The sequence below is a fragment of the Python bivittatus genome, unplaced genomic scaffold, assembly GCF_059951505.1.
Source record: "Python bivittatus isolate LINGU-HERP-01145 unplaced genomic scaffold, Pbiv_v1 ctg000350_np1212, whole genome shotgun sequence".
NCBI lineage: Eukaryota > Metazoa > Chordata > Lepidosauria > Squamata > Pythonidae > Python > Python bivittatus.
The window spans coordinates 24,354,659-24,483,717 of record NW_028277074.1 but is presented as its reverse complement, the minus strand read 5'-3'; the positions used below and the strand labels follow the sequence as shown (position 1 = coordinate 24,483,717).

The window sequence follows — 129,059 nt, the reverse complement described above, 5'->3', positions numbered from 1 at the left end:
TTCATGAAGCCTTAATGCATTCTTGCCAACAGTTTCTTTTGCTATCACTTTTTTTCTCTATGTCCTTTTCAATTGAGTTTATTCATTGTCTTAATCCTTTTGGCTTAAACTTGAAGTATTTGGGGCAGGATGTTAACGACTCACTTCTAATGCTGTATAAGTTGAAATCTGAGCACAGAAAAAGCATCCAGTGTAATAGATGCTGTGTTCTCATTCCTTGATACTGACTGGGCTAACACGATCTATGGGATGAAACCCGCTCTTTTGCCACACACAGACCCTGCAGTATATTTCTGTAATGCTCTAAGGATTAGTGCCAGTGCACACATCTCGATGCCATCCATTAAAAATAAAAGCTTTGCACTCTGGATTACAAAGTGAAGCGCACATCTTTCTACCCAAAACTGCTATGCAGGGAGCCCTTGACTCCCAAATGGGCAGACATCCTGAGTCAATGTCGTCACAGTCTCTTTAGACTGTGTTGTTAATATCTGAGCCTCTTCTGTGGTAAAAGATCAAAAGACAAGTGGAAAATTAGGCTGTAAAAATAGACTCCTCTAAAAGGGGAATGGCTGGTAGATGAGTAAGCATCATGCATACACAACAAAGGAAACATTCTTCAGCTTGATCTGTAGAGTTAGATTTGGCTGGGTGGAAAGTAAGTGGGCCACTTTGGTTTTAGACTGGCTTGAGTGAGCCATTTCTTCCAGCCACCAGACTCCTAGGGTTCAGCATAATGGCTCCTTTTCCGCCTTGTAAAAGGTGACAAAAAATCAGGAGGCTAGTAGCATCTTTTCTGACTAACACACGCTGTTAAAAGGCATAGGCTTGTGTGTACTATGTCTACTGTAAATATAAGTTTCATGGACTATGTGCCGTGATTCACCAATGCTTATATTGTACAAAATATGCTATTCTTTTAAGGAACCAGGAAAGCCTGTGTTGTTTTTAACTGAAATAATTGCCACAATTTTTGCTTGAAACAATATGTTAAGGATCAAACCTTCACAAACAAAAATGTATTTCCATTCCATGAAACTTACAACATGGTTTTAAGCCCCTGCAGGTTTGCAAGTGAAAGCAACAGGTGAAAGTGCTCATGCATTGAATTCATGTAATATAAGGAAAAAGAAAATGTGTCTTAAAATATATATCCATAGCCTTTGGGAAAAGTCCCTCAATAAACTGCACCGTTATCATGCCTACTGTAGTTGAATATGTACAATGTAAGAACATAGTTGCCTAAAAATAATATGTATTATTTATGCAGCCTACAAACAACATGGGGGTGAAATGATTTACTGCTAGTACTGTTGTATCTCATGTGCAAGTTTCTATGAATTTCCTGTTGGAATAAAAGTCTTGAAATTGATATTTTGAAGTGGCTGCCATTCTTCCTCATGAAACCATTTATGATGAGCTGTATATTTCAATACCCCAAGTGTCCCACAGTAATCTACAACTTTAAAAGCAATAATAATATCAACAAAAACAGAACAGAGCCATCAAACGATTTGGAAGATGAATATAACTGCAGCTTTGAGAAGAAATTGGAGTAGAGGAACTATCTTCAGTCCACTCTTTGTCCTAGGATAGTCAGGAAACCTACCACACCATGTGTAATTAGCCCATGTGGCAAGCCATCACAAGGTCAAATGGCAGCATCTCCATGGGTGGCAGAGGGTTCCTCTGTGTCCTCTGTCGTTGGCTGCAGTTTTGCCTCAACAGAAGGGGGCTTTAAAGATTTCTGCTTCCAAGAGCGAAAGCCAATAACAAACTTCCCTTGTTTTGGTCAGTTTGGGCTCTTGGTTCTTTCCTAGTTCTGGGTTGACCTTCCCAGGTCTTCTTCTTATATCCTGATGGTTGGGATCTTAGTTTCCCGTGGAGGGTTACTCCCCAACCTAGGCTGCAGGAATACGATATTGCTGCTGTGTCTCAATAGATCTCTTACAGCTGGACTCTACTCTTAATAATTGACAGAAATTGTCCATCTTTTATTTACTCAATACACAGAAACATTTTTAATACAAGAAAATTGCCTATTTCAAGTTTGTTTAACATTGAGAACTTCATTTATATTTATAAATAAAACATTACTTCTGCCCTTTAGATATGTCTACTGAGTTGTTATCAGTCCATTTATAGTTATATTCTTTTCCTGCTTGAGTATCAAGGCATAAGCCATGAACTGGAGGCAAACATTCCAACAGTTGAGATATTCAGACCACCTGCAAATCTGAGGGGCTCAGGTAAAAATGCCCCCCCCCAAAAAAACAGGTTTCTTCAAAATGGTTTATTCTAAAAGCTCTCCCTTTGCCCTCCCCCACCAAAAAAGAAAAAAGAAAAGACAAAGCAGAAGAGGAGGTGTCATTTTGCAATAGATGTTTCCAAGCTGTTCCATTACTTATCTTTGCATTTTCCTGAACGTGTTAGCAGCAGTAACAGGGTCCCACAATTTCCAAAGAAAGATTGAAAACTTAGTTAACTGGGACAGGGTTTTTTTTGCTGCAGTAAAATGGCAGGTAGAGGCCAAGCTTCCCCATCCCATGTGTATGTATATATATGTGTATTTGTGTGTGTGTGTGTGTGTGTGTGTGTGTGTGAGCGAGAGAAACTCAGCCAATCACCAGCATCAGATAGGAGGACTCCCACTAAGAGATAATCAAGCTCTGCAGTCCTTTCTGTGTTTTCATCTGACTGCGTGGAAGAGCTCAATAGGCAGAAGAAGATGGGTTGGATCATGTCTCTTCCTTCACATCATTATCTGTAAAGAGGTGCTAGGTTACTGACAATTGTCCCATCCTATCCCAGGGGCTCTCTCTGTATCATAGGAACTCAGTGGGCTCCAGATTGAACCACAGGCATTCTCAGGTAATAACAGTGCTGGGTTTGTGTATATGTGTGTGTGTGTGTGTGTATGTATGTGTGTGTGTGTGTATGTGTGTGTGTATATATATACATACACATACACACACACACACACAGAGGATTGCATAGTGGTTAGAGCACTGCCTTTGACGCGGGAGACCAGGGTTCAAATCCTGGCTGGTACCTACCTTGACAGTAGGGGTCCTTGGGCAAAGACCTCCTAACGCTTCACCTGCCTACCTCAATTATGAGAGTGACACAAAGTAAGAGTCATGCCAGCTTGGATGTCACCTGAATTAACAAGGTCCATGTCAGATGTTGGGGAACCAGGACAATCTGACAATGTGGGCTACTAGAACCAACCATACATGGGTGGGACAAGAAAACTTGGAATTGATGGAATGCTACTACAGCAGTAGACCTAATGAAAGGGGATATATGAAACGTATAAGGGAACTAAGGATGGACAGAAGACCTACATCCACACTAACTGAGAAACAACTAGTTACCCAGTGCTTCAACATAGTGAAGAAGAAGCTGCTCTCACAACTTGAAATAGACCAACTCCACATTACAACCCGGACTCAAGCAGACTTGGAAGAACAACTGGATGTGTAGCCAACACTTGAAGCTGGAACGTCACTGCCACCCCCTCTATTACAGAGCACAGCAGCTGATATGAGGCATAAGATCATGGATAAACTAGCTACAGTCAACCTTGAGACCGGTTACCAGGGCTCAGTGGAGAACTACTAACAGATAGTATGCTAGAAGATGCCAATAGAGCCCTCACGACAATCCCTACTACCACCATAACTCAAACCAATGAACTGGTATATGTTACAGCTGCTGTGATCCTGGAAATGCTTGGCTTGCACAATCAAGAACAGCAGTACATACTCCCCCCCCGCCCCAGAAAATGAGGTTGGAGGCTAAGATCAAGGCAACTTGGAGAGAAGTTAGTCAGCTGGTGGAACTACAGAAGAGTGTGGAGATTAAGGATAAGACTCAGCTACTGAAAAAATACATGGGCCTGACTCCATCTGAAGCCCTAGAGACTGCTAAACAAAGGCTCACAGCACTGGCTGTCAGGCTAAGGAGATACACTAGAAAAGCAGAGGGCAAGAAGATAAATGCCCTGTTCTCCAAAGAACCATCCAAAGTGTACTCCCAACTGCAGAGCAACCACACAGTAACAGCAGAGCCACCAGCAGCAGAAACTGAACAGTACTGGAAGAACATATGGGAGAAAGAGAAGACACATAATACCAGTGCAAAGTGGCTGCAGGACCTGAAAGCAGACCACAGCAATCTCCCAGAACAGGAACCAGACACCATCATAGTAGATGACATCCAACAGCGGGTCAAGAACATGAAAAGCTAGAGACCACCTGGCCTGGACATGATCCACACCTACTGGCTAAAGAAACTAACAGCAGTGCATGAACACCTAGCAGCACAGATGAACCAGCAGGCTCCCACCCAGACTGGCTAACACAAGGAAGGACAGTGCTGATCATGAAAGACCCTCACAAAGGAACAGCACCATCCAACTACCAGCCAATAACCTGCCTCCTCACAACATGGAAAGTTCTATTAGGCATCATAGCTGCCAAGTTACAAGACCATATGGGCCAGTACATGAGCATAGCTCATTGAGAACGGCATTGGGAACAACACCAGAGGCTCAAAACACCAGTTGCTCATAGATAGAGCAGTCGCCCAAGGCTCAAGGTCTAGGCAGACCAATCTGAGCACAGCCTGGATTGACTACAGGAAAGCCTATGACTCAATGCCACACTCATGGATCTGTGAATGCCTGGTGCTATACAAAGTCAACAGGACAGTAAGGATCTTCCTCAAAAACTCAATGGGACTGTGGAAGACAACACTGGAAGTGAACTCAAGACAGCTCGCACAAGTGGCCATCAAGTGCAGCATATACCAAGGTGACGCACTGTCCCCACTGCTGTTCTGCATAGGCTTAAACTCCCTCAGCCAGAAAATCACAAGGACTGGATATAGGTACAAGTTCAAGAGTGGGATCACCATCAGCCACTTCCTCTACATGGATGACATCAAGCTGTATGCTAAGAGTGAACAAGACATCAACTCGCTGATCCAACTGACACGGACCTACAGTGAGGACATTGAGATGTCATTCAGACTGGAGAAGTGTGGCTGGTTAATGGTAAAGAGAGGAAAGATAGTTAAGATTGATGGGGTGGAACTACCAGTAGGCCACATAGCAGACATACAGACCAGCTACAAATACAGTACCTTGGTATCCCACAGTAACATGGGAACCACAATGAGGAGGTAAGGAAGACAGCAACATCCAAGTACCACCAAAGGATAAGATAGGTCCTGAAGACCCAGCTCAATGGGAAGTACAAGATACATGCCATCAACATGTATGCCCTGCCAGTCATGATACCCTGCCAGTATAGTGAGCTGGCCAAAGGAGGACATGGAGTCTGCTAATGTGAAGACCCAGAAGCTCCTCACAATCTACGGAGGTTTCCACCCCAAGTCCAACACCCAGAGATTGTACACCAGCCGCAAAGAGGGTAGGTAAGGTCTGATGAGTGTCAAAGCCACTGTCCTGGATGAAACCCAGAGCATCCAGGAGTACATCAGTAAGATGGCACCCAAAGATGAGCTGCTGAGAGAACACCTGAGGCAGCAGCAGACATGGGAGGAAGTTCAAGGGGAGGAAGTACCATGGCAAGACAAGCCACTGCATGGGATGTACTATTGACAGATAGCTGAGGTGGCTGACATTGGGAAATCCTACCAGTGGCTGGAAAGGGCTGGACTAAAAGACAGCACTGAGGTACTGATCATAGCAGCACAAGAACAGGCACTAAGCACCAGATCCATAAGAAGCAGGGGTCTACCACACTAGACAGGACCCAAGGTACAGACTGTGCAGAGAAGCCTCAGAGACAGTCCAACACATAGTAACAGGGTGTAAGATGCAGGCAGAAACAGCATATACTGAATGGGACAATCAAGTAGCTGGCATTGAATACAGGAACATCTGCACAATGTATGGCCTAGAACCTCCCAAGTCCAGATGGGAGATTCCACAGAAGGTTGTGGAGAATAACAGGGCTAAGATCCTGTGGGACTTCCAGATCCAGATGGACAGGCAGGTACTGGCCAATCAACCAGACACTGTGGTAGTAGACAAGGACCAGAAGACAGCGGTAGTGATAGCTGTAGCAGTGCCAAGTGACAGCAGCATCAGGAAGAAGGAATATGAGAAGCTGGAGAAGTACCAGGGCCTGAAGGAAGAACTAGAGAGGATGTGGAAAGTAAAGGCCAAAGTGGTCCCAGTGGTGGTAGGAGCACTTGGGGCTGTGACTAAGCTGGGAGAGTGGCTCCAACAGATCCCAGGAACAACATCAGAGCTCTCTATCCAGAAGACTGCAATGCTAAGAACAGCTAAGATACTGTGCAGAACCTTCAAAGTCCCAGGCCTCTGGTAGAGGACCCAAGATTGAGGAAGACACATACCACCCATAAGAGTGAGAGGGGAATTCTTTATTAATTTCATTGTGTTTCTTTGGAAATGAAACCCCAAAAGGCAATCTACCCTACCATCCATTTTTGGAGACATCTACAATATGCTCTGAAATTCTTAAATGTGCCCATTAGCTTCCAAAGGCTTCCTACCCTAGCCATACACATTCATCTTTGACTAAGCTCCATTGTACTGAATGGAGCAATGTAGGTTTATCTACCAGGCAGTGTGCAACCATAGACCTGAGTGCTTTTGATGCCTCATTCCCACACTTACTCTAAAATCAGCATAGAGACTTTCTATGTCACAGATTATATATCGAAAGAATTTTTAAGCCATCAAACAATACTTTTAATTTGCATTTACAGTATTTTACTGATTTATAATTTCATTTATACCCCACCTTTTCCATGACAGTTTCAGGTAGCACATGTGAGAATTTTCCATAATTTTATCACCAAATTTATTCACCTTTGGATTTCTTTAGCCAATTGCACAATGGTACATATCCACAATAGAAGAAACCCACTTTGCACTCAAAGGTGAATAAATGTGCCCCAATACTCTATAAATGAAATTAATGTGACTGCCATTTCAGTAAAAGTATCTGCATGGCACTACAACTTCTGTGAACTCTTGGGTTATCCTCTGCTGGTGAATTTCCAGGGGTTATAGATGTTGGTGAATTTCCATTCTCACGTTGTAACCTTCCCTGACATGTCAGGAAAGTGCTTTCCTACAGAAACGTTTAATCCCTGGGAGCCAGAAGAAAATAAATCTGATCCTTTGTCATCCTCAGACCGGGGACTTGGAGCCATCTCCTCAAAGAAGAACCACTGGGTTTTCTGATTTATTGCATCTACACAGATGTCTGAGTAATCCTGAAAGCCCAGTTGGCCTCCAGATACAAAGCTTTCCTCCTCTTTTGTTCCAAGGATCTGGTACAGCTGAAAGAGCGGCAAATCCAGGGAAGTCTCCGTGACAAGTTGCCCGCACCCCTATGAAATGGCAGTCTAAATCATAGGAAGATTGTGAAGAGAATGTTTATAGGCAACATGGACGTTGCAACATGGAGTTTTGGTGCTGTCAATTCCAGCCATTTCTCATTCAGTTCATCTTTTCTCCCACTATTCATATGAGTATATAAAGTATATAAAGTGACCAGATGCAAAAGAGGAAGTGTTCTTTTGTCTTGCAAATAAACGCTAGCTGAATTGCTCTTTTCACCCTAATCCTCTGACCACTGAGCATGTTAGGGTCTGCACTGCAGGATATTTCTTAGTCGTGCAACCCGTGGGGTTATTACGAATCTAATGATCATGTCTGTGGATGGCACAGTTCTGTGTACATAAGAAGTGGTAGTTAGAAAAACTAAGGTACTTATTACTATGTATAACAGTTGCATTTTACACAATAAAAAACCAAGGAGGAGGAGGAGGAGGAGGAGGAGGAGGGTAATAACCGAAAGCAGCAGCAGTCTATGTCGTGCAGAGTGATAATCACAAACACTCCCGTTTGTGCAGAGCGCAGCAAAAACTCCAGGAAAGCAACACAAGCTTTATTAGTAACACAGGCTTAACAAAATCTCTAGCTACAAACTCTTAGAGAAGAGGTACACTACTTGGTACTTTGTTACAACTACGTAGCCCATAAAACCTACATAGTGGCTAACACTAAAACAACTAACAACTACTCTGAGGCTGAACATTTTCCTCTCCTTGTATTATAGCTCTATGCCACCCCCACTGGGTACCTAGCATACACACGCCAATAGGTGGCAGTTAATAGCACAATACACAACACACAATAACAGGTGTTTTTCACATGATCTCTGTAGTCAAAATATTATTTGTTATTGTTGTAAAGATAACGGGATGAATCCTTTCCCATGAGAATGAAAATCCTGACAGTCTATTGCAGACAAAGGAGGAAGTCTAAAGCTACAGTTGAAGTTTAATCTATTTCAACATCAGGATATATTGGTATGCATTTGCATATTATGTCCTTTTTTTGTATTCCCCATACCAATCTGATTTTTTCAAATCAGAATTAAACCATCTGCATGTAGGTAAGAAACTTTAGCCAGATTATCATAGACTAAGGGGGAAAAAAATTGTGAAGCTTTGGTTGGGTAAGCTTCTGCTGAATCCCATCCCCCAAGGACCCTGATCAAGCTCTGCAATCATGACATGCATCCTCCCTGAAAAAAACGACTGCCCATTTTATTCTTCTATTTTATGCTGACACTCTTTAGCTGTCACAACTGCACAGCACCCTTGCGCTGTGACTGATCAACACTTCTTGATTTCTCCTTGGTTGCCTTGGGCACATGGAAAGCAAGACGCGTATAAGCAGCATGACAGCTGCTATCCTGGTTTGCAGTTCAGATGCCAGGCCAATTTCTCCTCTCACCTTGACCCGTCCTTGCTTCTGCTTTTGAAACTTGCCTTTTGTGTATTCTCCCCACAGTCTGATTCTGCCTTCTCTTTTGTTTGTGAGCCTCCTAAATCCTTGCTCCGACCCAAGTGTTGTGGTTTGACTGTGCTCCCAGTCTGCCCTTCATCATCAATCCTTAATTTGTAGTTCTGATTGTTCTTTAATCCTTCAAAGCTGTAATCTAACTAGAATAGGTATGCAGTATCTGTTGATCATGACTGGCTCCAATGAATATTCCTCATAGGCTGGAGAAAATATTTTAATGATATCTCAGGTTTTCAAGCATCCATGTCCCTTTTCCCTTTTTTGTCTTCCCTTGTTCCAGTAATTATCCAACAGAAGACACACTAAAAAAATTTAAATAAATAAAATAGGTGATTCTTCTATACACCAACATATACAGTACATTAATTAAAACTGGAGTTTAATTATTGCACAAAATAAGAGAAACCTAAAGAATACCGCAAGACTCATTATTCTAGCTCAAGAAAGCATGATTTGTTGTGGTCTGTGGAGCAATTTTTACAAAAGTTTTCAAAAGAAAATACTTTTTTTTTTTAAATAATATGCAGGATCCCTCAAGATAGGTTTATGGAAAGAATAATATAAAATAACCTAAGTTACAAATCTGTGCATCTTTAAATGTCAAAATAACTCTTACTCTTTAAAGCACTCTTCATTATAACTTTTCATAGTTTTCTTTTTGATCCCTCTTTTCTCTCTTTATGGACTCAGTCCAGTTGCACTGATAAAAGCCAAGGTTGCCAGCTCCATCCTGGGGGCCCAGGGCCTCCGCTTTTGTTCTAAAGCATTCTCAACATCCCATGTGCCAAAAGGTTCATGGGAAAACGACCATTGCAGGATGACTAGCCTTACAGTGGGCATTGAAGCAGCAAACTCACATGCTAGCTTTATTATGCTAGCTTTATACTGGCCTATTTATGATGTCCTGCTGGTTAGAGGCTACATTCTTCAAGTACATGAAAGGATGGCACACAAAAGAAGTTCCAAAGTGCAGGACACAGAATAATGGTTTTAAGTTCATTTAAGTTACAGTAAGGAAGATTCCAATTCAGTGGGTTAACAAAATCTTTCTAACTTCATGCATTATTGAACACATGGAGGAGTTCTGTAGGGGAACCAGGTACCCAGAGAGGTGATGAGCTTCTTATCATTAAGTAGAGGCTGGATAACCATACTGAATGCTTTAATTTGGATTTCCACACCAAACAGAAGGTTGGAGACTTGATAGTCTTAATACCTCCTTCTAATATATGATTATACATCAGATTTAGGGTTACCATACAAAAGGAGCTCAGCATAACTAAAGTTTACACTTTAAGCAACTAATTCCAAAGCCATAGGACAGATATACATCTTCATAAGAAACATGGATGTTCTTGTCAATCATCCTGTTCTTGACTAGGATTTTTATGTAACATTGTAAAAAAGCATACCTTTTTAAATGATAATGATGATCACAATTGAATTATATTCCACCTTTCTCCCATTCTCTTAGAGAGCAATACAAATTCCTTATTTGATGAAAAGCAGGTTTAAATTGTTTTTAAATAAATAAAGGTAAATACTAGAAGGAAGGGAGGATCTACAAACTATATTTTGTGATTTGCAACAACCTTTTTCTGAAATAAACGTAATATCCTTATCAGTGGGCATGCTCAGGAGATAATGGTGTCAAAGCAGTCAGCCATGCTCTTATAGTCACTTCTCCTGACCTTGGAAGGCTGAGAATGTGCTCAGGACATCAAGAGCCACTCACTGGCTCCCACCACCAGTAAGAGACTGCAAAAATTACCATCCATTACCCCTGGTCCATACGGAAAGGGGAAAACCAAATTGCTTACTTGTCCTCCCTCATATTTTCAGTATATTCTATGTGCATTTGTTTGGCCATTAAAAAAACCCCAAACCCTAAGCTGTTGGAACAAAGGTAAACCTACTTTATAAAAAAATTCATTCTTCCTGCTACTGTCAGGATTGAAGAAAATCAGCTTGGCTGCCTAAGAAGGATTGCACACAGGGATGGCTACAGGGTGCAGTAAAAAAAGTCAATATGGTAACCACAATGGTACAATCAACACACATCTTGGTTTTAAGGTGTGTTGCAACTGCTATCTTGATTTTTTTTTTTAACCATACCCTGCAAACACCCCTGATTATATGTTATCACAAAAGTGGCAATGTGGGATCAGTACTAAAGCCCTAGGTTATCTGTTGCCATTGTTTTTGCCACAACATAATAGTTGTTCCAGATATTCTGAGTTGTGGTGAACTTTAAAAAGAAATCTAGCAGTCGAGGTAGCATAAGCATGCTCTTCATAGAGGTGTCTTGTGATAATTACTCTCCATGAGGTATTTACTAAATAATTCTGCCCCTCAGTGGTCACAGCTAGCCCCCAAGAGTTGCAACTCCTCTACCGAGTTGACTTGTTACCTGAAGCTGGAGCTAGAAATCAACAGAATGAAATAAGAACCACAAATAAACAACTTCTGCAGTAACTTTTGATGGAATTCCTTTATGAGTCAGCAGTGGTTCACTACAGCTTCCATCTCTGTCTTTCTCCCCAAACCAGCTAAATTAGGAATTCCAATAAAACATACTGTGATCCTTGCATTGCTGAAACCTAGAAGGAACAGTCTGAGGAACATTCCAAACTTTGCCTGCTTTCAACAAATAAATGTATGAGTCCCTGAAATTATTTGTTTTCATTCTTGCTATATTCCTAACCATATTGACTTTCAAAAGGAAAATCCATCTGCTATTTCATTCTTTAATGATCTAAAGGTCTTTAATTCTTGAATAAAACACACAAGCATGAGTTTATCTGTTTGTTAAACTGATGCCCCACTATTCCTAAACAATATATATTACAGTGTGCTTTTTTGGCAGGGAGATATGAAACAACTGCAGAAAACAAGGAGATCTGATATTGAATAAACTGTTTAGCAACTTGCTGAAACCCAAATAGCAAGCAATGATTTGATGTGTAAACTGTCTAAATGGAATGTGAGAACAAAGCCTGCCTTGAAATTCAATATAACTTTTGAGATTATCATCGAGGCTTCAAGGTAGCAAACTGATTAAGGTTAAAAGGAAATATGCAAACATAGACTATTGGAAAATACGTTGTGCATTCCTCCTTGTTGGTAACTGTGGCCTCTGGCCAGATGAGACACTGCACACCAAAAATAAACAATATTAAAAAAAAAAGCAAAAATAAATGCTTTTGATACAAGTTCAAATTATTTTAAAAACAAATGATCATAAAAATGAAAAAATGTGGCACTCTGACAGAAAGCATTTATTTATTTGTTTATTTATCTGGTGCTTTAAAAATAGAAATTTGCCCTTAATGTGACATTAAAACAGATTTCAATAATCTGATACATGATACAACAGCCATCATCCTAGTTAGCATCCCAAAGATCTTGGTGGCAGATGACGTTCTGTCCTCACACAGGAAGGGAAGGGAATTCCAGAGAAACACTTCCTTTTCATTTAAAGTTTAGAAACAGGACTGTGAATCCTTTACCTTCACACCATTTTATGAATAGAATTCCTCACTAACTGCATTTTCCAACTTCAGTATAAATATCTATTTATTGGCCACATCACACAACTGAATCCAAGCAGAATACAAAACAATAATCACAGCCTGTGCAACAATTACAATAAAATAATGGACAGTAAAGCAGCAAATATATAATTCCAGTTAAAAATTAGAATTAATCATAGAAAAATAATTATATATAGAGAGAGGTATCTGTTAAAGTGTTTGTATTCTGTGGTCAGACTCCGCTATCATCTGTATTCAGTCTCTTAGATGCAGAAAGCAGTTTCATCTATAACTTTTCTACTTTTTCCTACTACTCCCTTTTTATTTTACACAAACACACACACACACACACACACGCTGTTAAAAGTAGAAAGATAGAATAGCCAGAAGTGCACAAATATGTGCAGCAGCTATGCAACGAGCACTAACAGTTTTTTCTCTAAAAGGGATTTTTCTCCACAGCAACATCCCTGTCAAGGAATCCATGGGCATTGGTCACACACCTGCACTCATCTGAAGATTCTGATATACCTAGGAATCTACAGATCAGTATATATTACAACCATTTTAATCATTCCTCTTGGTATAGCAGCATTCCAGTCCATTGGGGAAAAAATCCACATCCCTTCTATAAAGCTTTTGCATTACAATTGTGTCAGGCATAATTTTTTAAACACAACCAAGAAAAGCTATGAAAAGGATAACACTGCCATACATCAAAAATACCTCAGAAACAACCAACAGACTATTACAACCACATGTAATACCACACAAACTGTAGCACATAAACCAACTAAAGCCCTCCAAAACATCTTAAGTAAACCAAAAGACCCAATAGCCCACTAGCCCATGAAGAAAAAAACATGAGTCATCTTTACAGTGAAAGGACTGAAACAGCCACCGTGTAGGACAGACAGGCAGAAGACTAGCAGAGCGTATCCAGTGAACACCAACTAGCAATCCAAAGACACAATGAAAACTCCTTCATCTCACAATCCATGGACAGGCTCAACCATAGTTTCAACTGGGAAACTGTGAGCATCCTAGATCAAGCTAAATCCAAAAATGCTAGGGAATTCCTGGAAGCTTGGCATTCAGACAAATCAGCCATCAGTACATACATAGAGATAAACCACATTTACACACCATTCAAAAGAGACAATAAAAAAGCTAAGAAGGAAACAAAAAGACCAGAACACATCCTCTCCAGCACCCAACACCCAGATAAGCAGGGATTAACACCAGACAGACAATCAAGCACAAAACAATACCCTAATCAAGGAACTACCAAGGAGAAAAACCACACCCCCACCAACACTGGCAGGGCAAGGTATTGCATATAAACTGGGAGCAAACCCCCACACTCACTAGCACTAATGTTATTACCTAGTTGGGTAATGAAATGCCTGCAAGCAAACAACCAAGCTCAGCAAGCACCAAGGACTCCATATAATGGTTCTTGTTAGATGAATTTCTCACATTCTTAATTGGGTTATCTTGGGGTTCCATCTGTTCCATAAAATAGTTTCCCTTTTCAAATCATTATTTCTACAACTAGATTTAATTCTGGGTGACTTGCTGAATCTATTTAGTTTGAAAATGAAAATAACACCTAAAAAGAAAGGAAGATGTGAGGGCCAATGCAACTCCATTCATGAAGGACATTGGCCTTATCTCATATAGGGTACTATATATGTATGTATGCATAATTTAGCCTTGCTGGCTACTGGAAATGGACTTGGGCACCTCCTTAGTTAGAGACCTGAAAAATGCCAGTTGATTTTATCTCTGTGCATAGGTGGTATTCTAAATTAATTGCAGAGCTCTGAAAGAGGAAGTGGCAGTTGATTGCCTGCCTTGGCTTAAGCTCCTCTGTTATAATTTTATACACTGGATGTGTTTCAGGAATAGAAAAATACAGTCTTGCAAAAATTGAAAACATGTCAGTTGAAGGCCAATTTTTGCACCCACACAGTCTTGATTGCACTGGTAGTGTCTCTAAAGTGTATATAGAATATGGTGCTCCAGTTACTTTTAGGAATGTGCTTGCCTCCTGCACAAAGCAAACACAAATGCTATCTTTGTTTATATCTGGTTTTTATGTTTGTGTATGCATGCCTTCCTTTAATCCTCTCCATATGCCAAGGCTACATCAGCCAACTTCTTCTATTTGTTAGGTTTTGATAACCTCTGCTTCTCAAAAGACTGTAACATTTTGCGTTTCCCATTCCTCTCTGTCACTTATGGGCCAATTGTAATTCTGAGGATATATTCATGTATATCATTCATCTGAGGATATATTCATATTCATGCACACTGATCCTCTTTGTAGAATCAGCCATTATAGCTTAAATGTTTTGGATAGAGTGGTTTGTTGCCCTCAGTGAATGCAATGATCAATTGCAGTGGAATATGTTACAAATCTACAACCTCCTTAAAAATAGCAGAATAAGTATGAGCAGTACGAGCTTGAGAATGCAAGCCTATGTGCATGTATCTGGGAATAAGTGCCACTGAAGCCTGTAGAACATCCTCTTTGTACATAAGCTTGTTCTGAGAGTGGTGGATATGAATATGTGAATTAACCTTCAAAGGAGATTTTTGGAACAATATAGCATATATGAGTATACTTACAGAAGTTACTCAACAAAGTATGGTTATATTCTGTTTTATTTCAATATTCTTTGTTCATTAAATCACATTGAATATTGCAACAATCAATGTTCTTAGGATGACCAGGGGTCACTCTGAAGATTTTGATGGTGCAGTATGGAGGATGGTGCGATCATGCCAAATGGGCAAGGCTGTGCCACACTTGTGAATGTGGCTCAGAATTTTTGTCTCTTCACAATTTTAAGGGGAAATAAGGGTGTTCCATAGTTTATTTAAAATATCGTATAAGGCCTATTCTGGGACTGTTTTTGCATATTTTGTCCCTCTGAAAAGCAGGAAACCACAGCTTTGCTTTGAATAATTGTGTTGAAACAGTGGTTGGAAGGCACTCTGGGACATAGAAAAGATGTGGTTGATTTTAGAAGCTAAGCAGTGCTGGGCATGGTTAGTACTTGGATGGAGCACTGCCTGGGAATAGCGACACTATTAGCTAAACTGGGAAGCTGAGAAACAGCTCAGAAAAAGGCACTGGCAAACCATTTCTGTAACACTGGCAGCAAAACACCCTCGATGCAGAAAGTAGGAGCTGAGCTTCACTCAAAGACATATTTATCTTGCTTGAGGGCTACCTGTGGTCCTGATTCTTCTATAGTGTATCGATTGACATATTCATTTGGATTACCCTTATTTGTATTTTAATATCTTAATTTTTAAACAAAAAGCAATACAAGCAAAGTCCTTACCCTTTAAGTAACTGAAATTCCTGTGGCAAAAAAGTATTACTTCAGTATGTTAGGAAGCGTGAATTCAACATACTGTAGGGCAGTGTTGTCTAAACTTAGTCACTTTAAGATGAGTGGAGTTAAACTACCAGAATTCCCCAGCCAGCCATGGTGGCTGGGGAATTCTGGGAGTTGAAGTCCACTCATCTTAAAGTGGCCAAGTTTGGACAACACTGCTGTAGGGAATCACATAATAAATGCATCTCTAGCCAGTCCAGACATACATGCATTTTAAATTGCTCTGAAATACTTTTAAGGGCTCAGAGGTATTTAAGGTAGAACACCAAACATCATCAAACATAACTATTAGGGAACAAGGCTAATATGGTATCTGTTCCAAGTGAGGATGTCATGGCAGCACTGAATGGCATCTGCCGACATCTTTTCCGATGCTAAGAAATCTGCAGAAAAAACCATTTTAGCACATACTACTGAAAAACATATACCCATACAGGTAGTTACGAACATACTTGCCCAACCATTATATACTGAATATAGAACCGTTATATATTTGCTACAGTCATTTATCTGTTGTGCATTATCAGTGTAAATGTAAAGTCAGAAGGATTAGCATGTAGATGGGCTGCCTGCCTCTCCAAGTTTTCATTGGGACACCCAGAGAAGCATTATCAAGCTGGTACACTGTCAGCTGGCTACTGAATTTCAGCAGGGGCCACCACAGAGTATTCCTCCCTTACCTATCCAACACATTGTAGTGTTACAGAACAGACCTTCCTGTTACAGAACTGGAGATCCTGTCGTGGGAGTGCTCCAGTTAAGCCCTGCCTTTCCATCTGACATCATCCAAGTGGCATCACTTTCTGCAGGCAGCCACACTTTCAGCTCAGACCCAACAAGAGGGAATGTGGAAGCTGGGCCTCCAGCCCTGCTCTTTTACTACTTTCGTTTCAGCTGCCTGCTGTAATAAATAAGTCTCTAATTTTATTCCACTGTAATAAGTCTGTAATTTTACTCCATTCATAAGAATGAAAGATTTTTGGAACTCACTGTCACTGGTCTAGATTATTTCAAGAATTCAATAATACTGTAATATAAATTTATAAACACAGTGCAGTTAACAGTAGTGACAAGTGTTTTCTTTTTTAGAAATGTAATCCAAACCAGTTACTTCACAGTATTCAATGTGATTTATTCGGAATGCTTAAGATTTGCACTGATAAACCAACATCCAGTTAAAAAAGGAAGGACTTTTCTCTTGCAGGGTTTGGTGGTGGCTGTCCAATGCTAAATATCTTGCAATGGGAAATTTCACTGATTTCCACTGGATGTGCTATGTAAAAGTATATTTAGAGTTATAGCCAATGAAGGGGGGTGGGGGAAAGTAATCCAGAGACAAAAGCAGATGATTGATGATCCCATTAACTGTAGGGCCAAAGGACTGAAAGATGAAAATGGTTCTGACGTCCCACTCCATTTGACCGTCCTACTCCACACTTCAGCCTAGAGAATGGTCTCTTCTAATGTAGATATTCCCAGGCTGGGAAGACCACTTGCCATCAAGCCATGATTGGAAATGACATATATACTAATATACTATTACAGATTCTTTTTAAATGGTGGCCGTTAATCTTTACATTTCACAAGCCACTTTGAACTGTTTTTTATGGGACAATCTGGTTTACTGAAGACATGTCTTGTTCTTCAAGTCTGTAGTGCTGTGGTTCATGAGAGTTTTAGCCAGAATGCCAAACCCAAGAGAAGAAATAGCTATTTAATCTATCTCCTCTCCACCTTGATCCCTTCCAAATGGTAACATATGAACTGGGAATTTTTGGAATTATAAACTTAGCACATATGTAAAGTGCCAGGTTCAGAAAGGCTAATGTAGTGAGAGTGATATTTAGATTTTAAAAATTTATTTCCTTATCAACTTTTGTCTGAAGTCTAAAAGGGAAGGGGCCAACCTCACTTCTGGAGGAAGAGTGTTCCAAAGGGCAGGGGCTGCTGCAGAGAAAGCTCTCCTCCTGGACCCTGTCAGATGAAATTCTCTTGTAGACGGGGTCCGTAGCATGCCCTCCCTGCATGACCAGGTGGGACAGGTTGATGTAACGGGGATGAGACGGTCCTTCAGTTTTGGGGGTGGCTGGTTCCCTAGTCTTACCTTTGACCGATATTATCTGGTCAGGGGATGAAATAAAATCACCATTGCTTGGATTTTATTATATTTAATAATTGTATTTTATACTGTATTATTTATGTTTTTATTGATTTTAAATTGTTTGGTTGTGAACCGCCCAGAGTCCCTCCTTGTGGGGGAGTTGGGCAGTGACATAAATTTGATATATAAATAAAATAAATTAATAAACTTTAAAGGAAATACTATTTGTTTGCTTGGACTGTGCTTCATTTTGCTTACTAAGGATCTTTCAAATCTTCATGATAAGCACGTTTAGTTAAAGCTGAGCTCAATAAACCTAAAAGTATTGGCCCTCCCTGGAGAATTAAATGGCTTCCAATTTAGGTTTTTATGTCTAAATATCATTCCACCAATTCCTCCAATTCATCTATAACAACACTGGCCATCAACTAAGTTAGTCACCTACTTGGTAAACTAGATTTCAAGGGGACAAGTCACAGATGTCTTTAGATCAAGTATTTTATTTAATTTTTATAGAATTTATATGGTTGTCTAACTGGAATACTGGAACTTCAGGCATCATACAGTAGATCCAAAAAATATCCAAGAAACGACCATTTCTATTAAATTCCAAAACATTAATCGGTGACCAGGAACTCACATTCATAACCCTCTCCAGATGGGAACTCCAATCATCCTATCACCCCAAGCCTAAGGAAAGTAGTAAAAACAAGAAGTCTTGTGTCAGCTTTAAAGACTAAAATTTATTTAGGCATTATAGGAATATGCAGCCTACATCCTTAATGTAGATATTTAAAGATTGGAGCCAAGTTTATCAAACACATGGAGTGAGCAAGCATACTTAAAAAAGTATCATGCATCTTGAAGGACTATCTATGGTGGATAAGGAAGGCAATGATGTGATGTCAATGGCAAGTGCTGTTTCCATAAACTTTCAAGAAGCCATCTGATATAAATGTGCAGATGAGCTTTATACTCACTGGGAATACATGACTTGTAAACTAGGGAAGGTATAAACTCCATAAAAGTACAGTTTCCTAAAAATATTCTTCACATTTTACAATTTTCTTAAAAAAAAAAAAATCAAAGGAGTTGAAATGTCATGTGATGCAATCTTATACATGTCTAACTTAGTCAAGGGGAAGTGTGTAAAATCACAGCCTTGAACATTTTCTTCAGAATAATCAGAAGCTATTTGACAAATGTTGTTCATGATAATTGGTGCAAAGTTATAATTCCAATTCTACACTGGGATAGCTCTGTAAACCAATGTGGCACCCAGATAGAGTTCAACCATTTAGCCTTATTCTAAAGGTGGATGGACTCAGTTACAGTTGCAATGAGTGCACTGTTTGAAGAGCTGAAGGACCAGGTGGGGAACAGATCATTGTGAAGAAAATCTACCTGTGTGGTCACCAAAAGTTGACTACTACTTGATGGAATGTAATAGTCATAATCCATCGGTTTAATATTGACCCGATTCTGTGATTTTCTTGTCAAAAATGCAGAGGACGCCACCATTTGTATGCCATATTATCTCAGAGAAGCTCAATAGTTTAAAAGAAAATAGTCTGAGAAATGTAGGTCAGGCCTTTCTTTTTATAGCTCTTTGTATTCATTTTATCATTACCCACATAAAAAGAAGGGAGTTCCTTTCCCTCTACTATCAAATCAAATACAAAGAAATAAGTGGTTAGCAGGCACCAACTACATTATACCTGGTATTCTATCCGTATGCTATATCTGTATACAAATGTGATCCATATTGATTTATGGCTATTAGGTCTCCTATGTAGTAATTGCTTACTGCAGTATAATATGTATGATTCTAAATGTATCCAGGGGGTGTTAGTTCATATGTCAGGAGTCTGTCATTTTCAATTATTTATTAAGAAAACAATATTTATCTAAGATAGGTGAAGAGTTTTTCTTCTCTGCTTTCAATTAGCTGGGAATTTACTGTCTTCAGCCACATGTCCATTTATCAAATCCTCAGTTCCCAACAATCTAGACAAAATTTCTTCATATATATAAATGAAAATTTCTTCTTGCATAGTATCCTGATTTATATCAAGTGGCCTTCTCTTCTTAAGGTCATATACACAAAAAGAGTCCTACTGAATACATACAAAAACCCACCTAGTTTAGGAACCTGTTTCTTAAAATGGCTATCAAAATTCCTGTGTAAACTATAAGCATTGCACAAAGGCCACAGTCTTGTTGTCTCATTGTCTTCATAAGTGGTATTCCATGCCATACTTTTGTAGATAGATGTGCCATCATGGGCAATAATTCTAGCTGAGGGAGACATGGGGTATAAATTCAGTCAACAAAGGCACTTCTTACAGACTTACCTTCCATGAGTTTGCATTTCTCCATTTGCAACTAAGCCATAATGTGCAAGTCCCACAATGGTGAAACCAGTACCTTAAACATACAGAATTGGGTCTGGCCAACATATTGATGTTGCATCACTCAGCAAGTTGTGTTGATGCTCAATATCATGATAGAAACAGAACAGAATGCTGGGATTAGCAGAACAGAAGTGCCACAGTAGCAAGCAGAAGCCCCCCAGCATCACCTTTGGAGAACTATCTGCTGTGGAGGAATGTAATTGCTGGAGCAGCACACATTTCCCCATATCCCAGCCAATTAGTAAAGCATGGCTAAAAGGTGTCCTAAGGCTAATTTCAGAGATTCAAGAGAGCAGCAGGCCTTGCAAGTTCTTATTCCTGGCACAGGTTGTCAGCCAGACAATCACATTCAGATTGAAATAAATAAATTTATATAAGGCACGTTTATTTATTTACAGTGTTTCACTTAAACTGTCAGCAGTTTACAAAAGCCGCAAAATGACATAAAAGCATAAAACATAACCATAAGAAACTCAGTGTCCAATAAATGACTCCTACATTCTTCAACCACCGAAAGGTATATCTTTCTCCCAAGGAATGCCACTTTACTTAATCATCGTCATTCATTATTTAATCGCCAACACTTCTTGCCCTGAAAAGGGAAGTCCATAGTGGAAGCACAGTTTAGGAACTTCAGAAGTTACCTTAACCCAAGTCAGACAATTGCTTTCTTGCTACAGTCCTCACTAATTGGCTGAGGCTGTTAAAATTCCTGAGAAAGGTTTTTCCCTGCTCTTGAATTGACTATGGGATCTTTGCACGCAAGGCAAATCTTCTACCATAACTATGTTATCATAATCCAAAAAAGATATTTTAGGGAAGTTTTAACTGCTGTCACCACAACAGCATTCAGGATTGTTCTCTGTAAAACCTGCATCTTTGGAATGATGTTAGAAGCTTGGAAGGAAGCAAAGTGTAGGCTACACTTCTTCAAGCTTAAAGAAAATGTGAAGTATTGTAACTTCATTTCTATAGATAGAGGATATTAGGTAAGGGCACTTGAATAGTATGATGGGACTAAACTTGTCAGCTTCTTTGCATCCTACAAAAGCCAATAACCAGAGGCAACAAAGAAATACCATTTCATAAGAACAAGTTACGGGACATTTTTCAGTTTTATACTAAGCCTGATACTACAGAGAAACAAGTGGATATGTGTGTGTGTGTGTGTGTGTAAGTGGGGGGGGGTGCCTCCAGGTCCCTGGGAAAGGAACAATTGAACTAATTATTTGCTTATGCAGAGAGTCCTCTGTCCAGTGAATCTGAAACTTTTGAAGGACGACGATGTCTACCATGGCCTTTGGAAGTATACTATGTGAAATAAGCTCAGCAGTGCTGTGGATTGCACCTATATTTGGTGAGAAGAGGACTACTTCACATGTATGCCTGAAGTTGCAAGTTCTGGTGGTGATGACTTTGGTGAAAGAGTTCATCAGAACAACATCCAGTAACTACAATGTATTTTCTAATTTCAAAGAAATCCAAAAACACTTTAACTGGAAATTTCAACCATTATAGCCACTTTATATAACTTTGCACTATCCCAGATATATACTGTAAATACAGTATTTGTAGATACCTGAATTACCCTGCAGATGCTAATTTTCCCCATTCATATATTTAGCCTTATGCATCTGCAGCAGTACTGAAGAGGGCTACTCTCAGGTTATTTACTGCATACCCATATTCTGGAAATCCCTCAGAAGAAGAGGGGGATGAGGGCTGACCTTGAACCCTGGTTCTTATTGAAGAGCAAGGTGGATGGATTCAATCACAGTGGCAATGAACTCTGAAGACTTGAAAGGGCAGGTTGGGAACAGATTCTCCTGGAGAAAATCTATCTATGTGGTCACCAGGAATCAACACTAATTTAATGGCACGTAATCATCAATCTTATTTAATAGTTTGACATCTTCACATACTTTCAAACAGAAAACCTAAAGTATATCCCCAGTGGGGAGCTGAACCCATCCTAGCTAGACATTTGTCACATAAAAAATTCATGGTGCTCTGGGTTTCTAGATATTAGAAAAATCAGTATGGGGGTCATTTTTTTTACAATTCCCTAAACATGGCCTTATTCCCATATTTAGCTCTAGTGTACTCCCTTTTTAAAAAACATAAGTAGAGATTTATAGCCAGTTCTGGAGATTTGAGGAGAAAAAGGTTTTAAAGCCTGCCACTGTCCACACTATGCTCCTCTTCCAGTTTGCCACTTCCTAAAAACAACTATTTGAGTTTCAGAAAGGCAAGCAACAACAGCAAGCCAACATCTGCTATGTCCGTAATTGTCAAAATTATGGATCAAAGATGCTTGAGAACTTTGTTCTGTCTCCATTTTTAAGCAAAACTCACTTGATTTACACTTCCCATGGAGTGGAATGCAGTGATCCTTCAGATTACAATACTTCTCTTGCTGCATTTGGCATGTAAATTTTGACTCAATGTGATTTTTGTTTTTTTTAGAAAATGCCTACAAGCCTGTATTAAATTAAATTAATCCATTAGATGCAAAAGAGAATGTAGGCTTTTTTTTTTAAATTGAAAAGATTACAGATTGTTGAAGCAATGGGATGGAATAGATTTATGAATGGAATTAACTGATGTAAACTGAAGTACAGATATATGAATGACATTGGCAGAACATGGAACATTTCCAGTACCAGGAATATATAACAACTCAGTTCTCCCTATGCCTGGCCACCTGGAGTCTATCATTATCATTATCATTATCATTATCATTATCATTATCATCATTTTCTCTGTATATTCAATGAGTTGTTGAAAGTCAGGGGATATACACGTTTAATACATTATTATTATTGTGGTTGGTTGTGCAGTCAGCCAGATGTTTAGACTGGGTTTGGCATTTTTATCCACCTATCAAGTCCTTCCCAAGGACCTGGGATAGGCAGATGTTGTTGTTAGATGGTGTTAAAGATATTGTTGCAGGATTTAAGATATTCCAAGTAAAGCCGCTTTTTGCAATTGACTGATGATGATTTTGACAATGCTGCTGGTCTTCAAGTGGTACTCCAGATGTTTGGGGATTGCACCTATAACTATTGGTACTATCTTTGCTTTCTTTTGCCATAGTAATTGTACTTCTATTTGCAGGTCTTTATATTTTGTGATTTTCTCCAGTTCTTTCTCTTGTATTCTACTCTCCAGGTATTGCAAAGTTCACTATTCAGACTTTTTTGTCTTTCTTATCAACAATTATTATTATTTATAAGGCCATGCAGCATAAAAACCCACCCCCATCAAACCATGTAACATTAAATGTCTACAATATATAAATATAAAATACAAAATATAAAATGATGACCAAGCAACATAACAGAACAACTAAAAAAGAAGTCTCACTCATCTGGCTCCTAAGAGTTTGACTGCTCTTCTACATAAAAGGAATGTATGTAGAAAATCAGCATAGGAATGAGAAGAGAGCATAACTAGAACATCTCTTTTCTTTGTAGATGCTATTCATTCAGTCATTCATCCACCCACTTATAATCTGGGGTATAAGAGAGTAGCTGGACAAGGTAACATACCATCTGCAATGTGAAGTCACACAATCTGGGTAAAAGCTTATCCTGCCTATGAGAACTAGGCATAGACTTGCATGCTGCAGGTTTCATTTACTAGTGAATTTCTCTCTTGCTCCCTGTCTCACTCCCTCTCTTTCTCTTTCTTCTTCTCTTTCTCTTTCTTTCTCTTTCTCTCTCATTTATATCCAGTAAACTTTTTTTTCTAAAAGGAGGTATGGCATCAGGTATAATGGCAGCATTGCTCAGCATTCCCAGTCTTTCACTGCAATGGGAATGGATCATTCCCATTTTCTTGAAATCTCTCCCTCCAGTTCTGTCAACCCTTTTCTGAGTACAGTTGAAGCCAAATGGTGCAGTGTCATGCTGCTCCCATATCTCATCTCATCCCCAGCTGGAATAATAATCCTTATTATTGCATGTGATTACTCTTTGAGATTGTTCTCTCAGGCCTTTCCCAAGGCTTCCCAAAGAGAAAATATATGGCTCCAGAGAGCATCCCACAGTCCATCAATCTGTTCTTATTTCCACACTATCTCTGAAAGGTCTCTCCAGCTTTATTTGACGTCAACCAGGAATCTCTCCCACACAAGCTGCTTCTTTTGGTTTCCACTGCCTGGTTCCCTCCCTTCTCCTTTTGTCTGAGCAGATGACACCACACCATAGCTCTGACTTAAGCCATAGCTACTACAACATTATGTCTTGCTGTCACAAATGCATATGACTTCAATAAAAGAGCCCAGTAATGGATCTTTTCAATATTGCTTATAGTTTCCCCACAAACCTAAACAATTTCTGAGCCAAAGAGAGAAATGAATTTCATATAAATACACACATTATACACACGTATATTCTTATTTTGATTATGGGGTTATTTTTCAGTAAACTGTCTTGACACTAAAATAATTCATTTTGAAACATCAGGATAATGTGAAATTCTTTGTTTTTGTTGTGCTCTTTTCTTGCTTGATAGTTTTTCTAAGTTGCTCTATTGTTTACAGCAATAAATTGGATCTGACACAATATAGCAGGACAAAGTAACTCTGTAATTAGATAGGAATTACAGCTGTAACAGAACTGACAACATTTTTACTAGCTTCTCCATCCACACCTTTAATCACAGCATCTGAGGTAGGAACCTATATAATCAAGCATCTCAGTTAACTAAAAACAGGCCAGCTAGTGGATCTCTGCCTATAGAGCAATTTCCTGCAAATTATGTCCCAAGCCATCATAAGAAAATATGGTGTTTGGGCCATTCAGGAGAAGCCAAATCTATGTGCTGCTTGCAGAGGGTTCCACATCTAGTCGCTGGTTCAGAAAATTCTCTAAGGACAGATAGTGTAAATACACCAAAGATATAATCAGCGATTAGGGGATATGACCCCTCTCTCTGATGTTACATCCTCTGAGTGGGGCAGATGAGATATAAATACCTCCCCTGGGGGGAGGGAGTTTACTGCACAGACGTTTATTTTCCCACTCTTGCTTTCAGACTTGTGGTGTTTCTTGAAAACTACTATGTCAAGACACAACACAACTAGACTATAGTTCCATTTCCATTCTGCATAAGCCAACCTTCCCCAATTTTTCATCCTCCAGAGGTATTTGAATGGAATTTCCATCACCCAACCACAACAACTAATGACCATCCTTGTCAGGAATGATGGCAGTAGTGTCTGGAGGGTACCAGAATGGGGAAGGCTATCATAGGCAAAATGACTGTGATGTGCTCATTTAAATATCTGAAATATTTTCTTACATATGAACTCCCCTTAGCATCTGTCTAATGTTCCTCAGCCTGAACAACTGAGAGGTATGAGTATTTATTTTACTAGTGAAATACACCTGCAACCCTAAGTATAGTATGATAAGCAGATGTTCATGTCTATAAACTGAACAAAGCATAATGATTTATGGACCCACTGGAATCAAAATACCAAGTGAGAGCCAAGGTCCCTACTGGATTTTTCACATTTAATAAATCTTGACATTGTTTGGATATAGAAGGAAGGGTCATGGCGGAAACAAAGACATTATAACATATAACTATTTTAGAGGTATGTTACTAGTGATCTATGAAGCAGATGTAATGCAGGTTGATTTTGACACATGAAACTGACCTTGGAGAGCAGATTAAACAAATTAAGCACCAGGTCTGGAAACACAGATGAAGTATAGAGTGAAACATAAGTGAAAGGACCTATTATCTAAGGCAGTCTTCCCCAATTTGGTTCCCACCAAATGTGTTGGATTACAGCCTCCCTCGTTGTCAGCTAGCATAGTAAACAGCTATGCTCTCTGGGAAACAAATGAGCTGTAGGCTAACCTATCCAGAAAGAAGCAGGTTCAAGAAACTCAGTGTAGCTCTTCATGACCATTCCCTATTATCTGGACTATCTAGATAGACTTGTACAGGATTGGGCTCCACACTTTGAAAATATATTGTGCTTTAAGGTGGTGTAGGGATTTATTTGCATTTGATGTCAGGCTCTCTATGACCTCATGTCATGCACATTTACTCAGACTTTAATATATGTATATTGTGTTGGTGAATGACCACATACAAGTTTCAATTCAATAGACGTATATTGCGTTGCATGCATCAGAATGCTTCCATTTTTCCTATTATACCATCTGATTGCAAAAAAAAAAAAAAAAAAAATGCAGCTAGAATACTTTTTCTCACCTAAACTTGAAAATATATATCATAAAATTATCATTGTGCTCAGGCTTGCCTTGCACACACTGGAAAAGCTACTTTAAGAATTTCATTCACTTTAACGAATCAAAGCTTTAAAGCAGGCACACCTTTTTCAGGCTAGCTTGGAAGCCTAAACAAAAACAAATAAACAAACACAGATTGCTTTACTAAACCTCAGTGAGGTGCTGTGCTAGCACAAGGTCCACAAACCTCTCATCAAATAATTTTCAAAGCACGCACAGCCTTAATAAATACTATTTCTCTCCTCCAATTTTATTCTCACAAAATCCATTGAGGTAGGTAATGATGAGATAGGAACCTGGGACTCCTGAGCCCTAGTCTAGCTCTTTAACCACAACACCTCACTAGTTCTTAGCCAGACAGATATATTTGAAGTTCATGACTAAACTAGAGCCCCTGATACAGAGATGTTCTCTAGCTGGTTCAGTCCAGTTTCTGTGAAATTAAATTATTTTTTCCCTAAGTTACATCTCATCTGTTGTGATTCCAAGCTAAATTGAGTAAAACTTATAAAACTACAGTAGGCTATCTTTTCTGTGAACATTATTCAATGTGGGTCTGGGTCATTCTGGTCCTCGCAGGGTATCAATGAAAGTTAGCAAGGAAGTCCAAAATCCACCTGATGGTGTGCAAGAATCCTGGCAAGAAGAGAAGCAACAGCATGAAATCATGGCATATTCTAGTAATCTCTCTGGCAGAAAAATACAAGACCAATATAGTTTTTGTAGAAAGCTCCTCTTACTGGTATTGTGATGCTTGTAAGTTCACTTCATGCATGTTTGGCAAATAGTTTTCTATATTTTTTCTTTAAGTAATATACTGCATTTCAGTATAGCATGAAATGCTCAAAACAGCTCAACTGAGTATGTCAAGAAGAACTGCACACAGGAAAATAAAAAAAATAAAAAACAATGATGTGAGACGTAAAGAAAATAAGACACTAAAAATCAGAAGGAACGCTTTACTAGTGCCAAGGAAGTATTTGGTGGCAATGTATTGAAGATTGCTGGACATTGGGACAGTGTAAATATTTAATAGTAATAGTAATCAAGAACCTTCTCTGGATGTCTGTGGTGATTTATTAGGTTCCAAAAGGTGTGCAAAAATAACTTCTAATCTTACTACTGAAAATGAAAATATGTACACATGTGAGACAATAGAAAAAATGTATGGTTGGCAGTAAAGGTGAAACAATGACAGTAAAACAGGTGTATTACCAAAAATACATACTTTTTGACAGTCAAGCCTACAATAAAATTGTGTCATTATTAGAAGCTGCTAATACAAATGAATCCCTTGACAAACTTAATGAAGTGTCAACCAAAAACTCATAAGCAATCATATCATGAAAAGTACTAGTTTCAGGATCTATAGTTAGAACCAATAAAACAGTACATGCAGTTGCAATTAGCAGTGCAGAAGCAAAATATGGGTTCAGAGTTATAAATAATATTTCAAGAAAGACAGAAAATCACTCCCAGTATCTAACATATCTAATCTTACATGCATCAAAAAAAATTTTAAATACAAGATTTAACTGAAAAGACATTTTAAAAAGGAGGAGATGGGAAGGCATACAGGAAGGCAACTATAACATTATCTCATTCACTAAAAGATATGAATTCCCGTATTAAAGATGAAAATTAAAGAAGGGAAACCTATGGCCCTCTTCGGTGCTGAGCTGCATAGATAAAATCATTATTGTGTGGTTGACCCAGATCAGCTGCTGATCTACACAGGACAGTTTCTGCAAGGAAGAAATACAACCCAAATGAAGCGGCTGTCCTGAAATTGTTACCAGTGTGACTGCAAGTTGAAACTCTTGTTTTGGTTTGGGTTGGGTTGGTCTTTGCTGAAATAATACAGCTTTTTAAAATGATACATTGATACATTCTGATGATTAACTACTTCTCATTTTGAAGCGTTAATATGACAAATCATTGATGGAACCAGTGGTTGACTCATTTAGATAATGCCTAGCAACACATCAAGGTGATGTATGGAGGAAATAATCATGGCCAGGGAGGGGTGGTATTGAGAAAAAAGAACAGCAAACATTTCATTTCCTTTTACTGTTTGTCTCAATTCTGCGATTCACCTAAATGGAATAATAATGTCTGTGGGAAAGAACATTTGTCTCTTTTATCCTTTCAGAGAGTTTATCAAAATCAAACAGCAATATATATGCGGTACCTGGAAAAGACAGCTTTTGCAACTGTTCTCATGAGGCCGCAAGCATTGTTAAGAGATAGGAAAAGATGGATAAGCTGTATTATCTGACATATTATTCATGAAAAGATAGGAAAACATTCATTACTTTATAGATTGCTATCTCTGTAACAAAACTTTGATTTTCAGCCAAGTTATAGCTTTTGAAGGCATCCTGTACTTTATTAGCTTTTATAAGATTGAATCTTGGACTCTGCAGATGGACACACAGTGACACACATCCTTTAGCTCCATGCAAGAAAAAGGATCAACTTCTTAGATCAGGGATAAGCAACAGGGTATCAGTCAGCATTAATAATCTTACTGATTTCCTGCTCCAACAAATTTCATATAAAATAAGGAATAATAAACTGCTGCAAAGCAGCAATAATGTCTAGCAACATCTTTGCTTGATTTACTTTTTGGAGGAGGAACCAATTTCATGTCCACTGTATATTTTACGGCTACCAGATATGGGTTGCAAAACTCCAGATGACCACTAGATGGCAGCAAAGAGATACAGAAAACTAAATTTTTGTTGACATTTAGGAGTCATCTGGTATTTGTCAAAGTTTCTGCATTCATGGACCACAAAATAAACATTCAGCAAATGCAGACCAAGCAGTTAAACATCCCTTCCTACATTTTCATCTTTAATACGGGAATTCATATCTTTTAGTGAATGAGATAATGTTATAGTTGCCTTCCTGTATGCCTTCCCATCTCCTCCTTTTTAAAATGACTTTTCAGCTAAATCTTGTATTTAAAAAAATCCAAAATTATTTATTTACAATTTGAATTATTTTATATATCCCATACCACTGTATAATAACAAGTCTCAGCACAAACTTACTCATCCAGAATGTTCTTCTAAATAAATATCTAAATGTGTAGGGATGAGTGGATCTTAAGTTCAGTGAAATCCCATTGGTAGATATTCATTTTTATGTTTCCTACTCACATTTCTTTTCTTTTTGCTAATGCAAGATCACAGTTCCATGTGGCACAGCACATGTCAACCGAGTAACTGCACTCACGACTTGTCAGTTTTCTGAATTTAATACTCACATTGTTACTTGTTTTGTTTTTTCATAAAATAGATTTCAAACAACCAGTTCTCAGCCACCAATCTATTTATGCAGATCAGTTGATTAGTAGTGGACCTGGGGGGGCTACAGGTTGAGACAGCAAGCAGCACTGGCCTGGCCAGTTGACTAGCTGTGAACCTGGGAAGCCACAGTGAGCTGCCTGGTAAACCTCTGCAGACTGTCTGTGGTCTGTAGACCACAGCCTGAAAATCACTGCTCTAATAATCCTCCCAGCTTTTGCATGGGCATTACAACTGACAAATTGCAGTGTGAATATATGAAATGAAATAGAGGTTGATCTTAAATAATCTAGCAACATTTGTAGTGAAGAAAACTCATTGAATGTAAATAATGTTTGTCTGTCTTTAGCTCTTGCTTTCCCAAGTGAATATCTATCTATCTATCTATCTATCTATCTATCTATCTATCTATCTATCTATCTATCTATCTATCATCTATCTACAATCACACATACATATTAGTGAGTGCATCTTTAGTGCTTCCTGTTCATTATAATTTGATGATTGCTCACCTGATTTCTTTCTTATTGTTGAAATAAGACATTAGCAAGTACTATTCATTCCATGAAAATTAATTCAAGTCATCAAAATGTCATCAAAGACTTCAGACCTTTTTCCTACAACAAAAATCTCCTTAAGGAGTTTAGACTGATGCTCTGTTGGGTAGGATGTCACCTGTGAATTACTATGCTTCATCTTAAATCATGCTTCCACTTAAAATGGAGCCATCTACCCTGGTTCATTTAGAGAACCATTTTAGTGTAGTGGTTGAGTGGTAGCTGGACTAGAACCTGGGAGGCCATAGGTTCTGGTACTCCCTTAGACCTGGGAGCTGGCATGGGATTTGGTCCAGTTGTCTCTTTCAGGCAATCCGCCTCACAAGGATTGTTACTGTGAGAAAAATGGAAGGAAGGAGTATTATGCACACTGCCTTGAGTTATGTTACTAAAGGTGTGGTATAAATAGATTTATCTCATGGCTGGGTGTGTGTTGCTAAATCACAGGAAACACCAGATACATCATGTAGCTTCAGGTTAATCTATAAAACTGTGCTGGAATTTGAAAAGAAGGAATTCAACATAAATGCTGCTGCTGCATGGATCACAGTTTCTCAGTAAATGTAAGAATAATTGGTTTGGAGGTAAACATATGCTTGTCTGTTCAGAAGAATGTCCCATTATCAATGGTGTTTATTCCCAAGTAAGTGTGCAATGGCCTTTTACTCAAAGAGACTCAATGTAATGTAATGAAATTATAAAATAAAAGAGCACAGAATCTAGAGTTTGGAAAATCTATAAAAATAAAAATATAATCACTTGGTGGCAGCAACGGTAAAGAAGGTTTCTCATAGACCCCTGTGGGCAAAAAAATTAGCAGCAGAGATGCCATGCCACATTATTGCCATTTTCACCCCAGGATATTTTATTGTTCGACCATTCATGGCAAAGGGATGCTGTAACTAGCTCACTTGTTCAGACTGATGAATTTGAGCCTGTTAATCTCTCTCCGCCCAGCCTACCTGGCCAAGTGGTGGTTGTGGGGAAAAATAAGAAGAGGGAGCGCTATGCATGTCACCTTGCATTCCTTAATGAAGGACAGGATACAAATCTAATCAATCAGTCAGTGGGATGTACAAGGCGATTTCAGTTTTTCTCAATATTCTACTTTTCTCAGTCAAGGAGGATGTATCTCTTTCATATTAGATTTTTTTTAATGTACAAATATGCATAATTATTTCTATAAATGCATCACACATTTGGGTGCAGAATTTTGTGTTGTGATGTCAACCCCACTAGGTAGACCAAGCTATGAAATCAACTCCGTTTGCTATAATAACAGAATCTTGCAAGTCTGATTGTGCTGCATCTCCTCCTTATAATTCAGTAAATTAGGGAGGTGTCTGCCTGAGCTGCTTTTGAATGTTATCATGTTGATCTGGACTTTAAAGATGCTTCAGCCCCTTTTGCCTCAGCAATGGAGCCTGCCTATCTCTATCAAGGTCATCTTTCTTACTCTCTACAAATATAAGCATTGTAATCATTTTCTTTTCTTTAATATAGTTTCATTTACTGTTTCCCTTAATATTGATCTTCTGTCAACTTTTTTTGTTAATGCACTGCAGAATTTGAAAAAGTATAACTTTCAAACATAACCACATTTTGGTCCTCGTAAGATCCTTGAAAGTGAGAAATCAGAATAATCTGAAGAAAATAGATTCTTCCCCTCCTGGATCGCAAAAAGCACTCCTGGACATGAGCATTGCCCCAAAGGCCAAGTCAGTTGTGATGTTTTGCACATCAACTAATTTTTATTGTTCATGTTAATTTAAAGATTGTCAGATGAACTTAACATTTGCTCAGAATAGTAGCAATGCCGATTCCCTGGGCCTTTATCCCAATCAAATCCATTCTTCTTTTGTTCCCAGCACAAGTGAGAGGACTGTGAAAAGAATCTCTGTCTTCTCCAGAGAATCTGAGGACTAGACACCCCCATTTGTTTTAGATTTTTTTTTTATCCCACCTTCATTATTTTTATAAATAACTCAAGGTGGTGAACATACCGAATACTCCTTCCTCCTCCTATTTTCCCCACAACAACCACCACCCTGTGAGGTGGGCTGGACTGAGGGAGAGTGACTGACCCAAAGTCACCCAGACGGCTTTTGACAGCAGCTGTGGCAGCAATATTGGTAGCAGGGATCTGTTTCTTTCTTTACTGTCCAGCTACAAATCCTCTGCCTATAAATTGGACATTAATTTTTGAAAGTGGTAATACAAGTTTGGTAAAAGTGAGCAATGAAAGATTTTTCAGTCTGCCAGACATACCTGAACAAAACAAACCAAAATCTTCTAAAATTACAATGTTCTAAATGTGTATTTTTCACCAGAGTGGGCAACATTAAGGTAACTGGTCATTGTACTTACATGTTTCAGATATGCATGTGATGAGGGTTAGGGTTAGGGTCAGGGTTATGGTGCTAACCCTAAATGCTAATGTATTGCGGATGGGGCCACATTCTGCACATAGGCAGAGCTCTGATTTTTCTTTTTGATTTTTGGGCCTTGGGAGAAGCGTTTTCTTAAAGTGTGTTAAACTTAGTTTTATGTTTACATTGCATTTTTGGTGTACTTCCTGCTTTAGGATGGTAGGAAACTGAAATTGTATGCTTCATTGGCTGAGTCCTCCAAGAGTGTTAATAGATAACTGGTTCTGGGGCCAACTCTTCTTATACGATTTGCCATCTAATTATCATGCCAGTGCAAAGTTTTGATGATACCTATAGTATATCACCAGGAATGGAGAGATTTCTTCAGGGTGTACAGTATGGATAGAGCCCACTTTCGTAACGATCCCTTCAAAGAATTCAGCACGTTCCACAACAAAAAATGTTGAGATGAAATCAAGGCCGTAGCATCATGCATATTTTCTAAGGAATAAATCCCTCTGAAAGCTGTAGGACATACGTCTCAGTTACATGCTTAGCGTTGGGCTTCATGGATATTAGAAAATCCTGTTTGGCCAGGGAGAAGGTTTATTTATTCTTAGTTTTAATAAAGCAAGTCTATTCTCTCCCGAGAGGCAAGCGAATAGTTGAGAAATGCCATAAATTTCATAAATCCAACTTAAGGGCACAAAACATGATCTGCACTATAACAAGTTTTCTGTCATATGCTTTCTTTGAAAAAAGTTCTTAATGGGAGTGAAATAAAACTTTTATCTCTGACTAAAGAAAGTATATGGGGAAAGGTTTGAATAAATGTTTTCAGCTGGTTTTAATTTGCCCAGAAGGGAAAAGTGCATATTTCCCAACATAAACATGATTCCAAAAAAAAAAAAAATTGAGAAAGAACATACTAATTACTGTTTTATTTTGATTTATTCTTTACACATAGGTATGGAAGGGTTTCTCCTACTTCTCTCCCCTCTCAATATTTTCCTTTAGGTTGAAGGAAGTTTGGCTTCAAGTGAAATTTTGTAAAACCTGGGGAGGGGGCCGGAAGCGGGGGCTTAAAGTTAGCTGCTTTTATGCCTGTCCACAAAACATTTTGCCAACATAAATCCCAGTCAGGTTAGAAAGATTCTTTGGAAGTAGAACATTTCCAGAATTAAGTTTTTCCTCAAGAAAACAGATTATTATACATTCTTGTTTCAGCACTGGAGAAGTTAATTGGAGAAGAATCCTCCAATTAATTTGGTATTTAGGGTTATTATCATCTTATCATAGATTTGCTAACTGCATAGAATTTATTTATGTATTTATTGGAAACATTATCTGCTTTTCAGCCTGAAAAATTCCCAGAACAGCTTAAGGAAGGGGAAAAAAAGGCATTTCCTGCCCTAAGGATTATAATTCTTTTTTAAAGACACATTAGAAAAAAAGGGTGAGAAGGGAAGAGGAAAACAGCATGGATATAAGTACAAATAGAGGTATGCAAAATGTTTCAGTTGATAACCTGCCAGTTCTAAAATACCTTGCTCCAAGATTATTGGAACAAGTACCGTTTTAATTATGAAAAGGAGATCAGAATGGATTATTTGGGGTTGGAAGATGAAAAATTTTGTAAGCCTGGAACAGCCTCAGAAACACTTTCAGGATGTTCTGGGGAGGTAAGTTTCAACCATGAAAAGTTTTGTACTACTGTAATTCTTAATATTTTGTGAAACAAATGTTTTAGAGATTTACATAACCCTAAAGGGACTGATAGTAGTATGTCAAAAAGTGGCATTGAGATGAATGCTCTTATGATGCAATGATGAGTAAGGAACTAAAAATTAACACACTGAAGGCCAAGGTACAGTAGTTGTTTTTGATAGGGAAACTGGAACAAGTGAGTTCTGTATAAGTGGGGAGACATTAGAGCCAATAGAAGCGAATATGTGTAGCTCAGGGCTGAACTGGGTGATGATTGCTGGTGAGGAGATGTTCTGGTCTTTTGTTTTCCATTCTATTGTCTCTTCTGAATAATGTGTAGATGTTGTTTATAACTCCTTAATCTCACAACACATGGACAGACTTAACCATAGTTTCAACTGGGAAACTGTCAGCATCTTAGACCAAGCTAAATCCAAAAACATGAGGGAATTCCTGGAAGTTTGGTATTCATACAAGGCAGCCATCAGCTGGCACATAGAGATAAACAACATCTACACACTATTCAAAAGAGACAATAGAAAGGAAAACAAAAAGACCAGAACATCTCCTCACCAGCAACCATCACCCAGATAAGCAGAGATTAACACCAAGATTACCACCAGACATACAATCAAGCAGTAAACAATACCATAATCAAGGAACTAGCAGAGGAAAAAATAAAACAAAACCCCCACCAACACTGTCAGGGCATGCCACAGTATATAAACAGAGAGCAAACCTCATCCCATTTTAGCACTGAAGATGTTGCCTAGCTGGGTAATGAAACATCTGCAAGAAAACAGCCAAGCTCAGAGAACTCCAAGGACTCCACAAACATTAGAGCAAGTAGAGGGATTGGTCTACCTGGTAGAATGTTACTAAGAAATGGTAGTAGATGCTGGTAGAAAGGTACCAGGCAATGTATGTGATACATTGTGAGGAAAGTTTGTCTAAAGAAAATGAGTGTGTATAAGATGGCACTTCTACTTAATTTCTTATATGGCAGTAAGAGTTGGGTATGTCAGAAGAAACATAAAAGTAAGCAGGAATGGAGTACCTTTTGTCCTAGACTAGTATTCTTCAATATTTCAATTACTTTGATGATGTGGATGGCATCTTTATCAAATCTGCAGATGAAACAAACTGGGTAGGATAGCTAATATTAGAAGACAGAAACAAACTTTAAAATGATCTTCTAGTTAGAGAAATGAGCTGAAGATAAACGAATGAAATGTTAAAGAAAGAGAAAGAAATTAAATGTGTAGCTGTATCATGTGAAAGAATAATATATGTGAAAAGAATCTTGAAATTCTACTTGACAACTAGCTGAATATGAAATAGTATAAAAACACAACTGTAGTTTTAGGCTTCATTGATAGAAATACAATTTCCACATATCAGGAAATCATTATTGCACTATATTCTGATCTGCTCAGATCCCACTTCAAATATAGGGTTGACTTCTGTTTTAGGATGGATTCAGACAAATTAGAACAAGCAGAGGGAAGGACAATGAAGACTGGGAGGGGATCTTTATATGAAAAATTGAGTGAACCAAGGATATTTAGCCTGCACAAAAGCTGACTGAGGAGGGGGTACATAAAGAAGATGTCACAGAAAGAAGGTCAAGTCTAGTTCTTTATCTTGCCAGAGTGCAGGACATCAAACAATGGGCTTAAGTTACAGGAAAGAAGATTCTTCTTAAATATTAAGAAAAATGACCTTATGGTCAGAACAATTTAAGAATGGAAGCAATTAATGATGGAGCTAGAAAGTTCCCTCTGAGTGAACCTGAAGCTGGACAGTCATATGTCACAGATGCTTTAATTTTGATTCTTATACTGAGCAAGCAAGGCCAAACATTTGAGTTGGTAGAGTCTTATATGTATCTAACCAAATATTGTTTTGGTTAAAAATCAGTACAGATTAGCTTATTCTCCTTGTTTGTAGACTGCATAGTTGCAAAAAAATGAAATTAAATGGCAAGAGACATACTATGCACACGAAAAAAATAAAATAGATTATGTTCATCTGAAGTACCTACATTAGAATGCATTTGTATAACAATCTTTGTGAAATAACAGAAAACAGCTACACTCAAGGTATGTGGGGAAAGCTAGATAGCCCCTTAATGAAATCCTTAAGCCCCTGTCCAGTGAAATCATGAGGCTTCCCAAAACTTTTGAGAAACAGTAGCTAATGGGGTTGTGCAAAGCATTTGAAGAAGGTGCTTTGCATCATGTGGGAGCATGGATGATGTCCAGCTCATCCAATCATTAAAGCAGGTAAGTCTTCTGCAAGGCCTACACAGCTGCTTTAGCAGCTGTTCTCACCTGTCTCCTCATTCATGCAGAAACAGCTGAAAAACTATTACTGAAGCTCCCCACAAGCCTTGCATATGTTCACGTGCTTTGTATTGCCCTAGTAGTTAAGGGGCTAGCCCAAAAAGTAAAGAGCCTGTCTGTTCCGTCACTCCTGTAATTCTGGTAGATACATCAGTTAGTAATCATTGGGCTTGGTTACCTAAGGAACCACCTTTCTCCCATTGCCTCTACTTAACCTGTAGGTTCTGGCAGAGTGGGCATGCTGTGGGTCCCATTCTTGAAACAATGTCATCTAAAGGGTCCCTGGAAATGTGTGTTCTTCGTAGTGGTCCCTTCCCCCTGGAAAGTTTTCCCTCCCTGCGCCCCCCCCCCCCCCCGGCTCTGAAGTTCAAATTGCTCTGACCCTGTCCTCTATTAAGCAAAGATCTGGCTTTTTTCCCCAGGTCCTGGGATGAGGTGTTATTCTTTTTGGGTGTTTTGCACAATCAGGTTTTGTTCTTTTTGGTTTCTGTTCTTTTTATTTTGTTTGGTCATCTTACTGCATGTTAATTTTTTTAACTGGTTGTTTTTGTTTTAAGCTGTCCGGAGTCTGTCAAGTTGAGAGGCTCTCAAATGTGATTAAATAAACAAAAATCAAAGAATCAATCAACATGGGATTCCCATTCCTTTAATCTGAACCATTTAGCCTAATTCGTGAAGAAAATCTTTCTATGTGGTTGCTAGGAGTCAAAAACAACTTGATGGCACAAAATCAATCAATCAATCAATGTAAACTAGTATTAACTGCAAGAACATTTCTCAATCCATGGCTTAGCCAAGGGATTATTTGCATATTTCATTGCCATTGCTAAGCATTTGTGGAGTTCTAAGGAAAAAGATCTCCCGACTTGGGTTTACAACACAAGCATTAATTCCTTACACATCATTAAGGAAAGAAGGATGAATGAGATGCCTTTTTTAAGGTCAAACATAAAAGATTATATAACCTTAACAGTTTTTTCAAGGTCATTTTCCTTTTAGTGAAGGATGAATAATGCATCGATAGCTTCTAGCTGTGATTCCCTCCTACCCCCTGGTACCCAGAAAACCACTCCTAGCCTCATTACCAAATCAACACACCATTCAGCAGGCTAGAAAGGTCAAAAGAAGAATAGTAATAGGTGAGAGAATGTGCCAAGTCTCCATGAGAAGCTCAGTGGGTAGTTTATCACACTGAGAGCATAAACTAGAAAATAGTAAGGACTTTTTTGCTTGTTTTTTTTTTCTTTGTTTCTACTGGGATTTTTCTTTTTCTATCATCCTGAGAAACATCTTCCCTGAGCCTATGAATTTACTCTAGGTAGTTTTAGCCAATGCCAACAATTCATTAAGCAGCAGACATTTCAACTTCCATTCCATGAGTCAAACTCCCAGTCTTCTTTGCAATACTGCTATTCTAACAGCAACACTCTATGTAAGGCAGTGACTATGAGTTTAGGGGCAAATCTCAGTGCAAATACAGAAGTGCAGTCCATTCCAACAGCACCTGATATTATAAAATAAAATCCCAGGCAGGCAGATAAAATTATGATTTTACTAATATACTATTTAGATCAAGATTACATCATCCCCATTCAAATATAAAAAAAGTCTAATTTACAGCTAAAGGCCACTCTGTCTCTTCCACACTGCTTCTAGACTGGTATTTTTTATAATAAGTCTCCTGAGAAACTTTGATCTTCTTGTGAAAAGTAGAAAATATACTGATGCAAAAGACAAATGTGCTGTTGCTGCCGTGTTTTGAGTCATGAAGAATAAAGTAGGTCAACATATATTAAACATGTTTTGCTGCAAGTTTTCTTCTTCCTGTTTCATGTAGGTAGAGGTCCTACAATAGGCACAGTATATTGGACTTTCAAAAAGCCTTGGATAAAGGCCCTTATCAAAGAGGCCTAAACAAACTCAGCTCCCATAAGATAACAGGGAAGTTGCACTCGTGGACTCATAACTGGAGCCAAAAATGTAGAACTAAATGGACAATTTTTAAATTGGAGAGTTGTTCAAAGTGGGTCCCTCAAAGGTCGATACTGGGAAATTTATAAATGATCTGGAGTTTGAAGTGAGCAGTCAGGTAATCAAGTTTGCTTACGATACTAAACTGCTGAGGGTGGCAAATCAAAAAGTAATTATGACGTGTTCCAAAATGATCCCTAGCTAAACTGAGTTAATGAGCATTAAAATAGCAAATGCAGTTCAATGCAAGAGCAAAATGATTCATAGAGGCACAAAAATAAAAACTTCACATATATATTAATGAGATTCCAGCTAGCACTGACTGAGGAGAAAGGGATCTTGGCCTCATGGTGGACAGCAAAATAAAAATGTTGATGCAGTGTGTGGTTACTACAAACAAAAACAACAAATTCCATTCTTGGGATTACAGTATTAGGAGGGGAATTTAAAATCAAGAAGCCCGTTTAACAATGTCCATATATAAACGTATGGTTAAATGGCATCTAGAGTATGATGTACAATTCTGGTCAAAGAATATACAACTAGTAATTTTCAGCTTGGAACAGAGAAAGTTAAAGTAACTTATGAAACTACATGCAATTACACACTGTATGGAAAATATGGATGGAGGTTTTTTTCTTTCTCTATATTAGAATTAGGGTTCATCCATTCAAACTAAGACAGTCATTTTTATTGCAGTAGGATATAAAGATAATAAAATAATTGATGCAATAAAAAGATTGGATATTATTATTATTATTATTATTATTATTATTTTTATCCCTCCTTTTAAAATATATTTTGGTCAACTCAAATACTCATAAATAATAACTCATATATGAGGGGTATGCTGTGGGTCCCATCTTCCAAGGAGTTTCATCTGGCGGGACCCAGACAGCATGCCATTCCTGCTATAGCCCCTGCCCTCTGGAACATCATTCCCTCTGAGGTTGGCCCCCATCCCTGTCTGCTTCCAGAAGGCTCTTCAGACTTTGTTTTTCCATCAGCCTCAGTGATCCCATGGTTATATGATGCTAAATGATTGTGTTCTCCCACATTCTTGGTTTTTTATCCTTTATGTTGTTCATTTTATGGTTTTAATTGTGCATATGTTGTATGCCATCCAGAGTCTGGAATCATATCTATATTTATAATTATATATTTATATTTCATACTATCAATTGCTATAAATTTTGATTACTCTTTACTACCTCTACACTCATAAGCATCATCATCTAAGGATTATCAATGATGAAAGAAGACTATTATCCTTTTATCTGTGTTGGGTTCCCTGAGTGCACCTAATTGCTCACTGAGTGACACAGAATGCTGGACCAGATGAGCTGCGGGCCTGATGAAGCAGAGTTTTATTCCCCGCCTACATCCTAATGTTCCACTCTTGACCAATGTAGGACTGGCCACAGAGTCTAGCGAATCAGTGAATCAGGCAACATACACCCTTTTTGTAATAAACCAACAATTATGATCTCCATAGAATGAGAATGTTGATCAGATAAGCCTTCCTCCAGCAGTTGCATCCCCACTCAGCACAGAATCTGCATATCCTTTGCCCTGTTGAGTCACCAAATAGCCAAAGACAGCACAGATCCACCAAAAGCATATTGCTGGATAAAACCCCGTAAACCAGAGAGCCAGTCTGGTCTAGTGGTTAAGGCACCAGGCTAGAAGCCAGGAGACTGTGAGTTCTAGTCCTGCCTTGAGCATGGAGCCAGCTGGGTGACTTTGGGCCACTCACTCTCTCTCAGCCCAACTCACCTCACAGGGTTGTTCTTGTGAGGAAAACGGGAGGAGGAAGGAGTATTTAGGTATGTTCACCACCTTGAGTTATTTATAAAAAATAATACAAGTGGGATTAAAAAAAAAATCTAAAAAACCCCCACAAGAATCTGCCATCTTAAGAGTAAGAATCATTATTCACTGTTGACTGGAAAGGTTGACTTTTAATCATACCAAATTTTGTTGTATTTCAGTATTAAGGGGACCAGGAGTTGGTCACTGGCATTATTCGCATACATGAAGGGAACTCCAAATCAATGCATTCATCTCACTATGTTCAGGCTGGGACCTTTCAAAAGGTTTGCAAAGTAAGTTAGCAGACTTACAACAACATCTGCTGGTATTTAAAGCATTCAGATCCATTTGCATCATTTCCTGGGAACAAGTATTCTGTTCTTAGAATATAAAAACTGAAGGAGTTTGAACTGGAACAGAATTAAATCAAAGTGTACTTCAACCTTACACTTTAAATCACACATCCAAATGGTGAGGAGTTGAAAAGATGCCCCTTCTGGGTGGCATGAGATAGTTAATTCTTTGACTGCCAAAAGAGCAAGCTCCACAGTAAAGATAAGAATACTCTAAAGGCCAGAAGGTCAAAATAATGAATCTCAATAGCAATTTAAATGAAAGTTAGTTTCTTAGAAGCAAACTTAGCCAAAATGGAAAGCCAATAAAAAACACTAGTTTTACATATTATGTAGCACAGGGGAGTGAAGGAGAAAAATCCCATTTGAATAAAGCTTTGTGTGTATTTTTAGTTAGAAAAATTAGTAAAGCTCTCAGCTATTTGGGTGAGAAGCAGACCAAGTCTAGGGACATTATAAATGTATGACATTATAAATGTATGACTATATGACAATTTCTTGGCACACTTACATCCCTGTTTGGAGCAATGAAATAGTGAACAAAATGTACCTTGGTGTTTCTGAATTGTGATGTCTTTTTAAAAAATCTCTTTTCAGTTTTTTCACCAATCAACTTCCCTGTTCCAAACAAAAAGGAAGTTTCTTGTATTAAAGACTGTGTGTTAATCTTCAGATTGTTGAGCATGTCCATATTTCAAGCAAAGGAATTCATTCTTGTGAGAAAGTGGGGAAATACTAGGACAGCAGTTAAGGGAATTTACGGTTTTGATTACAAATTTATTTTAATCATTTATAACTCTATTTCAATTCTTCTCCAACAAAGGAGAATTATTTGGTACTCCAATAAAGGCTAGAGAGAAAGGGGAGAAGGGAATCTGAATGCTTTACTATTACCAGATCACTGTGTTATAATGAAGATAGGAAAGTTTCAGGTAGGTTGATGAATTCATTATTATTTATATCACTCATGCAAATCTTTTTTTCCTGAGTAGTATTTCATTTAAGTTTATCAAGACCACCACCAATAATAATAAAAAAATAAATCTAGAGACTGAAACGTTGCTACATTAATTGCTTTAGTATTTCTTTAATTTGTGGGAATTATTGAGCTGTAAACTCTATCAGAGTCAATACTGTCTCTCAATTATGTACTCTCTTTATTGCTATTCACATTACCAACATAAATTATCTAATATAATTGGCAATTGTTTTATACTGTAAATAAGCTAGAGATGTCATGTGCAATATTTTGCAGTTGGAATATAAACAGTCCAAGATGATTGCCTTGATTCAACTTCCTTTTGATTTTTATTTTAAGGTCAGTAAAATTACCTCACATTTATAATGCAAGGAAATAACATATGGGATCTAAATTAGTATTTTAGTGTATTACAGAGACTTTCATAAATGGAATAGCTCAGACTTTTCAAAGCCATCTAGGGAATATGATACTATTTTAATCAATTTCAGTGAGTTTTGAAAATAGATTTTGTCAGAAAATAAAAATGGTTTCAATTCATCTTTCGGTGAATGCGATAGTCATCAGGACGTGTTAGCATGAGAGTTGATAAGATGGATCTGGGAACATCATAAAGTGTGAATTCTGGTATATCACATGGGTCACTATGATAAAGCATTCTCTCAGCTTAGTCTATTATGAAATTCTACTCTACTTATCCAGCTTGAATGCCAAGTGCTTTAAAATTTAAAGACAATATATAAAGAATAAAAATAAATAAAACATGAATGAATACATACACCTGGCATGCAAAACAATGCTGTCAGAGTTTCTGTTCATCGCCTATGCAGAAACATTTTAAGCTCTTTATCACATTCCTATGAAATACACATGCATTTTTTTGAGTGGTTTGGCTATATAACATTTCTTTACAATTTTTTAAATTAATAATAGGAACTGTCCATATGTAAACATTTTTATTATATAGAAAAAAACATGAAGGGATATATTGTCAAATACTTTGTTCCAATAACAGAGAACAAAATTCTATAGGACTATTACCTGGGAGCAAATCCCATTAACCCAATGAGGCTTACTTCCATGTTAATTTGAACAGTACTACTGCTCTGATAATGTACACAATTAATTCTAATTAGTAGTCCTCAAATTTTTGTTGTTGTTGTTCAGTCGTTAAGTCGTGTCCAACTCTTCGTGACCCCATGAACGATATCGCGCCAGGCCTTCCTGTCCTTCACTGCCTCCCTGAGTTTGCTCAGTTCCATGCTCATTGCTTCAGTGATGCTATCTAACCATCTCATCCTCTGCCGTCCTCTTCTCCTTTTGCCTTCAATCTTTCCCAGCATCAGGGTCTTTTCCAAAGAGTCCTCTTTTCGCATTAGGCGACCAAAGTATCTGAGCTTGAGCTTAATTATCAATCCTTCCAATGAGCAATCAGGGTTGATTTCCTTTAAGATTGACTGGTTTGACCTCCTAGCAGTCCAGGGGACTCTTAAGAGTCTTCTCCAGCACCACAGTTCAAAGGCATCAATTCTTCGGCGCTCAGCCCCTCAAATTTTACTCTGGTCCTAAATTTCTACTATATATTTATGTATGTGGGAAAAAAACACTTTCCCAATTAGAAGCTATACTATAGATAAATTGTCTATCATACACTGCCATTTTTATTCTTCCCAAAAACATACCATCTTCTTGATTTATTGATTAGTATTATTTTAGCAATGTAAGATTTAATTTTGAATAAAAATATAGAACATGAATAGAGAGCCCTACTAAAAAGGGAAAAAGGAAATTCACAATTAATCACTGATTATGACATCTTGAGTAGGTTTATGGTACAATTCATAACCTGAGATATCCTTTCCATGATCTAATAATTTTTCCTAGATAATCATTGGTCAAATCCGCTATAGACTTCCTAAGCTATAAAGTCTGTTACACTGTCAATTACAATGTAGCTAACAGGTTGGGGAGAAGATGGTCAAATATCAGTGCAATTGTGTACAGCATTAGATATTTTTCTTAAGAACAAGAGTAATAATGCATTACCAGTTATGGGAAGATTGAACATCTATATAGTTTTAATATTATTTATGCTGGTCAGTACTGAAATAAAACACACGCACACACCTATTTGTACGAATGATTTAACAATAGAAATAATGGCACGTTTATTAGCTTTGATTTCTTTCCAACTAACTTACAAAATATTTACTACTGTGAACAAATTTCAGAATAATATAAATCATAATCAGTGTTTGTCATTTCTAGAACAGGACTGTACTGGGACTACAGTTAAGAAATAGGAAGAGTTGGATGTGGCATAACTATGAAGGCAGTAATTAATTTCTATAGCATTTTAGTTTGTTAAATGTTAGCAAACTAAAATGCTATAGATTTAGTTTAGATTGGGGGAAGACTGCTCTAAAATGCACCCTAATTTTCACTGAGATGGTGAATTTGCATGGGATCTATGTTATTACAGACATAGAGAATAGGATGAAAAAATCTAGCAATCTAGATTTGTAGTTCTCTGTGTACAGGGATGATGATGATGATGATGATGATGATGATGACGACGACACCATTCAGGATTATTATATGTCAGAAAAAAAACAACCTTATGCCCTCAAAGTAACACACTGAAAGCAAATATGCTTTGAATTGTATGCCATTGTTTATATTAATACAAGCATTCCCTCTATGTGGATGCATTTTCTATGGTCTATCTTATAATGGATATCCTTCACCTTATAAAAACAAAAGGTACTAAAATCAATGATAGCAAGGGAAGAAGTCACATGTATTGGAAGTAACACAGAACAATGTTTTCATACAATGAAGCTATTTCAGCTTCCACTTTTATTTGTAGAGGTGTTGAAACAATGGAGTTCATGCTAGTGTCTCTCTCCCAAACAAAATCTGAAGTGTACATTGTGGGTGACTAAATAGAACTGTGCCACAATTGTGAGAGGACTGCACCACACTATTATACTTATCTCTATCACTAACTCTATAATCTATATCTCTCACATACACACATACACACACCTATATTTAGGAGGGGCGTAAGGCTCTATTAAAGAAACAGGATGAAGAATGGTACAGTTACTTTTGTCATGAGACAGCTGAGAAGAAATCTTGTTTTACATTTTATTAAACTTACTCCATGAGCAATCCATATCTGTACAAAATATATCCCTGTGATCTGCTATCAACAGATTTTTCTTCTTGATATTTATTGCACTTTCCTTTGGTAGTTTTTAACTAACAACTGGGAATTTTGAAGAAATATTATATTATAATAATCATAGAATCAGCCTGGAGATAATCTGGAGTCAACCAATCTATTATTTAACTCTGATGTGCAAACACACTATATTATGCCCCGTTCCCTTTCATGTAGAAGCTGAACTGCAGTTACTAATTAACTACACTTATTAAAGCCAAAATGCTAGGGTAGAAGATTCTGGTCAATTTTTCTCTTCTAGGCAACTTTTAAAGAGCCAGGCTTTAATCTCAAAGGTTGCAAGGATTCTCTTGAGAAAATAAAAGGCAACAGCTTGATTGTTCAAGTGGAGAGGAGCAAAATTCTAAGTTACCCAGCATCCATTCCACATGTAAGAACTGAAAATAAAGATACATTTAAATTATTTAAATTATTATATTGACTATACAGTACAGTCTATTGGAGTTTCAAAGAATTACAAAAGTATATGAATTATATTTCTACAATAAAGTAAAAAATAAAACTGACATTCCCCCCAAAAATCTGTAACTGTGATTCTTTTATTTTGTTTAAATAAAAATATGCAGTAACTGTCCACAGAAAGAAAGCTGCACTGTTCATCCATAAGAAGTATGATGTAAGGACTAAGGCTAATCTTTGATGCCAAAGACATCTTCTATTAATGGTAAGTATTTTATTTTTTTCACTGGAAGTGTTGGTGGCTCCCCACGCCATCCATCTTCATACTGAAAGCAATAAACAAAGGATAAAAAGGTTTAGTACTGCAAAGTGAAATGGAAAGTAACTAGAAATGGTGTTGAATACCATCAAGCATTGCAATCTTTGTTTCTGTCAAAATAGCACACCATATATTTGCATTATAATTTTCGGTACGCTTCAGATGTTTTAGCTTATGACACCCATAAGCCCCAGCTTATTGCACTGCCAATTCCTAATCTGCAGTACCAGTTTCATGTATTTCCTTGTAAATCTAGTCCATTTAATTTCTGCTTAAATCTGATTGTCATTAGTATCTCTTGTCCAATAGAAGGTGGTTTTTAATATCTGAAGGATTGTTTATCTATGTCTATGTAATGCACTGCCACAGGATATCATGATAGCAGATATAAGAAACTTTTAAATAAGTATCTGGTAGGTTCTCAAAGCTGCATTCTCACATAATATTTAGACATTTTTTTTAGTCATGGTTTGGACTCTAATGGCCTGGTTTGAACATAATGAAGTCATCAGAGATAGGTCTGCATATCCAAAACTAAACAATATCAGTTAGGACACAGAGTTTGGGGCAAAGCAATCTACTGTATCTTCTCTGCAGCAACTTACTGTATATTTTCTTAATCAACTGTAGTTAATCTTACCTGGTTCATATACTGATTAAACCTCCCAGCAACTTCAAATCAGCATGAGGAGCCACATGTAGATATGACAGAGAAGCTTCTGGGCATGATCCTGATTACATAGCATTATTACTTGTATAATGGAGTGCTTATGAAAGTATATCTTAGCTACATGTAGAGCCCGTACACATTAATAACAAGAATAGAGCTGACAAAGGAACAATCAGCTCACAGTTCAGTGTAGAGAGAAAGATACTGTGTTGTAGAAAACATAATCAAGTTTTCAAATGTAAAATTAAAACGAAATTCCTTGTGAATAGTAGCAAAGTTTTGTCAGTAAACACAAGCTCTTCTGTACTCTTGTTTGAGCTATAATTTATAATTTTTGGAAACTTTTAATCATACATATTTTACTTTACCTGTAATGGCATCAAGATGGTTTGGAAAGCTGGAATTGGATGCTCTCTCCAGTTCAGCCCATCAACCAACTTCTTATAATTTACTTGTTCTTTGCAATCTTCACACCTAAATATAGATTGAGTGTACATATGTTCATTATTTGGCTCACCTTCTATTATTTGGTTTAATCTATAATTTATTTTGATATAATGAAAGTATCTTTGGAGTATAGCTGGAACTCATGAAAACAGAAGAAAATTAAGGAGGAGAAGGGACTCATGGTTTTAGCCTGTGTTCACTCCTGCCTTATAAGTAGACAAATCTTCATTATATACATACACAAATTATGGAACCAGCTCTGAAGCAATTCCCTATTCTAAGACGGGCTAGCTACAGAATGCTCTTGCTTCTTCTCTCCTGGGTGACTCGATACTCTTGGTTTATCTTGCAAAGCACCATGTTTGCATGGACCCCTAGCCCTTGGAGCTTAGCTGGCACAAGAGAAGACTGGTCTGTCAGTGAGGCAGCTGATACCTAAGAGGCTTGTTTTAGAATTCAGAAACCAAATTCCAAGGAATCAGACTATTTTATGTAAATGCTTAAAAGCCCCCTGTTTGTGTGCAGAGTTTAAAGTTGATACTTTGCAGGTGCGCATTCATGGAGTGTTTCTTTGAGTCATTTCACCACAAGGAGCAGATAGAAATTTATTTTTATAGTAGGATTCTACTTTTACTTAAGGAAGACTGAAGTATCAGTTATGTATTGCAAGAACAGATAATGAAAAGCCAACAAAACCAAAAAGAAGTAAATTATGGTGGTGGCCTTTGAACTAAAACAGATTAATACAAGTAATATTCCTGATTTTGTTTGCTGAGGGGAAATCTGGTCAACTGCCATGAACATGTTTTGCATTATTACATTTATTCTTCCCATTTGGGAAAAACAATCACTTATCACACAGAAATACTGAGCCAATAAATAGCCATATTTTAAAAGAATAAATCCGAAATAACAATAATTCTCAATCCTTTATGTTTAAATCGCAAATACACTCAATAAAAGTCAACTGGTATTAAACCAGTTTTACATGTATGCCTTGAGATAACATGTATTCTTTCAGTAAAGACTAGGGAGGGTCCTATGGGGCAAGTATCCTATAGGGAGATATTGGATTGCTACGTTATATTACCAGTCTGCAATTTTATTAATAGGTTTTTAGTTTTTTGCATTCGCAGTATTTGGCTGGCTCAGAAAAAAACAAAGGTGTAAAAGTAAGAGTAAGAAGCATAAAGCTAAAGAAAGAAATGTTGTTACAGTATTCGATAAAAACAACTACAGAACACAAAGACAGACTTTTTTTGTTAAAAAAAATAGTGTCCTCTGTACTCAACATCTGAACAAACAGTGCATATTCATTCCACTGTTGTAAAAGTGGTATTGTATAATTCAGGAAATAACTGGGAACATACTCCAATTTTCAAGTTGTTGGATCAAGTTTTAAAAAATATTCCAATAAAAGTGCTATAATATTGCGGGAAACTCTCTAGGCCCTCTTTCTTAATTGCTATCAAATAACCATGGCAATTCAATTAATGGCTTTGTTTCAGATGTAATACATTCCTGTGGCCCATTTTATTATGAAATCTTGTAGATTCTTTTCAGGTTAACACATGGATTTTAAATACAAGACTTAATTCAGAGAAAGTTTAACTTTCATATAACAAATTAAATACAGGGTGATCAAAATTGCCACATTATGGAATTCATTCAGGATCAGATGTACTCAGTTTTGTTGCACTCCTCTATATTATCTATACAAAGGCCTCATATTAAATATTCAGTGTATTTATCACAATTTTCTTTGGATACAATTCTTTTATTACTGGTTTATAGAACAGAAAGAATTTCATTCCTGGATTGTAGCTGTGCTAACTTTCTAACCATTCAGGTTAGTGGGAATCTAAAAATGGATTACTTTACTCTTTTTTACTAATGCTCATGACCAGTTGTTGTAAATGATGAATAAGCAGCAAATTGTGAAAGTTATCCATCTACACTATGGTGAACTCCCTGAAATGCTTTTATTTTATGAAGGGACCAATTTTTTCACTAGCATTTTTATATTCATTAGGCATTTCAGATAAAGGTTAAAGATTATTTCCTACAGTCCTATGAAGAGACTTTAAAGACTCAGTAAAACTGTCACAGAGCACAGTCCTGTGTTTGGAATGACAATAATATAAGGGCTTGAAGTAACTAGAAGCAAACCAAATCCATAAGAACTACATTATACATCCCCTGATGTATGTCAATTGTTCTTCTGCACATGGAACCTCTAGCCTTTCATCGATAGAGGCTCCAATAAGGTTTTTCCAATTAAAGTACTGTCTAAAATTAACCTTTAGAGAAGCATCTCTAGTCCAGTTAAGGTCTAGTCCTAGCTGAAAAGCTTGCTTCTTCTTAGAAGAAATGTATGGTCTCAGATTTGAACTATTGTGGCTTCTCACATAGCTCTTGATGATGCTGGTGTTTGAGAGCCACTTTTGAAATAAAGCAGCAAATCTCCAACTTGGATTTACAGAGGTAGTAGAACTCCTCACTATTGTAAAAGACAGCCACTGTGGTAGTCCTTTAATTATTAATAATTATTTTATTAATAGCTAATTAAAGGACTACCATAGCTATTTTATTAATATTTTCTCCATCTTGCATAGGAAAGCATTCTCATGGGCTAAACTTAGTGCTCTACCATTCTTGGTTCTAGAGGGGAGGTTTAACAACATTCCACTCCAAGATCACCAGTGCTTCTGCTGAAATGGGACATGTGAGAGTATCTCAGGCATCACTGTGCTGCCCTCTGGTGTTCTGAATGAATAATACCCAAATTAACTGCTTGGGTTGCCTTGAAGAGTTGAATGCTTTCTTCCTTACTAATATATTGGTGGGGGAAGGTGGGGTGAGTTGGTATGCACATATATCAAAGTGTAGTATAAGACCCTTTGAGGTAGGTTGGGCTTAGAAAAAATGACTGGCCCAAGGTCATCCAGGGAGCTTCTATGGCTGAGAACAAAATAGAACCTGGGTCTCCCCATTCCTAGCCCAGCACTTTAAGCACTTTACCACTAGTCTTTAAAAATATCTAGGGGGGTTGCCAAACTTTCTTTGGTTGCAAACTCAGGGTTTAACACTGGAAATGTTCACTGATTGGTTTATTTCTGTTTGGATATAGTCTGTTATCCATTTAATAATCATTTGGCTTTTATTGTGTTAATTTCTCACTTTGGTTTTGTGTAACTGTGTTGCATCAGTTTTGATCTGTCACCATAAAGTATCATAACCATCCTATTCGTTCTTTATATAAATATGAGAGCCATGACTAGTGTCGCACTTTTGGAATAACAAATTGAGTCAACTATCCTTCACTGTACTTTTCTAAGTAGGATGCTGAAACAATAGGCAGTTACAGATATATTGCAGATCTTTAATACCTGCACTGCTTAATTTCAGCCTAAATAGCCCACACTTCAATATTGAGGCCTCTTTTTCACTCAAGCTTTCTACAATTTGTATTTTCTTCTGAAACAGCTGTCTTAACAGCACATTTTCTAAACAATATTCTCATTTGTTTCAACATCACTAACATACTAAAGTGCACTGTACACACATGATTCATCTGATTAATAAAAATATTAAGCAGAGATATAACAAGGCTGTAGTCAAAATGAAAACAGCATGAATATGCAAAAGGATCCCTGGGGAGAAACAACATTAGAATATAAACAATAGAAAGTGCAGAATTGCTTGCAGCTTGCCATTTCATCCAAGCTGAATATGTTTAATAATTTTTCTCAGAATTAAAAGGGATTTTAATTAAAGAGATGACATGTTCATAATTCCACTCCCACTTAAGGAAAATGGGATTTATATATTTTTCTACTATTTCATAAACCAGATATGACTAGATTCCTTTGTATCTCCCAGATATGGAAAGGAATTCGCATCACCTGAAATCATCTCTAGATACTGTATGTAGCAGACTCTTCATCTGCCATTTCAATCTCTGATTAAATCTCTTGCACAGATCTGGGATTGAAGGAGGTATAAATGGTAGTCCCACCATTTTGTCCTAAAGTATTGCTTGTCCTGCTAGTTTCTATATGATGTAAATATAAGTTCCTGAAAATCATGAGCCCAGCTTTTATGCATATGCTTGGAAACCCTTCTCAAACAATTAATATGTAACTAAGCATGGACTGTCGCCTTCCCTTATTAATTCTTTTTCCCCCTTTTTCCACGTAAACATCTTTTGTTGTTTAGATGCTGAATATTTAGATATATGATTTGAAAAAGGAAATTTCTTGCTAAAATCTCTTCTCAGGTAAACAGATATTTCTATTCCTGCCATTTTCACATTTTTAAACTAAAGTCTTTGTTTTTCTTAGAGTGGTGCTGAAGTGATTAGTCTTTGGCAGAAGGACTTAGAAGTTTCCTGTTGAATAGACTAAGACAAGGTAGGATTCTCATAATTGAGGGATGGGAGCAAGAACTCTAGGAAACATTGGGCTTGCTAGCACAGAAAATCATCCCACATTTCAAAATCCATAACTTTCATTGAAATTGCTTCCAAATAATGATTACTAGTTTACAATGGACTTGCGTCATAATCACATCTCAGACATGTTGCCTGAAGCATTTATATTAGGGTCAGTCAAATGTTATGTGGCTCTTGGCCTTTTTAAAAAATTCCCTTCTCCAAACAATTAGTTTAGTTCTGTTTTCTGACCCCAATAGGCAACAGAGAGAGGAAGAAGAGGTGGGTAGACAGGTAGGAGGGAAAAGGAGGATGGTCTTTCCGACTGCCAGGATATAGCCTCTGGTACATTATTGCAAAGGAATGTGGCTCTCAAAAGAAAAAAGATTCTCCAACTCTTATTCATACAAATTATCATATTGGAATTATGACTTACGCAGCCAGTAAAGCTCGTAGAAGATCATCTGCTAATGGTAGCCTGAAGGATTTGCAAACAGTCCTGCACTTGTCACTGGCCAGCAGTCCGCATCTGCACAAACAAAAGTAATGCCTTTTTATTTATTTTAAAATTAGAATTAAAAACAATCATGATGCATGGTTTAAAAGAAGGTTAGATATGCACTAGAAAGGAATGTGAAAAGGATGAAAAAGGAAAAGGAAAAGGAAAACTGGTTCAAATGTGGCCCAACTATTTCTTTTAGTCCTCAGTCTTTAAAGAAAGTTTTGAGTCCTGGAGAAAACCAATGCTCCTGGACACCTACATCCTTTTCATCAAGCAGCCATTTGGCTTCCCCACCAACAACCTCCCGCCAAAGCTCCTCCCATCTTCCCATCCCCAATTCAGGCATTAAAAAACACTTGTTTCCACTTCTGCTGATATACTTGTGGTGGGCACCCTCAACTCATGGCTGAGCAGCCTCCTTCCTCATCCTTCCTCCTTGCTAAAGAATTCTGCCTCCAAGACACTAACACCCATGTAATGACAACAAAAGATTTATATTTATCGTCTTTTTCAAATCTACAGCTTTAAATTGATTAAACCACTTTGGTTTACAATTTGTTAACAGTATTAAAAATCTTGCCCTCTAGTAATAAGATCCGGACCCTAATCCTGCTATAGGATACCCAGAACACAAAAATAACAAGAATCTTGAAGCATGCCAGAAAGAAAAGAAAGTTGTACCATGATACTGTTCCATGCCTTTCTAGAATGTTGCACAAACCTGGAGACAAATCTCCCTTTGCTTCAGTTCAATATAATGTAAAAAACCAATAACACTTTCTTCAGTTACCTAAATCAGGGTATTCATAAGTCCAAATTGCCAATTCACAGTCCATGGAGGTGTTATACTGTGCATATATGTCTGTTATATGTCCAGCTGCTGCCATTGCCAAATGTTCTTACCATTAGGCTGAGGGATGGAGCACAATTATGAAGGAAGGGTGATTATTCCATTATAACTGTGCTTCTGACAGTTTCCCTATTAGTAGTTCTGTGTACTGAGTGACACCCAGTTTAAATGGGAAGGATGGCAGGAGAGTAATTTCTGTTCACTTCTCCTTTGTCAGGAAGGTTGACATGGAGAAGACCTATTTCCATTGTCAATCAGCTGAGATATAGAGTAGAAGGCTTAAACTTACCAGCAACACAGACTGACTTAAAGTGAGAAGAAAGAGAGCACCTATTTTATTAGATGGGTGGTAATAAGAATTAAATCATGCATATTTGATACCAGAATAATTTCTTACTTTTCCCGATCACCGTATGCCAAGGCTGCCAACAGCTGGCCAAAATTCTCAAAGTTATTTTTCTTGAGATATTCCTGGGACACTGCCAGAAGATAAGTGGCATCCATTTCATTCTCCAATCTTACACTGTAATATCGCCCCATAGTCATAATTTCATGTTCTGATAATTTTCCATCTGAGATATTCAATATCACATTTCTAAAAAAGAAAAGAAAATTAAAACATTAATCCATGTATCCATCCACCCACCAACAGTGACAGGGCAAGCTACTGTATATAAAGAGGGAGTAAACCCCACACTCACTAGCACTGATGATGTTACCTAGCCGGGTAATGACATGTCTGCAAGCAAACAGCCAAGCTCAGAGAGCACCTAGGACTCCACAGTTCAACCCTGAGCTTCTTCTCTTCTCTTCTCTTCTCTTCTCTTCTCTTCTCTTCTCTTCTCTTCTCTTCTCTTCTCTTCTCTTCTCTTCTCTTCTCTTCTCTTCTCTTCTCTTCTCTTCTCTTCTCTTCTCTTCCCTTCCCTTCCCTTCCCTTCCCTTCCCTTCCCTTCCCTTCCCTTCCCTTCCCTTCCCTTCCCTTCCCTTCCCTCCCCTCCCCTCCCCTCTCCTTATGCATTCATTCATTCATTTTAGTTCTGTATAGCTGAATTTGCCAAAGATTCATGGTGGATTAGAAACGATAACTAAAAGACTGTTTTTACTTTAAAATGCACCAGCAATGAAGGAACTGTAATGGTATGTGGGAATGACCTTGGGAGACCAGATGAAGAGATGCTGCCTAGGGAATGGTCAGATAAGAGGAAACACAGCCCACAGCTGCATAGTGGACGGAACAAGAGGGTCAGAAGGGACCCTCCCTAAGTTACTGGGCTGTAAAGGTGACGGCAGGAGAACTGTACTTTCAGATTTGCAAGATTCTGTTAATGTAGCCTTACAATAAAGTACAGTTAGATCAACTGGTCATGTTTCCTACCTTGTCTACCTAGGAAAGCTGACAGGAACACAAAGTATTTCTTAAAAAATAATAACATTCATTACTATTATTGGACTACATTTTTCACGATAGCTTTTCACTCATATGGGGAGCACACTGACTACTTTTCCTTGAGAAAACATTCAGACCTCAAAGCACAGAGAGCAACTATATTTTAAAAGTCTTTATCAGTGGCCACTGATAGTGACAGCTGTATATCTAAAAGAAGGAAATTCAATTGGATAGGCCTTCTTTTACTGCTACCCCTCAACTTTATTGATTTTAATAAACATGGGTTCTGAAGATAAACATATAACACATGCAGATTTGTGTGTGGACTTTTAAATAACCTTAATCCAATAATTTCAGGGCTTTTAAGAAAATACTAGTATTTTAATAGCGCCTTGAAACACACCGTCAACTGATGGAGCTGGTCCCGAATTGGTGAAATACAATCTGACTGCCTAGCCCCAACAAAAATGTGAGGGTCCAAGTTCTGTATAAACTAACTTTCTAAATAAAAGAAATACTGTTACAGGCTACATTACTGAGATGAGGTCCATTTTCCTTAATTGAAGTCACAGCTGAAGTATAAGCCTAAGCTGATGAAGGACACTCTAAGTCCAACTACCAAATTATTGGTCCATAAGGAAAAGTATTACCCCACCCAATAGTAATTGAATTCCTCTATCCAAATAATATTTCCTTATCTGAAACACTGCTGCTTTGTCCAGATTAAACTTCAGCCTGTTCAACTTTATTCATCCCCTAACTACCACCAAACAGCAGTTTTTCAGTTTCCCAAGAATTTATAGATTAAAAAGAGAGAGGCAGAGCTATATAAAATCCATATTAGTAGCATTGCAGCAAAAACCCTGCAGATAATCTCTAGTGGTTTTATACAGATGTTAAATAGTGCAGAAGATAAGTACTGTACAACTAAAGATCACAGGGCAGAGCAAAAATCCCAGAACATTACTTTTTGAGATAAGCCTTCTCAATAGAACTAAAACAACCATAATACCACATTCCTAAAACTCAACCCAGCTGAAATAAACACCATCCAGAAGAATGTTATAATCCATAAACTGCCATCCTGCAGGGCATTCTAGAAAGTTTCAGCCCTCAAATCAGGCATTAATCTGGTCTAAAATTACATAACATGAAATATTGCTGAAATAAGTATTAACTGACCATGTTTTGCTGCACTTTATACTGCTCATTTTTCACTATGAGTTTCATAAAATAATGAAATGGAAAAACATAATCATGCCAATATGTCAATTTTGGAACATTTATCTGCTCAGTAGATAGGCTGCTTTTAAGAATATTGATAAAATCTATGCAATTATAATATGGAAATAAAGATGCAAATTTATTATACCAAGAAAGACACTTAAAACTTGTATAATTCAGCTAAGTTAAATTTAGAATCCTAAACTATACATTATTTACTGATATTGAGATTGTGCACATTTGCGGATAGGAACATTTTTTTTAAGTGTTATTTTCTCTGGACCATTCTAAACGATTTTACTTAAGAGCATTGTAAACAACAGAACAACATCTGTATCAGGGTGGCAGAGAGATGTGTATTATTTCCAAAACTGTTCTGCCAACTTTTAAGAAAAAGGGATCTGAAGCAAATTTCTAATTTTCTTAAAACTCTGCAGTGGTCAGGGATGATAAACTATACAATGGTCAGGGTTGATTGTAGCTGTATTCTTACATTAGAAGTTGTATTCCAATAATGGTAAAAATGATTGCACTGTGTCTTGCTTAAAGGCATTAATTTGTAAATAAGATGGTTTTAACTCTTAACAGGAGACAACTATTTTATAAAGACTTACGCATATTTGCTCAAGAACAGTATGACTTTTCAATAATAAGGAACTCTTGTAGATATAGTAATAGGGACTTAAGACTTTCAGAAGGTTTCTAATTGTTTCAATATAGCAGCATAACCCATATAGATAGATCAATTATCTTCTGATAAGATAAATCTCTGATTCCCTTGGAATACAACTCTGTATGGGTCACTCTGAAGGAGTTGCCTTATTCATCAACTTTCTTCAAGTTCCTGATAGAGCACTTTGTTAGAGGACTCTTAAGCCTCAGTCCATATAAAGCATGGGGTTAAAAAATGGTATGTTGAATTCAGCTGCCATTCTGTTATTTAGTGAAGGTACTTTAAGTGTGCAAGGACCTAAGTACGATTCCTCCCTTACAAAGGAAAAGAAAACTCTCCCTTGGTGTTAATGGAAGGCTTCTGGAGAGGTACTTTTGAACTATATTGTTGTTCTGAACTTTACTATATTGTCTATAGTTATGAACACAACATTGTGTTCTATGTAGAGAATGACCTAGGTCCAATTACTTTATCTCCTCCAAGAAAAATCTTGGTTTTAGTTATGGTCATAACTTGGTTTGGTCATAGCTTGGTTTTAGTTTAGTCATAGTTATGAACACAACATTGTGTTCTATGTAGAGAATGACCTAGGTTCAATTGCCTTATCACCTCCAAGAAAAATCTCAGCGGGATCAGTTAAAACAAACAATGCTGGCTAAATGGATGAATACTTAAGAATATAGCAGCTGTACATGTTAGTAAGTTCATTTTGCTTAAGAATATTCTGCATGAATATTAAAAAGAGGTCTCTATGGTACCACTACAAAATACTTTGTACTAGTTTTTATGCTCCATGCAACAGAGAGCATCTATAACTGAATAAATTCTCTCTCCTTCTCTCTCTTCTTAAACAAGAGAATCTCACAGAAGAATTCCTAAAACTTAATACACCATATTAAATTTTAAATGAATTAAATTTGTTTGGATGCTCAGAATCTCACCTGAAATCATCATAATCAATCATGGTAGTGTTCTGAGGATCAGAGGCTGCAAAAATCTGTTTAATCTCTCTTGACCGAGGTTCTCCTATTGCTTTCAGCTTGTTCAGGATTATGTTGATATTGGCCATAGCAAACTAGAAAAAAAGAGGAGGGAGGACAAAAATATCAATTACGTATTTAATATTCTATTTAACTAATGTAGCCCAAGGTTGATCTTGCCCAAGGTTGATTTTGCTGTACCATTTAACTAATGTACAGCAAGACTGAACACTAATGAAGCCAAAACTAAATTCCAAATTACTACTTATTAAAAGTGTCAGGATTTATTTCAGAGAATCATATGCCAATATACTGTCAGATTGCATATGCACTCTCCCAGGTCCATAAAGAACTGTTCCTGTAAGCAGCCTTATATGGAAAGCAAGCAGTTTCAATGCGTATCTCACCACTGCTCTTTCCTGAGTCTTGGCATGGGCAATAGCATTAGTGGAGAGCCACTAATGGCTACACTAGTTTGGTGTAGGGGTTAAGGCATCAGGCTAGAAACTGGGAGACGGTGAGTTCTGCTCCTGCCTTAGGCAGAAAGCCAGCTGGGCGACCTTGGGCCAGTTATTTTCTCTCAGCCCAAGGAAGGAGGCAATGATAAACCACTTCCAAAACATCTTGCCAAGAAAACTCAAGGACTAGTCCAGGCAGTCACCAGGAATCAAAAACTGACTCAAAGTCCCCCTCCCCAAATAATAATAGTGAGGAAGTAATTTGGAAACATAATGCTTTTTATGCTTCCTTGCTTCTTCTGTGAGGAATTAAGACAGGAAAACATATCTGGCCAATACTACTGTGAAAGCAAGACAATTTATCAGATTGTTGATATGAAGACTTCATTGCTAGACTGCAGGAAAAAAAAAATCAGAAGTTAAAGAACTGGAGGGAAGAACATACATCTTGCACAGAACTTGGGCTGATCCAATGGTGCTAGGTCTTGACGTCAAGTGCAATCTCACCACATGGTGAAGTAACTATGAAACTGCTTTACGATAGAATTACAGAGGTGGAAGTAGCCACTTAGACCATTATGTTCAATCCTATTCAGTGCCAGGATCCAAATAATATAATCTCTGTTTGAAAACATTAGATGAAGGAGAGTCCACTCCTTCCCTGGATATTCTATTCTACTACTGAATTACTCTTACTGTTTGGAAGTTGTTGTTTTTCTAACATTCAACTGGCACTGCCTTCCTGTAACTTAAATTTATTATTTTATGTCCTGCATTCTTGGAGGATGCGGAACAGATCTTGACCTTCTTCTGTATGACATCCTTTCAGGTACTTAGAGGGAGCTATCATGTTTCCCTCAGTCTTCTCAGTTAAACATCCCCAGGTCCTACAATATCTCTTCATAAGGTTCTAATTCCCGATCATCCTCATTTTTCTTTAAATCTATTTGTTTGTCTGAATCCTTACTGAAATGGAAGGCTCAGCACTGGACACAACAGTTGAGTATGGCAAGACCAGTACAGAATAAAGTGAAACTGTTACTTCCTTGATTTGGAAACTACCGTATTTTTCCGACAATAAGACGCCCCCATGTACAAGACGACCCCCACTTTTCCAGCCCAAAATTAAAAAATCAATATTTTAAAGATAGTGCAGAACACATTTTTATTTAGTAACTAGTTAACATTTACCTGATACACTCGGTGGGAGGAGGTCCAAACCGTCTCTCTGCAGCTCTATTTCCAGGCTCTTTTGCATAACTGATTACATTCAAGCACGAGTGAAACTCCAGATAGCTTGTCTCTGCAAACAGCCTTCCTCTAATTGGTTTGTTCAGCATCAGCTGATGTCAGTTACATAAGGCTCTTCATTGGAGGAAGTCTGTTTGGGAGACAAGCTATTTCACTAGTGATTGGAGGCTAGCAATAGGAGGAAGCCTCTCTGCAGAAACAAAGTATGGACAGTTTGGAACCGCGCGATTCTTGGCTGACTTCCTTGAATAAGACGCCCTTCAGTTTTTAGGGTAAGGATTTTAGAAAAAAGTATCGTCTTATAGTTGGAAAAATACGGTATATTTCTGTTGATGCAACCTAAAACTGGATTGGCCTTTTTCTGAGCCACATCAGATGGCTGTCTATTTCAATCAACTACTTTGCCAGATTTTTTTTCACAAATATTCTTACCAAGCTAAGTATTCTCCATCATATATCTGGGCATTGGGTTTATATTTCGTAAGTGAATAATTTTCCATTTCTCCCTGTTAAATTTCTCTGTGTTGTTTTAAAATCTATTTCTTTAACCTACCAAGTTCATTTTTAATTTTATTTTCATCTTCTGGCATTTTAGCTAGTACAACCAATTTTGTTCGCCATGAATAAAAAGTGAATGAGTACAAGGTCCAGGACTAAAATTTGTAGCATTCCACTTGATACCACATTCCACTGAGGAACCATAGATGGGCACTTTCTAAGAAAGCAAGCTGTATTTCCATTTAATGATCATGCTATCCATCCCACACTTAATTACCTTGGTAATCTGAGTGCCACAGAATACTTTGTCAAATGCTATATTACGTCTATAGTATTCCCACAATGTATTAGGAAAGTTAAACCAATTAAAAAAACTAATCTTTGTGAGACTTGTACTTGACTACTCTGCTCTCCCAATGATATGCAATATTTTTCTACAGTGTGTGAGAAAATCTGAAAACATTAACTGTGCACTAATAGTTGGCAAAAACAAACAGTAATGAATTCAAAGAGTGAGACATGATTTTGCCCTGCATCTAATTTGCACTCAGGACATAAGCTAAGTCACATCAGGTCTATGGTATCAGGCAACAATTGTAGCATGATCTTCAGTAGGTTTGAATTGGATTTGAATTTTAGAACTGCTTATTTTCACTTGTACAGATTGACAATGACATTGTAAATTCTTTTTTAACTGGAGAAAATGTATCACCACATATGGTCTACTAAAATGTGTCTATTTCAACAAAATACAAGTAGCTATAAACATCATATAGAAATTATACTATCCAGAGTCTCTGGATTGAAGCAGCACATAAACCCAAAAAATAAAATAAAGTAAAATTAAATTAAATTAAATTAAAAAATGCAATACAATACAATACAATACAATACAATACAATACAATACAATACAATACAATACAATACAATACAATACAATACAATACAATACAATACAATACAATACAATACAATACAATACAATACAATACAATACGACAATGCTGCCAAACTTTTCAGCAGGCTAGTTTTATCTTTTCACTGCTTAGCTGTTCTTTATCCAATAGGCTTTGCACAAATACTATAGAAAACAAGCAGTCATAGCAATAATCATATATTCGTAGGGATTTTGTTTGATTAGCTTTAGCTCCTTTGTATTTTGTATGGGAAAATAAACTGGTACAGCACAGGCCTTATCAGTAGTTCCTTTTTTGTTATTGTTATTATTCCTTTCTTAAAACAAAGGTAGGATTAGGACATTATGAAAATCAGACTGTAAACTTCAGTCATCAGGCACAAAATAAACTCCATGGCATTTACCAAACTCATAACGTAGTATGTATTACTCATATAGCATATTTTTTTACAAAATCAAACAGTGATGGCTGTTTTGATCCTCCACATATAAACAAAGGTTTTCAGAGCTGCCCTTATTTAGGCAAGATAATAAAACCACATATGCCTTCAAAGACAAATAAGGATTAGTAAACATAGCTTGCCTCATTTGCATGTTTCTCCATGTAGTTGAAAGCATATTCATCAGCATCCACCAAAAGAAAGATGTGGCCATGGAAACACACTTTGGCTCCAACATACAGATCCTTAGCTGTGTAATATTCAGATAGCTCACTTTTATAAAGCTCTTGTCCAGGCTTTTTAATGCGATTTCTTTCCAAGAATTTCCCACCAATTACTCCTATAATGAGAGAACCATAAACACACTGGATCTTTCAAACATAAGTTATAAAGTACACATTAAAATAAAACAAGACTCATACATTTCCCTCATCCATATTTAATTTTCTATACCCGAGCCCACGTAATAATTATTTCCATTCATTTCCTCCCTGCCCCCAAATTTCCTGTTGTATTCATGATGTTAATGTAATCAAATGTCATTCTTGTATTTCAGGACGATGAACAAACTCACAATTTTTAGAAGTTTTCACCAGCCATTGAGAATCATACCATCATCTTAGGAAAAACTAGAGGGATTACAGCAGGTTGGATTCATAAGGAGTTAGGAAAATATTAAGTCAAATGAACTGAATTTTATTTTTTTATAATTTTATTGCAATGTAAAAAAAATAGAAATCAATATGCACATTTAATAAATGTATGAATTCATATCTAAACAAAAATAAAATAAAAAGAATAAAATAAAATAAATAGGAAAAAACAAAATTAACATACTAAATTGAATAACAATGTATCTGCTTACACATATATTTATGCTTATAAGATATTATAAAATGTATGCCAAAGGGAAATGTATTGTGTCTTTTTTTTAATTAGTAGGAAAAAATAGCCTTTTCAAAAATTGATGTTACAGATTTCTTGAATCTAGCCTTTGATATCTGAGATAATACTACTTTTCCAGTCTCTCAATATGATTCTTTTTTCTATTCCCCATGCCTGATATAACCAATATTCCCCCCAAACAGTCAGATTCCATGATTCTGAAATATAATTTAACACTGCTATCTTTAACTTGAAAACATTTATCCATACATTTACTTATATATGATGAAATACTATTCCAAAAAGAAACCAAAAACAGACTTGACCAAATCATAAGAGCTAATGTACCATCAAATTTCTTACATCACTTAGAAAAATCTATACTCCATCCTTTCTGACATATTCTTTGAGGAGGCCAATAAACTCAGAATAAAATTTTGCTGAATTAATTTCAACTTCAAGTTCAAAGAAACAAATGTAAGTTTTTAAAGACTTGCATTGATTGCTTTGTTTTATTTGTTTGTTTGTTTAAAAGATTTCGATGGCCACCCATCTTAGAGCACAACTGAGTGGCTCACAACAATAAAACAATTTTAAAAACCCATACCCATTTCCGGATATTCTAACTCTTTATTCCATAAATCATAGGTATCAGTAAATTCTTTTTTTATACTTTTTATTGGAGATTTTAACAATAGTAAAAAATAACATAAACTGAAATCAAAGAGAAAGAAAAGAAAGAAAAAGAAAAGAAAAAGAAAAAAGCATATTTAAAGAAGTGACTTCTGATCTTCTTTACAATAAGCAAACATAGTATTTCTCTACCTCCTTTGATATTACATTACATAAATCACTCCCATATCTCAACCCTTATCCATCCACAAATCCACAAATCATTGTTTCTATCCGATATCAACAAAAAGTCCATAAAGGATTCCCAGAACTTTATAAAAGTATTTTTTTTTAACACTGATCAAACAAGTCAACTTTATATTCCTTTCTTTTGCTCCTAACGTTCTTAATCTTTGCTTCATTACGATGCTGTTATAGGATTTGATCTCTGTCCAGATTTTCTTTCTCCTATCTCAGGAGTTTCCTCATGGCTTTAATAGCCCTCTTTTGTAAATCCAATAATGAGTCATTGCCCAAGTCATTTTTCATTTGGTTTATTGTTTGAATTTCCACTTTAGTTTCCATCTCTGTCTTATAGTCCAGAACTTCTATTTTATTTTCCAGTATTTCTGTGTAAACTGAAGTTTGTTTTACCTCTTCATCCTGCTGATCTAAACTCTTCCAAATTATTCTCCTTTGCATCTTTCATTTCTTCTTTAAGATATCTTTTAAATAGTGTATTCACATGAGCAGATATCATCGCTGTCACTGTAGCTGTGAGCTTTTCTCCCATTTCTTCAAAAATACTTTGAAATGTCTCCAACGTAATACGTTTATCTGTCATTTTTGCAAGTTTTGCTGCTGATCATCAAATTCAAAAGTAAAAAACAAGGCTTTTCTTTTTTTCCCTCTACCTGGAATCTTTAGTCCCCTCTAGTGTCTCTTTTTTGTAATCGCATAGGCTCAAATTTCTTTTGCTCCTTTATTTTAAAAAATCAGCCAATCATCTCTTCCCTGAAAGACTAAACAATTTATGTTCCCACGAATATAGTGTTTTGTTTTTAATTATTTCAAAAGTCTAAAGCAAAAGTCTTAATATTTCAAATATTAAATCAGATATTTCAAATTTGTCTTGTCCCTTAGTTCATTTCAAACTTTCTTGAATTAAATTCTTACCTAGCTTTTTGTTGTTTACTTTGTATTCTTTACATTCTTTAAACGGTTAATTATTTTTTTTCCTTTATTCTAGAATAAAGGATCACTCATCCGGTAGTTTTTCAAACTTGTTGCTTAGAAGTTCTCTTTTAGCTTTAAAATAGTTATATTCCAAAGGTGTTAGAAAGTGAAGCTTGACAAACCCAGCATTCATATAGGCTCGGCTAGAGTTGAGAGCTTGATGGCTTCCCTCGTCTCCTGGCACTCATACCCATGAGTCAACTGCTGTCCTGCAGTCTCCTCGCAAGGAGCAACCATCTGGAGCGCAAGTGTGTGATCTCTCATCCTCTCCTTATCTGGAGAGGTTCCACAAGACTGGGTTTGTTGCCGGTCCATCGGTTTTGGCCACAGTGTTGTCTCCGCTCCTTCGAAGACGTCTTAGCTTGCTATTCCCGCACTGAGAAATCCAAATATCAGTAATTTCAACTTTAAAGATATTTTTGAATTTCTGAAGTCAGTTTAATTTCAGAAAGACTCAATAAAAAATGATAGCATCTCAAGCTTCTTTGAGGCAGTTAAGGTATCTGGTCCATATTGAGAAATCAAAACATGCTTAAGTTGATTATATTGCCACTGATGTGTATTAGGCAAAGAGAATTCTATCTGTAGTTGTTGAAAACTGTTATATTAATCATTACAAAGTAATTGATTTAAAATAACTATTCCATACTCTGCTCTTAACCAGGAAATGAAAGACTTTGCTTACTGTATGCTGACCCAAGTAATTGTCAAGTTCTTGAGGAAATTTATAGAGAGAACATTTCCTTGTCTTCCTCATCCCTGCAGCCACTTCTGCCTCCTAAACCCTCTAACCAGAGGATAAGCTCCACAAAATGAGGAATTTGGCAAAGTTATGAGACTAACTTGTCCTACTGATTTCAGTATTTTGAAATATATAATGTTAATATAAAAAAGCTGAAGGCAGGAAAAGATAGAAAAGAAACAGATTCCCCACCTATGCTTGTTTCTTCAAACAGTCATCTGCGCATTCACACATATGGAGACGATGTATCTGTGCAGAGCACAAGTAGGAATCTTCTACAACAGGAGAGGACTTTTTGGCTGTACATTTCTCAGTTCCCCAAGACCGGCTAAGCAGCCTATAAAAATTACAGTGTACCTGACGTAGAAGTACCTGTCAAGGAACAGTGTGAGATTGTGTGCATATATAGATGACCATGTAAAATTCCACAGCTACATATAAGCAATGTGTTCTTCTTTGTGGTTTCTCTGGAGAGGAGACCACTTCCTATCCAAATGAGGCATCTCTTAATGACTCAACTATAATGTCATATGAAGATGGAAGATGTAGGGAATAGGGAAGATGACCTTGACAGAGATATGAAAGATCTGTTGCCTAGGCAAAAAGGGCTGAAGCATTTTTAAGTCCACAACAAGATAACATTTGGAAGTGGCTCAGGCAGACCCCTCCCTAATTCACTGAACTATAAGAAGAATGGGGAAAAACAGACCAATCAAATTTGCAAGATTCTTTTATTATAGCCAATCTCAATAAAAGTAGTTTTAGCCTACCTGTGGAGTTGATTTCCTGGTCTTGTGGGGCTACTAGTGGAGGGTTGCATTCAACTAGCAGCCTTATGCTAACTGACATCAAACCCCTGCCCAGAATATAACTAAGGTGACCATGTTGGCCATGTTAGAATATAATCTAATATGATCTGTAGGAGTCTTATTATCCAGGGAACAGGCCAATGTTATGGTTGTACAGACCATTTAGTAAATTCCAAGTAAAGAGATCTGGCTAGTATGGAAATAGACGGCAACAAGTATCCAAATTTGGAAGAATGTGGAGAACCAGGATTGTCTTAGCCACCAATGGGTATCTAGCATATACAGGAAATCATTTCAGATAGCTTTTGATCCTGATTAATGAAGGGATTGGTGGGAAATTATACAGTAATGATTGGTGCAAAGGAAAAGGAGGAAATCCTCTATGGAATCTGGACTTCTGCATAGGCTGCTGCAGAAACAGCAGCACTGAATATTCTTGTCCAATGCAAAGAAATCAATAGACAGAGTGTGATCTGGTGACATATGCATCACTTTCAGATGCAAGGCATATGTGATAAGAGATGGTTAGGTGGAAATGTGGAAGGACTGAATGCTTCCTTGCTTGTTCAGTTAGAAGACCAGTGTGATACTGTTGGAAAAAATTCAAACTTTTCTATTCTGAAAGATGGGGCTAACAAGCAAAAACTTTTGGAAACAGTAAGAGTTCTAATAGTTTATGTTATGAATGTGTTTAGAAAGGAATCTTGAGAGGACCTCTTAAAATCCCAACCTGTTGTTGAAACATCATAAATGAGAAGTACAGAAGGGTTTGAGGGAGAAAGGAGAGGCCTGAGTAGTTCCAAAGTCTGCAAATCACAGAAGAGGTGACCAATCTGTCAGTGGAGTGGGAACAGGAAAGGAAAACAGTCATTGCTGGAAAACCTGCATGTGGAACTTGGAGAATGGCATTGCTGCCACGATTGCAGCCCTATGCTTCAACAATGTTTGGGCAGGCTACAATGAGATGAAATGTTGGGAGTAACTGTTGTTCACAAGATGAATAACCTACTAGACCTTGTCACATGGCAGAAATACTTTGGTATAAATGCATTAGTCACTTCCCTTCCCCAGAAAAAAAAAATGGTCAGTAGAATAAAATCCAATTTGGGGCTGACTTTTTAGTTAATCCGAGTTTGGTTCAGCAAATTTTCTTATATAATGAAGATAAAATGCTTCATAGAAGGGACCTGTCTTAAAGGTAGCAGACAGAGGGGAGCTGTTTGAAATCTATAAGAATATGAAAATCCAGATTACAGAAGATAGGTTAACTTTTACAGCAAGCTGGTTACCAATAACATAAAAGGCTGTTAATTTGAAGAAGTAGCTACATTATATAGTAAACAAACACTTTTATTGTCAGTGTAAGTTCTGATTTTTCTTTTCCAGAGACTTCTATATGTTAACTATATAAAATAATTTGGGCCATTAAAATGTGCAAAAATAAAACCAGTCACTCACAAAGCAATAATACAGATAACACAATTCAATCAAGTTCATCCTATACATATACATATACACATACACATACACACCCATACATACACGCACACACACACACATACTACATTTCTAGAAGGCTGAGGATAGTTTTTAAAACATATACAGGTAGTCCTCACTTAACGACCATTTGTTCAGCAACCATTCAAAGCTACAGTGGCACTGAACAAATGGTAGTTATGTCCAGTCCCCAAAGTTATGGCTGTTGTAGCGCCCCTGGGGTCACATGATAAAAATTTGGGTGCTTGGCAGCCCACCTGCACATACAACCACAGAGGTGCTTCAACTCTATCCATCCGCCTATCTCCCTGCCCATCTCTGCCCTTTTGGCTCCCCTGCACTCTGCTGCCTCTGCCAGCCCTGCCACCCTGGGCTCTGTTGGCCTTGCCACCCTGGACTCTGCTGGACCTGCCGCCCTGGGCTTCACTGGACCTGCCACCCCAGCTGACCTTCACCGTCTTCTTCCTCCTGCTGCTGAGGCATGCCTGGCCCTTCACAAGGCAGCTGCTGGTCATGTCAGGCCTTCTTCCTGAGGCCATGTGCAGCCTTGTCCAAATCGCATGCAATCTTCTTACAGGGCTTTGAAGCCTTCCAAATCCTTGCAAGAAGGCCACACATGATTTGGACAAGACATGAGACCTTGGGAAGGCCTGGTGTGGCCAGCAGCTGCCTCGCACAGGGCCAGGCTGGGTGCACCTTGTCAGCAGTGGGAGCAAGAAGATGGCAAAGGTCAGCTGGGAGCAATGGAGCACAGGGCAGCAGGGGCTTTGCACCTCAGCGCTGGCTGGGGTGGGCTGGCACAGCTGCGACTTTGTGAAGGGCCAGGCCAGGTGTGCCTCATCAGCAGTGGAAGGAAGAGGATGGCGAAGGTCAGTTGGGGGCAGCAGGGGCGGTGGAGTGTAGGGCGGTTTGTGTGTCCTCCCGCCCCTGGCAGCAGCCACCCCTGGCCCAGCTGCACTTGTGCTGGGCCGCAGCAGCCACTTACCCGCCTGCTGGTCTGCTTGCAAGCTGCCCAGGACTCACAACTTCCTGCTGGCTTCCCCATTGACTTTGCTTGACATGATCGCCATTTGCAACCTTTCCTGATGGCTTCCCCAGATAGTCAGTGGGGAAACTGGCAGAGAAGGTCATAAGTCGCTGGGGTAAGTCTCCCCCATCCGTGCACTCATTATTTATTTATTTTTATTTATTTATCATATTCATGCAGCCCTTGCATCCTTGTGCACCCTCCTTGAACTGTGCTGTGCCTTTCGTGCACCCCCTCACACTCTCATGCACCCTTCTAACCCGTGCTGCACTATGCCCCTCACACTATGTCTCACACCCTCCCCATGCTGCACCTCTCCTCTTGTGTACCCCTTTGCACCCTTGTGCACCCTCCCTGCACCTTCCTCGAACACACCACACCTCTCGCACACCCTCGCGCACCCACCCATCACCTCCCCCATGGTCTGTCCACCACCCAGCAGTAGCCATTTATCTGCCTGCCAGTCTGGGACTTGTAACTTCCTGCTGGCTTCCCCACTAACTTTGGTTGTGGGAAGCTGGCTGGAAGTCACCTCACCTAAAGACTATGGGATTCAGTTAATGATGGAAACCGGGACTGCAGGGATTGCTATCGCTAAGTGATGCAGTCACACTTTATGACCGCATCACTTAGCGATGGAAATTCCAGTCCCAATTGCCATTGTAAGCTGAGGACTATCCTCTTCTTTATCATAATTGCTTACAACAGAATTACTTTCTCACCTGTATTTCGTTGGGGAGGTTCAAACACTGATATGGTGTCATCGCTTAAATAATAAGAAATAAGGAACTTCCGATCTTTATCAATGGGATCAGGAGTAATAGGTTGCGCAAGGAATCGCAATATATTACTTTCAAGGCCTTGTCTGAAAAAGCAGAGGAAAAGATATACAAAATTGTGTGTCTCACTTTCCCTTTATCTGGAGTAACAGATAATTCCATTTTGTAAAATGAATTTTGTGAAATGAATAAAACATTCCATAATCAGGATTTATATTAATTTGATTCCTGCATGAAAGACACAACACCATTGTTCATGCCCAGTTTTCCCCTCGATGCAGTTCTATTGCCAATCCAATTTATTATTGATGGAGATTCAGTCTACAAAAACAAATGATTATGGTTGTTGTGTTTAATAAAATAAACTATTTAATTGCTGTTTACTTATTGGGATATCATACAAAAACAATATAGTAGAGTCTAGTAGTTCTGTTCTACACTGCATAATAGACATTTTTTAATAGTTCTGGAATGAATTGATAACTGTATGAGGTATTCCATAGCTAGGCTTTCTCCATTAATTCATGAAATTTACCCATGTGTTACAATGATCTAGATATCTTATTCCAATAATTGCTTTATAAATCCCAGACTACCTCGCAAAATAGAACATGACAATCAACAGGATATGTAAGTGATTACACAGTGGAACCCAGAAAAGACAAGTGGAAAATAACAATGGCTTTTCTTTTCTTTGCTTGAATATTACATAACCACTATGGCAGTTCTTAGAACTTTCTTTTACATATTTGAAATTCATGAAAATATATTAGGTGATCAATATTAGGAGATCAAAACTCTGCTAATAGAATTTATTGTCTACCTGACGCACAGGTAATGTGAATGCAACAAATGCCCATATCTAATTGTTATTATGAAAAACAATGACCATCTCTTCCTGTCTTTCACTCACTCTTTCTGAAATGGGGAGAAAAGATTCTGAATATTACTTTTATCAAATACCTGTCTTTTTCCATGAATTTCTTGAAGTCCTTTTGGGGAGGCTTAGGAAGTAAGCCAACGCAAGAGCAAAGAGAGTCTTCTTCAGATCCAAAACCACTGTATGGCGGAATCTGTCTTTCTATTTTCAGAGAAGGTGGTGTCTTATATGGAACTGGAGTAAAATCCTCTGTGAAACACAATTCGCAAATCAACATATTTCAGTTTACTTCCTGAATATCAACTCTTGCGTTTTATACATGCTATAAATCTATTAAAATAAAATAATTCTCCATTTTTTGAAAAAGTCATAAAAGGGTAAGTATATATTTTAGGAAAGTAAGACATTTTTGTAAACAGGAATTTTTGTAAAGATTTCTCCCTGGATGCTTATCACCATTGGTATTTCCCTTTGCTTGCTGTACATTTTTTTAATAGATGGAAAAAGACTTGTGCATTGCCATAAATATTATTCTAGAAAACAGACCTGGATTCACATCATAACAGTTTTTAGATTACTTTAGTCTTTTAAAATATCAATACAGATTAGTAAATTTTACCTGTAGTAATTTCATAAATATGATATACTTCACAACATTCTTTACTCCAGCCAGCTATGCCTATTTTATATTACTCCAGCCACCCTGCCCTCTCTAACATTAAATAATATGGGTAAACCAATGTATTCTCACTGAGTTCAACTAAATTACAGCTGCATATGTGTGAAGAGTCACTGGGAGTCAAGCAGCATATACAAATAATAATAACAACACACAAACACCTGGAGAGAGAGAAAGTGGGTACATCTGTATATATAAACATTCCTACAGGCAAGACACCTACAGAGTAAAATTTCAATTCTCCAGACATCCATTTAGTGAATTCTGAAAACAATGGGTACATTTTTATTTCAACCTTTCACCCCGCAAAGCAGACTGGACACTTATATAATTTGCATCATTTACATCATTTGCATCATTTACATAATTGCTTTTATAACATAATTTGTATCAATTTACAACATGTGCATATTTATATAATAACATTATATAGTTATGTACATAAACTGATACAAATGATATAAAATTACATAATAATGCAAATTATATACATTATGTAAATTCAGCTATAATGGACATTTTGATTTAATGAGCATCCCTTTCCCCAATGATCCATTAAATTGAGGGTTTGCTATAAAGAGTATATAGTCCTCATGACTCTCAGTATCTAATGTGTACCTCTAGTTGATGGACCGTGGTCAACAGTATTTTGGCTTTCAAGGGAGTGTGTTAGCTTTGGAAGTTACAGATGTTTGACTTATGGAAGAGTTTGCTTCAAAATGGCACTGAGGACTGCTGAATATGATTGCAGTAAAGCATTCCAAGGATAAAGGGAATGTTTATTTAGTGGTTCAACACTGAAGAAGGCATAAGGCCTCACAATGTCCTCTTGCCTGTTTAAAATATTTATAGATAAATGTATAAAAAATACTTGTGGTATCATTAGAGATGTGCTGGTTGGGAACATGAGTATACATGTACTTTTCCAGGCAGAATGTGTTGTTGGCTGAGAACCCAGAACATTTACAGCAAATATTAGACTCTATGATGCAATGAGGAATATGATTCTAAAAACCAATGTATCAAAGAGAGAAGGAAAATAGAGTGAATGATTAAATAAACGGTGAAAAATTATAACAAGTAGTTGAATTTGTGTACTTGATAAAATATTTACTAAAGATTGGAAAAATGGGTGGAGATTTTTTTAAAGATGTACAACTGCTGGTGGAAATATATCAATAGGATGTGACCTATGACAAGGAATGAATGTTTGTCAAAAGAAGCAAAAAATCTGCCTCTTTTGTGATATGGAATCAAGAGTCAAAACTGTAGGTTGAATGTAATGGAAATAGGGTACAGTACTTAAGAAGTATGTGTAGTAAAACAAGAATAGAGAGATCAAGGATGAAAGAGTGATGAATGAATGTGGATTGAATATAAAAATGAGAGTACCCAGTACAAAAGAAGTACATTGAGTGGTTTGGTCATGTAAAAAGAATGAATGAAGATTAAATCACAAAACAAATATATTAAGGAAAAGTGAGTGGGTTGAGAGGAAGGAAAGGGCCAAGAAAGTTGTGATTAAATAGAGCTGGTATAGACTGAGAGAGGTTAGACGCCTGACAAACAAAAGGCAGTGCATGAATCAGTATATGAATATTGTGAAAGCAAGGATGGTTTGCCAAGACTGAAAGGTGTGGAATTATGCTGAACAGGGTTGATGTAAACTAAATTTAGTTAAGAGTTCCTTTTTCTTTTTTCTTATCTTCTGGCTTCAATTTCTTTTGCTTATTGCTTCTTACTTCCTTTATATTATGCTGTTTATACCAAAAGGGAATAACATAATAAAATATCCCAAACAATAACTGGGAATGTTCCTTGAGAACAAAAACTTTTCTAATGTGCAGTTATCTTCTTGCTGAATCTGAATTTCAGGACTTGCATAAAAATAGAATGCTGATTAAGATCTTCCTTGCATTCCAACAGTGCCACCTAGTGCACTTCTAGAAGATGGGCTAACTACATTTAAATGGTTATTCCAAGACAACAAAGACTGTAAAAATGGAAAGCCAGCTCTTCTGCCTTCCTCTCACCCAGCAACTGCAGATCACATCAAATTCAGTTTGAAACTGAAAGCAATACATTGTGTTAGTGTCTCAAGTGTATTTATTTTACTCATTTACTTGGGCATTTTGGCTGCTTTAATCCCCGGATTCTAATAAACACGAGGCAATTGTTCCTCTCATTCTCTCAGAAGCATTTCTGCCAGGCATGATGTAAAAAACATCTTTCTCACAAGCAACCACACATTGCTTTCAGCCAGAGAGTGCCCAACAGAAATAATAAAATGATAGAGATGATCAGGCTCAAACAGCACACTCTAGCTCCAGATAATCATTTTCAATGCAACAGGCTTGTTATTTAAATTCACACTCAACTCTCCAACTGAGATCAGTTCAACTTAAAGGACTTGAACTTAGGTTTTGCAATGGATGTGATCTCTCTAATAGAGCTCCCATGACCAAGTTTTATTCCAATCTGATATTCAGACACCAGTTTGTCTAGCACTGAGTAAACAAAAAGTGAATCAATTAAAGGAGGCTGATCAACTCTTACCTCGTCTGAAGATTAAAATAATCAGGAGTCAGAATTCAAGTCCATGTTTGGAGCAGAACACCCATTACCTAAAATCTTTTTCTCCTTGGAAGCTGCATTTATTTACTTAATTAATTAATTAAAACACTCACGGGGAGTGCCTGGAGATGGTACTGAAGTGGGCAGGACAGGGCTTTTTGGCCATATTTGCAAGTTTCAGAATTAAATAGCTTGACACACGTATTGTAAATCTACAATCATAAAAAGGTCAAAAATTGTGCCACAGAAAATTATTTCAATGGACTGATCCTGGGGAGGTCTGGGGGTCACACAGAACCTAGAGGCTGCCCATTGACCTAAAGAATCATAGATGATATTTATTTATTTTTCCCCCAAGAACTTCCTAATAATAAGAGTTACATGGGAAGCCTTAACCACTGTTGTACTAATCAGAGATTACTTTAAATTTGACTTAAATCAACATTCCTTTAATTAAATCTACTATACCTTAACCACTATCAATAATTTAAATAACTGTTCCTTGCTTTTCCAGAGGTCTTATATATTTTGACATTTATAATGTACTCTTATCCTCATCTTTTTCATACATTTGGTTTTTCAGTGCCTTCACGATTCTTACTGCTCTCCTATGCGTATGTTATATATATATTTACAGTATATAAAAATCCTCTTTGAATTGTGATACCCAAAATGAATATAATAGTGGTACAAATGGGTATAGCATCACATCTTTAATTAAAACTCATCATGGCTGTCAACATCTTGCAAGTACTATAATTAAAAAGAATTCAGTCATGCAACCTGCTGAAAGAAAAACGGAGTATTTTACTACCAGTGGATGGTGAGGCAAACACTAGCCTGATGGGGTAGACTGGGATTACTCTTACTTTTCAAAATATACATAAAAAGCATGGTCATACAGTCACTGAAGAAGTGCCAGGAAAGAAGACACCATCTTTCAAAAAGAGCCCAGTGATATTGTAAGCATCCTATGCTTTTTTTAATATTCATATACATATACATTTTATATCTTCCCCCAACTCTGAAATGTAAAGCACTGGAGCCATTGCTAAGATTGGCAAGGCCAATTTATCTTATACTTAACTAAAAGGAAAAGTCTCTTAATTTAAGGAAGATTAAACAGGAAAAAAAGCTTCTATTAGCATATTTTTTAAAAAACTAACATAGCCATTACATTTTAAGGGTGAGATGTAAGGGTAAGAAGTGAAAGAAAGTCTAATTTTTCTGACTCTTTACTGGCCAATAAGTTAATATGTCTTGATTATGTCTGTTAAACATTTTATAGACAACTGGCTCTAAACACTCTTCCCAAAATTTTGAGTCTTATGGACAAATTACAATCATTGCTAAAATCCAGAGAGATAGTTTGGCCCAGTTTATTCATCAAAGCAAGACAGATGTTTGTTTTTTAGTAAATCCATATTAGGTTGTTAGTCTTTCAGAAGAAGAAATCTATTACAGTTTTTAAAATTAAACAGAGTTTATAAATAATTTAACTGCTGCTACAATTATTTTGACTTTAAAGCTATTTGCAGCTTGGAACTAAGAATCTTAGTACATAAACATTACATTTTGTTTATATATCACAAAGAATATTGCCACAATATGTACATTGTTCACTACAATAAACACTATATGAAGCTAGTTCTGAAATATTGGATATATGAGAAAGACAGAGAAAGAGAAAAAAGATACTAAAACAGGTATTTTAAGACCATGAATAAAGAGAGATCAAATCAAATTATATTACTTAAAGAAATTATGAATTATCTGTACGGAATTGAATATATTTACTTGAAAGTAGTGACTTTGGTGAGAAATACTTTTAAAAAAACTATACTTAAAATTGTGATAAGAGCCAGTTTGGATTAGGGGTTAAGTAGGGCAAGCCACTTCTGAAAAACCTTGCCAAGAAAACTGCAGGGGCTAGTCCAGGCAGTCAATAGGAATCAAAAACTGACTTGAAGACACACACACACACACACACACACAAAGTGAAATCAACAACATTTCACAAAGAAAATTAGAGATGAAGTCAGCAAAGTAATATATTTAGTATAATTGTAATTTCCTTCACATTTTCAAATGTAGTTAAATTATCACAGGCACATGAGTAGAGAAATAACAATAGTCACAATGCAATCTAAAAATAATGAAGATTTGACAATGGTCCAATCAATTTACTACCTTTTCTATGGAGTAATGTTTTATAAAGAATTTGACAGAGAAAATAGCTTTAAAGGATTAGTTAATATATGTATCTCTGTGCTGGGCATATCTCTTTGGTTAATGAAGAAATGCACATTTTGAGGCTTAAGTCATTTTTGTTAAATAGATTTTTATGTATTTTAATACAAACAAACTATATTCATTAAATATAAAACATTTAAAAGTTATTCTAATTTAAAGTGCAAACAAAATTAGTGTCACTTGGAAATTATGCAAAATCAAATGAAACATTAGGAGAAAAAATGTTATAAAAGCTGCTCAGTTCCACAGTATACTAGAGGTCTGCCCTCAGTCTTACTGCTAATCTCCAGTGTGCCTTGGAAACAGCCTGATTTATCATTTAACTTAGGCACTCATTGTGTACTCTGACTGCCCACAACTTTCCTGATCACTCACAATGCCTAAAATGGAGAGAAAAGATGATGATAACAACCAAGTTTAAAGAACCAGATTTTTAAAGAGACAAACCAACAGAGAAGCAAGTAAAAGAAAGATCAGGTCTAAGAATTCTTGTAAGAAGTTCTTATAAGAAGAGCAAGAAGTTGACCAATTCTTGTAAAATCATGGACCTCTTATTTCATCCTCTTACTCACCCAAGTAACATATTTTAAAATTCAGTTAATTGGTAGAAAATAATGTACGCAGCTTTGAGGTTTCTAGTTGGTCCAATTTCTCTTTTGTTATAGACAATCAGCACATGGAATTACCTAGATTCTAGTGAAGACAAGGGAATCCAATCTCCATTCCCCTCCACACACAGCCATATTATATTGGCTTGTCCTCCAAATTAGCATTTTGTGTTTTAAAAGTAGGATTTGCAAGGTGTGCTCCATGTACTGCAGTGGAGGACATCTCTTTCTACACACATTTTTTACAGGACTAAATTTGTCCTAGCTATTGAAAGTGATATGGCAGCCCAAAGTACACAAATTCCAGGTAAGCCACTCTTTCCCATATGGCAGACATGAACATGCCAAAGGCTACACCTGAATTTTTGGTGGTGCACTGGGAACCATGGTCCAAATAATTTCATTTTATTTATTTTTAATTTACTATTAAACATGATTATTCACATTTTTAATATTTTTCCTTCTATTCCATTGCAAATTATAATTTAGTAGCAATCTTTGGCCATTTCTGGGGGCTACATCCAGAGATGGCAGCACATTCGTCCAAGGGACTCAGATATGGCAGAATCTTTGTCATGCAAGGATATTAATAAAAGCATTCAGCTCCAGTTGGTTAGGTTCCTATATAGATGTTAATGCTCAAATCTGTACTACAAAGATGAAGCTCCTCAATGGATTAAAAAAACTAACTTGACAAGTCCACAATTTAAAATCAAAATATTGGTATTGTTACTTACTGACTCCATACTTTGTCTTATAATATTCTTTGGTAAATTCGTCACAATCACAGAGAAGTATTTTTCTTCCCCAAACATTGATTGTTGATCCTATTCTCAGGTCACTGTCCTTATAAAATTCCTGATACACTGCTCCTGTCTAGTAATTTGAGGGAAGTTGGGGGGGGGGGGGAGAAAGAGAGAAATATATACACTAAAGTTTATAATTATTTTATTTTGAAAAACTTGGGAAGCTTCAGTTTGAGAAGCTTCTTTTTGTATTACATTATATTTTTGTATTACATTATACTTCTCCCAATTCACATTTTCACCCAACCTGGTTGTTCAAGTAACAGTCATATAAAGATCAGATTTAAATATAGTGAACTTGATAAATCATAATTGTCTAAAATAGCTTACCTTACGGTTATCCAGAATATAACGACCTTTGTTCCCTACTAGTCCTCCAAACACATTCAAGACTGTCCGATCTGTAATTGTACCAGGCTGAAATATTCCAGGTGGAGCATACTGGGATTCAAGGGAAAACGACACAGGCTATTAATGCCTGCAATTACCAAAGCAACTAAAGAAAGCAGCCAGGATTATCTAGTATCTGAAATTTTACAAAGTAATAAAAAATCTGTCTCATACAAAGCTACATTATATGTCCATCTAACCATTATTATCTGCTGACTGGGATTTTCCAGGGATTCAACCGGGAGCATTCTACATGTAAGGTGTATGTTCTACCATATGCAATCTTGTATTTCGTACTGAAACTGAATATAACAATATGCATGATCTTCTGAAATCACCAAGCAATACAGTGTTTATCAGTGATATTATCAAAAGCCAAGCATGGCTATTGTTAAGCAGAAACCTTTACCAGATGGTCATAAAATGTTTTTTAAAATTGTGAATCCAGTCACTAAGGGCATTTCTACATTCAAAGACTGTACTGATATGAGATTGATGTCACCCTTGTGTGTCCTCATGAACCCATATTGCTTATAGCAGATTTCGTGTGTTGCTGCTCCAAAGAAAATGCAATAATAGCAGACTTATCCCACTTCCTTGTAGCTGCAAGGCAGGTGGCTTCCCATTGGTGGGAATTCACATTTTGTCCTACCTTCCAGCTCCTAGAGTTTTCCTTCCCCTCTTGAAGTAAAGGTGCATGGCAACTTGGTGACAGATCCCACTGCCTTTTAGCCATGTTGAGATTCACCTTTGCCAAAATTGCTTGTTTTATTTTTTTATCCTCACTGTAAAAGAAGATGCAGCAAGGAAAGAATGGGGGGGGGGGGGTTAGCCAGCTGTTGTTTCTAGTGCTCCCCCATCGGCCAGCTGGAGGGAGAGCTGGCTGGTTCTAGGAGATAATGACTTTTGCAGATCACTGCATAGCAACACAAAAATGCTACTGGCAGTCTTGGGGTGAAGCCATGTGGACTGACCTACAAATAAGGAAATTAAACTCTAAAGTGTTACATGCTGATACAATTGTTCCAAAAAAGATTTCTAATTTTGCTGAAAAAAAATAACAAAATTTTGCAATAGTTAACAATAAGTCCTCTGTCTTTTCCTATCTTTCTGGAGGTATTCTGCATGCCTCTTGTTTTCCACTCCTATACCCTTTTTCTTCTATGCCATGTCCTTTTAGATTTTAAGACAGCCTGAATTCTCTTTCAGCCTGAACATTTGGATATATTTGCCGTTGCCCCTGCCCTATGGAATACCCTCCCCCAGGCCCCTACTCTCTCGACCTTCCGGAAAGGGGTGAAGAGCTGGCTCTGCCAACTTGCATGGGGCGAAAAGAGGGGCAACCAACCCTGGGCATGGCTAGCACCTTGAAGAGGCTCCTGTAGGTTAATATCCTTATCTACCAGCAGTACCTTGGAAGATATCATTTATGTATGAATATGGTTTTTATTGTATTTTTATTGTATTTTAATTATTTATTCTTGTTTTTACTGTAAACCACCAGAGTTGTTCCCTAGTGAGATGGTTGGTGACCAGATTTGAAATATAAATATAACTATCCTAACCTCCTATATACAATTAAATACATAAAGTTAAATAAAAGGAAGGGCTTAACCCATGCTGGTTGTAACTAGGGCTGTCTCACCTTTTACTCCTCATTTTCTGACACTAACTTTGAAAGACCTTGCTGCGGGGCTAGAAACTGGAAAACAGAATGCATCCACAGCACTTGCGGTCAATTGGATAGCTCTGGCAAGCCAACAACCAATTTGAATGGCAGAGTATTGAACAAGATGCACATTTGATCTGATCTGAAATAAATGTTCAAATGCATTCCAACCATGCCAAATATCATTTTATAATCATATTTTTCACATATATATTTACCTTTGGTAGTTTCTGTCTGTTGAGGAATAGAGGTACAGCATCCCGACCAGAATTTATAGGTATCACTTCTTTTATTTCAATTGTATCATCAGCCAAAAAATAATGTAGTGCCACTTCTCGAACGTCCCCAAACATTGTTTCAGTGTCATCCCAAATACCATAAAAACGTAAAACATGTCCCTCATGTTCCAGAAACTGGCGAAGTGTATCAAAGCGCTCATAGGGACGCAATGGTGTCATACTATCTATCAACTGCAGATCAGAAAAGAATAGTTCTTAAATTACCATTGTTATGATACATACAAATCTGAATGCGTCAGCAATTTTAAAAAATATCCCACAGAAGTAAGAGTCTTCATAGCTAGAACCATAAATCTTTTCTAGTACACCTTGTTCCCAGTTTTTCATTTTTTTTTTTTTTTTAGTATACTGGAACACATTTCAATTTAGTAATAGCAAATGAAATATATGCTTCATCTAATAAACATCTGAGTACCACTCCAATTTTCAGTAGTGATCCCAGGTATCAAAGTTTCAAAATTTCCTTTTCTTTTTACAAAGAATTTTTAGATCTAAAAACTGGAAATCAGGATTATCTTCCAGTATCTCAGTAACCAATCATATTTTGAGCTTGATGTATGCAAAAATGTGTCCCAGGCAGGAAGAGTCAGTTATATTTTCTTCATTTTGCAATCTTTTTTTTTTCTTCATTTTCTGAATTGGCATTATAAAGTCCCTTATCCAAATGGTTGTTGGTTCTTGTTCTCAAAATGAACCTGTTAGTATTATTTAAATACTGGTAGCTTGCTACATTATGCCTATAAAATAAGATAAATTGGTTCTCAAAATATATATTAGTATTATTTCAATATTAGTAACTTGCTACACTATGCTTATAAAGAAGGTCCAAAGACAATGTAAATAATTTGTATTGAAAACCACACGAGGTAAAGAATGGGGGTAAGGAGACTATACAAAAGGGAGTTTGTGGAAATAGGAACAAATTTTGAATGGAAGAAAATGGTCTGAAGAAATGGCAGAGAAGAGGAAAAGATAGTACAGATAAACGTTTGAAAAGATTCCAAACTGTTCATAAGACAGTGATAGAAAGCCAATACAAATACTCTAGAAACACTGTAAATGATATTACCTTCAACAGTTTGAAACCTGAATTTGATTTAAAAATCAAATTAATGAAATGTGAGTGAAGGAAGCAAGCAATAAGCACCTAAAGCAAAGAGGACTAACATCCCCGTTTCTTCAGAACACTGACTTCAGATATTATGACATCACAGAAGCAGGGGGAGGGGACTGGAATCAAGGAAAAAAGGAATAAAGGCAATAAAGAAGATAGAAAGGCTTGAGCAAAAAGTGGCAGAAAATGTTATTAGCCTATTATCATATAAGCCCCAACCAATGACTGAGTAACCATGGTATTCCAAACTTTGAAATAATAGTAAAAGGATCATGGAATATAAGGCTTGGAAGGGACCTTGAAGATCATCTAGTCCAAGCCCCTTCCCAATGTAGGAATCCATTACTACAGCAGTGTAGATTTACATACCACCCTAAGCTGCATTTTGTATAACTATAGTTTATTACTTCACTATTGGGTGGGTTCACATAAGACATAACACATTATTTAAAGCCATGCTTAACTTAGTACATTAATCCAAAACTAACTAAATTACATCATGGCTTAGCACGTTGTGTGAATCAGATCCAGATTAATGCAACTATTGTGAGGGAAGCAAAAGTTTCATTTTATTAGGAAGTAAGATAGACTTGGACAAGTTAACAGTAGAAGCTATGTGCTCTAGAAGGGCTACTGAAAAAATGCTTTGGACAACTCAGTATCTCTCAGATTAATTTATTTAACAGGACTGTTATGAAAATAAAGTGATACAATGCTATGTAAACAAAAAACTGTCTGTGCTCTTTTAATCATGTAAGCATGATTAAAAAATTAGGGAACTGATATGACAGCAGCATGAAAAAAACTATCATGGCATTTGGGGGCAAGAAAGAGGGAGAAAATGCCACCAGCTATGGGAGTTAATGTGGATTACATAGGAGCTCACCTTAAATCTACTCACCTTAAATCATAATACATATAGTATCATTTTAATATTCTATTACATTATATCATTATTATACATTTCACAAAACATAAGAGATGAAATGAATAAATGGGCAAAAAAGACTAGTTCTAAAAGATTGTGAGGGGAAAATGGTAATACAAGCAATTGTCCTTTCAGTAATAGATGTCACTTTTACCAATGAAATACACTCTTACAGGATTTAGATCTTACACTGTACTATTATAACAACTCTAATGATTCTCTAAATCTTCCATGGATTAACAATCATTCTTCTGGAAAACAGATAAATTAGATTTGTCAGATTTAGGTGACTTAATATATATATATATTCCCAGTCAATTATTTTACATGCCAGCTAAAATATTAACTATGGTAAAAATTAGCAATGATAACATAAAAATATATACTGTAGGTTACATGCAGGTCAACTAAGAACAATTCCATCTCAGATTTGCTCTCCACCACTCCCAGTCACTTGAATGGAGAGATTAAGCAACAATCCTACAACGATGTACTTTGGAGTAAACACCACTAAACTCAGCAATACTTTTGAGTAGACACAATAGTACAGGATTGCTCTGTAAAAAGAGCTGAGGGAACACAAAATGTTTGTGCACAAGGGCTAGTTAATCTAAATGGCCAACCATGGTAATTGCCATTTCCCTGTTTCTTAAAATGACATCTAAGAACTTACTTTTTCTTTTGCATATATTAATTGTGTTATAAGTTCTCCAGATTTTGTGTGTGTGTGTGTGTGTGTGTGTACACAGAATTGGAAGGATTCAGAAAAAAGGAGGATGGGCAGCTGCCACTGTTGAACTTTTTGTAGTATCATGTATTGTCAGAGCAGCCAGTTGATCAGAGAAGCCTAAAGAGTGCAGGTGATAAAGGGAAAATATTACTCATCATAGCCTTCCAAATCAGCTCCTACTGATCCTGTCCCAGACCAAAAAAGAAATGATAAAGAAACAGAACTATGTTTCAGTGCTCTAACAGATGCTTCTGTTAAAGTATAATTGGGAATAATCCACAATTCTTGACTTAATGAATCTTAGATTAAATCCACTGTCCCTATCCTTAATAATGGATTACAGAAATCAATCCACAATCTCTTGGCACTTACAATGACGACTGCAGAGCTCTATGTACTCAGCCACCACTGCTTATATGACTTCCTTCTTATCTACAATTCTGCAACATAAAGAAGTCTACTCTTTTCCATCAGTTTTTATTTCATTCTCTTGTCTTTTGTTCTTTTGCAAATTAATTGTTATGTAACATAGGAAAGGACAAATGATAACACAAACTGGTACTAAATTAATCTGACAGTTACCATGGTGCAGTTATGTTTAAACTAGGAGAATCCTAATTAAATCTATTCTGTAAAAGGTTGTAGTCCTATTGCATTCATCCAAACATGTATTACAAGAACAACCATAAACATTTTGCACATTCATTCTAATAATGCAAAGTATAGCTAGGGTTTTGACAGATGGCATTGAAAATATAGAAGGTAGGTTAGGATAGGACAACAAATGTCTATTCAGTTGATTTATTTTATGAAACCTCTCCTTGGAGTATCTATTATTTTATGTTTATTATGATGTTCCAGGCTTTAAAACCAAGCAGCTTTGAATATATTACAATACCTTTCAGAACAATAAAATAACTGCCAAAACATTTAAAGGGATCAGCAAGGTTAGAATTTAAATGAAATTGTCTCAAAGGGGATATATACAAAAACACAGCATTTGGGCAAATTCATATAATGGGGATTCTGCTGAACTGTGTTATATTTTATAGAGTAATTATAAACATTCAGCAGAATATCTTACATATGTGAATTCTTCTTACAATTTTTATATCAACTTCCCTATTTTCCTTTCTCTGTGATACAGGTACTATGTACCCATTGCCTTTTTTCCTTCTTGGGGGTAGGTACACTCTTTTTCAACATTCCATTACTTAACCTTCCCACTTTAGAATAAGAATCTCTGACAATATTCTCAGGAATCAACAGCTACTCAGCTTTATGCAATAGGAGTTACTAGAGAGAAACTCAAGCCCTTCTGCTCTTGCTTCTGCAATCCATCCCCAGTGCCTATTTTTCTTTTGCTTCCCTGTGGCCTTTATATAAACTGGTCCACATTCTCCCCCATAACAGATCCAGCCACCAGCCACCATCTCTCTGCCTACTTTCTCTTTTTGATCTCTACTTTCTCAGTCATTTCTCCTCCTCAGTAGTATCTCTCCTCCCTTCTTTGAAACCCAAACCATGTCCATTCAACATTTCCCAATATCTTTCTGCTATTTTTCTGAATCGTTCCTCTTTCAATTTGTGTTTTCTTCCTGAAAGTCACCTTATCAGAGCTGTAAAGTTCCAGAAGACCACTAGATGGCGGCAAGGAGTAGCTTTTGTACAAAACAATTTACAGTCAAATTATAAACAACAGTAACATGCTAAAACAATATAAAACATATGCACTCAAAAATATAGCAAAGGGAAAAAATACAAAATTAAGTCTCTTAACGTTCAAACAGGGAAGATCTAGGTAGAAAGGTGGGTCTTCACTAGATGCTTAAATTAACAGTAGATACCTCCTATATATCAGGAGGAGAACATTCCAAAGAGCATATGTTTCCACCAAGTCTATCCATGTAGGACTTCTGTCTCCATGCAATTATTCTGACAATATCATGCAGTTCTGTCTTGTGAATCCAAATCTTTCAGGGTTACTAGAGCTGGGCAACAAAAATCTAGACAACCACTAATGGCAGCAAAGTGACACAGAGTATTCTAACCTAGAGACTACCCAGATTTTTGCAGCCCAGATCTGATAGCACTAAAATCTCTAGAATTCATGTCCCATGATTTTAATTTTAGTTCTTATCTAAAACGTGTCTGTCATTAGGCTATTTTCATAAACAATGAAAAAGTAGATATTAGACAAAAGAAAATCTCAGGAAGGTGATGATGAATGAAAATTCACATCCCATATAAAGCATATATCTGGAATTAACTATTTTTTTCTTCTCAACAATAGTTACAGGACCATAGCAAGGTTGTGTACCCATCAATGGCGATGTGATGGACTGGAATGGTGGGAGGGGAGTAAAGAATGTGGTCTCATCTCCAGAGGAGCGAGGAAGAGATAAGCGGAGGAGACTGGCACCTCCCTAAGAAATTCCATCGCCTGGGAACTGGTTTCATTCTGGGAAGATTCTTATTAAGGGGTCATAGCTAATAAACCTTGCTGGATTGATTCTGCATGGTCTCCTGGAGTTCCTTGGGCTAGGCCCGACAGGCGTGCACATATCACAAACGCTCTCCCAGGGATATGAAATATAAAGTGGGAAGAGTAACTGCATTTTAGAACAGGGTCAGCAGCCATTGTGGGGAGATGGGCGGGGACAAGTCTATTAAATAAATAAAATAAATAAACCTCTTGTCCCTGTTCAAGGTGCATGGCTGGCTGGAGATAGTTGAGAATTTTCAAAGAAAATGTGACCAGAAAGATTTAATAAATGCTTTTTATCATAGCAATAAAATAATTACTGCTATAATTGAAGGACAGCTTCCTATTATGTTAAAGAAGTTAAGAAAAATTTAATAGAATGTACATATTTATAGTACATTATATGTTTCTTTTAAGCAGATTCCATTGTATACAATCGTTCTTGCTCCCAAGAAAATATATATAGGATTTCAGCATTAAAAAATATAGTGAAGGGACTTCCTTGTCTGCTTTTGAACACTAACTTCTTTGGTCTACTATTAAATGTTATATTTGCAAATGAGAGAAGATTTTACATGCTATCTAAAATATCCTGAATATTGTTTGAAACTGTGCACAAAGCATGAAGATATTACCAATTTAATCTTACCTACTCATTGATACATTAAAAACACCAAATTTTATAATGCCATTTATAGTGATGACAAACAGAATGTTAGGCTATTCTTCTGGTCATGTTCTGAGAAAATAAAGTATCTAATTAGGGATATATGCAAAGCAATACAAGAAATATAAGAAATATGGATTATTAATGTAAACCTTTTCTTAAGAGGGATTCTTGAAAATGTTTCTCTCCCAACATAAAATATTGTATAGTAGAAGGATTTTTTCCCCTTCTTTGTGTTACAGTATATACAAGTTGTGTTTATTTTTACCCTGCAAACAACAGTTTTGTCAACTGTTGTTTCAGCTAACCTTCTGGCGTCCTTTCATATAGGGATCATCTGGACGATTCAATGAAGGATTTACTTTGACTCCCATCTTTCTTAAGAAATTTTTGGTGAACTGATCACAATCTATAATCTTATATCTTCGGCCATAAAATATGACCTCAGTGTCAAGGTTGAAACAGTCTACAGTATAAAACTGATCTTCATTAGGAGTTGGGAGCGGAATCCGATGGCGCCTAAGAAGTGTTCCTATATTGGAGGAAAACACAATTAATACAACTTATTCCAAATTGGAACTTTACAGTAACATTACTCACATGAAATCTCAAAATAATTACATGGTAGCAGAAATTTCATCTCAAATCTGAAATATTACATTGAATTAAAACATCAAAACATCAATTATTTAAGCTCTTTTTGGACTATGTCACTTGAAACTTAGAAATGTCTGAGCATTTCTCTGCATAAAAAATAATCATCTGTAAAATCAGCATGTCAGACAGAAAGGTTTTGCTCTTTGATATATTATTTCTATATGCATTCAAAATTCTGAACGCAGCCTACAGAATTTCCTATCTCTAGTTCAGGTAGCTATCAGAGTTAAGATGTGACTTTTCAGACAATGATTTTAGCATTCCTTATTTGAGATAGTCTGAACATTCCTGATGTACTGTGTTGCTCTAATACATTTTTAGTTCAGTTTCTAATTGAATTGTCTGATTTTAACTATGTTTTTCAACTGCAATCTGAGCCTCCTTGAATTCCTTTTTCAGAATGGAAAGATGTACTATAATTCTTATCTGCCTAAATAACAGCAAGTCCTTTCCCCATCCTCTAAATTGTCCAAAGTATCATTTGGAGAATTGGCACTGTGTTTAGTAGCAGAGAGATTGGGGGGAGATATTCATATTAAAATAAACATCAAAAAATATATTACTACTTATAACTATCTTTAAAGTACAAACTTATGAAACTTAGATAAAGTAGCTACCAAAAATTTGAAATTTCTTAAAGGAAATTTCTTAAAGGAAAGGGCTCAAAACTACTGGAAAAGATCCAAAATATAATAAAATAATTAGTGGAAGCATAATGAAAAAAAAATGATACCCTGGGAATGTATATAACAACCATGTACTGTAGCTCTCTCCCTCCCACTGCCCAGTTGTACTTATGAAGGGGGTTCATATACTTTAGCCCATGTGCTACATACGCTATAAAAATATTATTCAGGATCCTGAGCAAGAAAATATTACTAATCATTCAACAATGAATTTTTATCTGGCCCTCGTGCAAAAGCAGTTATGAACATCCACTTCCACATACATAATTTGTGTCATTTGTGCGATGTGCGTGAAACATCTTTTCTACCTTTTCGTACCTTCTTCTAAACATTTAGAGAAGCAGAGCTTCCAATCTCCTTTGAGCTGACAATGGAATGTAATTGGAAGAAAACAAGCAAGCATCACAGACATATAAATGTGTATGAGACTGTGTATGAGACGTGTGTGCATATGTGCAAGCTCTCAGCAGTTGTCCAGAGCCAGAAGTTCAGCACAGCATTACCCTATTTCTACTGAGATAATATTTATAAGCCAAAACTTACTTCTTACCCTCCTTTCTTCACCTTTGTATGTCATCCTAAAACTCATGGCATATAGCCAATTCATATCCTCTTTTAACTCCATAAAATGCAATTACAGAAGATGTATGCATAAAAATCATATTATTATGGTTAATGAATAATGCCTATATTTTCATAGGAAAATAGTTGTCATAAAACTGAGTCCAAGTATAAAATAGGAATATATATTGTTCTTCAATATTTCAGGAGTTGATTTAATTTCTAGTGTAATAAGAGCATAGAAATGAACACTCAGAAAAATTACTGGTTGAAAAACTATGACAGCAATATTTAAAGGAGGTATCAATGTCAAACTATATTTATTTGGGAACCAGATCAAAGGTGAGAAATGAATTGAAGTATAGTTTGTAAACTTTATCAGTAATGATCCATGCTCAGGTCTTGAAGGAGGAGATACATTCATACTGGCCTTCAGTGCAAAAGGTTTCCATAGCTCATTGTCTCTTTTAGTTACACTGCAAACATTTATAGCAGGCAGAATCATGATGAGATCAAAATCTGTTGCCAAACTAATAAAACTAGTAAATTATATTCATAATGACCAGTTCTATATGAGATAGCATATATGAATATGATATCATGCAACCTCTGAAATTTAAACTTTTCCTGAAATCTGTACAAAGCACAAATCAAATATTTTAAAATCATTAAAAATCTAAAATGTTTTATAAGAACTTTCTGGAACAAGTCTGTGATTGAACACAAATCAAGCAAAAGAACAAAATGTTTGCTCTGCAAAGTAAGAATTATTTATCCTATTCTAAACTAATTAAATTGTCTACATTAAAATATAGTATCTTTCTGCTATGAGAGAGAACAATATATATATCAGATTATGATTTACCTATTTCAACTAACCATTTTGAAGGGTCATAGATTTTATACTATCTATCTCTTTGTTTTAAGCTTTTTAGCCTACACTTCAGACAAAAATAGTTCCCAGATCAGCTTGCCAATATCAGGCTATTTTGCTGCTGAAAACATAAATTTTGCAATGATCTGGAGGTGGAATTTTAGTTATAATTCCACACTTTATTTAATACACTATTTTCCCTATAGCATGTGGCAAATAGTGGGGAAACCTGTTACTGGAAAAAAACAAGTAAAATGATACTTCGGAGTATTTTTTAAAAAAAATATCATTCTAATATATTTTTTAAATTGTTACATAATCTGGAATGTTATGACAATGTGATACTACATATTACTTACAAGTAAAGAAATCAGGTGTTTTATCAAAAATCTATGGTTTTGGGCCATAGTTTTCTTACCATGTCAATTTAAAACTCTTATAGTGCATGGGATGTCTTCCTGATCCTTAGATGGATTTCTTTCTGATTTGCAGCTAGTGCCACTAATGTGGCCATCTGCCTCTTAATAGGTAATTTTAACTGTTATTCTGTTCTTGTGCATGTTTATTTAAAAGCAAATCTCACTCCATGCAGTGGGGTTTACTTAAATACATATAGAACTACAATACAGATTTCTGTTTTTCTGCAATCATAGCAAATTCTGAAGTTAGAAGACCATCTACAAAATTGTTCTAGGAAACTATTCGTAGCTGAACAATTTCCCCTTAAAATGCATTCAAATGCAGTTTTTCCAACAACTAAAATACCTCTGCCTTACTTTCCTTCAGCACCCCTCTCCGTGTGTGTGTGTGTGTGTGTGTGTGTGTGTGTTTGTACCTTCAAATCAGTGTTGACTCCTAGCAACTACATGGACAAGTCCATGCAGTTTTCTTGGCAACATTTTTCAGAAGTAGTTTGTCACTGTCTTCTTCCTAGGGCTGAGAGACAGTGACTGGCCCAAAGTTACCAGCTGATTCTGTACCTAAGGGAGTACTAGAATTCATGGTCTCCCAGTTTCTAGCATATTGCCTTTAACTATTACACCAAACTGGCTTTTAGCATCCCTTTAGCAAAATTATAAAAATTAATGGAGATGAGGGAAGACAACAGAAAACAAGGGGTGAATATGCAAGCAGAAATGCTGGGACATCCTCAACCAGATGACCAATAGACTCCTCCTCCTGATTCTTCATTAGTGTTTTGTCTACTGGACAAGCTGGTGTTACAACTGTGTTAAAACTCAGAAATATTACTATAAATCTTACATAAAACATTAAAAAGCAAAGAGACAAACAAAAACAGATTTCTTCAATATAACTGAATGAAAAAAGGATTTCAATTCTGGAGAAGAAACATCTGCTATATTTCACTTTTTGTACATACATATAAATCTGTTACTATTAGGTTTAGTTTAAAGCAAAGATTTTTTATTGATAATGTGTCATCAATTTTAAACTGTTGACTCTCAAAGACAAAGGAAGCTTAAACTCTGTCTTTTCAATTACAGATTCAAAACACAAACAATTCATATGAAATATTTCTACAGTTCATACATGGATCTAATCACAGGACCATCACAAAATTATATTAGGAAACTGTATATATTGCAACAAATAAATGCTAAGAAAAAGAGTTTGACAGCACAAGATGACAAAACCATAATATACATTTTGCCTTCTGCTGAAAAAGTAGATAAGCATTTCAATGAACTGTCACATTATTTGCAACATGTAATTACAATTAATTAACGAAGTTGAAAACATTTCAATTCTGAGATATTTCAACCTCAAAATGCCCCACTGAGTTTAAAACAGTTATGTTGAATTTAAAATGGGCTTTTCTTATCATTCTAAAAGTGATCCAAGCTCAAAATGGCTCTGGTTTGACCTCAAAATACTTCTGGAATGGTTAAAACAGTCTACTTTGAGCTTGAAACTTTTAACACAAGTAATATACCACCTACAAAATAAAAGAGAAAAATTATACTTTTTGAATCAGTTATTCTGAAAATTCTCTCTGCCACCAAGAAGCATATCCCAGAAACAGCTACTGATCAAATAAAAAACACAATAAATATTTTTCAACAATGTCCAGAAAGGAGAAGAGAACATTTGATAGTAACCTTGTCCTGTTCTTTAGGAACAATTTCTCATCCATTTAATAGTCCTCCCCCATTACACTGATATGGCCCCCAAAATAAGTTCTTCCTGAGCTTCTATTCAGAATTAGATTGCTGCATGAAAACCCGTATGATTAACAGAACACATATTCCTTCCCATATCAGCAAGGGTGGTGTTTAGGAGAAAATAGATTTGTTATCAACTAGTTAACCAGACAACCAGCATCTGATAGTATTATTAAAGAGTTACCCAAACAAGGAAAAACGGCTCAATGTTTTTCCACTGCCTGTCTAATTTAGTTACATAAATGTTTGAAGTCTGAGAACAGTGATCCTCAAAGCAGCAATTAATTCCATGATTCATAGAGAACTTTTGTAGTTTGAATAAAATGACAAGAGGAATTAAATATATGCAAGCATACTTGATCCTGCAACATAGATGGCAGATTTAGACTTGGTCATTTTTTTAGATAGAATATTACCACATTATTACCATTTGCAGCCAAGCTAAGATGTATCATTGTAAAAATACACTTATTGTTCTTTGCATTTATCACTAGGATAATTACATTATTTCCATGCTTTTTTTTCCCTTGTAGCGCATTCATATTTTTCTCTACACACATAATAAAGCATGGCCTCTAAGCCTCCTATATGTGCAGTATTTATATTTACTTCTGTATATGCTATCTGCCTATAATATTGCCACTAAGTTAAATTTGTTGATTTATGTCAAAAATTGAAACCATCCTTTAGTCATGTTATTCCAGCATTCTGCACATAAAGTAAAACCGAAATAAAACATAATATAATAAGAAAGTAATAGAAATAAATATAAAACCTATTCAGTCAGTAAAACAGAAATAAACAAAAAATAAAATGTTATAATTAATACATGTTCCCCTTCATGGATCACTGCCTTGTCGTGGCGAAGGGGCTTGCGTAACTCAGTGAAGCCATGAGCTATACCGTGCAGGGCCACCCAAGACGGACAGGTCATGACAGAGTTCTGACAAAATGTGGCCCACTGGAGAAGGAAATGGCAACCCACTCCAGTATCCTTGCCAAGAAAACCCCATGGACAATGTTAAAAGGCTAAAAGATATGACGCCGGAAGATGAGCCCCTCAGGTCGGAAGGTGTCCAATATGCTACTGGGGAAGAGCGGAGGGCAATTCCAAGTAGCTCCAGAAAGAGTGAAGCGGCTGGGCCAAAGCCGAAAGGACGTTCAGCTGTGGATGTATCTGGAAGCGAAAAGAAGGTCCGATGCTGTAAAGAACAATATTGTATAGGTACCTGGAATGTAAGATCTATGAACCAAGGCAAGCTGGATGTGGTCAAACATGAGATGACAAGATTGAACGTCGACATCTTGGGAATCAGCGAACTGAAATAGACGGGAATGGGTGAATTTAATTCGGGTGACCATTATATCTACTACTGTGGGCAAGAAACCCTTAGAAGAAATGGAGTTGCACTCATAGTGAATAAGAGAGTGGGAAAGGCAGTAATGGGGTACAACCTCAAAAACGACAGAATGATCTCAGTGCGTATCCAAGGCAAACCATTCAATATCACAGTCATCCAAGTCTATGCCCCAACCACTGATGCTGAAGAAGCTGAAGTTGACCGCTTCTATGAAGACCTACAACACCTTCTAGAACTAGCACCAAAAAGATGTCCTTTTCCTCATAGGGGATTGGAATGCTAAAGTAGGAAGTCAAGGAGTAATCGGAATAACAGGCAAGTTTGGCCTTGGAGTACAAAATGAAGCAGGGCAAAGGCTAATAGAGTTCTGTCAAGAGAACAAGCTAGTCATAGCAAACACTCTTTTCCAACAACACAAGAGACGACTCTACACATGGACATCACCAGATGGTCAATACCGAAACCAGATTGATTATATACTTTGCAGCCAAAGATGGAGAAGCTCTATACAGACAGCAAAAACAAGACCAGGAGCTGACTGTGGCTCAGATCATGAGCTTCTTACTGCAAAATTTAGGCTTAAATTGAAGAATGTAGGGAAAACCACTAGACCACTCAGGTATGACTTAGATCATATTCCTTGTGAGTACACAGTGAAGGTGATGAATAGATTTAGAGGATTAGATTTGGTAGACAGAGTGCCTGAAGAACTATGGACGGAGGTCCGTAACATTGTACAGGAGGCAGCAACTAAAACCATCCCAAAGAAAAAGAAATGCAAGAAAGCAAAATGGCTGTCTGATGAGGCTTTACAAATAGCTGTGGAAAGAAGGAATGCAAAAAGCAAGGGTGAAAGGGAAAGATATAAGCAACTGAATGCAGATTTCCAGAGAATAGCCAGGAGAGATAAGAAGGCCTTCTTAAATGAACAATGCAAAGAAATTGAGGAAAACAATAGAATGGGGAAGACTAGAGATCTCTACAAGAAAATTGGAGATATGAAAGGAACGTTTAGTGCAAAGATGGGCATGATAAAGGACAAAAAGGCAGGGACCTAACAGAAGTAGAAGAGATTAAGAAGAGGTGGCAAGAATACACAGAAGAACTATACAAGAAAGATCTTAATGTCCCTGATGTCCACACTGGTGTGATCACTGACCTTGAGCCAGACATCCTAGAGAGTGAAGTCAAGTGGGCCTTAGGAAGCATTGCTAACAACAAAGCTAGTGGAGATGACAGTATTCCAGCTGAGTTATTTAAAATACTAAAAGATGATGGTGTTAAAGTGCTGCACTCAATATGCCAGCAAGTTTGGAAAACGCAACAGTGGCCACGGGATTGGAAAAGGTCAGTTTACGTTCCAATTCCAAAGAAGGGCAACACCAAAGAATGCTCAAACTATCGCACAATTGCACTCATTTCACATGCTAGCAAGGTTATGCTCAAAATCCTACAAGCTAGGCTTCAGCAATACATGAACCAAGAACTACCGGATGTACAAGCTGGGTTTCGAAGAGGCAGAGGAACTAGAGATCAAATCGCCAACATTCGCTGGATCATGGAGAAAGCACGAGAGTTCCAGAAAAATATCTACTTCTGCTTCATTGACTATGCAAAAGCCTTTGATTGTGTGGATCACAACAAACTGTGGCAAATTCTTAAAGAGATGGGAATTCCAGACCACCTTACCTGTCTCCTGAGAAATCTGTATGCGGGCCAAGAAGCAACAGTTAGAACCGGTCATGGAACAACCGATTGGTTCAAAATAGGGAAAGGTGTACGACAAGGCTGTATACTGTCACCCTGCTTATTTAACCTATATGCAGAGTACATCATGAGAAATGCCAGGCTGGAAGAATCACAAGCCAGAATTAAGATTGCAGGGAGAATCATCAACAACCTCAGATATGCGGACGATACCACCCTAATGGCAGAAAGTGAAGAAGAACTAAAGAGCCTCTTGATGAGGGTGAAAGAGGAGAGTGCAAAAGCTGGCTTGAAACTCAACATAAAAAAACTAAGATCATGGCATCTGGACCCATCAATTCCTGGCAAATAGAAGGGGTAGAAATGGAAGCAGTAACAGACTTCATTTATTTGGGCTCCAAGATCACCGCAGACGGAGACTGCAGCCATGAAATTAAAAGACGCTTGCTCCTTGGGAGGAAAGCTATGGCAAGCCTAGATAGCATATTAAAAAGCAGAGACGTCACCTTGCCGACAAAGATCCGCATAGTCAAAGCTATGGTTTTTCCAGTAGTAATGTATGGCTGTGAGAGCTGGACCATAAAAAGGCCGAGCGCCGAAGAATTGATGCCTTTGAACTGTGGTGCTGGAGAAGACTCTTGAGAGTCTCCTGGACTGCTAGGAGGTCAAACCAGTCAATCTTAAAGGAAATCAACCCTGATTGCTCATTGGAAGGATCGATAATGAAGCTCAAGCTCAGATATTTTGGTCACCTAATGCGAAGAGAGATCTCTTTGGAGAAGACCCTGATGCTGGGAAAGATTGAAGGCAAAAGGAGAAGAGGACGGCAGAGGATGAGATGGTTAGATAGCATCACTGAAGCAATGAGCATGAAACTGAGCAAACTCAGGGAGGCAGTGAAGGACAGGAAGGCCTGGCGCAATATGGTTCATGGGGTCACGAAGAGTCGGACACGACTTAACGACTAAACAACAACAACAATACATGTTAAATTTAACATGTAATATGTTTAAAATTAGCACTTTTATCCTGGGAAAATCATCCTTTTAAAATAAATTATTGTAAATACTCATCCATTCTTCCTTCCCTATTTTCCATGGAGTTAAATTTTGTACCTGAAAAGAAATGGGCTGGTGCTGGTAGGCAAAAACAAGCAAAGAGAAGGTTTTGCCCTGAACCCTACTTCAATAAAGATATGACTGATTATTGCACAATACCTGACATCAGTCTAACTGAAGAGATGTTGTATAAATATTCAGCAAACAGACCAAAACTTTGAGTTCCATAAATACTTTATGTAAACAATGTCTGGAAAAAAATATTCATGGACCTAATGCATGTATTGCACCACCCAAATGTATTTTTGCATAATAGTTCCAGTAATTAGTTCATTACATATGCTTTTCTTCCAGCAATTCTGAGCTTCCTCAATTCCAGATTATGAAAAAACTGTGGAAATTATAACCTAAACTCATAAACCAATAAATTGCAAAAAGCAGATGTAAATGTGTAACATTAAATTCATCATGACAACATACTGCTGGATATTTTGCAGAGAAGCTCAAATCAGTGAAACTGTTTACCATGCAAATCCACTGAGAAGAATTAATTGCTAAATAAATTATATTCCATGAATGTATACAGAGATGCTGATGACAGTGATGATGATGATGATGATAATGTATATGCTGCCTGACTCCCAGCAACTCTGGATGGTTTACAAATTGTTAAAACATTTAAAAGTAAGGAAACAACAAGAAAACAAAAAATAAAGAGTAAAGGTGGCAAATATGACAAAACTGGAGGGGAACAAAGAAAAAAACAACTCCCACAATCTAGAGGGGGTTTCAATCACCCTTGCCAAAGGCTGGCCAACAAGTCAGTCTTCAGGCCCCTTTGAAACACCAGTAGGGTGAGGGCTGTTCAAATCTCAAGGGGAACCTTCCAGAGGGCATATTCTAAAGCACCTGAGAACATCAAATGCCTTAAGACAATCAGTGATTCATGGAAGCTGGCAGAAATGACTGAGGCCTTATGTACCCGATTGCTTTTTATCCAGCTGGCCTCCAGGAACTCCCAGCAGGTCACGCCTTTCTCTCTAAAACTGGCTGACCTAAGGAAAGTTGGCCAGCCTGTCTTAACTGTGCTCTGGACTATCTAGTACACCAGAAAGTAAATTCTCAAGAGGAACACAACATTTCAGTGCCAAAGAATGTTAGCTGGGATTCAGTTAACAGGGGATCATATTATACGTATAAAATCTATGCTCACATGTCATGTTTCTTCTTACCACTGTGCTAATATATTTAGACTCTGGAAAAGTTATAAAGAAGTGAATATACTGTACCTTTAAAGTTTGTATCATTCATCTCAAGTCCAAACTGTTATCTGATTCATATAGTTTTTGATATGGTAGTTCAGCTCTGGAATTTGGCCCTGATCCAGTTTACATACATTTTTGTTAATCCTGATTTAGTTCTTTGAACTAGTTTACCTTGAATGCTTATATGATTTTACTTTTTGCTTTAAAAACATTTTTTATAAAAGTAGGGAAAGGTTTAAAATGATCATGTTCTATTTTTCCTATAGTTGGTAAGAAACTATAATAAAAACTACATGTACATAGGAACACAAAAACAGTTTTACAGTTTCCCAGATTGGGTATCAAATAGGGTGAGAACTTTAAGAATTGCTCTGTGTGCAATTCCATTTAGTTTAGCTGATGTTAAACCAGTTGCTAAACAATGGATGGCTGTGGCCTACACCATTAAATTTTATACTGTGGCTGAACCTCAACATAATATTTAACTGGTTCTTGACTATCAAAAAATTTATTAGGCAAGCAAAAGAAACAACTTATAACTCTCAAAACAGAAGAAAGAACATTTATAATAACACAGATATAAAATACCTTGTGGAATTCCACTATTCTTCATCTGGGGTTCAACCACCTGAATTGTGTCATCTTCAAGATAGAAATATATTTTACAATGTCTTATTCTGTATAGCTCTTGATTTTTGTCAGGAACTTCTTCATCAAAATACGCATCAAAAGACAATACCTATATAAAAAGCACAGATTGACCACCCCCAAAATCAGTTCAACTCTGTTGTAAGCAAGAATTTAAATGAACCAAAAAAAAAGCTATATATATATACATGTGTACAAAGCAATATATATATACATGTGATGGAAAAGTTGGATTCCAACAAAGAACTATACCATTTTGTATTTAATTATGGAAATATTTTAAATTAGTTTTACTGATCTTTTATGTGATCATAACCCTTGAAGTGATTAGATTATACAATAAATTACTTATCCAGGTTCTTACATTCAGATTTACACAAATAACATAGGAATGTCACTCATGAACATGGTTGAACAAACCAAAGTTATGTTCTTATAGTTTTATAGTCTGTAAGTTCTGCATGTTAATAATATATATGTTTTAGTTTGAAAAAAAGTAGTGTTGGTCCAGTTTATGAACAACAGTTCCAAAATAATATCACATTAGTATTATTAGAACATAATGCTAAACTGATAACTGTACAAGTGTATAGTGTAAATGTAATGGATTACTATAGGATACATGTGAGTGTTCCTTTTTTTAATACTAATTTTATTAAAAATTACAATTACAAAAATAAAAACTAATACAAACTAAAAAAAGAAAACAATAAAAAGAAAAATAGTGCAGAAAAGAAAAAAAGAAAAAGAAAAATAGAAAAGAAAGAAAAATAATATAGTAAAGAGAAAGAAAAGAAATATATAAAGAAATGACTTCCCCATTCATCACGTATAAACAATTTTAGTAACTTATCACCTTCTCTTAAAATACAACAAATTATCTCTTCTTCCCATATCCCATCTCTTATCTATAAACAAATTCTTATAGCCTCATCGTTTCAGTCTTGATCAGCATAAGTTCATTAAAGGTTACCAGAGACAACAACATATCTATTTTAACCTTGACCAAATAAACCAACTTTATATTCCTTCCTTTTACTTTTAACAATCTTGATCTTCAGTCCTTCAAATAATGTCCTAGAACTTGATTTTTCATTTTTTCTTTGTCCCTTCTCACAAAATTCTTCAAAGCCTTAACAAGCCTGTTTTGTAAATCCAGTATAGGAAAATATCCAGGTCACTCTCTTGGTTTGTTATTTGTAAATCCCTTTTAATTATTAAGACATCAACCGGTTTCTTTTTTATGTCCAATGTAGCATCTTTTTCCATCTCATTCTTGTAGCCTGTCATTTTAAATCCACTTTCAGATCAGTCTCAGTCTTGTCAGGTGAAACTTGTTCCTCTTTCATAACATCTTTTAAACATAGTATACATAGAGGCAGACACTCTTAGAATTAACTTCTGGGCCCATTGTTCAACAATATCCTTCAATATGTCCAATGTTAAAATATTTTCCTTCATTCTGTATTAATAAGCCAATTTTAAGTGTTCTACTTTAATTATACATTTTAGTTCCTTCTGGTTCCCTCTAGTGTCCAACCTTCAAAGTCTCATCCTATTATTATTTTTTTAATGAGAATTCAAAACAAAAGCATTTTCCCATGGGAAAGATTCTTATTTATTTATTTATTTATTTATTTTTCACATTTGTCATAATCAATTCCAAAATCTTATTTCAACTCCATCTGGACCCAAACTTCCAAAATCAAAGTTCTAATCACCTTTTTGCTGTTTATTCTAAAAGTTTTTTTTTTAAAAAAAAATCCTTAAACTTGTATTTAAAACTTCTTTCACTAAGGATTGAATGAAACTCACCCAGTGCTGTACAATGTCGATCCAAAGGTTCCTAATAGGTGAAAAGCAGTTAACAAGCAATTTCCAAAAGGAGGCAAACCCAGTGTCCTTAAAATGGTTTGAGCAAGATGGCTATTCCCTCATCTCCCAGAGCTCTAAACCCACCAGAGACTGCTATCTTGTGGTCTCCTCACAAGGAGCAACTGTATGGAGCACCTGTGGGCAATCTCAGCTCCTCTCTTTGTCCAGAGAGGAGTTACGAAGAGCCTATCTATTTGCTGGCTCTTCATTCCACCCCAGTCATCGGCTGTCTTCATTTCACCATTTCTTCCCCAGAAGTCCTTACATGTGAGTGTTCCTAATGAAGCTAAGAAGTACTATCTTGCTTAATTCTACCCAGTGACTCTGTGGTTGAACTGAGTGTAATAACATTCCAATTATTATCATTTTTAATTTGTCAAGAAAGGCTACAGGATTGGCCATTTTCACCATCTCAGCCAATGCCTACTCTATCATCTTGGTTGAGCATTGGGATACAGCAGATAGCTCAACAATCTTAGAAAGGCAATCAGTATTATATCTTCCTATTCATGGAAAGAAAGAAAGGCAGGCAGGCAGGCAAAATCAACAGAAAATGCCAGAGGTCAACATCTTTTTTAATTGTTAGACATGACTATAGAAATAATAAACTTTATTAAAAAAAAAAAGGAACTCTGTTGAATGTCATGCTATCTGATTCCCCTGATACTGCAAAAATGTTGCTCTGAACATTTTCTGGCTTTGTAATGTGCATCGGAAAATCTATTAATTAAAATTGCCTTAATATGATAGCATTTATTTTTGTAATGTGTGCAGTCAGGATGGCACACTGCAGGAAGGAAGAAATCCTTTAGCATGTCTTACTGAAAGAGTGCCAAAACATGTTCTGCTACCAAGATAGAGGGACAGCAGCTGTGTAGGCAAGAAAAAGATTATGAAAGGTAAAATCTCGCCTGAACTTACCCTTAATGAATAGATTTAATCTCCTAATTAGACAGGCTGTACATAGTTAATTAAACACTGATTGTGCAGCTAGCATTACCAATATCAAATGGAAACAATCATAAGCCTCATCAAGAAAAATGTTCATATTAGCAAGGAGATACTTTCTGGTAATTCAAATCTCTGAACTTTTGAAATGCTCTTATTTCTTGTAAGCATATAGCTTTGGAAACAATTTAACACCATCTGCTGGTGTTTGGCATATATGTGCTGATGTTTATCCTCTCTCTTTCAATAAAATTAATAGAAGTTCTATATCAAGGGGAAAAAAGATGGTGGGAGACAGAGAGAATGGAGATTAGCCAGATCCTGGGGGGCACTCTGGAAACTGCATTATGTTTGGCTTGCTTGGACAATATAATTTAATGAACATGTTTTACAAGGAACATTTTCAAGCATGAATTTTCCCATATGTGACTTAACTATTTAACATCCTAATCCACAGTCCAGTTAAGTAACTATATTTGGATTTATATTAATTCTGCCCCACAGGTTTCTTCAGACTGAGAAATGATTTAACTTGAAAGCACTTTGGCTGAACTAGTTTGTAGATCATGCTGCAAGCATTACATTCTTGTGGCAAGCATTACACAAACAGAAAACTAAGATCATCATTGTATGTATTACTAGAATGCACTAAATGCAACCCTTTCTCTAGTCATCTTAATTCTTGTATTTGCATATTTCTTGAAAATATAAAATTAGGAACAAAAGGAATAGTATGTAACCACTTCATATGATACAACTCTTAAATGCTGGATTATAAATGTCTATATAAGAAAATAAGAAGACCTACAGGATCTGCCTAAAGGCTTATCTTGTCCAGCATTCTGTGTAACACATGGCCAACCAAACACGTTTTGGAAACAAGCACGGATAGGAGGGTGATAGCCCTTTTCCACTGTTATCTAGTAGTTTGTAATTAGAGTGTGTGATTGTAGCAAGATCTGAAAAGCAAGACAGTAAACTAGATTAAGCTGTGTTTAGCAATCCTGGATTAGAGGGCTTGCTAATCACAGGAAACGTAACAGTCTGTTTCCAACCATCCAAACTAGGGTTTGAAGGTACAGAAATATTATTTGTGATAGAACCATAATTTATGTAACCCCACAATAATTTTGCAGGTTAGATCAATATTACCTTAATTTTATAGATGACAAACCAGAGGTTGAGGGACAGTGGATTTCTAAGATACTAATTTCATACATGGTACTGTGCGAGTTGAACTAGGATTTTCTAAATTCATAGTTTAAATTATTTTAGGTTAGAACTTTATAGTCAAAACCCCAGGCTAATATTTATTGCACAGGATGGGGTGACCCTGGAGAAACAACTAATATTTATAAAATTCATAAAATCTATGAAATAGCAAATGTATGCCAAGCGTATTTGCACAACCAGTGTATCTAGGATAACAGATTTGTTAATGAATTCAGGAGAATAAATCAGTAGCAGAGATGAAGCGAGTAAAAAGAAAGAATATCTGGTCAATTGGGCTGGGTTTCTTAATTCACCTCTTTCATCTGAATAAATTTGTGTAACAAACTGCAATGCTGGATTGTACAGCAACCTTTAATTATACAAATAACATGTGAACACCCACCCATCCACCCACACACACTAGAATTTACTTATACATTATACTTATAAGCTCTAGAAGATTTGGCTTGTGAATTCTGTTATGAAAATCTTAGACAACAGTCCCCACAGTCCATCTCTGCATGTCCCCCAACTTCCAAAATGTTTTTTGTGTGCACAGTCTAATGGCATAGAATTTGTCTAGCAGCCTGGCCAGATTTCAATAACACAATAGCAAAGATTTCCACCAATTTTGGATTATTCTCTTCCTCATTAGAAGCTCCTCTACTTCATCCTATCTGATGCACAATGGCCAATCTCTGGCTCTCCCAAAAACTTTTTATGGAGTGCAATAAACTTTCCTCCTTAATGTTTTGAGTTGACTTATTTTAGGATCCAATTCATTACTGAAAACAACAAACAAAAAACACAGCAGCAAATCAGTAGGTGAATAAACAAATCAGTTACAATGTACCTGTTTATCAAATGCTACCCATGAAGGTGCATCACTTCCAATACCTCTAGGAAATACACTATACTTTGGTTTTAGTTTTTGTCCAAGCAAAGGTTCACCTCCTATTCCAGGTTTGTTTTCTCCCACCAACATAGAAACCTTATTGCAGTAACTCCAGTGTTGAGACTTATGGAACTTTTCTTTTCCTAGCTGCAGTCAAAATGAAATAAATATATTTAGAAAACAAAGAAAGTAAGACAACTTTTTAAAAATATACAAAACAATTTTAAGAATAAAAACCTGACATGTTCAAATCCATAAAACATTATTAATAATGGCAAAATAATGATAAAATCAATTTTAATTTAAACTTTTTATACCAAACATTTGGTCAAGTTGTTATTTAGATATATTTCCCTACGTAAGGTAAGCAACAAGGTTTGGTCCAAGGGCTACACTCAGTCTTTGGTAAGTTGAGGGCCACACCAAAATGAGGCTAGAGTCAAATCAAATTGCTAATGATTTCCACCAGCAAATTAAAGTCGTTCTAGAAGCTGTCCCAAAGCCTCAGAAAGAAAGGGTTGCACACAGCTCACTGGTTATTAAATACCTGCCCTGCACTGAATAACATCTGCTCTGAAATACAGTAACACCTCAAATTACCGGGGGAGTGGGGATTCCATTAAATCTGAAGTTGAATTACAACATTTATGTCAATTTACATAATTACATATTTGATATATATGGCATCATTTGCAGTAAAACCTCAATTTAATGAACAACCTTCATTTTAACAACCGTTAATCTGTTAAATGTGGGCAATATCAAAGTAAAAATATGTTTGGTGGATTCTAAAGTCCACTGAATTAAGATTCACTAAACTAAAGCTTTACTGTAGTTTCATTAATCTCATCTGCTAAATAATTCCACTAATTTCTTGATGAGGCAATGAAATGGCATAATATGTCTTTTCCCAAAACCATCTGAATTGAACACAGTATTTTTAACCTAACATGTATTTAATTATTTTTAGACTGCTTTTCATTTCAAGAAAGATATCTCAAAATGTATAAAAAGTGAAGTTAAAAACAGTTAAACTTTAAATAACATAATTTTAACAAATAAAAGGTAAAAAGTGTTGGATATTTAAACCGTTCTGAAAGCATGCTTGCTTTATTTATTCATTTATTTAAAACATATCTATCCTGCCTTTCCTCCACAAAGTTTTAGAAAGCTCACAAGAGAAAAACAACAATAGCAGGAGAATAACTCAACAGCAATAAAAATATTTAAAAAGCAATTTCATTTAAATAAAAATCAGGAGTAATATTTTAAATGAAACCCTAAGCGGGAAGGTCTTCACCAACTTCAGAAAAGTTAGTAAGGAAATTAGATTTTTTTCTTTTCAGAACAGAGTTCCAGATCTTACAGCACACTCAATGCTCCAGCAGAAAGGCCATGCATCTGTAGGACTGAAGCAGCAAGAAGGTCCTGGAACCGAGGACTCGGAAGGAACCTGCATAGTAACCAGTTCTATTATCAGTGCTGAAGTGTTGTATATTTTCAGCCACATTTAAAGGTGGGACAAGACTGCATGATGCAGAGTCCATTCACCACTGGCAAAGCAGAGGTGTATGAATTATGAATGCAAAGAGGGGATTTGTAGCAGAGCTGATTACTAGCTACGACTTCTATCAAAGAGTCCTCAGACTCTGATTAAACTAGTGACAATGACAAGTCATGTTACATGTTAAGAATGCTCTTTCCTTTTTTCAGAAAAGTGCTCACATGAGATCCTGGTTTAGATTAGCACCAGAATATTTTTGGTAATAGCAGATGGATGGGAGGGGATGTATTGATTTTCAGAAGAAAATCAACATTGTGGTTCCAATTTAGATCAAAGCCTTCCTATAGCTGCTTTTTCTAGACAAACTGTTGAGACCAGCATTTAATATATTGTAGTACAGTATGATCATAGTTTTCACTCCTTAAAAGAACTTATTTGTCAAGTGCTCCTATAATGCATTTTATATATTAGGTCTTTACAAAACTGCAAAAAGGAGAAATAGTACAGCTATCTTCACCCACAACAGTAACTGTAAAAATGTCCTCCTATCCACTGGATACTGTCTGTAAGACATTTTCAGACAAGGGCTTTGTGTGCTTTAGAATCAGCTCTGCACTTGTGCAGCTGCACAATGTTTCCTGACTTTAAGAACAGAGTCATTTATTTTCTGCCTCCAATACAGTTTATCTGAAACTGAAATAAAGCTAGTTTTTTTTCTTTCCAAAGCTGCAGCTCTGGGGTAGTTTGTTCTCCCACTGCTGGAAACTCCCACCTCATCCTGCCTCCTGGCTCCTGGCCTCAATACAACTTTTCCAGATGCCTGCATGTCTACAGGTATCACTTAGCATGTGTCTCCCTTATTCAAGCCACTGCAATAGCATACAACCAGGCTTAAAGCTACTGAAGAAAGAGCCTGACTGCGAAATGCTGATATGCTGCCATTTCACCATCACAGCTTGGAAGAGATTTTTAAATCCAGGAGAAGCAATGACGTTGCAGTCAGCTTTCTCCCTTTTTTGGTGGGTGGGGGAGAAACAAACAAATAAATGCACTAAGCATAAACTGAAAATGATGGAGTTAGGGTAACCATTTCTTTTATTTTCTTTTAATATGGAGAAAGGACCTGGACTTTTTTCTTTTTCTTTTTTTAGCACAGAAGCTCAGAGGGTAGTGATCTGTAATTTCTTGCACTCTTGCATTGGTCAGCTAGAAGTGTTCATTGGCTCAAGGTGAAACTGCATGTCCACAGCATTTCAAGTTCAGAAGAAGAAAAGATGATGGAGTTTGGGTCACCATCAAAGTGCTCTAAACCTTTGGGTGGTAGAAGGAAGTGGTAGCTGTTTCAACGTGTAAATGGCCTCTTGGAAAATATTTCACAAAAGTCAATAGCAGTAATGAACTTCAACAGTACATATACTACCCTTAGGACTACATCATCCTCCCTCAAATTCTATCTACACACCAAACAACAATGGAAAGGTGATGGCTGGCTTGACCAGGCAAAGGGGAAAGAAAAGCCTGGGGTGCGTACTCTGCTTTTCCTTCCTACTCTGCCTGATCAAGTCAGCTGCTGCCATGTCCAACCAAAGGGGCTAAATGCCTGAAGGATGGTTACAGAGCATATGAACACCTTTTGTCCAAAGAAAAAAATGAAGGTAAATATCTGCTTGGATAATAATTCATCACCAAGGTCCCGGTAGAAACACATGTAAACATCTATTAGTTCATTATAATGTATATGCTAAATAAACAAAGTCTTATAAAAACCAAGAAAACTGTCTTTTAAAATCTGGAGCCACAACAAAAAGAAAAAACTAACAAAAGATACTCAAAATTGACATAATCTTAAATTAAAAGCTAAGAACAAAATAGAATGGTGATATAAATCTATCCTTTATTGAATAAGACTTACTGAGTGGATTAATGTCATAGAAATAGAAATAATTATCTTAGTAGTGTGCCTTCATTTCACAAGAGCTAATGCCAAAATTTATCATGTAACAAAACACACACCTGACTTTGCAGATGTAAAGTGGTACTTCTGTTGATAACAATGCAAATATATTTGGACATGCTCCATGAAAACATACACATGCATTTTAATGATGGCATACATTACAGACAAATACGCAATAATGACTTAAGAAACTATTAAACTATGTTTAATTGTACCATGCACCTTAATGTTTTACACAGACTGAAAGAGTGGACAGCTACACTTTTGGTAAATTCAAATATTAATAAGGGTAAGATTACTGAAGTATGTGGGGTTTTTTAATATAAAATATGTTTACATATGTGTAGATGAGTAGCAGGGCAAGGAATGAAATTTACTGAAGATCTACTGCCAGTCAGCTGTAAGATCAGTATAGGTCATCTCCTTGTATCAGAAAGTTACTGAAGAAAGGCAGGCTACACATTATTCTGCCAATTTCAACAGTGAAAGAAGGGTAGAAATTAAAAAAAACTGATTCATCCACTTTCTCCCTCCCCTAGGTGCACACAGCTCCTGTTATCTCACCACATTTCTAGAAAGGATTCCCAGAAATCAGGTTTAGCCTCCTCTTTACCCAGATGGCGCAGGTCCAGGAAGCAAGACGGGATTGTACCATGTTGGAGAATCCTATAAATAGTCTGAGACCTGATCAAAGGGAGACTCTGAGTTTAGCTTCTGGAGGGAAGAGATTCTTTATTTTGGTGGACGGCAGTTGTGGGGCATTCAGAATCAGTTTCCAGAACGAAGTTTACACACGTGGACAGGCATCCCCACAAAACATTCTGTAACCTAAACTTAGGGAGCCCCTGGTTGCCGTTGGACCTCAATCAACATTACTTACATTCCTGTTAAAAGAGTTCCCGGGCAGGAGCGGTAGCGCCATAGTTGTGCCCGTCCTGCTTGCCGCGCCCCCCGCCGCCTCAGGGCTGGTGTTGCTGCCCGAACCCGGCCGGTCGCCCTCCGCGCTACCAAGGCCGAAGGAAGCGCAGCCGCGCTGTTTGGAGTCCAGTTGCCTGGAGACCCCCGTTTGACGTCACATAGGGTGGCGGGGAATGGTGCGTTCGCTTCGCCCCAGCTCTACGTTGCCCCCTGCAGGCCCAAGACTCTCTGCCGCAAAACCTGCGGGGGAGGGGGACGGGGGCTGCTGGATCGCGCTTTGTAGTTGCGGTGCCCGAAGTTCCATCTACTGCCTTGGAATGATCTTTCCTCCTTTCCCTTGTACATACCCGAAGGGATTATTGCCACCTCAGCTCACAAATTAGTTAAATGGACGTTTTTATTGAAATAGGCCAGTTCTGGATGGACATAGCAACACATATCACTTTTATTACATTACAGTTACAGTTACTTTATATTGTGTCTCATCCTTATTACATTATATTATGAGGTATAAGTAATACAGCTGACTTCAGAAATTCTGAACCTCCCTATTTTTACTTAGGAGGCATCTTCCCTGTTGGGAAAGTCTTATCTCCCCCCTCCTTTTTTTTTTAACTTGGAACTCTTGAGTCAAAAATTTTGTCAGCACTGATTTTGCTTTTTTGTTTTCTGTTCACTCCATGTGTGATGAGATAATATCAATCAGCCCTGCTGTGAATGGTCACTGTTCTTTTGCATATATTTAGGCTGGAATCCAATATATAACCTGGGAAAGGAACTCTTTTTGAAATGAATAAGATGACAACTAGACATTCTAGGATGGTTTATTAAGCCATAAAATAGTGCAATTCACTGAATTCACTTATATATATTTGCTATACCCACCTGTAACCTGCCAAGTGAAGATATCAGTTTTATTTTCACATTTGATGAAGTAAATACTAATCCTTAAATTGTTCCCTATCTTTTGTTTCCCTCTCTCTCTCTCTCTCTCTCTCTCTCTCTCTCTCTCTCTCTCTCTCTCTCTGGTCTTTAAAACATTACATTTTTTTTCCCTTACCTGAGCCATAAAAATGATATTGAAAACAAATTCATGTTGGATCATTATGCCAAGCCGTTAACATTAAAAAAAACCAAAAACCTCCTTGGCACCATCATTTTAATTTCTTGTCTTTCTCACTGCTAAAGAAAATTAGAGAACAAATTAAGTTTATATATACATTGGCTTCTATGGCATTCATCCTCTGATAGTTGTGGATGGACATGCTACCCCCCACCAATGTTTTTGACTATAAAAAATCAATTTCCTCCTAACAATTTAAAAAATGTGTTCTATCATTTGTCAAGTGAATAAATATACTTTTGTCAACATTTTATTAAGTAAATTGCAAGTGAGAATATATGAGCTATAAGTGAAACAATTAACAATCTGCAAAACATGTTATTTGCTCAAGCTCATATGCTTCTCTCCTTCTCTTGTTCTCTTTCATACTCTGTACAGAAATGGAACATAGAACCTCAGTGGATTTTAGGCTGTGCAGAAGACTTCTTTCTGCCCATTCCTTCCCCTCCCAATGTCTCAGACCTTTGACTTTCCACATAAGCCACTGTGGTGTTGTGGTTAAGGGGTTGAACTACAATCAGCAAGACCCAGGTTCAAGTCTTCCCTTAGTCATGGAAATTCATTGGAGTGTCTTTGACCCAGAGTCTCAGCACAAGCTCCTTCACTGGGTTGCTATTCTGGAGGCAAAATAAAGACCCTCATATAAGCCACCTGAAGCTCTCTGAAGAAAGGCAAGATATAAATCTAACAAATAATATTAATACAGTATGATGTGAAATATGACTTGGCACTTATCGTGTAACCTTAAAACCAGCTGACAAAGTGCTGCTAATCATGTGTGTCCATCTTTATTTGTTCTTTGGGGTGTTCTCCAGAATGTTTTGTTTTCATGTCATTGAATTTTATACATGTCTATAATGGCTGCAATTTTCTTCCTCAAAAATTGTTATCAAGCAGAGTTCAATAGGATGGTCAGTTTTACAAATGAACTGGAGACATGTTTTCTACAGTTATTTATATTCCCATATCCAGTCAGCATGATTTATGAACTAAACTAGAAAAGCTGGGAGGAAGATTGCTGTTGTACATGAATTCTTCAGGCAATACTATAACAAGGCCTTAATGGTAGAACACATGCTTTACTTGCAGGTCTCGGTTTCCACCTCCAAGCAGAGCTGGAAGATCTCTTGCTTAAAACTCCAGAAAACCATTGCCAATGAGGGCTCTTCCACATCACCATCTCCACCCCAAATCCCTTACAAACTATCCAGCTCACAATCATTTTCACTTCTGTTGACTTTGAAACACAAAAAATATGCAGGACTCTCAGTATTTGCTCTTTTTTTCCCCCCAGCAGACCAGTTGGAGAATGCAAAGAATCTCCTATCCTCTGAGTTATCACCAACTGTGGCATAACAAATACCCAAACCATATCCCTACGATGAAAGAATACATGGCTGCAGTAGTCAGAAGGAAATATAAGACTAACTAGGCTCCTTCTTATTAGAAAAGTGACCAAAAAACAGAGAGAACTTGGGGGAAGGGGGTTTAAGAGAAGAGAAAGGCAGGTGACAGTAGGCAGAAAAAAAAAAAGAGGAAAAGGAGATAACAAACAAACATATAAAACAAAAGGAATGAGCAATATTGGTGACAATCATTTTGTGATGAAGCACCCAGAAGGAGATTTGTTGATGTACATTTTTCTAAAGAGAAACAGCCTGTATCTTATATTATCTCCTCTTACAATAAGATAACATTAGTATAAGAACTCTAAGTTTATCATTTTGTGGTGATGGCAGCAAAACTTCAAATTATATTTATCCCAAAATACTTAGAATAAATTGTCACTTTTGACCAAAAAAAGCAAGTTTTGTGAGTCAGTGGTAGTTTGCAAAAAGTCTGAGAGGTTGCTATGGTAGAAGCTATTTGAAGGAAGATCAAATGTTTTCAAAAAATAAGCAAAAACACCGAAAATCTTCCAAAGGCTTCCCAACCATCTTGTTGCCATACTTCTGTTGGATGTAAAAGCCCCTATGAGTTGTACGCAGGTAATTTTGCAGCCAGGTATTTTCCAAATGATCATGACCATGGTTGCATTATGATATGTGCATGGATGGAGTAGGGGGATAACTTTTGGACAGTGCCTACAAGAAGAGAGATGTTCAACAGCCTCTATAGAGGCTGGAGAAAAAAGAGGATTGATGGCTAGCTTGTGCTCAGGAGCTGGGAAAGAAGGTGAGGACAGATTTTTGACCAATGAAAAATAGACTACCAAACAACAACAACAAAACACCTAGCTTTGCAGAGGTTTCAAATAAACCAAAGCAGAATCTGACATAAATTGACTTCCAAATGAAGGGATGAGATTTGATCTCAGAGTGATGCTAAATACTGGTTTGGAAATGCCCTTACTGTTCATAATTCTAGAATAAATGAATCAGATATGTTATGTTCTTATATACAGATACTTTCATTTCTGATCTTCATGAAGACGGACCAGTGAAAACATTATAGGCTCCAGTCTTCTACAGTGAAGACAACAGCAATACAGCAGTTAAGGAGTTTGATGAAAGCAGCCAAGGTAATAAACAGTGTATGCACGATTTAGTGTGCAGGGGATGTCAGGTGACATCATATATTCAAAGAACACTGAAGAGCAAGTCCATATGATCTTACACCCATTCAGCCATGATGAATTCAGCAGCCACATACTCCATAATTTAATTCAAGTGCAAGTGGCTGGGGAATTCTGGGAGTTGAAGTCTACCCATCTTAAAGTTGCTGAGGTTGAGGAACACTGATCTAGACTCATTTTTTTGGCCTTTTTCAATATCATCTAACAATATAAAAGCATCGTTTCTAGTCTGATGTGAGACCCCTGCTTGAAACATGCTTCTCATTGCTTGATTCCACAGTCAATGACAAACATGTATTTGTGCGCTGTACATGATGAAATTTATTTGTTACTTATCATAACTAGTGCTTTTCCCAACAACATGAATTGTGAATGAAAGCCTAAAATTAAGTCATTGTGTAACTAGCTGAACTTCCTGGGAAACCATTTTCTTCCCTCTTCTGTGGCTGTATTACAAGAGATCATTCCTGCTGAGTGACATGAAGCTAGCAGCAGCTGCTTTCCCTATCAAGCAGTGATCTCTATATCCCACATTTCATTCTTACCCATTACTTTCTAAGCAGACAGACTTATTTCACATGAGTCTGTTATACAAACTTTGCAGCGAGTGAGGCTTTATATCTTGGTCTTCATACAATTTCCATGTGAAAATACAACCTTCAGTTCATCTACAATCCAATCATTGTGTCCTTTCAAAAGGAAGCCAAGTGAAATAAGTTGCTTTTCCATATCGCAGTTTTGTTTTTTTCCATCCGATTATCATTTCTTGTAGCCAACTGATAGTGGAATGGAAGTCAATTCTAGTTCACAACTTGTTTGTTAAAAAGAAGTGACTGGATGAAACAAACTGTTTTATAAACAATGCGGACTTGGGAAACACTAATTTAAAAAATGCATTTCACATCAGTTGTGATTTAACTTTGCGTTGGTAGAGCTTAGTAAACTAATGCAGGTATCCTATCCGCATATCATTTGTACTTACTGCAAAACCCTATTTCTTTTCCCTATCAAGACCAAAATGCCTTGTTTTTTTCCTACAAACTAATCCTCTGCATTCTACATATATTCAGGATGCCCTTTTGCAAGTTACTTTACAAGCAGGAACAGGGTTAGTGGGCTTTATTTGCTGGACTATTTTGCAACAGAAATATTTTGTGGTAATTTCTGTCATGGAAGTCTGAATTGTGATTCGGCCAATATTCATTCCTATAACTACTACCAAAGATAAACAAACTTCAAAGCCACTCTGCCTAATTAAGGCTGAATCATGATAAAAAATACGTTGAATCACTCACAACATATGTAACACATCAGACCAATTCGTGGCAAACAAATTTACCTCACAGAGACTAAAAAGTCAAGTCAACTTTCTGTGTTAAATGAAAGTTGTTCAACTGTTGTTTAAGAACAACTTTACTGCAACTTATTCCTCTGTTGCAGGAATAACTTAATATGACTTAAGGAACAACTTAATATGACATTACAAAGCTCAGGATGCTAAACAAATCAAAAGCTTTAAAGATTAAACTGAAAGGCATAATTTATGTGTAGTTATTCATATACTGGAAAAAACCAAAGCACTCAGAAGTCTGGCATTTTTATCTATAGCTAGGCAGGATGTGTCAGAAAGAAAAAGGAGAAGAAGATGGGTTTACAGATATTCTGGGAAGAGGATGAAAGGCTTTATGAACATATGGAGATGCTTCCAAGTTTTTTTTTTTTTCAGTATGAAAGGAAGGGGAGGGAAGGGACTATGTTTTTTGTAAATAAAACAGAGAGGGAAAATGCAAAGAGGAAGAAAGTGATTTTAAAAAGTAGTCCCTTTCACTCTCCAGGACCTAAAAATAACATCCAACCTTACTTGGCATTGGCTGCCAAGACCATGTAAGAGCTCAGCAGAATTTCAGCATTTTCTTGGTTGGTTTGTCTGTCTGTTTGTTTGTATGTTAACTATTAGTAAGATTTCTGTGCCATTACATTGCAGAATGGCTCTGAACAGCTTATAGCAACTCATTAAGGATGCTAGAAAAGACAGCAATAAAAACAATACTACAAGAAAGGTGTCATCCACCAAACTAACATCCCCTGAAGCCCTAATCAAATAGTCAAGTTTTTACAGCCTTGTGAAAACCCACCAAGGAGGAAGTGGTTCAGTTATGTATCACTCTTGTGTGCTACTGAATTGTATTAAATATACTTTAGCAGAATCTTTTCAGAATCTCAAGTAAATGTGCCCTGGAATAGCCAAGCACCTCACACACACTGCCAGTGATGCAAGTTACGAATGGACCTCAGGGTCAAATTCTCGGGAACCATGTATCCCTTTCTCTTCACTATTACCTTCTCAATTTCTACTGCACCCCAGAATGGTGCTTACTCCTAAATAAAGGTCAAAGCCATACAAAGAGAGCACCTACATTAAAGCTGAACATTACATGGCTGCACCTCTGCATATTACCTCAATTTTGGGATGAATTCAGTTTGCACCTGTGATTGGAATTTATGTTCCAGATGTGTTTGGCAAAATGCCATCCAAATTGGCAAGAAATAAAGCTTAACTAGAACTTTGGGCACTTCTACACAAGGACTTTCCACCAGTTCAATATCTCTACCAGACATGTCTGATCTCACAGTGTCAGCTGTGTTCAGTAGCTGAGCCAATTTATTTCAGGCCCAGCAGCAGTTTTTTGAAGTTGCCTAAGAAGTGGATTTTTGTTTGCACTACTGCAGCTCAGAACTTGTGGGCAAATTGCCTCCCCTTGGCAGGAACTCTGGTCTCCATCTCCCAAGTCCTATTCCACAGAGTCTTTTTTAATAGAGGAATAGTGACTTGGCAGTTTAATGGCTTTACCTCATAGCAACCACTTAGTGTTTTTTTTTCTTTGTATTTACAAGACATTTGTATGTCTCTTACAGCCAGAGAGATGTATATCAAATGAACAAAAGGAAAATAAATAAGGAGGTTGATAGCAATGCATTTTCTTTCCTTTTCGTGCAAATCAGAGGTGAATGGAATTTTTGTTGTTCCAGATTTGGCAGTATTTGGGGACAGGACACAGAGTTTTTTTGCATTCTCCTATAGGTCAGCCGAAGGGAACATTGACTGGTTCATGGCTTTCTCAGCATCGTAAGATCAGCACAAGTGAAGAAGCCGATAGGTACAGGGAGTCCCCAAGTTAAGAATGCCCAGTTTAAGGACGACCCATAGTTAAGAACGGAGCCTATAGTAGCAAAATTTGAGTTAAATACACAATGAATCCAATTAAATACGCATGGTTTGAGTTAATTAAACAATACTACTAATACAGTATTATACAATAATACTGTTCCAGCTTGCATACAAATTCGACTTAAGGACAGACCTTGGGAATGGAACTTGTTCTTAAACAGGGGACTATGTATAATCTTGAATCTGAAGATTGGGAGGGGTGGAAATTGGGACTGACGTGGATATGCCATTTAATGTCTTGGCAATTCTAGTATTAGGAAGCTCTATTAGTATGATATACTGAGCAATATAGCAAATCATGTTACTTCAATGTAATATAAATAATTTAGGTAGAGGCCTTGACTTAACAATAATATCTTCACATTTCTTTCTTGGCATATATGAGCAGTTGAATGTAGCTTTGCTATTAAACTAAACTAAGTAGCTGTTTCAAGTAGCAGTTGTTAGATGGAGAGTAGCTCTCCCAATCATCCCAGTTGAGTTCAGTTCCAAAATGGATAGGATTAACATTCTTCTCAATAAGCTATTGCTCTGCTTGATCATTCCTGATGTATAACTCAAGCAATAATGAGTGAAAATAGCATCCCATCAGGACATATTCATTTCTCACCAACAATTTTATTGGACTAATAGAGCAATCTGTCATTATTCCTACAGAATGACCAAGAAATGTCGTATGGGCATCTTTCTCATATTTTTTGCAGTGTCTTAATACTTTATCAGGATTCTGCCAGAATGCCCCAAAAGAATGTGGACCTCACTTCTAAGGCCAGCCATTTGACAGGGAGAAGTAGCCACTTCAAGGCAACCAATGTTGGGGTAGGGGGAATAGTGGAAGCAGCTCCTCATCTTTTCCCCTGCAAGTCCTTCACAGGCATTTTCCCCTTTTGGGTAACCAAATTTCATACCTCACAAAGATGTTCTATACTCTCTATCTAACTTGATGGCATCAGCTGTAATAAAATTCACCGGAGAAGAAGAAAACAACACACTACCCTTCCTGGATATCCTCATCAGCGGAGGAAACAACAGGAAATTAGAAACCCAAGTTTACCGGAAGACAACCCACACCAATCAAGTACTCCACTACCAAAGCAACAACCTGACCTCCCACAAGAGGAGCTGTATAAGAACATTATTCAAGCGAGCTCAAACGCATTGCAGCAACCCAGAACAGCAGAAAAAGGAAAAAGACCACCTATACAATATCTTCCAACAAAATGGATACCCATGTAATTTTATCAAAAAGTGCCTGACCACTCAACCTACTACAACACAACCCACACAAGCCATGAAAAGGATCACACTGCCATACATCAGAAACATCTCAGAAACCACCAACAGATTATTACAACCATATGGCATCTCTGTAGCACACTAACCAACAAAATCACTCCAAAATATCCTAAGTAAACCAAAAGTTGCCCAAGAAGAAAAAACAGGAGTCAACATACAGTGTAAGGACTGTAACAAACACTACATAGGACAAACAGGCAGAAGACTAGCAGAATGCATCCATGAGCACCAACTAGCAGTCAGAAGACATGATGAAAATTCCTTAATAGCACAACACGTGGACAGCCTCAACCACAGTTTTAACTGGGAAACTGTCAGCATTTTAGACCAACCCAAATCCAAACATGCAAGAGAATTCTTGGAAGCCTGTTATTCAGACAAGGCAGCAATTAACAGACACATAGAGATCAACAGCATCTACATACTATTCAAAAGAGACAAAAGACCAGAAGATCGCCTCACCAGCATTCAATCACCAGCAATCATCTCCAGCAATCATCACCCAGATAAGTAAAAGTCACCACCAGGCACACAATCAAGCAGTCAACATACGCTAATCAATGAACTACCAGAAGAGCAAAACAAAAACCCCACCCCCACCAGCACTGGCAAAGCAGGCCACAGCAGATAAATAGAGAGCAAACCTCATCCCATTTTAGCACTGAAGATGTTGCCTAGCTGGGTAATGAAACGTTTGCAAGAAAAGAGCCAAGCTCAGAGAGCCCCAAGGACTCCACAGTACAACCCTGAGCTACACATATTCGCCTCCATTGAAACTGTTATCAGCCTTGAAATCAGCTTCTGTATGTCAAAAGGGTAGACAAGAATATTATCATGTCATTTGCTCAGGCCAGCATAATATCTTGAACCACCCTACTTACCACAGTTGTCTTAAATACAGATGATGTCCAGGCAGAGCATTCAGCAGCAGCATTGGTTTTCAGTTTCATGTCAAGTTGAGCTCGCCTACAATCAGACCTTCAGTGTTAGTACAGGCGGGCCACTTTCTCCAACCTCACCGACTGTAGCTCTCATTTTCCACTGGTCAAACTAGCTGGAGATAGTAACAGCTCTACTCCCAAATGTCCTGGAAAGTACTGAGTGGAAAGAATGAATTTCTGAAAGGCCACATGCTGACATGATTTCCAGAAGATGTCCTTAACCTGCTGCTTTCTGTCTTTGAAAATTTCCCTGACCTTATTCCAATTTCCCCTGAAGATGAATGAAAGAATTATCTGATTTAGTTCTCTCCCTACACGGCAATTTTTAAACTTACTCTTTCTCAAATTAAGGGGGCAGAGGCATAGTAAAAATCTTAAAATCCCCAAATATGCAGCTAAAACTTACTTTGCTAATCAGCTTTCAAATCTAACATCCGGACTTCTTTAAAAAATGCTGGTATTTTCTGACTGTGCTACTGGTATGCTGTGTCCTAGATTTAATACTTTTTCAGTTTTTAAAATAGGAAAGAAACATATTTATTCTTTCATAAACAGCTTTCCAGTTATTCTTTCAGGCCTGTTTGAAGAGCTATTGATCAAAGTTGAACTCTTTTTCCCCTGCTCAGAACATTTTAATATAAAGTTTAAAAAATGCAATTAACATTTATTTTTAAAACTATGATATTATACAAAAACTAAGTAGGAAATATAATAGAACAATATTATTATTTTATAATACAATTATATAGTTTAGAATAGATACCTAACCTATTATATATATAAAAGTAAAGTGAAGAAAAAAAAAGAAAAAGAAAATGCTACAGTATATTAAACTACCTAAACAAACAAAAAAACTCAAAGTGAGAAAAAAATCATGCTCTAAACTAAAAATTTTTTAAAAACACAGCAAAACACTGAAATATCTAACTTTTCTCTTTTTAATAAATATATATACACATTTAGATAGATGCTAAGATACATAAATACTATACTAAGATTATGTGACTTTCTTCAATTTTTTCCAAGCTGTGTTTTAATTTTTAAACAATGAATTGAACTTAGATTGTACAGAATCATATTATTTGATCTTGCCTCTCTGTTGATAGAAAACTAATTCAAAGACTGAGAATTGATAAATTTCATTAAGCCAAAATTTAGAGTCAGGGATACAGACATTCTTCCATAAGTACATACACAATTTTGTGCCACTGTGGAAAGACAATATATCGAAAATACTTCATAGGTTGAAATATTCCAGACTTGGGAAATATAATTTAACAAAATATTGGCATTAATATTGACTGTTAACTACCTTTGAAGAACCTGGTTCACCATAATAATAATATCTAACCAATATGGAATTACAAGTAGAGAAGCCCATAATGTATGTACCAAAGTTCTTCACATTTATTATATCTTCAGTATAAGAACGATGACGGGCAACCTTTTAAAAACATTCTCTGAAGGGTTCAGTAGACCCAAAAGAGAATTTTTTTGCTGAACTAGCTGATTTTTTTACGTGGTGAGAAACATATGTATTTTTTAAAAATCTGGAGCCATTATTTGGGTAGCATAGAATACTCCAATTTACTACTCCAAATTGCTTGAATATTACCCAAATTTATTTTTGAAATCTTTAAAAAATTTTGATAATAAAAAACTGCTGGCATAGTTTCCATAGATTGTCTCCAACAACTTTAAAATCTCTGGGGGTGTTTCTGAGGCCACAAGGGAATCAGGGTCAAACAATGTAAACGTTAAATGTTTTAACTGTATATATTGCCCTTCTGCCTCTCTAGATAAGTTATATTCCTTTTGTAGAGTTTCAAAAGTATAATTACTACTGATGTTCAAATAAGGATTATTCCAGAGTGTCAGTTTCTCATGAAATTCTACCCAAAACATGATAGCCTGTGGCCCACAGTATATACAGGTACATTGTAAGGTATCAAAAGAGATAGTTGAAGAAGCAAAGAGACATTCTAAATTAGCATTATTTAGGCTTATAGGAAACTTTGCTCATGCTTTAGCATCTGACTCACTTATGTCTTTATGTGTATTTAATATTATGCAATCCCTGCATTCTTTAAAAAGGTCAGGACACAAATTCAAAATGATCTTGAGAAGTTAGAGCAGTGGGATGAAAATTACATTTCATAGAACCAAACACATATTCCTACATACAGGTAAAAGAAACCAGATTTACAGATGCAGGATGGGGAATACCTGATAACTATACATGGAACAAGGACCTTGGAATTGTAGTTGATCACAACCTGAATATAAGCCAGAAAAAAAATATTGCTGCTAACAGGCAAAAGCAATTTCAGCTACATCAATAGAAATTTAGTTTCCAGTTCATAGGAAATAATAATTCCACTATATTCTGCATTGATGAAACTCCTTCACATTTCTGGACACCACAAAGAAAGAAACAAAAAATCTGGAATAGGTTCACAGAAAGGAAATAAGGATGATCAGGGGACTGAAAACAAAGTTTTATTAGAGATATTTTTAGACCTGAGAAAAGATAGTTGAGACAGAGTATATAGCATTTCTTAAGTACCTGAAGGAGTGTTAAAACAAAAGGTCAAATTCTGTTCCCTATTTCCCAGAGTACAGGAAACATAATAATGGAAATAACTCAAGAAAGGCAGATTCCAAATGAATATTAGGGTTAAAGTTTCTAATTCAGCTTTTTGATAATCTTTTGGCATGACTTTGTTTCAGATTATACTATTATTGTGCTGAAAACAAGTATATTTAGTCAGAAATGGCTTAATTTGTTTATGTTTATTCTGGGGTTAAATAAATATAGTTTAAAGTCTCACTGCCACTACAAAAAAAATAATAAAATTGTTATACTGAGACTTTTTGTGTGTGTACCTTTGAGTCAGTTTTTGACTCCTGGCGACTGCCTAGACTAGTCCCTGCAGTTTTCTTGGCAAGGTTTTTCAGAAGTGCTTTGCCATTTGTCTGTTTCCTAGGGCTGAGAGAGACTGGCCTAAGATCACCTGGTGGCTTTGTGCCTAAGGTGAGACTAGAACTCAAGGTCTCCTAGTTTCTAGCCTGGGGCTTTAACTACTACACCAAAGTGCCTCTATACTGAGGCTATCTCCTCTCTTATTGCTTCTTCTTGTAATGTAGTATTTGGTTTATGTGGGGGGAGTCATTATATTCTGTCTTTCATTTATTTAGAAAATCAAGGCAAGCTTATTTTGAGTTTCTTTCTCATACTTTCCTTTTTCTGGGGACCAAACAATCTTTTCTGAAACTCTCCCCTTAATGGTTCACTCATCTTTCCCATTCCCAAGGCCAGATCTACATCCCTTCCCCTTCCCTTCCCTTCCCTTCCCTTCCCTTCCCTTCCCTTCCCTTCCCTTCCCTTCCCTTCCCTTCCCTTCCCTTCCCTTCCCTTCCCACTCTTAGGTGCCTGTCCTAGTTTCTTAGTTTTCTGCTATGTTCAGTTAATTATACTTAGGAAGTAAACTGTCATTTCACCACAATCTCTAAAGTCCACTTTATAGGGTAGTAGGAAGACTCTGCGCTGTAGAAACTATTACTATATTTCAGCTGGAACATTGTAAGCACAGGGGCTCCCTACAGAGTTTGACTAATTTTCAACATGCTTTTGTTAATCTTTGATAGCAGTTTGTAGTTGCTCAATGAAAGAAGCCAAATCATTGTATGTCTATGTGTGTGTGTGTGTGTGTGTGTATAGTTGGTAGATGTATGTTTGTGACATTCATTTGTGATGTTGTGTTGTAACAACTGATTCTTTTGAACCAAATAAGAGCCTTTTTAAATTGAGCTTTTAATAAAACAATGTTATAATATTGATTGCACACTCCTCCAGCTGCATCCTTTTCTCCTCTTCAGCTCAGAAATTATTCCATTCGATTCAACAGGGTCAATGGAACATCATAGTATTTTAAGCTCTTCCTTGATATTCCCTTCCCTTGAATTAGGTATGGTCCTAATGTTCATAATGTAACCTAAAAAGAAAATATGAAAACACCAAAATGCCAATACAATCCAGCTCTTTATGCATCTTCTAGAGTAATTCTTTATTTCAAGAAGGATAATCATCATAGCTATTTGGAGGAAAAACAAGGTGCCGCAAAATTATTTGTTAAGCATTTACTGTCATTCTTCAAAATTGGAACCTTGCTCTCCCTCCAGTCACAAACTCTCACAGAACAGATAATGTAAAATGTTTACTTTTTGAATTGGTGAAGTATGAATGGTTGCAATTAGTTTTGGAAGAATATTATTTCTGCTACCTTTTTGTATAAAAGTGTTTTGGAGCATGTGTAGGTGTATGAATCACACCTGTCAGCATGTCCTTATGGCAAACATGTCTTTTCCTGGTATTGTCTATTGTCACACATGGAAAAGATACAGCTTCTTTAAGGAATTGCTGACACCATGCGTGCTTCCAGTGACCTTTTTTCCTTTAAATCTAGACTAGCAGTTACGTATTACCCTAGAATGCATTGTGTGGCCAGGATGCTACATTCCTTTTCTCTGTAAACATCAACGAACAATTTATGCTTTTTTCAGACGAAGGATCTTTTGTTAGCATATATTAAACCAGACTCCCCCAACTGAATATGTTGAATTTCAATCAATGATTAGGAATTACAGGAGTAAAGTCCAACACCCAGGAGAAGCAACAGTTTGAAGAAGGTTGCCTCAGACATTTGCTCCCCAAATGCATAATAGTGTGCCATTCTAAAGAACCATTGTTGTTGTTGTTTAGTCGTTAAGTCGTGTCCGACTCTTCGTGACCCCATGAACCATATTGCGCCAGGCCTTCCTGTCCTTCACTGCCTCCCTGAGTTTGCTCAGTTTCATGCTCAAAAGAACCATAGCCATCTCCAATGGTTGGACTAATTTTTTTTAACAAATGAGAAAATGTCTCTTGCCTTTTCCAGTTCAGATCAATATATAATCTGAATTCCCCATGTCATTCCAGACCTGCTTAATTACAGTTAGAGAAGAGTGTGTGTGTGTATACAGACACACACACATACTCATACATACATAGATACATACATACTTTCGCTTCTGTCTCACTGAAAGGGCATTCACTGTTCTCCAACAGTACATTAGAGTACACTAGAATTAAGAAAATCAACAATATAGATCAAAAATAGAACTACAGCCAGAATGTGTGTGTGTCTTCAGCTTTAGAGTATGATTTGATTTGACAGTTTGCTCTGACGTTTTATGAATGTTAATGAAGTTTCACTAGTCAGGGTTCCGTTTGAATTTCTGTCCAGAGGTCATCAAGGTAGAGTTTTGGGAACAAGGGCTTTTCCTTTCCCCCAGTTCAAGTTAATATCAATTGCAAACCCTCACACATCTTCTTAGTGCAAAATCACCAGATTGTTTTCTGTAAAACCCATAGCTTTACATTCTATGCTAATCGCTCTAGCTATGCTACATTTAAACAGTGTAAGATCCTTCAGGCTAATTATTCCTGTTAAACAAGTTAATGCATGCTAAAACCTTAACATACTTGACTTTGTTCCCTTCAATTGTTAAATAAAACAGAATCAGTGTATTAAGCATGGTGCCTGACTTACAAACAAATTATTGTAAAAAATTGTCTCATAACTGGGGACAAAATGGCATGGCATTTAGATGAGGAAATGTTAAAACGTGTGACATAAAATTATTGGGTAATTGTTTATTGTGCTACATTGCCATAAAATAGTTTTCAGCTTTCATGACTGCACTTCTATACACACATGAGTTAATCCTATTGAACACTGTAGAATTTTCATTGGAGTAAATGTGCATAAAAATGGGCTTCAAGTCATTATGATCAGAGGAATTTTATGAGAAATCTGCAGGGCTTATAGATAGATGTAAATGTTACATGCTCAAGGACCTTTTACAATTGAATAATTTTTATGCGGCTAAAAAGGCTAAGATCACATAGCTCTTTGAGTCTAAATGCTAAACCAATTCAGAATTCAGCTAGTTTGCAGTAACTTGAAACAAATTTTGTTGTTATATAATGCCTAATTTTACTTTAAAAACAAACTCTTATTTCAGGTTGAAGCTCCAGGATAAAAGAAACCTCAAAGCTAAGAAATATTTTAAAGGAATTCATTGGAACTGGAATAGGGAGAGGTTTTTGACAACAGTGCCCATCAGTTACAGCCAGCATGGCCAGTGATAAAGGACTATAAGGTATGTTTTACAACAGGGTTCCTCAACCTTGGCAACTTTAAGACAGGTGGACTTCAACTGCCAGAATTCCCCAGCCAGCAAGGTTGAAGAACCCTGTTTTACAACTTCTATAAGTTTGCTCTCCTCATTATGATTTATTCAGTCCAGTCTCAAATCTTCTCAATATGTCATTTTAATGCCCTTACATTAAAATACACTCTGTGTATTTTTAAAACAATTTAGACATCATTCTCCAAAGGACAAAAATCAGCACCTACATTCAATAAACAGATCCTCAAAACATTCCTCATCCAGCCCTAGCAGCTTTACAAAATATTAAAACTATTGATAAACCATTAAAAAGAGGAAGAAGAACATGAAGGTGAGGAAACACAAGACAAGCACATTTCCAAAGCAGAGGGGGAGATTCATTTGTGTGGTTTCACATATGTCTCTTTCATGTTGCAAGCACATGCTCTGTGCAAGAATGTAGATCTGCCCTTGGGAATGGGGAAGGAATGAGTGAACTGTTAAGGGGGAAGTTTCAGAAAAAATTACTTGGTCCTGAGAAGGAGCAAAGTGTGAGAAAGAAACTCAAAATAGCCCCACCTCAATGTTGTTTGGTATAAGACAGAGTAGAGAGAAACTTTGGCCAGCTTTCAAGATTCTGTTATTCTGCCTGATTAATAAAGAGCATTTCCAGGATCCCTGTTGTATCTGTTTCTTGACCAGGTCTACCTCAAATGGCTGACATGTTCTTTTCCATTTCTCTATATAGCTAGCTGACTAGTCATATATTATCTTTGTAATCTATTCTGAAGATCTACTCCTTAGATGTTTAAAAAGTAAACCAATAAAGAAAGTCCCACTCCTCCTCTTCTTGCTGTACATTCTATGTATCTGCTTTTCCAGTTGCAGTCATCCTCTTCAAGGGCCGCCAGATCTGGCCAGTAAAAACCTGGACAAAACAAAGTTTCCTGTATCTCTTTCCTGCCGTCTAGTGGTCATCTGGATTTTGCAGCCCAGATATGGTAACCACGCCTCTGCTATATAACTTTAAAATAAGGATCTGTTTTCTTGCTTGTTTCTGCCAGGGTTGTTTTTGGGCAGTAGATTCCACGTGAAATCATTTTTTCTGCTTTAAAATTTGATGAGGGCAAAGAAGGGAGAACATCCTATGAGATGATAGCATTTTATAGACTTTATCTAAATTCCATTCATTTTTTAAAATACAAAATAGTGAATAATGGCAAAAATGGCTGTCTAGTATTGTCTATCCATGAGGCCTTCTTGGTAAACTACAGGAGTGGTTTACCATTGCCTTCTTCCATACAGTATGAAATGATGCTTTGCCATTGTCACAAAATGACCACCTGTCTCCAGCATCTTCCTATATTGCTGCTACCTGATATAGGTGCCTGCTTGCTTTATCTGGGTAGCTGGGTGACCCGCTGGGGGTATATATTCTTGGCATACAGTTCTGATGTTCTTTGCTTATCCCTCCCAGGAAAATAACCACCCCACCCCTGCAATGATGAGGAAGCACAGGATTTGAGGTTTATATATGTAATGTAATGTAATGTAATGTAATGTAATGTAATGTAATGTAATGTATTATGTTATATTAATATATAATCTGGACTGAAAAACTAGATGATTATTAGATGACAGTTGAGAGACAGAAAGTCTCTTAATGCCATTTATTGGTCATCCAGGTTTTTGCAGCCTAAATATAGTGTGCCTGAACTACTTTGATTTAAATGATATGCTTGTATATTATTGATACCCTCTGTATTCTGGCCTGTAACCTTGCTGCCTATCAGATTGAGTTCTGTCACAGTATGAGAGATCTGCTCCCTTTGTCTCCCTAGGAAAGAAATTCACTTCAAGAAAAGTGGTAGAAATCCTGGTGAAATGGTCATCAGAACTCTTTTTTCACAAGCTTTGACCAGATGGGAATGTATTTAACCAACATTAGGTCTCGTTTGGAGTTGGGTAGGCACAATCTTGCATCTTCGAAGAATGCACACTTATAACTGGATTCACATACTGTGCTAAGATTAATATACTGTGGTAGGCTGTAATCTGTGTGTGTGGTTTTAGAACTGAATGATCCTTGAATCTAATCACTGTGGTTTGTAAAGCATGGCTTATGGTTTATTGTGCTTTCTGAACCCCATCAATTGAGACTTAATTAGTTAATTCTGGTTAAACAAACCATGGAATACTATGATATGGGATCCAATCTAATAAAGCTTTGGAACCTCTTAGCATTTTTTAGTACTACCAGCCATAGATCCTTCTGGATTGAGTTTAGGTGACATAATAGTATGATGATTCTGATCCTCCTTGGAGAAAAGGTTTTCTGTTTGCCCACTGGGCGCCATAAAGTTCTATTTTGTCCTCTGTCTTTACAAGATTAAGTATCTACATGAAACTCCTACTAGACATGATTGGATTGATGTATCCTCACCATACATGTTGGTTACTCAGCTCTATTTCACATTGTTATCTACCTCCAAGAACTTAAGAACTAGGCCTGGATGCAGTTTGGAGACAATGAAGATATACAAACCAACAGTTAATCAAGGCAGGATGGGAAAGGAATTAAATTAGTCTGGATGGAAATGGCATTCCCCTAAAAGACCAAGTGCACAACTGGAAATTCTCCTAAAACTTTGTACTGATAGGAAAAGCTAAGATATTTCTTATGGCAAGGAATGCTTTTCAGCAGCTAAGGACACAGCTGGTGTATGAACCTCTCAGGAGAGTTCATTCTGACATTAAGGCTGGTCTACTAAGGTATATTCTCAATGGAACTTCCTTTAAAGATAGTAAAAAAAAACTTTAGTTGGTGCAGAATGAATCTGTCCATGACTTTTAACCTGGATCAGTTACGCTGGTTGCCAATATTTCCAAGCCCAGTTTATTAAGTTGTACAAGATCTGGGTTGCAAAATTCAGACACCCCTCTAGATGGAACCAAAGATGCAGAAAACTCATTTTTTTGTTGTCTGGATTTTTGCAACCCATATCAGATAGCCTTAGCTTTAAAGTACTTGGGATTAAATTGTTCAAAGGACTTATATAAACTTTAAGATCTGCAACAACAGTCCTTCTCATAGGCTGCAGTGCATCAAGTATTATTACTAAAAAAAAAAACCCTTAAGACCCATTTGTTTTTCTGGCATTCTTATTTTAACAAGATGTTGATAACATTCAGCTATAAAGGTTTAATAGATTTCTATATACGTAGGTGGCAGAATTTTAAGTAAAATTATTTGAAGTGTACTATTATTTGTATTTTACTGTGTTAGTAATGCACATTTTTGCTCCACAGTCTATATACATTTTACATAAATGTAACCCTCTTATCTTGACCTTTCTTTGTGGCAGGTAGGCAGTCAAGAAATTTGGCTAAAATTGCCCTTTATAGACTGGAGACTTCATCTGGAGAACTTCAGGTTGAAGACGACTGTAAGAAGATGAGTGTAGCAGAGTTGGGGGTTTCAGCTAAGTGAAGAAAACCCATTTGACTGATGTGTCTGTTTTGTGACTAAGCTGCTTCTCCACCTACTATACATTTTAAGCATGACTTTCAATAGTTTTATAAAACAAAGCAAGCAAGTTAATAAAAGTTCCAGTAAATACAATACCATTAAAAATAATGAAGGCATTATTTACAGGTCTGGAAAAAAATTGTTTATAGGGGAATAACAAATTTTAAAGCTAAAACCTATTATTTATTTTCTGAAACCAGTAAAGATTCACAAGGAAAGAATGCTGGAGTTTCTTTAACATGTTTCTTTTATTTTGTTTGAAAAGGTTTTTTAAATAGATTATTACTGAAGTATTACTGACAAGAATGCCCATTCCACCCACATATTTCCCATTACATAGTTTTATTCAAAATAACTTCTTTGCTTGTCAATTTCAAATTAAATCAGTAAATGATTCAATGAACATGCAACACTGTTCACTGTCAATGCAAACATGACTCACAGCAGTTTGTGTGGAAGACTAACTATGGCTGGAATTTAATTGTGACATGCATGACCTGCTCAGTTTCATTCTTAATACAATACCATCAATCCGAAATCTCAGAGCTTTTGCTTCTGCCAAGCTTGGTAGCTTTTCAATTGCATTTTTAATTAAACATTTTTTTTCTTTCCAGCTGTTTTAGTAAAAAGAGTTAAGGGAAATACTGCAAGTAGAGTGTCAGGTTATGCCTGAAAGCAACATAGGGACTAACATTAAGTAACACAGTAGCTAATCAGTTTTCTGTGGCTGCAAAATAGAAAGAAGCGAGTTGGCCAGTATGTAGCCCACATGTTCCAGCGTGTAATTGCACTCAACGCTGGTTCCTTTTTACCATTTATCAAAAAAGCATAAAAGCCAGATGTTGACATGAACCCATAAATTTGCTTATCTCAGATCATTATCCATTATGTCAGTGGTTTTTGGGAGACAGCTACCTGCCAGGTTGGAACAAAACCACAAACCAGATTATGGGTTAGAGCAATGGATGAACCAATCACTATCTCTAAGCTTAACCTAATTTATTAAGAACCTAAATATGAGTAGAAAACAGGTGTTAATAATACATATTCTTCTTAGAGGCAAGGCACATTGAAAATATGAAAGATGAGAATTTGCATTTGATGCTAGCCAATAAAGCAGGATTCATGATTTTGTGCCATCCAATTGTGGTAGACTACAACTTCCATCATTCCAAATCTTATCCAGACATAATTTGTTCTTCAGCATATCTAGAAATCATCCAGTTGGTTAATGTTGCAGTAAAGTTTGGCTAGTAGTGCGGTTACATTGTATAACTGAATAAAATTAACTCAAGGAATTCTCAGCTACAGTATAGGACTTATATGACCACTAGTTAAAAGTGTTAAAAAGCCTAGAGAAATCCATATATATGTATATATAAATTGATCTTAATAGTGGAACAGGACTTCCATCTTTAAAACCAGCCTATTTCTAAAATTCTAGTTTTCAGGAAACCAACAATTAGAGGTAGACTATGCCTTCCTATATGTCTTGTGGGTTTGGCTGGTATTATTAAATTGACCATTAAGATGCTAATTTTAATTAATTGGTGATTCAACAATGGCCTTATGTTCTTAGGATTATTCCTTTCCTAAATCCAAACCATGAAGAATTTAAATGAAATCATTCTGTAGGAAAGAGTTGGCAATCTTTGAGTAAATAGAAGTTTGTCTTAAGTGATTAAAGCAAAATGGTTATACATGACATTTTTTGGGTGACTTTGTTTTGGTTATTTAATGCAACAGATGTAAATAGGGAACACAAGCCATCAAACATTGTTCTTGCTCATTATAATGCCCATTCATTTCAGTGAGGCTGCCATAGGATTTGTGAACAAATTTTACACAATGAATGGAAATTCCATAATAGCTAAATGTAACTGACTGGGTTCATGTAAGATTTATCTCATTACTACATTTTGTTCCCCAAGAAAAATATATCAGACATTAATTTATATTTCATTTATCACTGTCATTTATAATGCATGAATCATATCCAATGAACCAAAAGTCTGCACAGTTCACTGTAATAAAAATTCTTGATTGAACTTGCAATGGCTTATCTGTCTTGTTGCTGAATAAAATATTCTTTTTTAAAGTAAATCATGGCCATTAATACAATAGATTTCCTATCTGTAGTCAGAATGAGTGATTTTTACTCAATGCACAACCCAATTAAACTAAAAAGCTTGGACCTATGCCAAACTAATCCCATTGTCTTCAATTGAGTTTAATCAAATCCTAGAACTTCCCTTATGGCTTAGGCTGAAAATGTAGTAATAAGAATTACCTCAAGATTAGCAAAGAAAGAAAGTAATCAAGCCAATTTGATGACTAGAGTTTATTTAGAAACATAAGTATTTTGTCTTAGTTCTTCTTAAAGTGTTATGCTGCTTGCCAAAACCAAGATACTGCTTACTGTTTTTATTCCTCAATTCTAAAATCTAGAAAACAGGATTGCCAAGAAAACTAAAGTCTTGCTAAAACTAAATAATGTATATAGGTATAATGAACATAAACATTTCTGAGAAATGTTGATGGATTTCTAAAAACAGCAGAATGCTTCAAGATAGGAATATTCCCCAACATTTACATAGTGACTGTGTTACAATAGTTAAAAATGGAAACAGCTCTCCAATGAATAGTTTCTACAGCTTTCTTGCATAGCTGGAAGAGTAGGAAAGGTGAGGGTTGAGTGGTCCAGCAAGAGCTCATTTTTTGCCTTAAGGCTAGTGCAAAAAAGCCAAAGCTTTAGTCTAGAGAAAAAAACCAAAGCAATGTGGGTGGCCCATCATCATGATCTGTCAAAAAGCATCCTAGATGGTGTAGTGGCTAGACTCTAATTCTTAGCAGTGGATAGTGCATGCTAATGAAACAGATTGGGGAAAGAGAAGTCGTAAATTACTTTTTTCCTTGTGTGTCTATGGTAGAAGACTAGAATGTTGAATTTTTATATGAGAGCTCTAGGCTTGCTCAGTGTTCCCAAATCCACCCTTGCTCAGTGCTTCTAGTCCACCCTGAGGAGTGGGGGGAGGGGGGTGCTCTTACTGTTGGGCTGTTGTTCACTTGAATACAAATAGAAGTCTGCAAGGTCAGGAATCCTGATAAAATAAGTATACTAATAATTTGGTAATCTGCAGACCTTCCCACTCAAACCAGAAAGGATAAGCAGGGCTGGTATGCATGGTACCCCTCTTGCTTATGTGAGGATACCCTCCTCAGCCTTAAATAACCCTGAATGGAATTTGTTTTAATCGGTGACGAGATTAATTTAAAAAATGAAGAAAACAGTTGATAGAATTTATCTTTGGCAGAAATGTGTAGTAAGAATGGTAAAAGCTCCACATTTTAACTTGCTGAGCACTGAGTGACATTGCTATACGAGAGAGGGAGAGAGAGAGAGAGAAGGTAACAGTGAAAATTTAGAAAAAGGCAATACACTCTGTCTTTCATATTTTTGAGATAATCCTCCATCCAAAGAGGAATACAGTGGGGCAAAAAAGTATTTAGTCAGCCACCAATTGTGCAAGTTCTCCCACTTAAAAAGATGAGAGAGGCCTGTAATTTTCATCATAGGTATACCTCAACTATGAGAGACAAAATGGGGGGGAAAATCCAGAAAATCACATTGTCTGATTTTTAAAGAATTTATTTGCAAATCATGGTGGAAAATAAGTATTTGGTCACCTACAAACAAGCAAGATGTCTGGCTCTCACTGACCTGTAACTACTTCTCTGTCCTCCACTCGTTACCTGTAGTAATGGCACCTGTTTGACCTTGTTATCAGTATAAAAGACACCTGTCCACAACCTCAAACAGTCACACTCCAAACTCCACTATGGCCAAGACCAAAGAGCTGTCGAAGGACACCAGAAACAAAATTGTAGACCTGCACCAGGCTGGGAAGACTGAATCTGCAATAGGCAAGTAGCTTGGTGTGAAGAAATCAACTGTGGGAGCAATAATTAGAAAATGGAAAACATAAAGACCACTGATAATCTCCCTCGATCTGGGGCTCCACGCAAGATCTCACCCCGTGGGGTCAAAATGATCACAAGAACGGTGAGCAAAAATCCCAGAACCACACGGGGGGCCCTAGTGAATGACCTGCAGAGAGCTGGGACCAAAGTAACAAAGGCTACCATCAGTAACACACTACGCCGCAGGGACTCAAATCCTGCAGTGCCAGACGTGTCCCCCTGCTTAAGCCAGTACATGTCCGGGCCCGTCTGAAGTTTGCTAGAGAGCATTTGGATGATCCAGAAGAGGATTGGGAGAATGTCATATGGTCAGATGAAACCAAAGTAGAACGTTTTGGTCTAAACTCAACTTGTGTTTGGAGGAGAGAGAATGCTGAGTTGCATCCAAAGAACACCATACCTACTGTGAAGCATGGGGGTGGAAACATCATGCTTTGGGGCTGTTTTTCTGCAAAGGGACCAGGATGACTGATCCATGTAAAGGAAAGAATGAATGGGGCCATGTATCGTGAGATTTTGAGTGAACACCTCCTTCCATCAGCAAGGGCATTGAAGATGAAACGTGGCTGGGTCTTTCAGCATGACAATGATCCCAAACACACCGCCCGGGCAATGAAGGAGTGGCTTCGTAAGAAGCATTTCAAGGTCCTGGAGTGGCCTAGCCAGTCTCCAGATCTCAACCCCATGGAAAACCTTTGGAGGGAGTTGAAAGTCCGTGTTGCCCAGCGACAGCCCCAAAACATCACTGCTCTAGAGGAGATCTGCATGGAGGAATGGGCCAAAATACCAGCAACAGTGTGTGAAAACCTTGTGAAGACTTACAGAAAACGTTTGACCTCTGTCATTGCCAACAAAGGATATATAACAAAGTATTGAGATGAACTTTTGATATTGACCAAATACTTATTTTCCACCATGATTTGCAAATAAATTCTTTAAAAATCAGACAATGTGATTTTCTGGATTTTTTTCCCCATTTTGTCTCTCATAGTTGAGGTATACCTATGATGAAAATTACAGGCCTCTCTCATCTTTTTAAGTGGGAGAACTTGCACAATTGGCGGCTGACTAAATACTTTTTTGCCCCACTGTAGCTGTGAAACAGCTGCAAGTAGTAGGATGAATAGAAAGGAAGAAACAGAAAAATATATCATCGCCAATAACAATACTGCACCCCAAAATAAATCAGCTGTCAAGGGAAAGCAAGAAGTTGGCCAATATCTCAGTCCTGAAGAAACCCAATGGAAGGGTGAACCAAAATATTAAAGAGTATAAGAATGAACAGTGTGAGAGGACCAATTAAAAAAACAACCTGAGTCAAAAGACATGAAAGAATAGTAACAGCTGGAATCAATGGAGAGTTCTCCCAAATGACCTTTATCTTTTTTTTTTTTTTTACTTTTCTTCTCTAATACATCTTAAATTATTTCTAGCACTGTTAACAGAGATTGCCTAGCCTTCCATAACCTGGGTAATGTCTA

At 36.9% G+C, this 129,059-nt stretch overlaps 1 protein-coding gene across 2 annotated transcripts; it reads right to left on the bottom strand.

The window, feature by feature from the left end:
• Window positions 1-43,004: 43,004 nt before the first annotated feature.
• EFHC2 (EF-hand domain containing 2) lies at window positions 43,005-104,847 on the bottom strand. 2 transcript variants are annotated; one of them, XM_088144735.1, is made up of 15 exons: window positions 104,654-104,847; window positions 100,271-100,459; window positions 95,323-95,473; window positions 84,691-84,914; window positions 78,378-78,629; window positions 76,431-76,541; window positions 76,032-76,170; window positions 69,264-69,429; window positions 68,244-68,386; window positions 60,857-61,053; window positions 57,110-57,243; window positions 53,282-53,479; window positions 51,969-52,061; window positions 47,022-47,127; window positions 43,005-45,990 (listed from the first exon to the last, which is right to left on the bottom strand). In XM_088144735.1, the coding sequence occupies exons 1-15, from the start codon at window positions 104,693-104,695 to the stop codon at window positions 45,895-45,897; spliced, it is 2,241 nt and encodes a 746-aa protein (XP_088000861.1). In that variant the 5' UTR covers window positions 104,696-104,847; the 3' UTR covers window positions 43,005-45,894. The 2 variants fall into 2 exon arrangements, with proteins under 2 accessions (XP_088000861.1, XP_088000862.1); XM_088144736.1 differs by lacking the exon at window positions 100,271-100,459.
• Window positions 104,848-129,059: the final 24,212 nt, after the last annotated feature.

Excerpts from the sequence above, each read along its gene's own strand:
- EFHC2 (XM_088144735.1), bottom strand. The coding sequence starts at position 104,695 with ATGGCGCTACCGCTCCTGCCCGGGAACTCTTTTAACAGGAAT. Across the intron at positions 47,128-51,968 it reads CTACGAGCTTTACTGGCTGC|GTGTGAAGATTGCAAAGAAC; the intron begins GTAAGTCATAAT and ends ATCTATATTTAG. Across the intron at positions 45,991-47,021 it reads CCATCTTGATGCCATTACAG|TATGAAGATGGATGGCGTGG; the intron begins GTAAAGTAAAAT and ends TATTGCTTTCAG.